Here is a 144,179-nt window from a genome sequence, read left to right as displayed (position 1 = left end):
CACTAAACACTCCAATTAAAAGGCAGATAATATGAAATTGGGGTGTTTTTTTTTAAGTAATACAGCTATATGCTGTTTTAAAAATATGCATTTTAAATATCTATATATATAAAAGCCTAAGCAACTGTTGCAATGGATCGACTGGAATGATTGGTTGTTATGACATCCACTGACCACCAGGGGACAGATGCTCAACACAGGAGCTGCCTCAGCCCGCAGGCCCCAATCGCTGATGGGGCCTCGAGGCCAACCTTCTGATCTCTTCCCCCAGCCAAATCCTTGGGTTGGAATAGAGAACCAGGGGTTGGTGGTGGCAGATGCATCCCCTCTCCCAAGGGGCCAATGACCAGCTCCCTCCTTAGGGCTGACAGCTAACCTCCCAGTCCCTCTCCCAAGCCAGCAGGCCCCAATGGCCCAATCGGGCCTGGGCCCCAGGCTGTGACAGGGAACCCGGGAGTGGGCAGTGATGGACGTGGGCAGAGGAGGAGTGGGGGAGGCAGGAAACCTGACCAGCCCTGATCACAGGCCAGGCCTAGGGATGCCACCCATGCATGAATTTCATGCACCGGGCCTCTAGTAACAATATAAACCAGGTTGAAAGTCAAATAATGGAAAACACATTGTGTAAACTCTAAGCCTAAGAAATCCACCGTGGCGCCATTAAACACAGTAGGCATCAAGGCAAGAAATACTAACAGAGATAAAGAGAGGCATGTCATAATCATAAAAGAGTCAGTTCATCAAGAAAAGACATGACCCCTAAATGGATATGCTTTAAATAACAGTTGCAAAAGACACTAAGCAAAACCTAATAAAACTTAAGCAAGAAATATACAAGTGCACTTGACATGGTTGATTACCTGATTAGCCTGCTAAAATCTTAACTATGTTTATACTTAGTAATAAGGTCTGCCAGCTTCTAGGAGGGTCTGATACCAAAGTTTCCATATCTCCTTATCGTGCAAGTAAAATATGATAACAATGAAACTAGAGGGAGAATCTGAAAATAGAACTAAAGGATGTAGTCTATTTTTTGTTTGGGCAGAGGTGCTGTCTTTATCTGGGAAAAGTCTCTGTTGATCTCACACAGGTATAGCCTTCCTGAACTTCATCATGAAAAAAACTGGGTTTAATAAAGTACCCTCTGGCTATTTCTTAGAATGAACCCTATATTATTTTTCATCAATCCCTAAGTATAAAGTGTTATCACTATTTGAGTCTGAGTCTCTACATAAAACATCCTTTTTTAATTTAATTTTATTTTATTTTATTGATTAAGATATTACATAAAACATCCTTTAAATCAGTCTCCCTTTCCTCCTTTCCAGAATCTAATGCACAATCTCCACTGTTTCGTACTAGCAATATTATATCTTATTTTTAATTTGGAAAAATGTATCTTTCAACCTCATTTATTTTGTATGATTTGTTAAGAACATCAGTATCAGCAAACTAATTATCAGAATCAAATGGCTCACCATAAAATTAATGTACCCAAGCCCCCCCAAGTTAGTTATGATTTAAATTCACCAATTCTATTTCTTCATGTATAATTACTTTTAGACGAGTGGATGAAGATGATTAAAAATAAGTAAAGAATGAAGTTATGAAATTGATTCATATGTTCTGCTTTTCAGTATCATTAAATATTTCTTAGTCTCTCCAAAGCAGAAAGGACCATTATGTAGACAGTGTGGTGACAGATGGCAACAGGGCCAGCCAGAGGCAAAACTGTGTACAAACTCTTCTTTCTAATCTCTTTCCCCCATTTTTGTTGCTCCTCCTCTTGCAATTCTCCTTCCCCTCAAAATCCCAAATCCTTCCATGAATATTTTTGTTTGATGATGCTACCAGTCAGCCATGAAGAGGAAAGCAACATTCTGTAGGCTGCGTCGTGGTAGCACAGAGAGCATCCATTTTCCTCTAAGGGATCTAGGCAATGGCTCCATCAAAAATACAGTTTATAAAGATTTGGTGCCTCACTCATTCTAAACACGTTCACAAACAGATGAATTCCAGTTCCCCGGCTATTGTACTACGATCATTGTAAAATGGTAATATCTGATCTAATTCACCAGCGTTTGACTGATGCTGACTTAAGGACACAGGATCTGGAATATGTGTTCTAAGGAATTTATAGAACTTCTATTTCCTTCCTTGAAGTTCCCAGGAAATAAAAATTCTATAAATTTCTCAGAAAGCATAATCCAAGCTTTTGTGTCTCTAAGTCAACATCAGTCCTCCATAAAGTCATAAAGTGATTTGAGTTCATTTAGGGATTTATCAGAATAATGAGAGTTCTCTAAAATTAGCATTGGATGTTGCACTGGATTGCATTGGACATAACACTGGATATTGCAAATAAATTATTTTTAGCCTCATTATTTTCCTGAGAATTGCTTTAAAGATGCATTTGGGTTTCAAAAAGATACACAAGTTCACCTTAACATCCAGGTGAAGGTATCTGATTTTTGTGAAGTTTTCTCCTCTCTTTAGGAAAAAAAAGAAAACGCTATTTTCTAACATTTAACTTAGAAAATCATTTTGTATAGGATATCAGATTTCTAAGGAAATAGCCAATTAATTTATTTTCCTGTTATCTGTAACAGCTAAAGTATTCAATTTAGGCTGACTAGATTTCCCCCAGGATTCTTTATCCAGAAATAGCCATGCCATCTACCATGGTCTAATTTCTAGGGTATCAGAAAAACACCAGAAACACAAAAGTGCCTAAAATTGCATGACTTCAGTTGTATTCCACAACTTAAGACATTCCTATTAAAAAGCAAAAATGTCCTTGGAGAAATCATTTTTTCAATTAGTGATTTCAAAAGCTGTCATGTCTAGTATTTACCTGGGAAATGTGATAACAAAAATTTCCAAGCTCTATCTCCAAATATCCTGATACAGTAATAATACTGGGGATCTATATTTTTTAGAAGCCTCTCAAATAACTCTAATGTAGATTTTCATAGACTGAATGTTGAGAAACAAGCCATGGTGGAATTGAAACATGGATTCATTCGTGATGGTTTTGATGGGGAAAACTTAGAGTAAACAGGCAGCCTCTGCATTCCCACAGAAAGAGAGAAATGGAGTCATAAGACTGAAAAGCTATTCAGAGTTTGGACAAATCAGACAAATTTTGCCTGCCTCGTACGCTTGCCTCCTGCTGGTTACACCTAAGAATGGAGACCATGTCCAAATTCCAAGAGACTGGCCTTTAACACTCCAATACTGCCCCTGGCCACACCCTTCATTTGAAATTCAAAAACTGGGGCACCTTAAATATAGGAACAATCTGGTATAAAATACGAAGTTCAGAAGTAAAACCCCAGAATGTATCGTGGTTTGGCTCCTTAAATTAGAATTTGGGGTTATGCATTCTATAACCCTAACAAGGCTTCTTACTCATGAAGAAAAATATAGACACAGGGACAATAGCTGTGGCTAAGACTCTATGCAAGTAAGATTTATTTATGAGGAAGCTGAATCTGGCCAAGTATTGTCCTCCAAATACAACCCTATTTATAGCACTACTCGTGTTCTGCAACTAATAAAAATGACCAAAAAAGCATCCTGCACAAAACCTTGCATTAATATAAAATTATTGATGAAAAGTAAAGTACAAATGAGTTAACAAATTCAGCGTTAGACAATGGCCCCAACGCCAGAACTCAAATATTTTGTCGCTTCTGTAAGTGGCTTTAGAAATATGTGCGCATTGTACACAGAGAGATACCATATATCCTCTGCAGGTAATTGTGAATGATTGCCACAGCAAAGCATAAATTCAGGAAGAGCTTAGGCTGGTAGGAAGCAAGGATTGTAAATCTGAGCTTCCTGACATCCAAGGTTGAATTCTCAGCCACTGTATTTCATAGATAATATTTAAAGGAAGGGTTTTTTTTTTTAACATTTCTTTACTAATTAAACATTATAAAGTATTACAAAAACATAGGAACTCTCTGGTCTGACAATTACTTAAGCAAAATCAGAGACAATAAAAAGCAGCCAATTCAAGGGTCTTGTGTGATTTTTTTTTTATTGAAGATGATTTAAATCAGATGTTCTCTAGAAGAGCCCATTTCATTAGTTATTAAGCTGCACAAAGTAATTTCTATTTGTGTTTCTTTTGTTATGGACTGAAGTTTCTAATACAAAAGTCAAAATAGCTACCATTTACCAAGTACTTACTATTTGCCAAATGAAGTGTTAAGAGCTTGATATGATTTAACTATTTTATTTATGATGCATATGACATATGTATGACAAATATTACATATGATATATTATATATATATATCTCAGACCTCCTCAATTTAGAGCAGCCAATCTATTTATGATACATATTGTATACGTATGTATACATATATATATCACACTTCATTAATTTAGAAAAGCCAATAGTTACAAGCCTCATGAGTCTTTTATGTAAATGCTTGGTAGGAAAAGGGAGAGGGCAACAAAAATGACTACAATAAGTAAACAAACTCATCAGTAACCAAAAGCTGCATCTATACCTAAAAATCATTTAAAATGTGAAATAAAATCTGTGCATCTTAAAATGGATAACTACAGCCATTCTCTTCATTCATTGAAGACTTGGAGACCTTGCTAAAGTGTTTAACTCTGGCCCAGCCATCATCCTGGGTGATTTCATTGCCCACATGGAAGGCCCCATGGCTTATTTGTTACTCAACCACTTTGTCTCCAGTGACCTCCTCCACTACTGGTCTTCAGCCACCCACTTGCATAGTTATATCCAAAACAGTTCCACCTCCAAAATCATTAACTCAGATATAACACTCTCTGACTTCATCTCTTCTCCACACAGCTGCTCCTACTTCAACCTCCAGAGCATTGACTCCTCTGCCTTCCCCGAATCTATAAGCCCTTCCCCCCCCCCCCCCACCCACTTACTTGCCTTAGATCTTATGGTACATCACTTTGATATTACCCTCGAGATGACCCTAAGGTTCTGGTCCTCTGTCATTTTTTTGCCTTCAATCCTAGATTAACACAAGTATCCCCTTTATCCAAACCTAAACCCAAGCCCCTGAATCCTGCTGAAAAAGTTCCACAACGAGGGGAATCCATAATAATAAAAAGATAATATGCTCATTAGACTGACGTCATTTCCGACATCCTTCCTGACCAAGCTGGGGCCGGAGGGAAGGCAGACCAGGTCCGAAGTGCCTGCAGGCAGCCAGAGGGAAGCTAGCCCAGGCCCCAGGTGGGAGGTGGTGCTAGCAGCCTGGGTCCCCAGTACCGGAGGGAAGCTGGTGCCAGCAGCTGGGGGAAGGAAGGCCTGTTCTTGCACGAATTTTCATGCATCGAGCCTCCAGTAGATTCATAATCATCCAACTCAAAGCAATCTCAACTCTGCCAATCAGTCCTGTGATGCAGTTCATATACCTATTTTTAAATTTCTTAGCTCAGCTCAAATCTCAGAACTCTTCTCCTCAAGCTCTCCCTTTATCTTCCGCATCGGACTCTCGTACTTTACAGAGAAACTGGAAGCCACCAGGCAAGCACGTACTCATCCTCCCAGTAACAAATACAAAAGCTGACCACATCTGCCTTCATTTTTTCATTCTTTTCCCACCTCTCATCCCTGCTCCGGGTTCATTCCACTCCTAGCTCTATTTGGATCCCATCTCCTCCCGCTTTCACAGAAACTCCGTATTATAATCTAGTTTCCCCTTATGTATTCAACCTTTTCCTTCTCAACCAGAGTTTTCCCCTAATGAAAACTTGTTCAGTTTCTTAAATATGTTCAGTTCTCTCCCATTAAAGAACAACTCACTTGGACTATTATTCCTCCCTCTGCACCCCACCCCCACCCCAGTTCTTATCTTTTCATTCCTCTTCAAAACCAAACCCTCAAAATAATTATTTGCTGCCAAAACCGATTTGGCTCAGTGGATAGAGCGCCGGCCTTCAGACTGAGGGGTCCCGGGTTCGATTCCGGTCAAGGGCATGTGTCTTCGTTTCGGGCACATCCTCGGTGGGGGTGTGCGGGAGGCAGCTGATGGATGATTCTCTCTCACTGATGTTTCTAACTCTCTATAACTCTTTCTTCTTCTCTGTAAAAAATCAATAAAAATATATTTTGTAATTAATTATTATTATTATTTGCTGTCTCTATTTCCTCACCTCCCACTCATTTCTTGACCTACCCCAAACTGTCTCCTTCTAGTCCCATTACTCTACAGAAACATCTTATACAAAGACCATCTAACTACATATTAATTCCTTGGCCTGAAAGCACCACTGCACCTTCTCCTTCATCAAACACTTCCTTTGATTAATATGACACACAATTTACTACTTTTCCTTCTAACACTCTGACCATCCTTTTCCATCTTTTTTTCAGATTCATCATCCTCTCCCTGACCATAAAGTATTAGGTTTCCTTAAGGATCTGTCCCAGGCCCTCCCTTCTCACTCTAGATTTTCTCTTAGGTGGTGTCATTCAAGTACATGGCCTTAATTGCCACCTATTCAATATATGCATGCAGATGATTCAATTTTATTTCTCCACCCCCAAAAAACTCTCTTCTGAGTCCTATACTGTATGCCCAACAGCCAACTAGAGATCTACATTTGAGTATCTCAAAAGCACCTCAGACTCAACTTTTCCCAATGAAGATTACGGTACTATCTCAGTAATATTTTTTGAGTGAACACACAAAAAAATGGCAATTCCTATACAAAATTCTATCAGTATAGGAGAACTGAGCCCAGAAGAGAGAATAAATTGAAAGAATCAACTGCCGATGCAGCTGGTCTCTGTTTATAGACAAAAGATTATAGGCTAAATTAACTTATGTTTATATATTTCAATTTAATGAGAACGATAAATTAATAGTAATAATAATAGATATGAGGAAAGGGGGAATGAATGACTAAAGTGATACTGAAGCTAAAGGAAATAATACTGACCAACTAAAGAAGGAATGACTTACTGATATTTATCAATTTTAATCAAGCTGAACATCCAATTAATATCAACTAATATCAACTGAACATCACAAACAGTGATTAGACATGATTCTCATAGTGTTTCATCATCTTACAAGTTAACACAGCTCTCTCCTTCCCTTTCTGTAATATTTGTTGAAGGTCGCTAGCAAAGTTTGGAGCCAAGGGAAGAAGGCATTCAGGGAAATGACTTCCCTGCCAAGGTCAAGAGTTTGTTTACCTGCAGGGGAACTGATCAAACAAGTGAACACATTAAGAATACTGAGAGTAAAGTTTCTCATTGTCAAAGAAGGGTGTGGTAAGTAAGAGAAAGAATAGTCTAGATTAAACCCTTCTGGTTTGTATTGGAATTGGAGTATCAAAGCAAATTAATGGTTTAAATATATATATATATATATATATATATATATATATATATATAAAAAGATATAGAAATATAAATACAAATATATATATATAGTCTGATGCATGCTTAAGTTTAAAAACAACTGATCCATGCACCACACACACATACACACACACACACACACACACACACACACACACACGTAATTTATCAATGTATCAGTAGTTTTTAAATTTAAGGTACATCAGCAGTAACGTCAGGGTTGGGGGCTTGTTAAAACACAAATTGCTGGGCCCTATCCCCAGAATCGCTAATTCGGAGGTCTGATAATTTACTCTTCTAACAAGTTCTTGGATGATGCTAGTGCTGCTGCTCTAGGAACTACACTTTTAAAACCACCAAATGAATACAGACATGCCACATACACACACATACATGTGTGCATATACAGACATACATCTCCACGCTCTATCCACTAAGAGGGTAAAAATGAGTGACACCTCAGTATCAATAAGCATATTCTCGTTTTTTTTAAAGACCATTTTCCACTAAAAAGAACCTGAGCTCAAAAGGAACTATATAAGATGCACTTTGAACATCTTTTTAAGGAAGAAAGTACGGAAATGCTCTAAGAAATCTGGGGATATGACTAAAAGATACAGAAGCCAGCTTGAAGGAGCTCCTACTAGCCAAATCTGGGACAATTTAAGCATCAAAATAAAAAATGATAGACCAAAGAAAATAAACAAATGGGACTACACCAAAATAAAAAGCTTTTGCACAGCAAAGGAAACCATCAACAAAACAAAAAAGCTCACTGGATGGGAGAACATATTTGCCAATGATATCACTGATAAGGGTTTAATCTCCAACATTTACAGAGAATTCATACAACTTAACAAAAGGAAGATAAACAACCCAATCAAAAAATGGGTAATTGACCTAAATACTTTTTGGAAACAGCCCAAGTGCCCATCAGCAGATGAGTGGATTAAAAAACTGTGGAACATCTATACAATGGAATACTATGCTATAGTATAAAAGAAGGCGGTCTTACCATTTGCAACAACATGGATGGAGCTGGAGAGCATTATACTAAGTGAAATAAGCCAGGCAGAAAAAGATAATTATCACATGATCTCATTCATTTATGGAAAATAATGAACAATATAAACTGATGAACAAAAACAGATCCAGAGACAGAGAAACATCAACCAAAACGTCAAACCTCAGGGAAGGTAGGGGAGGGTGGGAGGAAGGGGAAGAGATCAACCAAAGGACTTGCAAAAATGCATATAAGCCTAACCAATGGACACAAACAACAGGGGAGTGAGGGAATGAATGGGGGAGGAGTTGGGGGGTAATGGGGGAATAAGGACACATATAATACCTTAATTAATAAAGAAATTTTTTAAAAATAATAGACCAGCTGGTGTGGCTCAGTGGTTGAGCATCAATCGTGAGGTCACGGTTCAATTCCCAGTCAGGCACATGCCTGGGTTGCAGGTTCAATACCCAGTGTGGGGCATGCAGGAGGCAGCTGATCAATGATTCTGTCTCATCATTGATGTTTCTATTTCCCTCTCCCTTTGTCTCTGAAATCAATAAAAATATATTTTTTAAAAATAAATAAATGATTATAGTAATTGATTATAACCCATTGAATAAAATAGGAATCCATAATATAGCTCTACCTCATAGCAGAATCAAAACTATTATCACTTAATTTTTAATTAACAAGTACAAAATACTTATTAGTGAACTTTGCATTGAAGAAACCTGGAGGACACCATCCTCACCAAGTTAATGTTGCCTGACATGTGAGATTGTGGGGCAAAATACATCATATCTAAACTTTTCCTGACAAAAATGTGTAATCTCCCTTATGAGGATATAGCAAATAAACCCAAATGAAGAACATCCTCCAATGCAATTGACCTGTACTTTTCAAAAAAGTCAAAACCATAATAGATAAAAGACTGAGGAGCTGTGCCAAATGGAAGAACAGGTTAAAGACAGTATAATTAAATGCAACATGTAAGCCTAGATTGGATCTTGAGACCATTGGGACAGTTACAAAATTTTGGATGGGTTTGGTGGATTAAATAATAGCAACGTATCAGTTGTGTCATGTCTGATTTCTATGGCTGTACTGCATTATAGGGGACAGTCTTTGTTGGTAGGAAATACACCCTAAAATATTTAGAGGTGACAAGCAGTACACCCTCAAACAGTTCAAGGAAAATAGAAGGGTAGTAATATGTCCATGTATCTATAAAAAGAGAGCCAGAAGGATAAAGCCAAAGTAGTAAAAATAGCAATAGTTGAGAATCTTAGTGAGGGGCATACCAAAGTTCTTACCAAACTTTCTGTAAGTTTAAATTTTTTTAAAAAATTGAAACAGCCCACAAAATTGATAGGAATAGAAATGTCAACCTCTAGCTCACTCCCATCTAGATGGTCTTATTCTTCATCAGACTGTGTGGAAAGCCACTTTAAGTGACAGAATAGGGTGGGTGCATGACCTTGACATTTCATAGGTGTGAGTTTTAAGTAGGATCCTGCTGCAAATTTAATTTTTTTAATCATAGAATGATCTCTTTATATGTGGATTTATTTTCAGGTAGACCAGTAAGAATATTTTGTCATTAACATTTAAATGCTTATCCTTCCCAACCGTGAATCATAACTCGGAAGAAATTTTTCATTCACACATTTCCCCCTAATTAACAGTTGGGTTTTGCAGCAGAACATGAAACATGCTGCATACAGATGAAGTCATTTTCACTGGAGGCAGCGAAGCCACCTAACCTTTCTCTCTCTTTACTTTTTATTTTTGGGCAATTCAATCATTTAGCTTTTTCTCTCCCTTTGAGGAAAAATAAATGTGTTTCAAAAATAAAGCAACCAAAAATGCCCATGTTGCCAACTCCTGTGTATCTTGATGATTTGCTGGAGTTTTGTCCTAATCATGTAGACAAATCGGCTCGTTCTGCTTGCCAAAATATAGGTTTATTACGACATGCAATGAAGTGACTTTCCTCAAAAACATTTTATAGCCTTACCCAACCATACGTCTTTATGCCCCGAGCAACACCACAAATCACTGCCTGGGAAGGCGCTGTGTAAACAGAGATGTTAACACCCTGGTCACAGGCACAACTGACTTAAATATGTCTTGGATCCACCTTTTAGAATCTGGCCTCTTTCTTGTGCCCCTGTGACTATAGATCACATTTCCGTAAAATTTCGCATCACAGCATATACTGAGGAATAAAATATGCCCATTTTTAATAATACATCTGTGTAATTCACTGGACTAGCATCTCAGCTAGAGTATCCCTTTCTGTTATTATTGTTTTTATTGGTAAGTTTTAGAAATGGTGAAATTTTGTATAAATTCTAATCATAAGCTCTACGTTTAAAAAAAAAAGAATGTTCCATCACTATTCATTAACCAATAGAGCCAACCACTGAGCATTCATGTTGGATAGAAATATGTCATCTCATTTGTAAAACTCTTCATGAGGATTCATGAAAAAGATGGTACACCTATCTCATCCATGCAGGGGGCGGGGGGTTGGGGGGGAGACTAAGGACCACTTTGAGTTTTATATGCTTGGCAGGTGATTAAAACGTGGCTGAGAAAGTGGGCTATGTGCTGTGGTTTGACTACAAAGTCAAGGAAATATTACAATTTAGCTTTCTACTCAAGATTAAAGCTTCTCAGCTGGTCAGAACACTGCTGTATTGACTTGAGAAAACCTTAAGTGGGACAGTCACCGCATGCCTTTTGCCAACACAGCTCATTACATTTTGTTCATTACGGCAGTGCATTGATTACCAACAGCAATCAATCACCGAGCGGTGCCGGGAAAGCTGGCCTCTGGAAGCAGCAGTGGCAGGATTCAGCTCCGGCTTCGATCAAGACCATCCCCACGCAGCTAAGCAAACGTAACTCACTGGCTAAGGTGCACTTCGATTTCCTTTCCACCCTTCTGTTCTCCAGGCTCCTGACTCGGACTGTGTCACTTAAGTGTGTGCTGCGCTCCTGCCGTTTACCTAACCTCCTCAGTCGTGAACCACTGGCTCGGTGACAAGTGTCAGAGCCAAGCGAAGAGCTAGAGGACTTCCAAGAAAGGGGCTCTGGCCCTGGCCTGTGTAGCTCGGCCGGTTGGAGCGTAGTCCTGTGCACAGGGAGCTCATAGATTGTAGAGGGCTGCCTGAGAAGGCACGTGGACATCCTTTAAATTGTCAGCTGAGCCCGAGGCACTGGCAGGGGCACTGGTAGAGTCCGTGTCCCAGTTACACACACACACACACACACACACACACACACCCGCCTAAGAGGAGAGGGATGTTATTCAGTTTCTGACTTACCTTTATCCAGGTGTCAGCAGAGGCGGGTCAGATATGGAAATCCAGTAATGCTAGGGCCTAGTTAAGAATGCAATAAGCTCCTTTGATCCTATAAAATAAACCTGCTGCGTGGCCTGGGTGCTTGCTGCCTCTCTATCAGAGAGCATGGCGCCCACCTAGCGCCCAGCTTGATGAATCTATTTCTGCCTCTTGGTCTTTTTCTTTCTTTAATTTCTTAATCCCCAGCTCCTCCACTCAGGAACCTGACTGTTTCCTTTTCTGTGATGGAGATGGACACGGAAAACAAAGAAACAGCCCCTGCAATAGATTCAGTTCCCAGTCAGAGCACATACCTAAGTTTTGAGTTCCGTCCTGGTAGGGCCATATGCGGGGGGGAGGCATCCAATCAATGTATCTCTCTCACATAGGTGTTTCTCTCTCTATCACTCACTTGTTGGCTCTCGTTATCTCTTCTTCCCTCTCTAAAATCAATTTAAATAAAGGGGGTGGGGACCTCTGGCCTTGGCTCCCCAGTTGGACATTTGCTTAGACAAGACTGGATGAGATGCCCTGCATTTCAGTAGCAGGAGAGAGACAAGTCAGCTACAAAGCAGCCAGCACTCCCAAGGTGTGGTGGGGCACGGATGGTGAGTGTCCCGTGGGCAAAGTGGACCCCGCAGATGGTAATGGGCTTGAGCAAACCTCTCCATACTCCACCCAACGGCACAGGTCATCAGGCAGAGATCCCACAGGAAGAGTCTATGGAGTAAACCATCAGCATCACAAAGGACTAGCCACAGACAATGCGTCAACACAACCTGGCTAAATTCTCCAAGAAACTCACACGTTTGTCCCCCCTGGAGCCAGCGTTTGGACATCTGCTACAGAGAGAGTATTGAGCATCAACACCTGCACAGACGGCAGAGCCCTGCCCAGTTAAGCTTTTTCAAAATCTACTCCCTCCTGCCATTCCCAGCCCCTCAGGGAGCAGGACGCAGCAGTGAGAGGAGGAGGAGCTTGTCTCACAGCTGGCCATGCTCTCTCTCCTCTTCAAGACCTGGAGAGCCAACCTGGCCCACGTGAGGAGGAGAGAAGATGGACAATTGAGCCGCAGTGATTGTTCTCCATTGGCCTGTGCTGGACTGGGATTGCGCATCCCTGAAAGGGCTGGGAGCTCTGGGATCCACCCGCGATGTCACAGAGGACTGGGAAAGGGAACTTGGGCAGAGCGTGGTTACAGGCAAGGCAGTGATCAGAGAGAAATAAAACCGTCGTGTCCCTGGTCCCTTCCTAAAATCAGACTCTTCAGTACACTGGCTGCTCTTACCTGGGTCTCAGTTTTCTCCTCTGAAAATTGGAGCTTTTCCACTTCCAGTGTTTTTCTACGAGCCAGGCTCTCCAAGCGATCAGATTTCCGTGTGAAAATGTGCCATCCCAGTGCTGCAGGCGGTGTGTCAAATAGCCACGCCCCATCTTCCTTTTCAGGTTCTGTGACAGCAAACAAACCACCAAAACGAACATTCAAATCCATCATGCATGAGCGTGAACATACACCGGTGTTTGCATCAGCATCACGGACCCCCCACCCCCACCCCGGGAGTGGGAGGTGCCCATCTAGGTGTCATAACCTGGCTCCCTCTGGTCCTGCTGTCGAATACAATGGAGTTTCCTGGCTTCTCTGTGCCGTCAAGCCTCTGACAGCTGTTTACAGGCACAGTGGCGTTTTACAACATTCTGTGTAAGCAGGCAATAACACTTCCCGTGTCCAATTTTCCTTTGGGGGGTATTTTTAGCTTTTCATGGGAGGCCATACTGGGGCATTGGTTTCCCACTAATAATTAACAAATCGTTGGATAATTTCACTTTGACTACTTCTGCCTTTATGAAACTGTGACAGCAGACACTGTTCTGAGGCCTAAAGGGACCCTTTCCGTAAAGGGACCCACTGGTGAGAGTGTATCGCTTTTTTGGGTAATAGTCTAGCTAATTTAACAATGAATCAAGTACTGCATTCATGGTTGTGATTAAAAGGAACCCCATGTGAAATTATTTTATAAAGGAAGCCATCTCATCTCTATTTTCTTTCCTATAAATTCTATTTCCCATACATTAGGCTGGCAAAAATAATAATAACAAGTTCAGCTGATTTTTTTAACGCTCTGCTCTTGGTCGAGCTAAGAAACATCAGCACCTCAAATGGGGCTGTTCTGGAAGCAGGGTCCTCCCTCCACACACACAGACTCTGCAGCAGGTGAGACAACACATACAGGAGGAATGAGCCTGGCCTGTATTTGCTTTCCTAACCGACAGCCCAAGAGCTGACATGAAGTTCCTGGAAGCTGGAAGACAGCTCTTTGTAAGCAGGTCAACCATTGAGCAAAATAGAATTGAAGAGGGTGACCTTAAAGATGCAGGAGTAGCCAAGACTGGTTTGGCTCAGTGGATAGAGCTTTGGCTTGGGGACTGAAGGGACCCGGGTTCGATTCCGGTCAAGGGCATGTACCTTGGTTGCGGGCACATCCCCAGTAGGGGGTGTGCAGGAGGCAGCTGATCGATGACTCTCTCTCATCGATGTTTCTAGCTTTCTATCTCTCTCCCTTCCTCTCTGTACAAAATCAATAAAATATATTTTAAAAAAAAAAAAAAAAGATGCAGGGGTAAGTGACCCCCTAGAGCAGCCTCACATCCAGGGTAGGTGTGAGAGCATTGAGGGTGTCACAAAGGAACCCATGGAGCACGGGATAAATGGGCCATTGCTTTTACTCGGAGATGGACAGGCTATCCATCGTACATTGTAAAACAACCTGGTTTATAGGGTGATCTAAGTTTTTCTCCTTTAAAATCCCAATCTACATGTTATATAAGTGGGCCTTGGCTTACTTCCTAGCATTTGAGCAAGTGGAAATAGACTCTTCGAGCCTTTACAGTGAATGCACAGCGCACCCAGCCTGGACTCGGGGCCCGGAAAGTTGTGCCGAAGTAACTGGGAAAGATGAGCTCGGCTTCCTGCCGCCTCCGGCTGCTGCGAGCTGGGCCCACACATGCTTCCCCGACACTCTCAGGGAGCAACGCTCTTAACCGGCAAAGCCCACCCCACCCAACCCAGAAATCCACGCGGCTCGGTGAGTTCCCAAGCATTTTCCAAGCATATCGCGATGATAAGTATGAGGACCAAGTGACAGAAGCGTGGTGCTCTGCCCATTGCTGAAGGGGAGTTCCGGTGTGGTAGGGGATTAACAAAAACTCCAACCTGTGTCCCACTTGCTGTTTGTGGCCACAAGCTCGAAGGGCCTACAGTTACCCAGGGACACCAGAGGACCTCAGCTCAGGGTCGTCCCCTGAATGTCCCCTGAGTTTCCCTGGGTCACGCTCAATAGATCCCTGGAAAGTACTAACACCTCATTAAACAGGGTGCTACTTCTCCATTCCCATAGGCAGATTGAGTCAGATGGACAGGGAAGCCATTGGGGGGGGGGAGGGGAGGTGGATACAGTGACTATAGAGAGAACCAAGAAGATACTGTCCCCTTAAAATTAAAAAATAATTTTAATTATTGATAGTATTACAGATATTGTATATCCCATTTCCTCCCCCTCCCCCCAGCCCCTCGTCACCCGCTTAGGTCTTCGCTACCCTATTTTCAGTGTCCATAGGCTATGCAAATAGGTATCTAAGTTCTTTGGTTTAATTTTAAATGAGCAACGCAGCACCAGAGATCCTAAAAAATCAGCAAAGCTCCTGGATGTCCGCTAAGGCACCCCATCATGCTTCTGGGACTGGGCTGCTAGACCAGCGGTCACCACTTGGGGTCCCCCTTTTGCTTTGAATCAGCAAGAGCCCCATGGAGCGGCTCTCCACCTGCACTCTGGGGTGACGTGATTCTTGCCTGTCTGGAGTGGTAGGAGTCGGGCCTGTCCCTTAGACATTGGACCTGATGGCCTCCTAAGCTCTCTCCCCTCCTTACCTAGAAACACACTGGAAGGATGGGCCTTCCTTATATCCATGCCACGACCATCCATCTCTACCAAAACACGTGATCTGCAAGTGCTACTTAAAACCAATTTTTCAAAGGTTTCCATCGATTTTTCTCAAAGTGAAACACAAAAAAGTAAGCTGTGAGCCCATCATTCATCCCTGGTGAAGGATAGGGGGGTGTCATTCTCATTGGGGTGAAAGCCACACGTCAGCGGTCTATGGCCTGAGCGCCAGCAAAATGGAATCCAGTTTTAGGGTTGAAGGGGACAGCCTCCTTTTCCACAGGGGTAAAGGGGCTCAGCCAATGAGTGCATTGCAGGAGCATACCTGGAACTTGGGCTTCTGCACCCATCACCCATCAGCCTGATTCTGTCTATTCTCGGGTTAGATCTACACTTGTTAGTGGCGATGTTGGTCTGTCTTTCAAGCAACTCGTTGCCCTGCAATATTTGCTGGGAACCACATTACAGAGTCTCCCTCCATTTCCATGGCTGTATTTCCTTCTGACTATAGATCTGTGCCTATAAGCTGAGAGGGGCAGGGTCATCCTGGAGGTCAGCCCTCACTCACCCAGCCCCACCAGATGTCTCACAACTTTGCAATTTATAAATATCTTCCCACATTCGTCTTTCCTGAGACCTTGTTCTGACTATAGAAGTCAATGGCTATGAATACGCCTCCTCCTTAGACCCTGATTCCACATAGAGACGTTTCTTACCACACTTCAAGTCATGCCCCTCCCACACTGACCCTGTTTGGGGCTCATCTACATGCTTTTCTTTTGGTGACATCAACTCAACAAGTGCCTAATGTCATAGTTTCAGACGTCCTGGTGGGTCAGTAGGATATACTATACAGTTGGACAGGAAGTTTATTCCTACTATCTCCTCCCACATTGATGATGGACACTTTCTCTCTCTTAAACATGTGGAGTGAAACCCCTGTCTCAGAGGGATTACCCAGCTGATCGTGGCGGGGTGGGGGTGGGTCAATGTTCCATCAGCCCAGATGGACAGCTCCTATTCAGTCACTGCTGCCATCGCAAATATTATTCTTTTTAAATTTGGGGGAGGGGGGGCGGGGAGGGCAACAAATATGGTTCTATTTCTGAAAGTATCAGGGTCAGCTTCAAAAGGGGAAAAGGAAGAGAAGGAGATGGAAAGGGAAGATTATACAGCATCCTCTCCTTCCTACTATGCCCCATTTTCCTTTGGTAGGCTGTACTTAATCAAAGCATGTGCTGAAGCAGAGCTTCCCTCCTTGCAAAGTCTCACGTTAGGCAAGGGAAGACAGGCTAAGGAAAAGCTCCTCCGAGCAAATGAGCCGTTAGAAGGGGCTTTTCGTTAGGCACACAGCTCGTTGAATCCGATCAGAGAGATTCAAAGGAGGGTCTCACTTGACCTCGGCCCTCCTCCACTGGGGGCACCGTGGGAGCTCAGCCTGGCCTGCGATTTCTGAATGTCAATTAGGGTGGGAGCGTCCACAAGACATGCTTGCATGGGCTGTGCATAATGGAATGGGGCCCTTAAATCGGTTTCTTTTTCTCTCTTTTATCCCCACAGGGAACCCAGCAAGTTTCTTTAATAATCAGAAAATATGCTTAGCAACTCGAAAAGGCATTATAGAATCACATTTCCAATAGAAGGGCTGAACATCACCGTAAATAAGCCAGAAAGCAAGAGTTGCAAAGTGAGATCAAAGAAATCAGATAATAAAAGTTAATCATCTTAGATCATTAACTTAAAAAAAAAAAAAAAAGGCAGGCTTGCAAAGCAGCATATACAGTATCATCTCAGTTTGGTTAAAAACTGTATGTGTGTATACATCTGCATTTTCCAAAAGATGCGGGGAAATAGATGATAAAGTGTTACAGGTGGCTATCTCTGAGCAATAGGAATATATTTGCTATGGGTTGAATCACTGTGCCACCCAAAAGACATGCCCAAGGCCTAACCCCCAGCGCCTCAGACTGCGACCTTATTTGAAAACAGCTTAATTGCAGGTGTCATTAGCTAAGAGGAAGTCATACTGGAGTAGGGTAGACCTTGATCCTTGTAAGAAGACAGCGGCACAGAGGTGCGTCTCGCTGGATTCCCAGCGCCTCCCATGGTACCGGCAATTAGCATATCCATGCTGAATGAGTAATTTACTTAATTAATGAATCCCGTTGAAGGGGGAGAGGTGGTGAAGTCACGTTTGTCCACATAGAGGTGCCTGTAGCATAGTCACTGTATTCCACTGAGGTTGCCTCGTAGACAATTGGGGCCAGGTGTATAGAGCTGAGGGCATGTCTGTGTATGGATCCCAAATAGTCAGCATTAGCAGCTGTTACGAAGTTACAGAATAAGAAGGCCTGGGAAGGAGGGGTAAACCTAATAGAAAAGACTGATCTGATTGGCAATGTGTTAGTCTGACCTCTTTGCCCTCTGAGGGGTTGCCCTGACACTTAACAAAACCAATAAGAAATCTCTTATGGGTGATGGGGATGGCCAGAAATTCTTTGTGCGAATGGAGCTCTCTTGGAGCCCCTCCAACACCACATGGGCAGCCATATACTCCACCTACACATTAGCCTGTCCCTAGGAGCGGATACGAACTGTCTGCTTGCTATGCGACGGGTACAATTCTAAATGCTTTCCATGTATTCTCTCATTCAATCCTCACTCTCCTCACACCTGTGAGGTATATGTAATATCATCGTCCCCATTTCACAGATGTGGGAACTGAGGCACTGGGATACGGCCTGTTGTGTCTTCCTCTTGAGCCATCAAGGTAGCTCTCTAGATGTGTTCGAAAGCCAAACTGCCTAGTTGTTAAAGCGAACGGCCCGGCAGAGGAGAGTCTCCAGGCTGATGAGACCCACATGGTTTATGGAAAAGGTCTGAGGGTTTTATCCGTTAAGAGCAATGCCTTGTCCTCCCTTAATAGAAATGCCTCCTCTTGACTTTGCTCGCTGGCATGCTTCCCTGGCACCCATTCCTGGCAGCTGATTGAACACATTAAATCAGCCCAGGGGAATAAATCAAACTCTATTAGTCACCCTGTAGAAACGCTAAGTCTATTTATTTATTATGAGTTATTCATAAACATCAAGACTAGACTCTATAATTTAGTACCACCTGCAATGATTCCTGAAAGTGGCAATATTTTACCACCACGATCTGATTAATTGACCCGTTCAAATCCAGCTCCAAATCAAGCATAACTTCCCTTTGACAGACGTGTATTCATCCTCATCTCAAAGCCATCCTTCTCGACTCATCAGGGGAGAACAAAAGGGCTCATCAGAGAGAATAAATTAAAATCATCTAAAATAATATGTACGTTCCACTCAAATATTTATAAGCTCCAAATACTTCCTTTAAAAAAAAAAAACATATGGTAAAGAAGTACACACTTTATGTTTTTAATTATCTAGTGGTTAAAGACACACAAATGTAATACGTTCTGTCCAAAGACAGGACAATGGTTTTCCTTGGGGTTGAGGTGGAAAGACCAGTACATGGGATGGGGCATGAGGGGACCTCTGAGGAACTGGACTTGTTCTTGGTGCTGGTTTCACAGCTGTGATCACTTTATGAAAATTCCCCACACGAACCTGTTAGTTATACTATGTTACACATCGCTAAAATGTTTGCCAAAAAGCAGTAGTTCCTACTTGGGCAGCAATATCAGCCAGAGGTTTAGTTAAAAATGATACACCCGCCCTAACCAGTTTGGCTCAGTGGATGGAGCATCAGCCTGTGGACTGGAGGGTCCCATTTGGGTTCTGGTCAAGGGCATGTACCTGGGTTGCAGGCACAATCCCAGTAGGAGGTGTGCAAGAGGCAGCTGATCGAAGTTTCGCTCTCATCGATGTTTCTAACTGTCTATCTCTCTCCCTTCCTCTCTGTAAATCAATAAAATATGTATTTTTTAAAAGTGATACACCCAACTCTTCCACCTCCTAGATGCATTGAAATGGGTGAGTCACATTCAATGAGCCTTGATGTGCTCACTAGTAAAATAAGAATACCTATTTTATAGATGGATTAAACAGGACTATGTACTTAAACAGTTCCTATATGTTCCCATATATAAACAATGTAAATATACAATGTATATATACACAATCTGTCACGCTTGTAACCCGCTATCCTGATTAAGCCTTGTTACTATCATTTATTATAATTACTACACAACCCTTACTTCCAACGGTGATGCACTCCACTCTTCCTTTTCAGAACCTAAGCAGAGAAGTCAATGTGCTGGTTATTTTTTCAGTCTTACCCGGGCCATCCATGTAATATAACAGTAAGAGAGTTAAACCAATTCAATACCTCAATTTCACTATTACCTGTGAATCTTGAAATGCCACTGCCCATGAAATGCCCAGGCAGGGCCAGCCTTCTTCCTCGATGAGTTAGTATCTCCTTGCACACGACTTTTCCAGACCTTTTCCCCAAGACCTGAACTAAAATTCAAACATCAGTGATTGAGCATCGACCTATGAACCAGGTCCGATTCCCGGTCAGGGCACGTGCCTGGGTTGCAGCTCAATCCCCAGTATGAGGAGCGCAGGAGGCAGCTGATCAATGGTTCTCTCTCATTGTTGATATTTCTATCTCTCTCCCTCTCCCTTCCTCTCTGAAATCAATAAAAATATGCTTTTAAACAAATAAATAGATTTTTAAAAATTCAAACATAAGTTATTCCTTTGACAATAACAAAGGAGACTTTTCTTCACACTGCAATTATTTGGAAGAGAGAATCCGGTAGAGCATTCTCAGCCCTTAACATCTTCTCATGAATTCCTAACCTTCCCAGCCACTCGCCAGGGAGGCAGGATCAGGGCAAAGGGAGCCAGGGGCAGGTTTAGCTCCAGAAGAGCAGAGGCTCAGCATTGTGTATGGAGTGATGGGGACAGGGGCCTTGCCCTTTTAGTACAGAGGTCACCAGTCCGCAGGGAGTCATGGTGGAGAACACTGCAACCTCCTAGGGCACATTTTCTCATCAGGAAGAATCACCTCTTTTATGTGACATAAGTTTGTTCCCTTCCTAAGTATCTCCAAGAAGCCCCAGGCGATGACAACAGGGCAGGTGCAGGGCACACACTTTGGGGAACACTGGCCTACCCTAAAGGTATACAAATGTGTGTGATGTGAATGATTCTGGAAATCTGGAAGGGTGTGGCAGGAATGTCACCTTAAAGACATTGGTAGGATCTGAGCTTCCTTTTTTTTTTTTTTTTTTTTTTTTAGGCAATAGTACATAGTTTCCATCAGTGTCCAGGGTCATTCCCAGGCCCTGGAAGAAAGACTCAAAATAGCTAAAAAACAAACACAAGCTTGAGGTAGATAAGATTCATTTGCAAGAAGAAATTACCCTCACATGGGCAAATAAATAAATACTTGTGCTGCATGATTACCCCACCAACCCTTTACCTACGTAGACCTATGTGGGAACCAATGAGGCACAGTGAGTACCACATCTGAACAGAAACCAATTGGCATTCCATTACCTCAGTCTTGTACCAGCCTGGCTTAGCACAGTCATCTCATCCGTGCTCAGAAGCCAGAGTCCTCTCCATTCTACTCCAGTAGCAAAACAGCCCTGTCCTTGAGCATGGAAAAGCTCAAAAGCTAGAACTCCTTCCAGCTAGACTTTGCCAGTAAATGCTGTTAAGATTCCACTTGTCGCCGAGCCAGTGTGGCTCAGTGGTTAAGTGTTGACCTATAAACCAGGAGGTTACGGTTCAATTGATACAGTGCAGGAGGCAGCTGATCAATGGTTCTCTCTCATCATTGATATTTCTTTCTCCCTCTCCCTTACTCTCTGAAATCAATAAAAATATATATATTTTTTAAAAAACTCCACTTGTCCTGAATAGGCACAGACAACTGCCTTCAGACTGACTCATTCTTTTTCATGACATCTTAACGCCGCCAAATAGTTTACCACCAGCAATGTTCACTCCACAATGTTCACTCCACAAGCAATTATGAACATCTGTCAGGTGCTAAGGGCTTAGTTGAAGAAAAGCAATCAACTCCCTGCCCTCACTGGGCTTACAAGTCTAGGACAGTGGTAGGCAAACTCATTCGTCAACAGAGCCAAATATCAACAGTACAACGATTGGAATTTCTCTTGAGAGCCAAATGTTTTAAACTTAAACTTCTTCTAACACCATTTCTTCAAAATAGACTCGCCCAGGCTGTGGTATTTTGTGAAAGAGCCACACTGAAGGGGCCAAAGAGCCGCAAGTGGCTTGGGAGCCGCAGTTTGCCAACCACGGGTCTAGAAAAGACTGCGGAAAGTCTCGTGGTCAGGTAAGCATGGTGGATATTGATCCCCTTAGGAGAAACCGCCATGTTCATTAGGCGTAAACAAATGCACTAACTCTCTTTTACCATCATGTCTCAGTCTCTCTGGGTGCTTTCAGCCTGGCATACACATCAGCTCTCCTGGGCTCTGAGAAGCAGTGATAGAGCCTCAGGAACTCAGGAAAGTGAGAGCAGGAAAGAGTAGTCATCAAAAATATTTCAGTAGAGGAAACTGACTTGCCTGAAGAACATGATGCTTGTTTTCACACGTTTGCCCTCAAGCATTAAAAATGAGTTTCTAGCCTCTGTCTACCAGTTAATCCTCAGATGTAAACAAGCTTGGAACTTCGCTGGCTCCCTGAGAACATGCTTGACCCACATCCACCTGTAGCATGATCGTGTCTCCCTCATGGACCTTTTGGACTGAAGCAGGAACCCGGAGCCGGAGGTTAGCAAAGGGAGAGCCTGCAGACAAACATCACCTGTCTCCTGATTTCACCCAAAGCTGGCCTGGCGGCCCCTGTGACAGCCACTAGCACACCTGAGATGCAGAAAAACAATCACATTCTCATCTGGAAAGACGTAGGTGATTAGCTCAAATATGCTGACAAATCTCATAAACAACAACAACAACAACAACAAAAAGCTATTTATTCACGGGAAAGTGGTGTTTTCTGACTTAAGAGCAACTCCATGATCCCTCATTATTCTACTTCAGAGTTGTTCTACCTGAAAATGAGCTTAAACACTGCTTTTAACCCAGCGTTTGTGAAACTGTTGATTGCAGTTCCCTGTGAGTGAAAGCAATTCAATGTGTCTCAACCAGCATGTTTCTCTAAACCAGAGAGAATGGAATGGAATGGAATGGATTTATAAATATCAGAGCGTGAGATACAGCAAGAGTATTTAGGTGTTCACAAGATGTATATTTATGTTTATCTACTCATACATGTATACATGTGTGCTGGTCTATAATGTAAAATGTGTTTCTTCCTGTGAGTTGTAATCAGAGCTATTCACAAACCAGCAGTGCAGTCCTGCCCTCATTTCGTGTGTCAGAATACGGAAGCCCAGAGAAGTAAAACCATCTGCCAAGAGACACACAGCCAGTCAGAGAAGCCAGCAACTCCGACTCCTTGTTTGGTGTTCCTGGCACTACACCAACTCATTTTGTTCAAAAACAAAACTTCACCTCCTTTCCACTTTTTAAAATAGCACATTCCTGCCTGTAAGACTTGTTTAATGGTGTATGTTCAATAGCTCTCTGTCCTTTGCCTTAAAACTCCAAACAAAATAGTGACATTGACCTTGGCGGGCGATCTATGCCAGAAAGACATGGAGCCTGAGGCAAAACCTGAAGGTGTTTCATTTTTTTCTCTTTGTAAGCTTCTGCAGCAAATACGGCTGCTGGGGGTGCAGCCGGGAGCGCCAGGACTTCCTGTTAAAAAATGTATCTCTGAAATAGGCGCTGCTTACAAAATAAAAGACGCTGCCCGATTTCTCCTGATGATCTGTCTTATCTACGGCGCTTAGATATTTTTTCCCTAAGAAGAGAAAGATTTCTTCAGTCGCAGTAATGACCTTACCAACCAACCAATGATAGCTTGTTATAAATAATAGCAATGTGGTCCTAACAGCCTTTAAATTGCACAAAATTATCTCAAGGGATTTGAGCCATAAACACACACACACACACACACACACACACACACACACACAAATGTAGCATTTTCAATTAAGCTGTGTACTGGCAAACGCTAGTAGAGAAGAGAAGGGAAAGAAATGTGTGTTCTCTTTGTTTTTGTTTTTGTGTGTGTGTGTGTTTGTTGCTCTTTAAATCTCTTGCACATAATTATGCAAGGAACTTCAAGCTGCTTAAGTTGAACTCTGAGCCTGCAAAAATTTAAGCTCATTTTCTGAAGACAATTCTCTAAAACAATAACTGGCACGTAGGAAAATACGGGCTAACAGCTGTTTCAAATACAACTTTTATTTTTGTTTTGTGTTTTTCCCCTAAGGCAATTTTCCGGGCCATCATTTTTCTTGAAACATTTTCTCTCACCTGAGGTGTTCCACATCTACGCTATAATAATACAAAGAAACAGATGCAATTTCAAACGTGTGAGGGAGAATGCGGGCGGATCTCAAGGTGCTGGCTGGAGTGATGGGAAGACTTCCCCCTGAAATGCCCCAGTCCTCTGAGTTTACTGCTATGTCCAGAGGAAAGAGATAGAGGGAGAGAGAGAGGGAGAGAGAGGGAGAGAGGGAGAGAGAGAGTGGGGGGGGGGGGGGTGAAAGAAAAACTAAGCCACCCCGCTAAGGATTATATATTTTTTAATATATTTTATTGATTTTTTTTACAGAGAGGAAGGGAGAAAGATACTTAGAAACATCGATGAGAGAGAAACATCGATCAGCTGCCTCCTGCACACCTCCTACAGGGGATGTGCCCGCAACCAAGGTACATGCTCTTGACCTGAATCGAACCTGGGACCCTTCAGTCCACAGGCCGACACTATCCACTGAGCCAAACCAGTTAGGGCTGGCTTATATTTTTTTATGTAGACAGATGTTGATAATTTTTAATTCAGGTTTTAAAGCAAAGTAGGCACGCCTAGGCCAAACGGAGAATCCAGGAAAGGGAGACAAACACCCAAAGGGAATACCCCAGGCGCTGAAGGTAAGCGTTATCTTCCTCTCTGCTTTTTCTCAGGTCAGTCCCGCTGTGTACTTTCTCCACTGTGCTAACGTTTGGTTTCTCTTTCATAAATATTTCCAAAAGTGACCACACACTCCAAACAACTCCCGGCTGGGACCCAGCCATTACACACCACAGTCATCCTAGACGGGCTGGCAGGTGTTGGGGAGCCTGGCCCCCTCAGGAGCCACGTCCTACCAGTTCCTCCAGCCAGTGGCAGGGGTTCTGATCTGTGGATCCTTGGGACTGATGACCCTGAGTTATTGACTCATCCCAAAGATAATAAATATTCTTGTGCAAAAAGAAAGAATAGCAGCCAACATTCTCCACTAACTGGTGGTAATTCTTCGTCGTATAAACATCAGCCCATGGGGCTGGGTGCGAGGGGAGGTAAGAGATCAACCAAAGGACTTGTATGCATGCATATAAGCACAACCCATGGACACAAGACACGGGCGGGGGGGCGGGGGGGTAGCTGGGAGAGGGTCATTGGGGGGAAAAAGGAAACATATGTACTATTACTATTTGTAATACTTTAAACAATAAAATAACATGGGGGGAAAAAGAAAGAAAGAAAAATTGGTTAACTTAAAAAAAAAAAAAAAATACTAGCCCTGATCTGTTTGGCTCAGCGGATAGAGCATCGGCCTGTGGTTTGAAGGGTCCCAGGTTCGATTGCAGTCAAGGGCATATACTTTGGTTGTGGGCACATCCCCAGTAGGGGGTATGCAAGAGGCAGCTGGTCAATGATTCTCTCTCATCAATGTTTCTAACTCTCTATCCCTCTCTGTAAAAACACTCAATAAAATATTTTTTTTAAGTGTGTGTGTGTGGGGGGGGGGGGGGGGGGAGGTGGGTTCTGAGTACAGTGAATGTTCCCAAAAGATTGACATCTCCAAGTGTCAGCTGATCCTCAGGGGGGAGGAAGAGGACGGTGTTGTGTCATCCCAAGGATCGCTAGTGACGAACCCTCTGCTTTCTTACCCCAAATGCACATGCTATCCCGATCATAAGAAATCTGGTGTTTCTTAACACCTGGCTTATGCTAGCTTGATGATCTTCACCGATTCACTTCCATTATGTCTTATCTCCTTCCGTATTCTGTCCTTCTGAATCCTTCCTGATACCAGCTATGTTTGAAATCCTGTGCTACGTTGGGTATGGTGTCTTTAAAGAGAATCACCACTTGGCTTCCACAATTCAGAGTGGGAAGTATTTAATGTTACGGGAGAAGCACCATAGTTCTAACCAACAGGGAACCCATGTTCAGCTCTGACTCCCTTCTCCTTCTCCCCCTCCTCTTCCTCCTCCTCTTTCTCCGTATCCTCTCACCCTTTTCTTCTTGTTTTTAGAGCTTCCGATGCTTCATAGTTTTTAATATTCAGGTAGAGCCACAATTTCTAAGCCAAATGCTATCTGATATTTTTTTTAAATATGTTTTTACTGATTTCAGAGAGGGAGAAGGAGAGAGAGTTAGAAACATCAATGATGAGAGAGAATCATTGATTGGGTACTTCCTGCACGCCCCAGATTGGTGATTGAGCCTGCAACCCGGGCCATGGCCTCCTGGTTCATAGATCAGCGCTCAACCACTGAACCACATTGGCTGCGCACTACCCGATATTCTCAATGAAGCACTTACTGCTGCCTCTATGGAAAAAAAGAGAACAGATCGGTGTTTCACCCTCTTTTTGTAGGAGCTTTGCTCAGAATCATATTCTTGTTCCTTCCTAAAGGTGTCAGTAATTGTCGCTTAGACGCCTGAGTCTTCCATCCAACAAGCTTATGGGAAATAATATTTTGCTGTAGGCACCGGATAAACAAGGATGAGGAAAATTAAACTTTCTACCCTCTAAAAACTCCTGGGAGAAACGGTCAAAAATGCCAATTGCACTAAAGAAACGGAAGTGCCATCACAGAGCTATGGGCAAGGGCCATGAGAACACAGGAGCGGTGAGCAGAGGGGCTGCTCGATGGGGTTTGCCGGTTGTAGAGGATACGTTGGGGTCTGAGAAACACAGGAATGCACTGGCTTTCCCGGGACGGAATTTTACCACCAAAGAGGATTTCACAGGCTCACACCACGCATCATACCACTATTACCACTCATCCGGCTAAAGAAAGGGTCATTTTTCTAGTATTCATCTTTAGATGTCTCCTCTACTAATCTAATCTCAGTGATGTCTTTGGCTTCGTAGGGATGTGAAGCGATAGAGTTATATGGGTTGGTAGATGAGTTTAAAAAAAAAAAAAAGTCATTTCGTTTTGCAGACTTAGAAAAATTATAATGAAATGAGAATAAGAAGTGAGGAGGATGGGCAAGAGCCTCTTCAGAAACGTATTACTAACGTGCCCCAAACTGCTCTGTGGGCAGCCCCGTCTCAGTGTCTGCATGATGTGCTCTCTCCACGACTGGGACGCGAATCAACGTTTGAGCCAGATTCTATTTCGATTCTACCCCAGGGCAATTTAAAGAAAGAACTCGGTAAATTTCCTTACAAAGCAGATACTTTCTTATAATGTGGATAGTCACTTCCTCGTTTTATGTTTTATAACTTGGAGTTTTGTCAAGTTGGCGTCATGAAATGCAAACGGCACCTTATAATTTATGTTAAAAACAAGCAGCAGCGCCTGGCAGCAATGTACCTCCAGATGCATCCTGGTCATCGGGTGCATGAGAGCAGTTCTTCTAGTTTGGGATAAGCTGCACTAGGTAGACAGTATCCCAGGAAATAGCAGACTAGGAAGAAATCCCTTTTTCTATAATAAAAAAAATAAAAAATAAATTAAATAAATAAAAAATAAAAAAACTAGAAAAGTCTTTCTGGTAGAGCAAGAAAGAGGGAAGGAAGGAGGGGAAGGAGCAAAGGAGGGAAAGAGGGAAGGAGGGAGGGAGGGAGGGAAGGAGGAAGAAGAAGGAAGGGAGGGAGGGAGGGAGGGAGACAGACAGCCAGCACTTTTTAAACTTCCATGTGCACAGGCGTCTCCAGATTTTGTTAGCATGCAGATTCTGATTTAGGCGGTCTGTGATGCCAATGCCGATAGTCCATGGACCATAGTGTGGGTACCAAGGAGCTAAGCCACGCCTCTAATACAGGCGGTTAGATGCCTACGTTGTACAATGCGGTTTATCGGCAAGGTGAACCTCCAGGCAACATGTCTTTGGGGGGGGGGGGATCCCTTGAGACAACATTCCCCAAATGTCCCTCCGTAGCATGTCCCCACCCCCACGTCTGCAGGGTGGGGCAGCAGCTAGGAGCAGGGGGCAGCTGCCAGACTGTTTCAGCAGCGTCTTCCCATTCTGTCACCGCAGTGGGAAGGGAGGGCGTACTGGATATGATCACAGGTTTTTAGCTTCGGCCTCAGGCAGCGTTGTTCCACGAAGCCACCCTCTGCTCATTCTTTCAAAACAAAACTGAATGCCATGTTTTCCACACCGGCTCCCTGTCTGAGATCTCTGGAACAGCAGTGCTGAATGTTAACTTTTTCCTTTGAACTCGGGCAAAAGGAGTCCATTAGCCCCAGAACACCTTTGGGCTCTGAGCTCTGTATCAACTTTGAAGTTCACCAGGAGACTGTACTTTTAGGAACATGTTTACTGACAAAGTGTAGATCTGCCATCGTAGCGATTTTCTGAAGCCGTGGCCCATAGGAAGGCATAGAAAGAACTTCCCTTGGACTGGGCCACAGGAGCATTTTCACATCTTGGTTTCCCCCAGAGCCCAAGGGAATTCAGTCCCGAAGACGCACCTCACACGCACCTCTCAGGCTCCCATTCCTACCTGCTCTAGAGCGCCCCCTCACGCCACACCAGCCACAGCCCACAGGGCGTCTCTCCCCGTGCAGAAGGAAGCTGGCAAAAAGGATACTTACAGCCAAACATGGCATCCTTTGGAAATTGCAGACAGCTCTTCTTCAAAATGAAGAGAGAGAAAAAGATCTTGAAGGAGAAATAAATCAATATAGCAGAATTGTTGTTTCAACGAGGTAGTATGCAGAAAATAGGGTAGAGGAGCAAAACTTCAGACGTGTCCTGGCACACCAATTAAATCTGTATCTGTTGAAGTCTTAAACATTGCCTGTGCGCTGCATATGTTATGCTTCCAAGTAAATGTAGGGTAAAATCGTTTCTATAACTAAGTACCCTTTCCATGTCCATAAAAACCACCATAAGTAAATGCAGAAGGAAAACCACGCTAAGGATTACACATTCACTGAGATTAGAGATGGTTACATACACTAACATACCTTACAGATGCCTGAAAATAGGAAGACATATAGAGAAAGATGCAGGAACCTAATTTTTATGATGCTTTATTGCTGCTGCTATTATTATTATTATTATTATTATTATTATTTTATTTAGGTGGCCTTTGTAAAACATAACCTGAGTGTTTCAGTAGACATGACAAGTGTGCCCTCTGGTGGAAGCACGGGGTTCGCATGTCAGGCCCTGCTGTTCCTGCAGCAGAAACCTGCCCCCCCACAGCGCCCTGCCTGGCTGTCAGACACGGGGATGCCTCTCTGAACAGGGGGGTAGGCCCTGCAGACGTGTGCCTACATGAGACACGGGGAAGCCCTGGGTGAGGGCTGACCCTAGGGAAGACCAAAGACCCAGACACTTGGTCCCATGGCCAGGTCCGAGAATCCAAGGGGAGAAACATTTGTTAAAATCTTTCTTGTGGAAAGCAGTACACATGCCCCCTTTTTCCCCCATCGACCCCTCCACCACACTCCCGCCCCCCACCACCACCTTCACCGCACTACAGTCTGTGCCCGTGGTTATGCATGTAAGTTCTTTGGTTAATCTCTTTCCGCAGCCCCCCTCCTCCCTCATCCTGTCCCCCCACCCGCCTTCCCTCTGAGATCCACCACAACCTTGAGTCCTGCTGGGGTCCTTCACTCAGACTGTCCACTGGCCCCAGGAGCTCTGGCCTCGGGTCAGGGTCTCTGAAAGCTACTGATAAAAAGGGCAGCATCTATGTTCAGTGTGGTTTGGGGAACCACTTGGAATCAGGAGGCAGGTGACACAAAGCAGGAGAGAGCCTGCCCTTCCTTCATCTGCGCGCCCAGCACGCACCCAGGCCCCCCAAGGGCCCAGAGGTCAATGGCTTCAGCAGTCTCGGCGCTTCCGCACAAGGCACCCCTGGGAGGGCGCTTTGGGGCGGACACAGCAAAACTTGCAGGTGGGGCCTAAGAGCTGCTCCTGCTCCGCCACCCGTGCATGAATTTTGTGCACCGGGCCACTAGTTGTATATAAAAGGACACACACACACACACACACACACACACACACACAGAGAGAGAGAGAGAGAGAGAGAGAGAGAGAGAGAGAGAGAGAGAAAGGCTCTTTCACTAAAAGAAAAATAATAATAAAAGGAAGTTAAATGAGGCGAAAGGACAGCAGACCCCTGCCCACCCCAGAAAGAAGCTTTGAAAGAAGAATGGGAGAGGCAACCTTCGAGGTCAAGCAGCAATGGTGACAAGCTGCACACTGGAAAACACGCCATTGTTGGTACCACACTGACCCCTACAGGGTCTCCCTTTCGTCCAGAAGGCACTAGGCATTGGCCCAGGTGGGTGGGGGGAGAAACAAATGAAAAAAAGAATAAGTTGCTTTGCTTCCCTAACATCCAAAAGGGTGTGAAAAGGACCAGAGCAGCGGGATCTCGCTGCCAAGGGCTATCCACTAAAGCCACCTCCGAGAAGCAGAATCTGTCCCTGCGTGTCTGCCTCCCGCCCCAGCTCCGCTGTCGGCTGGCTGCTGTGTCCGGCGGGAAGACTGCAAACAACTGCTTGCATTTCGGAGGTGCGTCTCTGATTTCCTGCCACCAGCCAGTCCAGGCCTCCCGGGCTGCGGGGAGGGGTGGGACGGTGTGACCTGGGATGGCCAGGTTCCTCTAGTCACTCCTCGCCTCTTCGTTCTCAGCCCGGAGAGAAGGCCGGGTCCTGCTGCCAGGAAACCCCAGCCCTTCCCGGGCAGGCACCTGCCCGGGCCACAGGGTGAGGGGATACCGTCAAGCTCTCCCGGAGCCTCGGGGACACACTTCAGGAACTGAAATCCGGCTGTTAACTCACAGGCCGCTCAGGGAGGGGTCCCGGTGCCCCGGGGGAAGGAACGGAAATAGGCGCACGGAACTGCGGGAGCTGAGATCCCACCTGCCAGTCGGACTTTGGGGCTTTGAAAACTGTCAATCCAATTATTTGGGGTGGTTGGGAGGGTGCGTGCTGAGGTGGCAGGAAGGAATTCACCCTGGGAGGGCAGAGAGCCCAAGCCGGGCCGTCCAAAGGGCGAACGACCCGCAGCTGTGGTCAGGGCACCCACACCGCGTCACACACAGGGGCGAGGCGGGTATAAGGGCCTTTGGAAGCAGTCCTCTGAAACCATAGCTCGCCCACTCTCTAAACAAAACATAAAGACTTCCCCCTAGTTTGCCACTTGTCTGTTGATGTTATGATGGTGGGTTATTGGTGTTGTTGCTTTATCATTTGAAAGGTTTTTTTGTTTTGTTTTTTCTGTGAATTTTAATTAATTTTTTTTTTTTAATTTTCAATTAGCCAAGTGTTCTCAGTTAAAACACCTGAATGAGCCCTGGCCGGTTTGGCTCAGTGGATAGAGCACCGACCTGTGGACTGAAGGGTCTCGGGTTCGATTCCGGTCAAGGACATGTACCTTGGTTGTGGGCACATCCCCTGTGGGGGAGGCGGGGGTTGCAGAGGCAGTGAGAGATGTTTCTCCCTCATCGATGTTTCTAGCTCTCTGTCCCTCTCCCTTCCTCTCTGTGAAAAATCAATAAAATATATATTTTTTTTTTTAAAAAAACACCTGAATGAAGCAAAAGTTGTCAGGGCATGTCTCATGCCTGGGACATGTCTGGGACTAAACCAGTGGCCCGTTTCATGCCCACTGCTCCGGAGAGGTCATGGGGGTCCATGGGTGGTACCCAGCTCCTCACCCCCTGACTGTCGGGGTCTGAGCAGGTGAGCGTGGGGCGGTGATGGCCTCCCCGACAAGACAGCTGCCCTCGTGCAGATCCCCACGAGCATCTCCACGGAGCTCTCCCTCTCGGGCCACGCACCTGCCAAGAGGCTGCCGCATTGAAAACAGGTGAGCCTGAGAGGTGTCAGCGCTGGGAAGCCTCTTTATCCCCGGGGACTGTGGGAGGAGGCTTCCCGAGCCCGAAGCTACAGGGAAATCTGTTTTCTCTGCAAAAACGACACCTACGAGGGGCTGGGGCGGGATTTCTGAACTAGACACTTGATTTGACACCACACATAAATATATATATATATATATATATATATATATATATATATATATATATATGATCACTCAGCAACTCATGTCCGTGACCAAACCCGTTGCCCGTTTCATGAAAATTACAACGGTGCCTTCCACATCGCCCAGGGCGCTATGTGGCGTCCCAGGCTGTCTTTGCTGCTGATAGTGTAGTCGGGGACGGGACGGGGCAGTGACCTGATTTGATGGGTGACTTAGCCGAAATAATTGGATTGACAGTGTTCACCAAGGAGGAGCGTGCACACCACCTCCTGCCTGTGAGTGAGGCTCTCGTGCATTTCCTCCCTGGACTCACAGCAGCAGCATTATTCGCAAACGTTCCCGTGTCCCCCTGCAGCTGTCACTCACGTAGAATGCCAAGACGCTGAGCAGAGGAAACCCGTACATAGGTCAGCACTTGTCAGAGGGACCCACCTGACTGTCCAGTCGGCACCTTCAGTCCACGGAGCCCCCACCTCCATGTCTAAGGACGCCTGGCGCAGGGGGTCCCCATGGCCCATCTTCCCAGGAGCATTTTTAATTACAAAGAGCAACAGAGCAAGCACCTGCTGCCCAGTTGGAAGGCTTCGTAGTCCCATCTACCGTTTCTGATACACCGGGAGAATGTAAATCTTCCCAAGTTACAAAAAAAGGGGGGGGCGCGCGATGTATACAGTTGACTCCCCTGAGCAACACACATGTAAACCACACAGGATCCACTTGCACACAGGTCTTCCCAATAAATACAATCAGCCCTGTGTATCCGGGGATTTTAATTCACAGATTCAATCCATCATGGGTTAACAACACGATTCTCAATCCGCAACCACAGATTCCCAAACTCGGGTGGGAAACACAAACTCTTTTCGACCCACAGTTCGTTGAATCTGTGGGTGCAGAGGGCCCATCGTAGAGTGGAAAGTTGTACACAGATTCTCGACTGGGTGTGCTGAGGTCCTGACGGCTGAGAGAGAAAGTAGAGGAGGGGAGGGGAGAGGAAAGGGGAGAAAGGAAGGACACCCCACCAGAGAACAGGTTCCCCCGATGGAGCCCCAGCAGGAGTTCCCTCCCAGCTCTCGGAAGGAATGGGATGGAGTTCTCAGAGGGTGGGTGGTCAATAACACTGGCGAGTTATTTTGGAAACTCAGCACTGCGAGGCCTGTTTCTCTGAGCGCGTTTCCCTTCAAGCATTTCACGGACATTGATGAATGAGCTGGCAACGCTCACCCCGAATTGAATAAAAACAATTCGGAAACTAGCTTGCATACATTTTTATATTATTTTTAGAATGAATGTAGCGTTCGGGGAAATATATTAAATTGATGACTTATTCCCAAGGGTACAGAGAGCTTCCCATTTACCCTGCTGGGTCATTACCTCAGTTTGGTCCGCCTGAACTATCTGGACAGCCAGTAAAAATGAAGGTAATGAAGCTGCCTCGCCAACCAAAGGCTAGGAGAGTGAAGCGTTAGAGAAATAAAGCAGCCACCTGAGCAGGGGTGCGAAATGCCGGAGCAGCAATATTTTCTCAAATATCTTAATGGGCCTTCTTTCAACAGGGGACTATCGCCCTTATTTTTATCAACTTTGACAGAAGATTTTACTTGTCATTTTTCTTTTTCTTTTGTAATATATTTTATTAATTTTTTTTTTACAGAGAGGAAGGGAGAGGCATAGTTAGAAACATCAATGAGAGAGAAACATTGACCAGCTGCCTCTTGCACGCCCCCTACTGGGGATGTGCCCGCAACCAAGGTACATGCCCTTGACGGGAATCGAACCTGGGACCCTTCAGTCCCCAGGCCGGCACTCTACCCATTGAGCTAAACTGGTTACGGCTCTTTTTTTTTTTTTTTTTAATAAAACCATATTATATTTATTTACAATCTAATTAACTGTAAAATTCATAATAAACCCCATTATCTTGTGTACATATTTTTTAATTCTTTATTGCTTTAAGTATTACATATGTCTCCTTTTTCCCTCATTGACTGCATTTTTCTCTTTTTTTTAATATGTTTTTATTTATTTTTGAGAGAGAGGAGAAGGGAGAGAGATAGAAACATCAATGATGATAGAGAAACATCAATCAGCTGCCCCCTACACAGCCCCTACACACCCCCTACGGGATTGAGCCTGTAACCAGGTATGCACCCTAACAGGGAATTAACCCGGTGACCTCTTGATTCATAGATCAACACCCAATCACTGAGCCACACCAGCAGGGCTCTTTGCATTTTTCCTTATCATTCCCTATATATGTGTGTATACTATATATTTAGGGTGGGGTAAAAATAAGTTTACAGTCGTGAGTACATAAAACACAGTTCATTCTTATATTATTTATTAACTAGAGGGGGTGGTCCCTCAGTCCCGCCTGCGCCCTCCGGCAATCCCCTTGATGTCTCACTCATGTGTTGGATTTGGAGAGTATTTTGTATTTCTATTATATCCAGCACAATCTTGAGAAAATATCAGAGTGAATGAAGGCAACTCTCTGGAGCAAAAAACAAAAACAAAAAAACAAAACAGAATGATTAAAAATAGAGCAATTGCTTCACATGTGCATTGAACTTACATTGAAATTGGACTTCATTGTGCATAGAATATAAGGCTACTCTTTTGTTTGATTCTCTCAACAATAAACAAGTCTCTTAAGATGTTAAAATTATTAAGTTTTGATATTAAAACAGAATGAAATAATGCTCTTCAATGGATAAATTAATAACAATGAATAAGCAAACACCCATAGCAATAAGAGAAAGAACTTTACATACATGACTTATTCTCAAATGCATTATGCTAAGTGAAGGAAGTCAGACTTACAGGTTATATACTGCATGACTCCATTCATGTGACATTCTGGAAAAGGGAAAAGAATGTGGCGATGGAACACAGGTGTGTGGTTGACAGGTTTAGGGTAAGGAAGGGGTTGGCTACAAAGGGATAGCACGAGGGAATTGGGGAGGGTGGTGGTGATTGAAGTTTTCTGTATCAATTATGGTGGTGGACATGGGCCTTGACCCATTTGTCAATGCTCGTAGGCCTGCATATCAAAAGTCTGAATTTATTTTTGAAATAAATGTTTTTCTGAAAACTTAGAATGGTATCTAATCCTTCAGGCGTGCAGGAGTACTTCTCTACCCTCCCTCCCATCCACTCCCACTCAACCTTGGAGAATGGCATGAACTTGAAAGGCAAAAGAAAATGCTCAGATATCTCTACATTTTGACTATGTATATTTTTTCATAGTGTGTGCAGGAACCTCAGGACACCCCTGCCCAGATATGATGACTCTACTGTGCAAACAATATGTGTCAAGACCTTTTCTCTGTCCTAAAGCTTCACTGAATAGTTCTAGTCCTTTTAACCAAGGAAGTTCTAATATGACATGGATAAGAGAATGGGTTAAAAAAAAGTCTAAAATATTAAGTTAAAGGTAGGGAAGACCTATGACTCTGTAATTGCTACAATAATTAAATATTATTGCCAAAGTTTAATGAGGAACATTGCTTTTTCTTTCCAGGAGGTAAAGTGTTTGCAAGATTCCTCAGCCTGTGGCCTGGTTGTTTATTCTTACACCATTTATTTGCTCCAGATTAAGAAAAAAAAAAATAAAGCAATTATGCCTTAATTAGCTTGCATAATTTGTGAAGAAAGAGCAGCAGAGAGATTCTCTTGCTTATTTTGTATGATGAGTGCAAATAAGATTAGCAAGAGCAGAATTGAAAAGTAAAGTTTTAATGGAATGGCACCAAATGTTCATTGCTCTTTAAGTATTTTCATTCTAGAATATCTAAATATGAGTTGGGTCATCAACAGAGCTTTGCTGAAGACCCTGGTAATAACCAAGTTAGTGTCTGCTACTAAAATGCTAATCACGAAGTATGTAGGAAAGAACTTGGCCTTGCCCAACGAGAGGACTGGCTATTGGCGTCTGCTTCTGGAAGGTAATCTATGCCATAGTTAAGAGGTGTCTTTTATGGTGGGGCCTACTCACACTACATTTTAGGGCGGGGCCAGTCACAATCATGTGACTTCAAGTGGGTGCTTTGGGTCAAGCTGAATCAGTCAACCTGGAGACACTTCACCCACATGGGCAACCAATCAATCAACCCGTCAGTCATGCCTACGTAGTGAAGCCCCAGCAAAAATCTCAGACACGGAGGCTCAGGTGAGCTTTCCTGACTGGCAATAGCCTGTGCATATTATCATACGCTGATGCTGGGAGGGCAGAGTGTCCCCACTCAACAGGAGAGTGAGGACAGTGGAGCGTTCACATTTGGAACCCTCCCAGACTCTGCTCTTCCTTTGGCTGATGTTAGTCTGTGTGCTTTCCCTGCAATGCATCATAGGTGTGCATATAAGGGAGGGTGGTTTGGGGAGCCCCTGAACTTGCAATTAGTCCAGACTTAAGTGGTCTTGTAGAGGACTGTGACTGTGCGTTCAAACTTTGCAGCTAATATCAGGTACTAAATTGACAAACTCATCCCCAAATTCACTCTTTTGAAAAGTCCTTGCTCATGTCCTAGAGACATATAAAAACATGCTCAAAGTCACTAATCATCTGAGAGATGCAAATTAAAAGGACAATGCATTCCATCACACCCTGTCAGAATGACTATCATCAACAGATCAACAAATGGCAAGGATTAGAAGGAAAAAGGAACCCTCGTGCACTGCTGATAGGAATGCAGACTGGTGCAGCCACTGTGGAGAACAGTATGGAGTTTCCTCAAAAAATTAAAAATAGGATTCCCATTTGACCCAGTAATCCCACTTCTGGGAATATATCCCAGGAAATCAGAAACCCCAATCAGAAAGGATATATGCACCCCTATGTTCACAGCAGCACAATTTACAATAGCTAAGATTTGGAAACAGCCTAAGTGCCCATCACTAGATGAGTGGATTAGAAAACGGTGGTTTGGCTCTATGGATAGAGAGTCGGCCTGTGGACTGAAGGGTCCTAGGTTCGATTCCTGTCAAGGGCATGTACCTTGGTGTACTCTCGCTGTGGCTCTCTCTCTCTCTCTCTGTCGGAGCAGTGACTATCCAGTCAGCAAAATTCAGGATAGCCCCCCAAGAGCAGGTTCCAATCCCCATGGAAATCACCAGGTTTGTGGAGAGGGGTTGCTACCATTTATGAAAGATGTTGCCATGTGCCACTCCCGTTTAAGAACTGCACTGAAGCCATGGGCACCACCCCAAGAGCAGGGCACATCATTGCAAAATGTGGCCAACAATGGCAAGCTGGCAGACTTCTTGACTTCAGGGGTCCAGAAGCCTCTGATGGGGAGTTCTGCCCTGGAGTCGTGGTCTCAAAACTACTTAAATAATTAGCCCTTTCAAACCCAGAAGATGTTTCCCAAACCTAGGGATACTTACTAATCTATAATGAAAGTGTAATATGCTAATTAGACTGGACAGCCGAATGACCTTCTGGACATCCTTCCATTCGACCTTGTGGACAAAGCCGGGGCTGTGAGGGCCAAGGTAGCCTCCGAGGCTGTGAGGGCCGAGCCCCTTGCACAAATTTCATGCATTGGGCCTCTAGTAAATTATATACATGGACTACTCTCCTAATGCATTACGTGCTTAATAAAACACTCAAAAATTAAAATCTATAAAGGACGAGATGAAAACAAACTTTAAAAGGTGAAACATTCCCCTCCCCCCCCAAAAAAAAATGCTCACACACATGCCCTAGATGCACACACCCCACTTTGAAGTTTTCCCCAGGGTCTGGGTCCAGTGGCCTCTCTCTGCCAGACTTCTCACCGGGTCAAGTTCATGAATGGTTAAACAAAGAAATGGAACAGAGGAAAATGGAGAGAGATAGAAAAGCGGCAAGTTCTACAGTAGAAAGAAAAATGCTAACGCCCCACCCCCACCCCCCTAGATAAAAATAACTCCCAACATTGTGTGGCTGGGAAGCTGCACCTGTCCCACCTCTAAGGAAAGATGAATACCCTAGTGGCAAGTTCTCAGCAGAAGAGGTCCCTGCAAGAGCTTTGACCATTCACACATAAAAGAACCAGATTTCCAAAAAAGAACCACTCTGCCTTTATGAGCCATGGCAGATTATAAACCACACCGCACGTTATCAACCAAGCTGTGCTGTGTCACAGACCTGAGTGCGGAAGAGCTTTGAAAAGTTGCAAGTTCTAGAAACAGAAGACCTCGCCATTCAAATCCCTCTCTTCCTCAGCTCGAGAAGTCGGTTAGCCCGGCTGGTTCTTAGAGCCCTCAGCCGGGAATATAACATGTGCATGTTACATGGCCTATTCGTAGATTAAAACTAAACCTGGCATTGATGGAGGCAAAGGTGTTCTGCAAATTATAAAACGCTTTGTAAATGACAGGAAATAAACACCTTTGTCCTCGGGCCATAAAAACAAAAGCCAAATTCACAAAGCAACTTACATGTGCCCCTCCAGAAAAATCCGTGTGTAACTTCCAGTTTTAAACTCCACGCTGCTCCAGTTCCCAGCGCCTCAGCCATTCCCAGCTAACCCTGTTGTAAGTGGCCTATGTACATGCCCCCCTCCTGCCCCCTCGTGGACCTGGCAGAGGCCATGCAAGTTTACGTTGCCTAGGCGACACATCTGCGTCCCGGAAGTGAAGGCGGCAGGGCAAGGGAACAATGGCTGACCTGCGGGGGCTTGGAGGCCAAGGCCTCACGGGGCCTGGAGCGGCCTGCACCTGACTCCATGGAGAAGCCTTCAGGCCTTCTGTTCACTAGAAATGCCCCCAGAACGGCCGGGCAACCATCTCAGTAGCCCATCCAAGAAGTGTCACCAGATAAGCTCCGAGAGCTTTGGGACCCTACACCCCAGTCTGAATCCCCTTGTGTCCGGGAAACCCAGGCCAGAGCTGTCCTTCCCAGATGAAGTCATTGAAGATGACTTACACAAACATCTTTAAAGCTTCAAAGTTTATTGCTGTACATTTCCGCATAGCATTTACTATGGAAATACTAATAGTGCAAATATTTATTTTGGACTTGGTAGCATTTGAGAGATCACAAAGCTTTTTAATCTTTTGTAATCATTTATGACAATCTAGGTTAGTCAACTTATGATATTTTTAGAATTCAAAACAAGTGATGTTCTATTCAAAGGGAGTACATAATGCTTTTTAAATCTCCGTTCTAGAACAAAGGAAGCCTCCAGGGGCACGCCTTTCCTTGATGGCATACACATCTCGCAATATTTTTCCAACTGCAAGACTCTTTGTTCATTCACAAACCCAATCAACAAGCATTTACCGATAAACTGTTAGCTGCTAGGCTCTGGGAACATTAGGATGAAAAGATGCAACCTCTGCTTTCACAGTGCTTACAATCTCCAAGTAGAAACAGACATGCAAACAAATGTATAATACAAAACAGTAAAGCACTCCCCTGGAGGTATTTACAAAGTGCGGTGGGAACTTGGAAGAGGGGGAAAGTCAGGGACAGCTTCACCGAGGAGGTAGCCACTGAGCTGAGATGGGACTAATGGTCGGGAACTAGGCGGGCCGACAGAATGACAGGTGCCAAGACACAGAGGCCGCAGGGGACCTTGGAAGGGGCAGGCTATGCAGTGTTTCTTGAGCCGAAGATGCGATGGAGAGAGGGCAGGAGGAGCGAGGCCAGCGGGCGGGACTCAGATCATGTAGAGCCTGTGGACCAGTCTTCCATTTATTCAGGAAAGGCCATCGGTGAGAGCTGTGTGCCGGGCCGGGCTAAGCTACGCACTGGGGTTAGAACAGGAACAAGACGGCACAGCCTTGCTCTCGTGGAGCTTACATTCTAGCAGAGAGACAGGTAAGAAGCCAACAAATGAACCAAACCCAGATTTAGAAGACTTCATTGAGGGAAGTACACAGAGTGCTGAGGCGGAAAATAAGCATTTGAGGGTTGGGGTGTTGGGAGGATAAGAGTCGTCTTGGAAGTGCAAAAATGACACCCAAGGGATCACACTAACGTGCTAGCAGGGGAGCACACCCTGAGCACCAGCGCTGTGCCCAACACCCACTAACAGGACCCTCAGCACGGCTCTGAGGTAGGAGTTATTCCTGGGCCATCGATGAGGAGCATGCTCAAGATTCAGTCACCTGACCAGTCACACCCATGGCAAACCAGGGTTCAAGCACAGGTTCTCTTTACCTCCACGTGCTCACTCGGACAAGTTATTCTGAACTATACCTACAGGTATAGGGAGGGACTTTGAGATGGGAAATGATAGTCACATTTGCTTTCGGGACCATTTCTGATGGCTCTATGGAGGAGAAAAAGTAAGGGTGGGGAGGGAAGTGGGCAGGTAAAAACTAAAATGAAGTTTTTTAAAGGAATGCACTGAAAGCCCAGAGGAGAGGAGAGGTTGCATGAAGGCAGTGGCCGCAGGGATGGAGACGCAAACGTGAGACGTGCGGTTGGTTATCAGTTCTAACAGGGTGACGGGATGCTGGAGGCGAGGGGAGGAGTGGCAGCTTTCTGGGCTCTGCCTTGGCAACTGGACCAGATGACGTGCCTTTACGCGGGGGAGGGAATGCAAGGCCATGACAGGTTTGTGAGGATGAGACAAGGAGTTTGATTTCGGTTGTGTCATCCTGTGGGGATACTGGACTAAGGAGCTGGGCCCCAGTGGGACAGCATGCAATGGCTTTCACACCTGCCCTCCACCTGAGCAAAGTCTATAGGAACGAGAAAGTTCTGTACGTGTGTACATTGCAGTGCTGCTTTTACAAAAGCTGTTTTTGAAAACATGTACATCTTGGTCGGACTGCTTTGTAAAAAGAGCATTCGATCACCAAGATGAAAGTGCCCAAGGCTGATTGCAACGAAGAACCATGGGCATAGGAGAGGCTAAAAAAAAGCCTCTGGGTGTCCTTCTAACTAGCCTGACCAGTTCCTAAAAGGAAATCACCGTGAACATCACACTGACCCCATGGGGAGTGTCAGCCAGGGCAGCCCCTTTGCCAAGTCTCCCCAGCGTTTGCCGGTGTCCCTGCTCATCCACTAGCAGGGCTGCTCCAGGACCTTGGGGCCGGCAGCCCAGGGACCAATGCTAAATGCAAATCAGGAATTCCAAGAAAAGCTGCTTATGTAATCTGGCATGAGGTCCAGAGAAACAGCAGCCCAAACCTAGCCAGTGTGTACTATGGACTATTTTCCCTTCCCTTTCCTTCCTCGGGGACTGAAGGTCATGGCAGCAACTGGACAAGTGACACACGGAAGCAGTCACATCCTTGACACATCATTTCTGGGTCTAATTTTAAAAGAACTCAGAGCTAAGGAGTACAGAAACCCATCCTATAGAATGACATTCTTTTTGCTCTATTTCTCCAAATGTGCTTGTTTGCTTATAATCACGGTCTCCTTTCCTTAGCATCAGACTAAACTTAATTGTTTTGATTTGTAAAATTCAATAACAAATGCTGATTTTTAATAATTAGATATCAAGGAATTTAAGTGGCAATGAAGTGACACTTTTGAGTCTGAACAGGAAGAAAAAACCTGTTAATACTCAGGAGGCCGGGTATTGACCAGCAGAGTATTACAATCTGGTTCATGAAGCAACCCTGCCTAGAAAGCTGCCTCTCTCTTGGCCAAGGGTCTGACTTGCACTCGTTCACTGGTGGACACTGGGAAATGCAAAACGATCTAGAAAAACAACAAACGCAGGCTTCCAGGAACACCGAAGGGCACTTGCGTACCGGATTCCTGCCCACGGGAAGAAAATGGCTTCTCACAGGATTAACAATGTACTAGTCCGAGGCGAGGGGAAAGGACACATGCTAGCTGACGGCTTAGGATTCTGGTGAAAACACACTCCTCATTACCTGTTACAGACGTGTTACCTCCTCCCTCCCAGCTCCATTTCCCACCTGAGGCCCAGGGGTCACGGCAGAATGGACACCGGGAAGGCCCAGGACAGGCAGGGTGTGTTCTTTAACAGAAAGAATCCCAATCGGTCTGTGAATATAATCATTTATTTGTCTTTACAGTGATGATGGAAGAATGTACAGATGTCCTCTTTCAATAAAGTATAAAAATCTGCTTATATACAGTGAAGTCACAATAATCTTGAATTGGGAAATTTATTTGGTACTCATTCATATTCAAACTGGGGCAGACAGATAGTTCTCATAAGTGCTACATTTCCAGTAGATTGCACCTGGCATCCAAAGCTCAGCTTCTTCCTGCTTGATATTACAAAAGACTAATTTTAAGTCCTAGGACTCAAAATAAACATCATTTTTTCGAATAATAGATATATACATCAAAAATACATCTAAAAAGGCATTGGTTAGTGCTATTAGAAAGCTTTATGTGCTCGGGTACATTTGTTTTTTTCTTACAGGCAAAACCCAGTGGAAACGTTTTGGTTCAATTCTAGGAATTTGTTCTTGGGGAACGTCAGCCAAAAGTCACCTGGAAGGAAAACAAAAAGCACGTCAGTCCGTCAATGATTTTGCAGATGCGGTCAGCAAAACTTAGGAGAGTAATGAGAGGCTAAATTTCCCTGAGCACCACATTTTTAAAGCCTCGATTAGCATTTCGTTGTGACGTGTTGTACATAACAAGTGCTCAACACGTCCCCTCATCTTTCAGGCCCAAAGAAAGGTCACTTCCTCAGGGAGGCCTGTGACCCTCACGTCACATTAGCCCTCCGCCGGCAGCTCTCACAGGATCTTTGTTTTCCTATGAAGCACATAACACAGCTGGTGATCGCAGTGATGTGAGCGTTCGTGTGCGATGGCTGCACGTAGGCTCTGTGAGCACGGGAACTGCGGCTGCGTCCCTCCCTGCGTCCCCAGGACCTGGTACTGAATACAAGGGTGACCGCAGGACGAGGTCACATCCCCAGACTGAAGGGTTCAAAGCCAACTTCAGGGCCACAACTGTGGGACTCACTCTGCTAGTTCCCTCCCGCCCGCCCCTCTTTTTCTCCCCCTCCTCAGTGCTGGCTTCAAAGGACACAAATAATCAGCTCTGAGTTGTGGAAGGTCACCCAAGGCCTGTGGAATAAAGCAGCAGAGTTGTTGGAAGCAAGAGGCCACAGAAGCCGAAACCAGTTTAGCTCAGTGGTATAGAGCACATGTGTCAAACACAAGGCCCACGGGCCAAATCCAGCCTGCCAGGCCTTGCAATGTGGCCCGCACCGCGCTGTCATCACTGCACTCCGCTGTCAGTTTATGACATTGTCAGTTTATGACTGTTCAGTAAACCATTCGGCCCGCGATTTAGGCTGGATTTTAGATTTTGGCCCCTTCTCTGATTGAGTTCGACACCCCTAGTATAGAGCATCGGTCTGCGGACTGAAAGGTCCCAGGTTCGATTCTGGTGAAGGGCATGTACATCGGTTGCAGGCACATCCCCGGTAGGGGGTGTGCAAGAGGCAGCTGGTTGATGTTTCTCTCTCATTGACGTTTCTAGCTCTCTATCTCTCTCCCTTCCTCTGTAAGAAATCAATAAAATATATATTTTTTTAATAATAAAATAAATAAATAAAAGAGGCCACAGGAGCACGCGGAGACCTGACTGTAATCATTTAAAAAGAACAGACACCCAATGGAACAAAGTCCATCAAACGATCATGTGAGATGAGGATGGGATCAAATCTGCACTTTTCAAAGCGAGGTGCAATGTCCTCATTCTCCCTGCATCGAACCTATGCTAAACAACATCTAGAAAGAGGGCGAGATTTTGCCTACGTTGCAGCCATAATTTTAAAGGGGAGACAAAGGACCCCAGAAAGCTATATGTGGCGATGACAGCCTCCTCCACCTCCTGTGGCCATGTCTCCCTCCCTGCAGAGTCCTGTTCTCGTTTCTAAGGGGCCTTGCAAGCTTCTCCCTTCATTTTAAGGAGGCGAGGCCCCCAGCCAGCGCTGCAGGGCTGTGCCTGCCCCCCACGATGAGAAGGAACGAGAGCTCAGCCAGGTGAAGGTGGAGCTTTTCATTCCCGGCTGCAGCGGCGGCGACAAAGGAAAGCAAGAGAACATCCCAAGTGCCAAGTCTCCCTCTCTCCCAGCGTCAGCACCTGACCGCATCCTTACGCTTCATCTCCACTGTCCATTTCAATGTCCATCTCTTCGGTGTCAGCAGCTCGGGACAAGATGTCTGCCATCAGGGCTTCCTCCAATTTCTTCCGCACTTGTTGTACTCGCTCTTCCTGTTTCCTTTCGAACAACCGAATCAGAAGACACGCGTCAGTGGGCAAGCAATGGAAATAGGGAGCTGCTGCTTAAGTTCATCTCTACTTCAGAATCATGAATGTCCCGGGAAAACACTGCAGAAGAGGCTTCTATACTACAGAGACGGTGAGCAGGGAGCCCTCACCCCACAGAACTCTGGGAGGGGTGGGTCTGTTTCAATGACCTTTGCTCTCACTTCCAGAATTTCCAATACGTGAAGATTGAAGTTATTCCTATAAAGGGTAATTATAAGTATCTCAGAAGCAGGGCTAGGATAGGAAGTAACATGCAAACTACAGAAGAAGAGAGACTTGTGTGATGTAGTGCTGAGCAAGTGGAAGGGGGGAGAGGGAGCTGCATTGGTTTGGCACTGTGGCTGTGAGGGAAGTGAAGGCAGCTGTCTACACACTCTCTACACTAGGGGTGTCGAACTCAATCAGAGAAGGGGCCAAAATCTAAAATCCAGCCTAAATCGCGGGCCGAATGGTTTACTGAACAGTCATAAACTGACAATGTCATAAACTGACAGCGGAGTGCAGTGATGACAGCGCGGTGCGGGCCACATTGCAAGGCCTAGCGGGCTGGATTTGGCCCGTGGGCCTTGTGTTTGACACATGTGCTCTACACCAAGGACAGAAATGAAGAGCCTTCAACTGTGACAAGCTGAGTGTGTCTAGAACAGTGGTCGGCAAACTCATTAGTCAACAGAGCCAAATATCAACAGTACAACGATTGAAATTTCTTTTGAGACCCGAAAACCAACTTCTGCACATGGGCCACGAAGTTTCAATAGCACTGTACATGAGCGCCCGCATGCGGTATTTTGTGGAAGAGCCACACTCAAGGGGCCGAAGAGCCACAGGTGGCTTGAGAGCCGCAGTTTGCCAACCACTGGTCTAGAACATGCCACAAGTCTCTGTGCCTTGGTGACTGCGGCCCTCCAAAGTGAGTTAATAACACAAGCCATAAAAATAGGGGGGAGGAGTTCTGAGCCATTAGGTGGAAAACAAAGCACTGAAAGAAAGGCTATTGAATGGATTTTATCTCAAAAAGCAGAAAATTGAGAGTAGCTTCCTGACAGGCAATAAAGGGATTCCTAAAACAGTTCAAGCAAGCAAAGCGGTGTCACATCCAGGCCACGTGGGGAGGCAAGGCTTAAGAAACACAGGAAGAGGGAGAAAGCGGTACATTAGAGCGTTAGAATACACAGGTGGGAGGGGGAGCCTGACTAGAAACCAGAACCTGTGGCCTCCTGAGACCAGAGGAAAGCTGGTGAGGACGGATGTTGAGTGAGAGGAGAAGCCCACTGCCAAGAGGTGCAACAAGGAATACTGAAGACTCAAGAAAAGGACAGGACAGGACAGGACAGGAAAAGAAGAAAAAGAAAGGGAAAAGAATAGAAAAAGAAGGCTCCCATCAGTAACGGAGGAAGCAAACGCAGCACTGTGCACACCTGGGAAGTGTTCCGGAAGACAACGAGACTCCCTGATGTTCATCCTTGGGTGCCCAACCAGCTACCCATTCCAGCCCACGTCTCTCCGTCTCATGAGACTACCTCAAGGTGGTGAAGTTAACAGATGCTGTGTAGCCACAAAAACCTTATGTCATCTTTCTTAAACTCTGAAAACAGCACAAAGCATTGGAAGGTATAGAGCTACACTTTCTATATGAATTTCCAAAGAGAGGGGGGCTGTCGCTGAGTGGGTCAGAGCTGCCCAGCCTGTCAGACGTTCATGGAGGGCAGCCGGTCAAGAGGAGCAGTTTCTTTCTTCTATAGTCAGTCCTGCCGCAGGCTCAGTGACTCGAGGTCTATGACAAATGACCCATGGATCTCACTCCTAATAACAGAGTATGGGAATGTGCTCGGCTGCCCCCGAGTAATCCCATTAGGAAGACAAAGAAAGCGGGGTGAATGGTGCTGCTGCTGGAGAAGTCTATCTTAGACTCTAATATTCGCCATGGTTCTCTTTCCCCTGAGAATTACATCCCACATTTAATGAAAGCTGAAGTTAAAGCATTTGCCCACTGGGGTAGGGAGAATTCTAACACAGTCCCCAAGATGCCCCTGTCCCATCCTTGTGTAATTCCCTTCCTTTAGGGACAAGCAGACCTTGTGAATAGGATGGGATACACCACCATGATTATTTTACTAACCATGACCTTGGATTAATCCAAAGAGGTTATGGTACAGGGTCAGGCCTAATAAGAAGAGCTCTGCAAGGTGCTGGCCCTTCCTGAAAGAAGGTGGAGGGAACACGGAGGAACCAGGGGACAAGACGCCGCCATCAGCCTCTAACTGCTGAGAACCCGCCTTCCCCCCACCCCACCCCACCCCCACCCCATCCCACAGTCTACAAGAGAACAGGGGCCTCAGTCCTACAACTAAAGGAAATGAATTCTGAAACAACCATGGGGGCTTGAAAGGGGACTCGAACCTCCAGGAGGAAATGCAGTCCCGCACACACTTAGATTTCAGCCTTGTGAGACCCAGGCAGAGAATCCAGCCGTGCCTGGCCCAGACTCCCGACCTACAGAACGTGAGCTATAAATAGGCACTGTTTTAAGCTGCTAAGTTTATTATTTGTTACTTGGTATAAGAAACAAGTATACCTGTGGATGAAAATATTATCAAGGATGCTGCAAAACTATATACTGAATGTTGAGATCTTTAATAGAACGTTTAATATAAACAGAATATTGTCTGCACAATTGGAGAAAGGGCAACAATTCCAACTGCGGTAATTTATTTCGAATCTGTACTAATTCAACAAGAAACATTTGGTTAATAATCTCTGTTATGACAATTAAATCAAATGGGCAATTTGTCAGACAAGTTTGCCTTAGAAGGCAATCATGCCGATTTGGCTCTGAGATGTTTCCTTCACTATCAAAAGATCTGGTGTTGAAGCCATCAGCATTCCCAGGGGATTGCTCAGACAGCCTCAGTCAACACTCCTAACTAACTGCTGAAATCCTGCCGATTCTCATTCCAAGACAGAAAACAACTTGCCTCCTAACTAATTTCCTTCCTTAAGGGTAAGAATAACCCAAAAAGCAAGTTGATGCCTCTCCTTGATTTTACATTTTGTTTTCCTTAAAAAACAACAGATCATCAAATCTATGTGAGCAAGGCATCTGAATGATACATCTCTGAACCGCTCTACAGCTCTGTAAACCCAGAAAGGTGTAAACCCAATTATAGACCTGGCTAGCCTCATGATTTAAAAAACCCTCTCATGACAACTTTTAGGGATTTAGAAAAAAAAAATACAGATGTAAAACATATTTGTAAATTATACGATTCCAAAGTGCCACCTGCTGGTTTTGTCTAGAAATACTCCTCAGTAAAGCTTTCTCATGTACATCCAGAAGATGGAAACAGGGAGCCACATCCCACTGTCCTATTTAGACAGAAACACAGTGCTCCACACTATCATTATAAAGGAATGGCACCAAAGTTCACAAGTCCTTTATCAGAGTGTCTGTGAGGTCTGCAATATTTTGCTTCTCCTGAACAATAGTTTGCTTATACTTCCTGGGCATTATCAACTTTATCAACTAAAGTTGTATGCTTTCCTTTCACTATTAGCTGCTAGAAACCTGAGTCCCAGCCCAGCCTCAGAAAAAAAAGTAAAAGACATTAATAGATGCAGCTTGTACCCTCTATTCCACTGCTTTACCCTTTGTGTCACCTTTCACATTTGCTTCTCATTGGACTTTAGAGTGAGTGTGTGTGTGTGTGTGTGTGTGTGTCTCTCTCTCTCTCTCTCTCTCTCTCTCTCTCTCTCTGGAGCCACCTTAAATCTTTCTTTAAAACAAGCTGAAGAAGTGATAAGTAAATATCTAAACTGAAATAAACATAATCAAGATAAGCAAATTAACTTTGAAAACACAAGGAGCATGGCTATATTCTGCTTTGAAGAGAGACTGCTTTGCAGACAAAACAATGCAGGAAGCAATCACAAAAGGCAAAACCAGTGAAAGGAAGAACCCCAGACTACAAAAGTCACTAGAGAAAGGATGGGCAGAGAGGGCAATGACCTGTCCTTTGGACATGATTTGCAATGACACCCTTATCCACACCCTTCTACTCCTTTCACGCATGTTTCAAATGTCCTGCATCACCTCCCATTGGTTTCACAAAAGCTCTATAAATATACACACATACTAGTAACTTTCTGATTGACTCATCACTTACCAGATGTAAAAAACAAGGTTTTGAAGTCAAACTGCCTTACCTAATGTCTTCGTCTGTGACAATGAAAGCTTTGCAGAGGGGTTGAGATGTGTTGAGCCAAACAGCGGGGTTCTTTTCCACAGCAGGGGAGACTTGCCCTGTGATTGGAGCAGAGCTTGTGTGCAAAGCACTGGCAACAGCAGATAAAAGGGTCTCGTCATTACTACCTGGACCAACTCCTGCAATCAGAAAAATGGACTTGTTAAGGGAAATTTCTACATGTGCTTGGCAAAGCTATATCACCTAAAACAACCACTATTTTTATATTCATTTGGAATTATATATATATATATATATATATATATATATATATATATATATATAATTTTTTTTTGGGGGGGGGTCATATACTAAGCTGATATAAGCCAAAGCAGCAAAGGATTAGATAATATCTACTTAATAGTTATTATACACCGATGAATTAAATAGTAACAAAATAGCTGAGCAATTCAATAAAACTTTAACATAATTTTAACCCTTTGCACTCCGCTGTCCCCTCTCAGGGGACATCGGAATTCTAGCATATCACTCAGATGTCCCCTCTCAGGGGACATTGCAGTTTATTAGTGATTATGGGGAATTGAGTTAATTCAACGCACGTTTCGCAAAGTAGTGTCGAGTAGCTGGTAGCCAATGTCCAGAATGGTTCGGAGTAGCTGGTAGCCAATGTCCAGAATGGTTCAGAGTGCAAAGGGTTAAAATACATTTTCCAAAAATTTTCCTCAACTTTTTAAAAGTTGGCTACATTTCCTCAAGCTAGGTCAATTATTATAATGATCTAAGTCCCTTCTGAAGACATATTATACTCAAATATCTCCCTTAATATTTTCCTAAATTATTCCTGGAATAGCTTTCTCTTGTAGCTTTTATCATTAATTTCCAGCAATGTCTTGACATTTACATTTCTTGTTTGAAGACTTCAAAGGAAAAGCCAATGCAAGCATGCTGTGCCTATAGCTCTACCAGATTTTTTTAAATACTTTACAAAATATCCAAGTTCATAGATTTACCTTCTAATTGCACAGTTTGACTACTTTTAGGAGACTGGCTCCTATGGCCACATTCAGATGCATTGCTTAAAGTCAAAAATTTGTTAAAGCAACAATCCCCAAGAGTAGATAGGAATGAGACAATATTCTAACCAAAGAATTTGAGTATTTTTAAGCAATCCCCAATACATGAAGATTTAGAAGCTGGAGTTCTCGTACTTGGAAAAGGATCTTGGAACTGGGAAGCAACATGATACGGCAGGCACCTAGCAGCTGAGCCTCCACCCGACCCCACCCCACGTGCTGCTGCTGCTGCAGGACTGAGGTGCAGGGTTCCCACCGCTGTGCGTGCAGCAGCAGTTTGTGGAGGGAGAGGCAGGGGGAGAGCTGGTGGCTCTTCCTTCCGTAACAGAAAGAAAGAGCAGGTGCTGGGCGGGGCCAGATGCTGCTCTGAGCAGGAAGCCTGGGAAAGTCTGCCACTCAGCCCTGACCGGTTTGGCTCAGTGGATGGAGCATCGGCCTATAAACTGAAGGGTCCTGGGTTCAATTCTGGTCAGGGGCATGTGCCTTGGTTGCGGATGCATCCCCAGTGGGGGATGTGCAAGGGGTGGCTGATTGGTGTTTCTCTCTCATCGATGTTTCTAACCCTCTGTCCCTCTCCCTTCCTCTCTGTGAAAAATCAATACTGCCACTCAGTGCATTTGGTTCCAGAAGCAGCACATGAGTTCACTTATATGAGAAACCTAACTGAAAGCCCACATTCTTACACAGAAAAAGTGTCTTAGGTAATGCGCTGCCCTGAGCATCCCTGCAAAATACAAGTGCTTCATGTACATTTCCCCCTGGGTTTCTACGAGGTCCCTCAGCCAGCAGGGCACACCATCCCTCCACCCTCTGACTCTGCAGCCCGCAGAGACGCACACCGTGGGCATGCCAGGGAGCTGAGGCAATACCTTGAAGGCCTTTGGGTAGCTCCATGGTTTTTATAATCTGTTCTGTTACATCTGACGCACTAAGTCCTTGTAGCCTCTTCTCCCAGAAAAGCTGTAAAGCAAAACGTCACTGTTAACAGACACGTTCTCGGGCAGAAGGGAGCGCGTCGATGCTGCTGAGTAACGAAAACGAAATCATTTCCGTCGTTTCCTCCTTTAAAACCCGCATTTTTCTTTACAAAAAGCTACATGGTATTCCAAACAGAAAGTACTTCAACACATTATAATTCTTTCAAATGGTGTTACTCACCGAAAGTTGTTTTAATTATTTTATGGAACCGGTAATAGTACTATAGATTGTCACATTATATACTATAAATAGTTCTCTTTAAGGAATCTTCCAAGGAACATAACTTAGATTTTTAAAGAGTCACTGGGTGTGAAAGTGTGATGTTATATTTTATCAGGGGAAAGAAAACAAATTACATTATGCAATACCGCTTTGTTCAGGGTCAGTAGGGAAGGAGTTCACCTATGTGATTTTCCGAGGCACTCAAGTTTAGCCCTTTGGCATATTTTAAGGTGAAAGATTTTTTATGGAAACTGCTCTGGGCATCAGTGAGCACACCAGAGGCTCCTCATACCAAGGGGCTACTGAGTAGCCAATTGCTTATCCAAACTCTAAATGGACCAGGACAGTTCTGCTATTTGATTTCATATCCCTTCTATACTTCATTCTCTCTCCTAGTTAGCTACCACTTCTCACTTCTGTCTTTGACCCGTTCAGCATGCATGTACTGAGCTTCAACTCTGTGCAGTGCTTGCCCTGTGGATGCAAGAGCAGATAGCATAGTATCTTTGTCCTCAAGCCTTCATCTTTCTCTAGTCTGTTTCATATATACCACTGCCAAAAAAAAAAAAAAAAGATAAAATAAATTCCTTAGGACTGACTCCGTATCTGTCTTTAATCTTGGATCCCTGAGGCCTGTCACATAGGGGGTACTGAGAAAATGTTTGTGTGAATGACTAAATATGGGAGTTGCTGGACTTAGAATGAGGATCTTGAGAAACATTCAAACCCAAGCTGAAACCCCAGCTCTCGATGTAGGACCTTGCCCAAGTTCTATAGCTTTAAAAGGCTCAATTTCCTCTTCTGCAAACTATGGCAGCAGTGACTATCACATAAGACTATTGTGGGGATTAAACAAACCAGTACATGTAAAGCACTTGTCACAGAGCAAAGACCAGGCTTTATATTTACTTCTGGGCTTCTCATTCTGACTTCCAGATATAAAAAAGTATCAGATAATATTGTCCCCACCATCTCCCCAGAAAAATGCAAAGAGCCAGTACAATAACTGTATTATAGCAGAACTAGAGGCTCAATGCATGAAATGCGTGCAAGGGGCTTGGCCCTCACAGCCCCAGCTTTGTCAGAAGGTCTTCCGGAAGGACATCCGGAAGGACATCGTTTGGCTGTTTGGTCTAATTAGCATATTAGCTCTTTATTATATAGGATAGTAATATGTTGTATTACAATCACCTCACTGCTAGCACCAAGAGTACCTACAATAGAATGTTTCACTGCCCTCTGAATGCTCTGGTGCAGGGGTCCTCAAACTTTTTAAAGTGGGGGCCAGATCACGGTCCCTCAGAGAGCTGGAGGGCCGGACTATATGAACTACTAATCCCTACTGTAACACCTTGGCTGCGCTCACTGCCCAAAAAACCTGGCGGGCAGGATCAGACTCCCCTGGGGGCTGCATGTGGCCCGCGGGCCGTAGTTTGAAGACCCCTGCTCTGGTGTGTAGTAAGATCTCCTTATATCTCTACACATTACATCATCAGCTGAATATGTGGTCAACATATGTGAGGACAAAAACACATTAATCATCCTGGGTGAAAGATAGTTAGGTGAAGGTTATAAATGATGAATGTGATCGATGTCCCAAGAAACCCTGCCTGCTTTCTATTTTCTCTCCACGGGGAGTATCATTAACTACAGAAAAGCTTTGAGTATCATTAACTACAGAAAAAGACACTGGAAACAAAGCCAGTTAATTTCTAATGAAAGCATATTCAGAGGAATCAGTGAGTACTAAGATTAGTAAATACTTTTATAGTGCATTTTCTATAGACATAATTTAATTTGCAAAAAATAATCAACACTACCAAAAAAACAAAGTATGGGAAGTATGTACAGATATTATTAATATTTTACATCTAAAAATTCCAATTCTAAATGATCAAAAGTTACATTTTTACATTCCATAATTTTTAATTCTTAATTTTTAAATGTCTACTAATTCAAAGGGAAACGATGAGAAGCCCAGCTTGCGGTGGCGGTAAGGACAGTGCAGTGTGGAAGGAGACCACTGTGCTGATCAGCAGTGAGATGCTGTGACTTAATCTCCTTCTGTGAATTTCTTAAAAGGCAGGCAGGCAACGGGGTAGGGTTCTGACGGGAACTAAATACAAGGACACGTCCCTTCACTCCTCATTGAAAGAACCAGGGATTTCCAGCCCTCCTGCCACTCCTCATTGGGTGACCGGGGACGGATCCCGGCCCAGGCTCCCGCCGGCGGAGCAGTCTGGTCAAGAAGGAGGGAAACCCCGGGAAAGAGGAAACCACGACGGAAAGACTACACTAAAGCCTAGAAAAGGAGCTGAAGTTTGTTATTTATGGTCCAGTGAATAACATGGAGAGCTTTTAATCAAGATGTCCTGAAGCTGTAATTTTCTTGTTATTTTTACCCATCTATTGCCACGTTGTGATGATAGTAAAGCCGTTGGAAAAACCTCTAAAGGACTCTGAGGATATTTCAAGAACAGAAGGTAAAAGAGAATTAGGGAACACAAACTACATTTCTGTTTTGCAGCCAAGCAAGAGGGGAAAGAGACTCGAACCAGCAGCCATGGTCTAGCGCAGAGGTTCTCACCCTTCGCGTGGCTGGCATGTGGGGCTGGGAAAGTTCGTGTGGATGGTTAGCAGCAGCATTGGCCTACACCCACTAGAAACCAGTAGCAGCACCCCATTTGTGACTATCAAAAACGTCTCTAGACATGGCCAAGTGGCCCTGGTACATGGGGAGGGTGGGGATGTGGGGACAAAAATCAGGTCTGGTTGAGAACCACTGGTCCAGGGGAGGAGGACAGGAGACAGGAGGTCTGCAATGGCAGGGCCGGGTCTCCCCGCTGAAACACAAGGCAGAGCCCGCCACTGACACGCCATCACTGCAGCCACGCCTCTGTCCACTTTCAAGAGTCTCTGGCTAACTCCTCCTTCCTGGGGCTTTCAAGAACCACCCTAAGTGTCTTGGAGCTAGGTGCTTCTCTGTCACTGCCAGACAAGTAGGGGGTAAGACAAAGCAGAAGTGGGAGAAACATTTCTTACCTCAGGAGTTGAAATTTAATGACTTCCTGATAGGGAAATAGATATACACAGTAATTTTTTTAAATATTTTTATATTGATTTCAAAGGGGAATGGGAGAGGGACAGAGAGACAGAGATAGAAACAAAAATGATGAGAAAGAATCACTGATTGGCCACCTTGTGCACACCCCACACTGGGGATCAAGCCCATAACCCGGGCATGTGCCCTGACCAGGAATCGAACCATGACCTCCTGGTTCATAGGTTGATGCTCAACCACTGATCCATGCCAACCAGGCCACAATAGTTTATTTTTTTTGTTTTTAGGGGGTTTTTTAAAATATATTTTAGTGATTTTTTACAGAGAGGAAGGGAGAGGGATAGAGAGCCAGAAATATTGATGAGAGAGAGACATCGATCAGCTGTCTCCTGCACACCTCCCACCGGGGATGTGCCCACAACCAACGTACATGCCCTTGACCGGAATCGAACCTGGGACCCTTCAGTCCACAGGCCGATGCTCTATCCACTGAGCCAAACCGGTTTTGGCCACAATTTTAATAATTCCATTACACTTTAGTAATTCCATTACTGTTTTTTTTTTGGTCTGGCCATTTCTAGTATCATTCTTATTGGAAGAGGTACAGTTCCAAACAACTAAAACAGGACATTTTATATACCACCCCGTACACTAGAAAGCACCTGTATGTAGAGATTTTTGAAGGACCTTTCTGAGAACATAAGCATGTGCAAATCTGTGACTGATACAGAGAAAGGCACAGAATGACTTCTGGTGTTCAAGGATAGGTACAGCAACAAAATAGAACTGGTGGGTTGATCTTGAACATGTCAATTTCCATAAATGCTTAGTATGTAGCTATCAGTAGGGCCTGGCCAATTCTAAACTAAAAGCCCTGAGAAAAAGTGTCTCAACAAAGTAAGCCACACAAACACTTAAAACTTCCTTTAGCCCTCATTTATTGCCTTAAAAAGCATCTTCCACACATGATTATAAAGAAACACTGAAATTTCAATAATAAAACTAGGTAAAGTCCATTAAACTTCCCATATATCTGAATTCCCATCGTTTAAGTACCATAAGCTGAACATCAGCTTCTAAGTCAAGAAGCCTCTAACTCAGCGTTTTTCAATCACTGTTCCGCGGCACATGTTGCCTGGTGTGCCGTAGGTGCAGACAAGACAAGAATTTTATAATTTTTCACTATTTTGTTTACTTAATATTTCATAATAAAGTAATTATAAAATACTTTCTTTGTGTTTATTTGATTCCTATTCAAGAGAATTACTTTATATCAATATATAGTCAATATAGGCACAGAGTTAAATTTTTTAACATTTTCTAATGGTGGTGTGCCTCGTGATTTTTTTCATGAAACAAGTGTGCCTTTGCCCAAAAAAGGTTGAAAAACACTGCTCTAACTGACCCCACAGCAGACTAAAAAAACTAGGAGCTCAAGCCTAAAGCCCCGAGCCTCCTCCCGACCCTCCCTTACCTCAGATTTCCTCCGAACCATCTTAGCATAACTTTCTTACCTACCTCCTGGCTCCGAGGAGTGAGCATTCCACTACCTTCCTAAGACTACAAAATTTGAGTCTGGGTCAGAGCTTCTCCTGCCTCCTGCGGATCTTATCTCATCAACTTTTCCTCTCACCTTTTCCTTCCCCCTTTCCTCTCCTAGGGCTTCTTCCCCTGAAGTGACGGTATACTCATCCTCTGACATCCTGAAAACTGTCCTTATTCATACTACTTCTCCCTCAAACCATCTCTGCCTTCCTCCTTCCACTAGAAGAGAAACTTTGTCTTATTTCCTCACGTTCCATTCATCTTTTTCCTTCAAACCGGGACTCCACTGCTACTACTGTTAACACTGACCTGCCCAGGATCACAGTAACCTTCTAATTACCAAATCCAACTCCTGATCGATGCAAGCCCACTTTGCCCCACTTCACCATTGCAATAGAGGACTGTCAGAAGACTCTGAAAGCTGCCTTTTCTGATGGTTCTCTCTCTGTTTTGTATTTTTAACATTAAAAGTTAAAGCTTCTAACAGTAATTGTCAAAGAAATAAGACTATTATCATTTTTTCTAACGGAAACAAATACTTAAAATGCCTAAGATGGGATATACCTATTAAAGTATGTGAAGACAAAAGTGTTAATACTTTGTAAAATAGAAGCAAAGTTAACTTTCAAACCTCGTCATTTTAAGAGTTTTCATTGGCACAGTCTTCATCTGTCAAGAGCATGATGCCAGACACACAACTGGCGCTCACATCTTGCCTGATGAAGCTGTAGCCAAGCGAAGGGCATACAGGGTAACGGAAAGAACACTAGCTCAGGAGCTTTATTCCTGACTCAACCACGAAACAGACGTGCTGCCTTAGGTAAGTCACTTGACTTCTTTGTATCTTCACCAGCAAAACAGAAATATTGGTAACTGCCTTAATCTATCTCAGAAAGTTATCAAAATGGGGGGGGGGGGGGGAATGAGAGAATTCTTGAAAAATATATTCTATTGAATTGCCCAAGATACTTTCTAATGTTAAATACAATGAACATCTTACTCACTTTCCTAAGGCTTTTGCTAAATCTAATCAAAGAACAAAGGACCCTGTCATTTATATTTGTAGATTAATGCAAAACCCAGAAAATGTCACTTCATAGGCACTGACTCAGGAGAAGCTAAATACACAAGAGGCTGGGGTGGGGCTGTGCAGAGGGACAGAGTTTCCTGCCCAGAAGGAATTCGCTGTCCACGTATACTCTGCTCTTCTCCAAATCAACCCCATGGGATGTGGGAGCTGTCTAATTTTGGTCAGCAAGACCCAACTTAACTTAAATACCATGGCCAGCAAACATCAAAAGATAAACATGAACTAGCCCCTTATTTTGTGAGAGTGCCTAGGAAGAAAGGGCTAGACAATAACAAGAAAATGGTATGTTAATCAAGAAAAAACTTGATTCATGTGGTTGTGCAAACTACAGTGAGATCTCTTGTTAAGGCAACAGATAACATTTAAGGCTAAAGAGGAGGGAAGAATGAAACAAATGCACAAAAGAGCTGAGGAAGGTGGGGGAGCGGTTGCCATCTGCTCTGCTGCCTGTCTAAATCCTCACGCGATCTACCTAACTCACAGAGTGGGCACGTAACGCCCGTCAAACTCCTCCACAGGTACCATTACCCTCAGATGATCCTAGAGTAAGAGTGTTCATTCGTGATGCCTGCAAGTTTTTCATGTGTTGCTCCCAAAGGAAAGTTTTCATAGTAATTTTCTCATTAATACATAATCAGTCCACACAGGGACTCAGGCATGCTCCTTCATTTCACTTGTTTGTCATATTTCCACTTGGAATTATTTGTTCAATGTGTTTTTTCATCATTACATTGAAAGTTTTAGGACAGGATGCGTGTCTGTCCAGTGTGTTCTCTGCTCTTCTCTAAATCAACCCCATGCGATGTGGGAGCTGTCTAATTTTGGTCAGCAAGACCCAACTTAACTTAAACACCATGGCCAGCAAACATCAAAAGACAAACATATTATACAACACCTGTAAATATAGCCAGCCATACATGCTGGTGAATATGTAATGATTTCAAACCCACTCACCAACAGGAACTGTGATCTGCAGCAGATAGAGCTTTCATTATCTTTACTGTTTATCAGAAGAGATGGCCTTTAGAAAAGCTTTCTTGAAACTAACTTCAATCATGTGAGTTAACTCCTAATTTTTTAAGTGGGATATCAATAGATACTACTTCTTTTTTAATAATGATAAATCAAGAAATAGAAGCATGTATTCACTATGTAAAATATGACATTAAACAACCACTAGAAATAAAATCAGGTTACAAATACCCAAAATTATCAGAAGTATGGACTTAAATGGAAAACCCATATTACAGAACAAAAATGGAAATACCTAAAAAATAACAATAAAATGTTAGAAACAGTATATAAACACAATAGAATCATGACCAAACATGTTCATACTATCAATAAATGTAATGGAAAACTCACCAATAAAAGAAAGACTGTCAGACTGTCAGATGGGAGGAAAATAAACTCTATGTTTTATGCCAAGAAACATAATCTAAAAATAAAGGGGCTCATCCTATATAATAAAAGGCTAATATGCAAATAGACCAAACAGCGGAATGACCTGTAGCTATGATGTGCACTGACCACCAGGGAGCAGACACTCAGTGCAGGAGCTGCCCCCCTGGTGATCAGTGTGCTCCCACAGGGGGAGTGCCGCTCAGCCAGAAGCCAGGCTCGTGGCTGGTGAGCGTAACGGTGGTGGCAGGAGCCTCTCCCACCTCCACAGCAGCACAGAACCCCTTGGGAGATGTCTGACAGCCAGCTTAGGGAGCAAGCAGTCAGACATCCCCCAAGGGGTCCCGGACTGTGAGAGAGCACAGGCCAGGCTGAGGGACCACCCCCACCCCAGCGCACGAATGTTGTGCACCAGGCCTCTAGTAAAGTTGAAAATAAAAAAAACAAAGAAATAACAAGTAAATACAGACATTAAGGAAAAAAAAAAAAGGTACTAATATTATTATAAGACTAGAGGCCCAGTGCACAAAATTCATGCACAAGTAGGGTCCCTAGCAGCTGCCAGCTGCTGGCTGCCAGCCAGGGTCTTCCTCTGTTCCACGCCGCTCCCTGGTGGTCAGTGCACATCATAGCGAGCGATCGAACTCCAGGTCAGTCAAACCCCGGAGGGGACACTTTGCATATTCAGCTTTTAGATAGATAGATAGATAGATAGATAGATAGATAGATAGATAGATAGATAGATAGATTACTTCAAGGCAATAAGTATCAAATAAGACAAGGCATAACCCATTATAACTGACTACCTTCTACATAATAAATGTCATCTTAACAAATTTGATGACAAAACTGGAGTTTAAATTTCTATGGGGAAAAGTAAATGTATAGACTGAGTACAAATCTTGTTAAGAAAGCTTAATTTTGCAAATCTGAACTGAAAATTTTAGCACAAATGCTTTAGTCTGTCCAACTTCACAACTACTCAAATAAATGCAAATTTAAAATGAAACTACCAAAAAAAAAAAAAAAAGTATTATAATAGTGCCACAGAAGGAAAGCTGAAACCGAATGAACATGATTTTTCAATAGAGTTTTAATTTAGATACAACCACATTAAAATGTCTCAAAAATGATTCATAGTCAACTAATTATATCTTTGGGAATTTAGCCAAGGAAACACTATACAACACAGGAAGTAACTTATTTGTATATATATAAGGATACTCATTACAATACTACCTATAATAGTAAAAAATTGGAAATAATATGGAAATGTTTAAGTAAATCATGTTATCAAAATAAACAGTTGTTAGAATAATGCATGCAAATTATAAAAAGCATGGATAAAATTTATATAATGTAATAGTAGGTAAAATTTTTTAAAGTATGCATATTTTTATAATATTTTCAAAAGAAGCATTAAAATACTGAAAGATTACAAAATGCTAAAATTCTATTGTAATTATATTATAAAAAAAGGAATTATGAATATTTTTCTTTTATTTATCTATTCCAAATTTCTTTCTCTTATAAGTAAAGCAAATAATATTTTAGAACTTTTTGTAAAGACTTGATATTTAAGGAAACCCTTGACAACATTCTCAGCTCCCACTACTTCCCATGAAAACCCTGATCTCTAACCATCTTGTCTCCTCCTCCCTTGCCCATTCCCATATAACAGCTTTCAGAACACTACTTTTCCTAACTGGAATGTCCTCTCCTTCCCATATGCTTTTCTAAATACCACTCAAACTGTACAGTTCAGCATATTCCCACATCTTTTCTGAAGATTTCTCCAAACCTCCTAGTTATATTAACCTCACCCTTCTTGAACACCTATATCACTGTCTATACTATTTATCTGACCCTTTCTACATGGCATCTTCCCAACATCACCCAGAGTTATGCTTTTAGTAGTAATAGAACATGGTATCTGTTTCTCTGCACCTTATGTTCACTGCAACATTAGTCACAAAAGCTAAAAAATGGAAATACCTTACGTGTGCATCAACAAATGAATAGATACAGAAAATGTGAGCTACACACACACACACACACACACACAATTATTATCAGCCATTTTTTAAAAAGGGGAAAGAAACCTTGCCATTTGCAACAACATGGATAAACCTTGAGGGCATTATGCTGAGTGAAATAAGTCAGTACTGTATGATCTCACTTATACGTGGAATCTAAAAAAAAGCCAAGCTCATAGAAACAGAGAGTATACTGGTGATTGTCAGGAGTTAGGGGGTGAGAGAAGTGGGGAGATGTTGGCCAAAGGGTACAACTTTCAGTTATAAGATGAATACATTCCAGATACCCAATGTACAGCGTGGTGACTACAGTGATCAAAACTGTATTGTGTACTTGAAAGTTGCTGAGAAAGATCTTCAACGTTATCATCACCACCACACTCCAAAAAAATAGTAATTAGCCAAGCCAATGTGGCTCAGTGGTTGAGCATCAACCTCTGAACCAGGAGGTCACAGTTCAATTCCCAGTCAGAGCACATGCCCCTGTTGCAGGCTCGATCCCCGGTAGGGGACATGCAGGAGGCGGCTGATCAATGATTCTCTCTCATCCCTGATGTTTCTCTCTCTACTTCTCCCTTCCTCTCTGAAATCAATAAAAATATATTTTTAAATGGTAATTATGAGAGGTGATGAATGTGTTAACTAATGTTACTGTGGTAATAATTTTGCAAAGGATATGTGTAACAAATCATCTGTTGTACACCTTAAACTTACACAATGTTATATGTCAATTATACTATCTCAATAAAGCTGGGGGCGGGAGGGGGGAAATCATCCTAAAAGAGGCAGACTTCTGAGAAAGTAGTAAAGAAAAGTTTCACATCCTTTGAAAGAAAAATTAGCAAACAAAATTTAAAAATCTAGGATCAAATGGAAGATTTAAATCTACTTCACTGATTTAAATATTTACTTTTTGGTAAAAAAGTGAATATTCTGTAAGAAATGTAATTAATATTCAAAGGCTATCAAAAACACCCAAACCTATCGCTTCTCGGCCTTTTGGCTAAGATCAAGTGTAGTAAAAACACCCAAACCTATCAGTACCCTATAGTCTAATAATTAAAAGGAAGAATGGGTTAAAGATGAAATTTCTTTGATTTGAGGATAAAAGAGAATAATAGCATGAGACCAAAAAGAATCAAAGATGACAGCATCAAAGAAATAAGGAAGAAACAGAAATGTGAGTTTTTCAGACAGTGAAAGAAGAAAACTAGGAAAGACACCTTTAACAGCAAAATCACAATTCAGCTAGATTTAAAAGAATTTGGCATGTTTTACATATTGAGCCAAATAAGGACATCTCAATGACCTTTCTATTTGGAATAATAGTCTTATAGCTAACAGAGTTCCCTCCAGATTTCTTTTTACACTAACGAAAAGACGAGCACTCATTAAATATGATGATAGTGTATATATAAAACCATCTGGCTAGCTATCCTACCATAACCAGGTTTTAAAAATACCATCTCTACCTTATATTTTAACTGTAGGCAAAAATTTCTGCTGAATTCTGTTTAACGCACATTTGGTTACATACCCTAATTTGTACTTTTAAAGCTAAAGCCATTTCCAGGACTCAATGCATTAGAAATTAACAATTTATATATTTTACAGACTTCAAATTAGACTGCCAGATCTAGGCATAGGATGTCTGTTACATAAGACAGAATTATTCATTTCTATGATTGCATCACATATAAATTAGTACTTCAAACCTATTCAAGGTAGAGCCTCAATTAGGACACAAAAATCTAATCCTAGTTCTAGGTCTGAAAATTCATCCCTTTAAAATTATGACTATCTTATTAAGAAAACATGATATGGTTAAAGAATAAAAACATTTATATCTACAGAAACCTCATTGTCTAATTTAGTTACTCTATGACCAAAAAAACTTCTCCAAGTGGAATATTTGGTAATTTATCTAGATCAATGAAGCTATACAAAGGTAGCAAAATTGGAAGAATCACTTTTACCTATGTATTTTTTACTATCTCCTCAATAACATGATTAGCAGTTATCTGCCATATGTATGTTAAAACACAATTAAAATAAACAGTTTTCCTTTACTAAAAAAACTCGAGTCTAAACTGGAATAGTCAGAATTACAAACCATAATTTTTAAAACATTAACACAAAAGTTGTCTCTCTACTATTTTGTCATATTTGCACAATGCACAATCCAACATTTTGAAATCCCATTCGTGAAACAATAGTTAAATATTATCTCAATTCTTACATTGAAGATAAAGAAGGGAAAAGACAACTAATGTCTTAATCAAAATTATCCAGCCAAAATTGTCAGGTGACATGCGAATAAAGTGAAAAAATAGTCCAAACTCTTAGAAAAGTCACCTCCTAAATAATTTTAACCCTTCCTGTCTATGCAAGCTATAAGGTAGATAAACCCTCAAAAGATCTGGGTTAAGCCAAAACCGGTTTGGCTCAGTGGATAGAGCGTCGGCCTGTGGACTGAAAGGTCCCGGGTTCGATTCCGGTCAAGGGCATGTACCTTGGTTGCGGGCACATCCCCAGTAGGGGGTGTGCAAGAAGCAGCTGATCGATGATTCTCTCTCATCGATGTTTCTAACTCTCTATCCCTCTCTCCTCCTCTCTGTAAAAAAACAATAAAATATATTTAAAAAAAAAAAAAAAAGATCTGGGTTAAAATGACATGCTTTTTCAGGGGGGGTGGGAGGGGGGTTTGGGAGGTAGGATTCAGCTTTTTTTTTTTTTTAACATTCTTTTCATTTGAGAATAATCTCATAAACTTTAATAAAAGAAGGAAAACTTGAAACTACTCAATACACCAAAGAATAAAGAACAACTGATCTGGTTAATTCAACTTCAAAAATCTAGGTCACCAATATCTCTATAGCCAGATGAACACTCAGCAAATGCATTTACTAGTTTTTTAAATCTGATGAACTCAGGTGCAGAAAACCACTTACTGTTAAAATGACCATAATTTGTTACTCAGTTCGTCTTTAACAAAAATATTTGCATTTGTAGATTATACTGAGGATGATTTGGCAAAGAAAAGATGAGAATAAAACCTACTAAATACGATCTGTCCTCAATTAAGACAATGCAGATTTCCAACATGGGACTAATATTTTAGTTATCACACTTTCTTTATCTTTTGGGCTTTTTGAAGCAAACTGTCAGCCAATTACATACTTTCAAATTTTTCAACAAAAATCTTTACAAGAAAACGATTTTAATATCACCAAAAAAAAAACAAACTAAAGGACAAGATGTTCAAGACTCTGGAGAGCATGTAAGAAAGAATGGGCACAGGGAATGGCTTTACAAGGTGGGCGAAGTGCAGAATGGCCGAGTTCCTTCCCTGTGGTGATGAACACACTAACCCTGCCAGTCTGGTGGCTGCCTCTGGGCACAGCAGTAAAACAGAGGGGAAAGCCTGGTACAAAAAGCTGAGCGGCTCAGAGGAAACCTACGTGGTGACAAGAGCCTACAGGCACATGCAGGTACGCATCTTTGATATTGGATGTGATACACTTACATGGCCCCTGTGGAATCTCTTGGGGACCAACAGTAAAGCAAGTTTAGAACTTCAAATCTTGAGACATCTATAGCAAGATGCTGATCCAATGTGGCTCCACATATCTTCTGTTTTCCTGGCTCACCTGAAGAGGAAAAAACACTACAGAGGATGTGGGAACTGGATTTCTTTATGTCGTTTCTCCTAGAGCAACTGTCTGAAAGTTCTGGCCCAATCCTTTCTCAAGCCTGGAGATGAGATACTTGAGGGGCTAGCGAAAAACAAAATTCAAATGGAAAAGTGGAGCGAGACTCTAAAAGGGGAATATGAGAGCACAAGATAATCGTGTAGGTCAATCTGGGTTCCTCCTAAGTGCGAGGAGGCAGAGAAAGGAGAGGGAAAAATGCACAGAAGTTTCTCCCTCCATGTCCTCACCCTAACTGCTACTAAAAATTCACAAAGTACCTGAATGTTTTTTTTTTACCACCATTAGGGAATGAATAAGCAAGGTGACTTGGAAGCTTAAGCATTTAGTGAAGACCCTCCCCTGGCTATGCGCCTTATTAAGCAGCAGGGAGGCCCTTCAGATATTTTTTCCTGAGAAAAGATGCTGGTGGAATACAGCTTGCGGCAATAAAGAGAGAGACTAATACATCCAATTTATACAAAAGTGGAAGTCACAGGACAATTCACCATATTGACAAAGTTTGTTTTTCAAAAGGGGAGGGATAGCTTTCATGTAATAAGAAGTCAGAACAAAAAGTAGTTTCCAAATAAAAGATTTTTAGACTAAACAACACAAACTGCATCCTTCATCCCCTTAGGAAATACTATCCCTAGAAAGATAATCTTTAAAAAACTAGGTTTAGCAGAATCAAGTCTGATGTACATTACCACACAAAAGCATAAAAATGTAGTTTATAATATTAATTTAGATTCATTTGAAATTAACTGAATTTTTTTCTTGGAACATTGTACCTAAATATTGAATTATTCATTCTTCTCCAGCATTCCTGTAATCGCCTAGGACATAAAACAATTTTCTTTCCAAATATACTCCATTTTAACCAGAATTTACTTAAAACTATATCTGGTAAAAATACCAGAGTTTTCTGAAAACTGAAATTGGAGAACTAATTAGATCCTTACCTGACGTGGTTGTTCGTTCATTCGTTGTGGGTCTGATTTCACTTTATTATTAGGATGATTGGTGACTTTGGTTACTGGTTGTTTGAAAATTGATGCTGTTTGTCTAATTGGCAATGTTGTATTTAAGTCTGGTTTACCCTGTGGATATAAGCATGTTTTCATTAAAAAATGTTATACATAAATATAATTACATAAGTAAATTCTTATTAATCCAATATCCACTACTTTAAATTAGATTATTCCAAACTTTTCAAAATCAATATTTTAAATACTCTAGCATATATTTTTAGTACTCTATTATATAAGACACACAGGGTGGGGCAAAGTAGCTTTACAGTTGTTCATATGGAAAATGATGCAATAAATAATACAAGAATAAACCTCATATTTCCTGTACTCACAACTATAAACCTACTTTTGTTCCACCCTATATTTTTTTCATAATAAAAACTTTATACTTTTAAGTGTAAAAAAATTCTCTCTAGAAAATTCATAATTTGATTATGTTTAAAGTTGGGTTATACAAAAGGAAGGAGTGCTTTCAGAATAATAACCAGGACGGTGGTCATTTCCACGTTCTGAGAATGGAAAATGATGGCATACTTGGCCATTAAAACACAAACACTGGTCAGCTTTTAGGAGGCCAGCCCCTCATAACGCCACATAAATTAACCTTCCCCTTTTACAGAAAGAGAATGAGAAATGGAAGTTCTAATTCTAGCAAACAGGACTCCATTTAGAAAAATGTGTTCTAGTGAAGTCCAAATGAGGCCCAGAATCGCCATTAAGTTCATTTGCAATACTTTAACAAGGGGTGGAGGGGTGGAGGGATGGGCTGGCTAGGGAAGGTGAGAAAAAGAACAAAATGTGATAATGGCAAAAAATATAAAAAGTCATATATAACTAAATAATACACATCTGCTATTTTTTGATATGTAAATATACTTGATAAATTGGAGAGTCAATGAACTCTTATCTTCACATTAGTTATCCATGTAAAAATTATCATCTCAACTTTCAAACTCCAAAATAGTGTTTCTCAACTTGAGCTTTTGTCAGAACCACCCAGGGGGTTTACTGAAACACAGATCACTAGGACTCACTCCCTGAGATTCGATGCAGTAGGTCTGAGGTGGGCCTGGGAATTGGCATGTCTACTAAAAGACTGCAAACTGGTAGCAGACAAATTGAGTTTAACCTACAGTCGTGTGCTGCTGTTGTGGGTCCTTGATAAATTAAGCTGACAGCTACCAATCTGGAGACCACATGAAATCCAGAACTCAAGCTTCTCTTAAAAACTCAAAGATCTAGAAAAACTGGACTTGATTTAGCCACTAGTAAGAGGCCATGATTGACTAGCGATGGCTGCCCACTTGAGGTATCAAGGGTCCTTGCAGAATTTCTCAACAACTCCCTTTGTGTTACCGAGCCCTGTGGGGATGGAGTTTGTGACCTCTGCTTAAATGATTCTAGAAAAACAAGCATCACAATAAATTAATCTGACAATTGCTACAGTATTATTTGGACCCACTATTATATGAAAGTCTCCACCTCCTTCCCCGCACCTGACCCCTCACACGCACACTCCTCTGTATGTACTGGGCATGCTTGTTATTCCTTTCTCTCGCTCATTTCTTCCCAGTGCATGTGCTTACCTTTATGAGCTATATTCCATCTTAAATAACTCTAACAATATTACTCTCAGGTATTTAGCTCATTTATCTTTATGATTTAAAAAAAAAAAAAAAAACAGCAGAAACTGGTTTGGCTCAGTGGATAGAGCGTCAGTCTGCAGACTGGAAGGTCCCAGGTTCGATTCCGGTCAAGGGCATGTACCTTGGTTGCAGGCACATCCCCGGCAGGAGGCAGCTGGTCAATGTTTCTCTCTCATCGATGTTTCTAGCTCTCTATCCCTCTCCCTTCCTCTCTGTGGAAAATCAATAAAATATATATTTTTTTAAAAAACACTTTTATTTAGAAGTGTACAAGCCTAGCTGCAAAATAACCACTTACTATGTTATTTTTTAAAAAGTGTGAAACCCGGAAATGTGTATTTTTAAAAGCTCTCCTGGTAATTGTGTGATACCACAGGTTTGGACACCTCTGATTCGTGATAGCATCCTGAGCCCTTAGTGAAGCCACCTGATCTATAAAGTAATCAATATTCAATCCTAAAGAAGCTCCACACCTAAATGCTCCTAGAGAATTTTTCCTGTCACTAATTAGTTATAATTAGTATATGTCACTAACCAATACCTTTGGCTTTGTTATTGTTCTTTCATAAAAAAATACAGTCTGCTCACATTAGAATAAAGATGGCATCAGTAGACACAGAAGTATTCCTCAACTGTATGAGCAAACAAGGTCAAGCCTGTAGGATTCTCATTGTTACAAAGGATGACTGGAGGCAGCAAAGACGACCCCAAACTATGAATTCTGAATCCAGACTGGAAGGAAGCATGCAATGTAAAACTACTGGTGCTACAATAGTAAGATTGATTTTTTTTTTTTAATTAACTCATGTTTTTTATTCAATAAGTAAAAATTAGAAAAGCTGGCTAAAAATATTCAAAATATACAATTAACTTCTATTGCCTAACATTGAGACAACAATTCATTCCCAGTGGCGTTACTCAAGAGTGTGCTGTTACTTTCCTCTTGATCTTTAGTTTTGTTTTTCTCCTTTTAATTGGCCTTCAAAGCTCTGAAGGCAGAAAGAATTTTTTACTAATTAATTTTGTATTCCAAAACAGTATCATGTAATCTGGAAAGCTGGACTAACTGGTTTTCCCAGAAACCGTCACAAAATCAGTACATTTTATTACCACTCTCCCCTCAGGACTGCCAGAGTCACTTTTAATTCATGCCCAGTTGTGTGCCTGAATTTTGAGAACTACCTGCTATAAATTCAGGAGCTATAAAACAAACACTTTTGTGTGTGTGTGTGTGTGTGTGTGTGTGCTCGCGCGCGCAAGCGTGCACATGTGCACACAGCTTTTTAATTCTCATCTGAGGATTTTTTTTTCCCCACTGATTTTTAGAGAGTGGAAGGGGGAGAGAGGGCGAGAGGGAGAGAGAGACTGATGTGAGAGAAACACATCTATTGGTTGCCTCCCCCAGGGAACCAGTCAGGCCACAGATCAAACTCGCAATCCAAGTACGCACCCTTGACCGGGGGGGATGAGGAGTGGGGTGCACTATAACCACTGAGAAACATGTCCAGGGCAACACTTTTTTTGATGGGACAAAGATTATAACTATTCATACATATATTTGAAATCCTCCCTTTCAATACAAAAAGTTCCTTAAATTACAAAATTAAATTGGCAAAATCATATTTTAATGTTAGAAAAATTTCTAACCTATAATAAATTTTCTGAGTATACTGACTAGCCCTCTAATCAAAGTTTAATGTATTTTACAATAATGTGCATATTAGACTGGAAGTACTCAAAAAAAACTCAAAAAATTTTGAGGGTTTATTCTATTGCCCTAGGTGCCAAGAATATAATTTTTTAAAATCTTTCACTTCATCTCTTTCCAAGAAATATCTTGAGATGGTTCTTTTATGCTCAGAAAGAACAAATATGAAAACATTAATTTTTTAAAATAGAAAATCAAGGACAAGGAGTAAAATTTCCTTTTGAAAAGGTTAATAGCAATTGACACTAGAGCTGAGCATCAAATAGGGGTATGTGTTTTCTGGGGCCTGGGTGAAAGAGATTAAATTACATAGATATCATGGTTAGGAACGAGGAAATATAAGAATTAATGAAGAAAACAAAAGCTGTACTGATATTAAGTCGAGAAAAAAATTAAAGGCACTTGACATCACAACAAATATTAAGCAGATTTCAAATGCTTTTTCTTTTCTCAATGACCTTCCATAAAGACCAAAAAAAAGAACATTTAAAGGACAACACAGTGAAGGTGATTCTGAAAGGAACCAAACCAGCGTGCAGCCTTTCAGTTCCTAGATTAAGGCTAGCAAACAGGGTAACCAAAGAGATGGGTGACAAGTGCATGTCATAGAGCATTTCATAGAGGTTTTCAAACATTTTTTTGCATTCCTAATCCCTAAAACTGTTTTGAAAATATATACACCACCTACATTTTAAAGGTGACATCAAGAATATTTCATATTTTAATGGAAAATAGTTTCAAAGGATCCACTTTCTAAAGTATTTAAACACTGACACTTTAATAAACTGCTACATCACTTTAAAATCCCACCATTAACCCACTTATACGTGAACAAGCTGAAGTTATATATTTTATTTCCCTCCTTTTTCTCTTTGAATAATTCCATTCCCAGTGTTTTCCCTATTTTAAATTTGAAAATCTTTAACTGATCATTTATCTCATGAAATTATTTCTTTTAACTTTTCTGTAACCGTAGAGCTCTTAATGATAAAAATAAATAAATCTATTCTGGTTTATTACAATTAGTTATATATTACTGACCAAAAATGATGATTTACATTTTAACAAATAATTATTAAGCATAAGAGATGAAAAATCAAATAAATATATTAAGAAGTTATTTAAAAATAACTTCATGGCCTTGAATATTATTAATGGCTAAAATGGGTCAAAAGTTAGTGTCAATTCTATTTATATTCTTCTTTTTTTAATGCACCACTAAGAATCCTTGTTCACATAAATATGTAAATAGAATGACTTTTCTCCTTTCACTTAATTCTTTTGAACTTCTTTTGAGTTACAGAACAAAATGTGCACCATCAAAAATTGTAATAATCGAACTCTACATTAAGTCCTCTGGTAAATGTTGTTGCAAAGAATGGTACGAGCAGAAAGACTTTACTGTTGTCAAGTCATTCACTTTTCCATACCAACACCAATATTTCACATTGTCCCCCACTGGAGACAATTTGGTACCTCGGTAGAGTTGCGAACAAGTGAGAAGTGTGCATGTGCCCTTCAGTAGAACTTAAGGTGGACTATGAAAGGGAACTGGGCAAAAAGGACCCTGTAGCTCTCTCAGGTTCCTTCCCAGATCAACTGGACATGCTAGTACATATGAGAAAGTTCAGGACACGGAAACAACTAGAAACCCATCCATGTGGTGATAGCAGGGAAAGCTTTCACACAGCATAGCTGGACAGCAGGGGCTTAACCTGTATGTTCTAAATACCACACTTGTCAGCCTATCTTTACATAAAGCTGCTGTTCCAAATTGTGTATATTCTATCTACATATTTTATCTTTAAGATTCATGCAAATTTTGTACTTTTTTAAAAATTAGCCATGTTGGCCGAAACCGGTTTGGCTCAGTGGATAGAGCATCGGCCTGCGGACTGGATGGTCCCGGGTTCAATTCCGGTCAAGGGCATGTAGCTTGGTTGCGGGCACATCCCCAGTAGGGGGTGTGCAGGAGGCAGCTGACCAATGATGCTCTCTCATCGATGTTTCTAACTATCACTCTCTTTTCCTCTCTGTGAAAAATCAATAAAATAAAAAAAAATTAGCCATGTTTGTTTTAATGTAAAAATATTGCTCTCCCTACCCAAAATGTTGTAATGAAACTAATACTTCCAAGTATCATTTTAATTTTCTGGCTCTGCATATACTACATGTTCTCAAGAGATAGTCATGCCACAATCTGAGATACAGACTATTTTCCTAAGGTCACTTTCCTCATCTGTAACTGAGGATTAACAGCAACTACCTGTAAGATTCTCATAAAGATCAAATGAGGTAACACATGTATCATGCTGTTGCTGCTAAGGCAGCTTTCAGTCAGTCAGTCACTGAACAAATACGGGGTGCCTACTCTGTCAGGCACTCACTGCATGTGGGGTCTACAGTCATTAACCAGTTAACTGTCACAATATTTTGAATTTAATTTAAAAAGATCTGCCGCTCGCATCTACAGATTCTTATGGCATACAAATGGTTAACAAAACATCAAAATCCCTGCCTTAGAACTTACATTCTAGGGGTAGGAGGAAGCCAACAATTAGCAAAGTAGGTTTATCACTTATAGTCACATTGGACATAAATTCTGCATAAGCAGCAATTTCTACCACTGCCCCAAATGTCTCAAGCCAGAATTGTAGCAGGCATCAGTCCTTCCTACACTCACCAGGTACTTATATGCACTAATTCTCTTGAGTCCCACACCTTCCCATGCTCCTGCTATAGCACTAATTCAAGACATCTCTTTCCTAAACATCAGCCCAAAGTGCTTTCTCTACTTCATTTCACCTTTCCCTAATCTGTTCTCCATAATGCACCCACTCTATAGAATCCAATACCCACCGATGCCCACCATCACAGCAGCTCATGTGTTTCTCAAACTACAGATATTGTCCCCATGATATAGGAACTCTCTACAAGAATTTATTTTTAGTATTTTGTTGAAGATCATTAAAACAAACACCTGTTAGGTCGTTTGGTTGACTACCTAGGCACAGCCATACAGAATTCAAAGCTGTGTGAATTATCATCACAATTGCATATTGCCATTGTTTGAGAAATGAATGACAGACTTATACAATTAATTCCATTCAAGAGAATATGATGCTCTTTATTTCAAAATATATCAAATTGGTGTGAATAAAGAAATGTAGGGAAAGAACTGAGTCTTTCCAAGGTATTAGTAGAACTGACAAGCCCGGGTAAAAAATAACTTATTCCATACAATACAAATATTGTAAGAAATGTGTAAAACACACCATATGTTATATTAATGTTAGGAAGTTTTAATTTTATTAGTTTGTAGCTTTAGTTTATAAACATTTGATGTTCTTAAAAGCCAGAAACACATGGAATCAAGTTTAGTGCTTACACATCTGAAACATTAAATAAAAGGAATATCTAGCAACAAAACCAAGCTTCTTAAACACATCTTGCACTAAGAATCACTATACTCTTCTTTATCCAATCCTAACGTTCTCCAATTAAATTTTTAAAGAAACAGAACATCTTTTTAAGAAATAAACTTCTTAAAATGTTGAGACTATCTCTGAAACCTTGTAACATCTCCTCTTTGAAAATCGAGAGCTTGCATAAATGCCTAAATGATATGTAGCTTTCAGAACAAAGTTTCTGTTTTCCTTATGTACCTACTGAGGATCAGAACTGTGGTAGCCACTAGGAATATGTGGCTATTTAGACTTTAACTAATTAAATAAAACCAAAAGTCCAGTCGGTCACACTAGCCACATTTCAAACATGCAATAGCCACGTGTGGCAGGTGGGTACAACATTCCCATCAGCACAAAAACCACTTTGGCAGAACGTTGCTCTGTAACTTCCCCCTTCAAGCAAGCTCTGAGAAAGCCACTCAAGACTTCAAATGGCAACTTGATGTTAATGACTTCTAAATCTTGTCTGATCTTTTTCCCTTAAACTAACAGAATATCTTCAGAAACCAATGACAAAATGAAAGGCATTTCCAGAAAAATGTATAGTATATTAATTTATTCAATAAACATTTATGACCACTATGACCTCTGGAATGAGGTAGCTATTCAGTCAAATAAACATGAAGCAAACATGTATTAAGTACCTACCGTGTGCTAGGTTTTGGGCGACACATACAGAAATAACCAAAAGCAGACATGGTCCCTGCCCTCATGGAGCTCACAGTGTACTGAAGCGGACAAACCACCACAAACACAACAGCAAGCACCAGGGAGCACAATGAAGAAGGGGCTGTTCTGCTTGGAGAGCGCAGGGCAGGCTTCAGAGGCGAGACAATGGAGCTGGGCCACGATGAGGATGAGGATGAGGAGGAGCTGCCAGGTGGAGGGGGAGGGGGGCGCATTCCAAGCAGAGGACACAGCACATGCGCAAGCAGAATCTTGAAAGCACATGCCACGGTGCAGGAGGAGCAGTCAGCGCGCTAGAGTGCAAAGGAGCACACAAACTAAAGAGACGAATTAGGTTCGGTTTTTAGTGCATCATAACGATCAGGAAGTTATCTTCACATTTCACTTAGTGTAACTTAACCATGATTCTGGTAACAACAAGGCAGTTTGAAAGCGGTCCAATCATCCATAAACATTTGAGCCCCTTCAATAGATACCAGCACTGTGGTTAGAGTTTTTAGAGGCTGGTTTAGTATATTTAAGAAGCAAAATAAACCTAGAATAAAGGTTTCTTTAAGCTGAACTCACACAGCTTTGCCTATACACTACTCAAGCTCCCAACTTTTACTAGCATGAGCTCCCTCTACTCCTCTCACTACCTCATATCTTAACACCTTCTTACCTATCATCCCAAAGTAACAGCATGTCAGCCTCCCCTTCCATCCTGCCTCCTTAACAAGGTACCTGCCAAGGTCTCATGGGAACTTGTGCAAGGAACCTGTGCAAGGTAACCATAGATGAGGAAACTCTGCAATCTAATCCCCATGACAGTTTTTGGAATTAAACTACTGTAAACCAACTAGGAAGCTGATTTCTGAATAAAGACATATGAAACCCAGACCTCATACCTTTCAGGAAAAGTAAAAGAGGAGGAGGAAAACCGCCTGGGGCAGACTTTCTTACACTGGCCACCAGGCAGCACTGCTCACTGGGTAGCTCAGTGCTTCGGAAGGTGCAATGGGGGCGGAAAGGAACTAACATGGGTCAAATACTTGGGGAGATGTTCTCATATAAATTCCTCTTCACCCCTCACAATGCTAAGGGATCGACTCTGTGACCAGACGGAGAAGGCTGAGGCCATCACAGGGAAGGAAGGTGCCCATGTCTGTGTGAGCGCTGGTAGCAGCGCCAGGGCATCCATCCAGGGCCTGCCCCGAAGCCCTTCCCCTCTGCTGCACCACCTCGGGGCTCCCAAGTGCACGCAGGGCTCCGTCAGTCACATGCCGAGGAAGACAGCGCTTCCTTTCCCCTCACATTTCCAGTCAGTGTGAGACAATGGTGGTGGCAACACACATACACATCTATCTATGTAATTTACAGCAAGAAATTTTGAGGAAAAAATGGTTATAACATTTGTTGCCCTTGGGGGGGGGGGGGGTTTAAAGGTGCTTTTGTAAAGATACTGGGTGCATTAATACAACTAAGTAAGCATTATAATTCAAATCCTACTTATTTGAATTCCTATACTACTAACCATCAACTAAACCATTCAATAAAAATAAGAGCTAATGGGAAAATTTCAAATCACTGTATTAGGATGAGAACATTTCTAAAAGTCATTATCCTCAACAAGTCAAAATAAAAACTCCCCTTTCTCAAACAGTAATCCTGAAAATGAATAGGGAACTAACTATACACTATATATGGTAAGAATACATGCCACATTAAAGTGCTGCCTCTTCTGGGACAACAGGAACTATTTTAAGGGGGGAGAAGGAGAAAGAGGGACAATTAACATCGACAAAGAAATACTTTGTAAATAGTCCCAAAGGCGAAAAGTATAATGTATACGGGCCTAGGGAGACACTGAAATGTGTTTTCAACTGTGTACAATTTCCGTAGGCTCCTCCTCCGAAGGACTGAACTACCAGGACATTAATCAGGTTTATAATCAAAATGCTTAGCAGGAGGAGAAAAAAACAAAAAACTGGACAATCAAAATCTCAGTGTTATATTTAAAATTTTTTAGAGAGCTCTTGAAATAGAATACAGATGTCATAAGTAAGTTAACCAACCTTATTCTGATTGAGAGGATCATTCCGCAGTCTCTGTTTGTTCTTCTGTAATTTACTAGGCATCATCTTTCCAGTTCTGAAGTCAAAACTGCTGAGGTCAACAGTATTTCCCAGGTACCTTGCCAACTGAGGTTTGCTTCTGAACTTCTTACCACTTGGACTAGAAGAAAGGTAATGTTAATTGTACAAAATAGAGCAAAATTTACCCTACACTCTACATCAAACTTTGTTCATACTGTCCTTCTGGTCCCAACTGTTACTACCTCACAACTGAACATGTTAAATGTGAAAATGCTTTAGGAACTCAGTAACTTCGCTATAAAAAGAGATCATGTGCCATCTAATGTAACACTTCACTAGGTCCACCATCTGTAGTAGCAGGTGTTATACAGGTCACCCCTATGGTCACTCACTCCGCAACCACTGACAGAATCTCAACACCATCGCATGCACAGCACAACATGCACCCTGCAACTGTCTTCAATCTCAAACTGTTTTCCAAACTGACTTTTGAAATGCTACTTTTTTATAAATACTAGACACAATGTTAGCAGTAATCAGAAAGAACTTCAGAACAAACTCTTCTGAAATCAACACCCTTGTTAAAAACACACATACACAGCCGCAGCCGGTTTGGCTCAGTGGATAGAGCATCGGCCTGCGGACAATCCTCTAGGTTTGATTCTGGCCAGGGCCCAGGTTGTAGCTTGTGCAGGAGGCAACCAATTGATGTGTTTTTCTCACATCGATGTTTCTCTCTGTCTTTCCCTCTCTCTTCCACTCTCCCTAAAAATCAATGGAAAGGCAAGGATTAACAAAAAAAACAAAAAAAAAAAAAGCACACCCCCCCCCACACACACACACACACAAAACTTGAAATTACCAATTTGAACTCATTTACAATAAAAAAAAATTAATTTTTACAATATTTAATGCTCCCTAAAGTAACTGAAAGGAAAACATCTGCCAATGTGTTTATACAATGCTGACATTAGTTTTGTTAGCCAAAGCCCTACTGTAAAGAAGGACTCTCTGTGCCTCTCCCCCTCCTCCCTTCCACTCTCTAAAAACCAATGGAAAAAATATCCCGGAGGGAGGATATTTAAAAAAAAGAAATATTGTCAAAGCTGGAAAATCACAAAAGTGCTAGAATTACAGAGAAGGCCAAACTGATATGTTCTAAAAAATGTTTTCCCTGTGTAGCATTGCCCCAAAGTCTTATCTAAATTTTATGACCAAATGTGCTAGAATAAACTATTATAATCAGTGGGACAAATAAACAGAGGGAACTGTGAGAATTCTACAATACCTCTCATCGAAGACAACATATTATATTTAGAATTTAACCTCGTACAAACTGACTACTACAAAAGAAAAACAATTCAACAGGAAGTCAAAAGAGAAAAGGCTGGGAAACTAAGCAATAAAATATGTCCATGGAAAAGCAAAACTTCTCTCCGGGTCAGGTCTAAACCAACACACCCCTCTTTGTCATAAACTCTGGTATTCTGCGGCCACCAACTTCAAGACAACGGAAGATCAGATCAACATTCTTTTTCCACAATCACATGACATAAGCATTCCTGAAACACAATTCAGAGTATAGAATTTTGCCTGCAGTGAAGATAACAACCAGAAGTAACAGAATAGAACAAAGCAGACAAGAACACAGCAGAGGAAAGAATGTTAAGATTATGTATAAGCAAGCCTCAACTCCCATTCTAACCCAGATTTCAAAATATGCTCAGTGTCATAAAATAAAATAGCCTGTAACCCTCAATGTTGTCCAAAACTTGAGTCATCTCTGCCCACCACAAACTTCCAACCTCATCTTCTGGTCCTGCCCTCTGTTGCAGCATCACTGCCCACCGGGCACGTCATCCTTAAGCTAGAGGTAATCACAATGCCCCATCCCTCAGCCATGCATCCAGTGCCAAGCTCTATGTTCAGACTCCTCAATGCTGATGACACAGCTGCACCTCCTTAATAACACATCAAAACCCTTCAATCTAAGATGTTTTTCCTAGACCTTTCCCACCAGCCCTGGATACCTGCATTCCAAACTCAAAGTCATGAAAATAGGCATATCTTTCCAGATGAAAGGATGAGCATAAGTAATGCCTGTCATAAAACTACCGTGTTTCCCTGAAAATAAGACATCCTCCAAAAATAAGACCTACTTACAGGTTTCCTTCTGAGTGAAATATAAGGCATCCCCCGAAAATAAGGCCCCCCTTAGGCTCTGTCTCAGAATGCTATTGCTAAACATGAGAGATTTGGTCCACTGATTCTGAAAGAAATGGAGTCACAAGAAATTCACCAGGAAATTCAGGAATTGGATTGTTATGATGATGTTCCAGAAGATGATGACATGATTGTCATTGAATAAATGAGTAAACTTGATACTGTAGGATTCAGTTTGTCTGATTGGTGTTGACAACTACTGTACTACCGTACTGTATACAGGTAATAAATTTAACAAATGTGTATTGTTTCATTTAACAATAAATGTGTACCATATTCTTCTTCATGGAAAAATAAGACATCCCCTGAAAATAAAACCTAGCACATCTTTGGGAGCAAAAATTAATATAAGACACTGTCTTATTTTTGGGGAAACAGGGTATTAAATCCTCCAAGCCCAACTATGTCACCTCCTCTATAATGATATTTGTAATTCTCCAATCCTAATTAAAAATAATTCTGCTATCCTTGCCATTATACTCCTTTATAACAATTCCTATATATTCTCTTGATGAGTCAAACAACCAGAAATTACAATGCCACCTTTTAAAATCCTCAAACACAATTTATATAGTCTTGTACAAAACAAAGTAACTTCCTGAAAGCAAAAAACTTGTATCAGTTGAACAGTAAAAAATATGGTTTTCATTTGCAGATACATTGAAATGGCCAATTCTATGCTTATTTAAAAGTTATATTGCATGGCCGGGACCGGTTTGGCTCAATGGATAGAGCGTCGGCTTGGGGACTAAAGGGTCCCGGGTTCGATTCCGGTCAAGGGCATGTACCTTGGTTGCGGGCATATCCCCAGTGGGGGGTGTGCAGGAGGCAGCTGATCGATGACTCTCTCTCATCGATGTTTCTAACTCTCTTTCTCTCTCCCTTCCTTTCTGTATAAAATCAATAAAATATATTAAAAAAAAAAAAAAGTTATATTGCATGGAATTTAAAAAATTAAACTGGAAAATATTTTCATGATTAATCTATTCCACTACATGAGAAATGAAATATTAAAGACCCAAATTAATTTGAAAATTTGATAAAGAGTTCTCTGCTACTATGTCATGTATATAACTACAACTGAATAATTAAAATAGCAATATCTACACTAATAAAAGAGAAACATGCAAATTGACCATACCTCCGCTACACCCACAAGCCATGCCCATAGGCCAAACAGGAGCAGTATGCAAATTAACCTAACCAAGATGGCTGTGGCCACACAGCAAGCAGGAGGCTTGGGTTTCCCCGGCAGTGGAGGAAGCCAAGCTTCCTGACTGGCCCTGGCCTCCACTCAAGGCTACAAAGTTTAAATCATAGAAGATAAATAAATCCCAGATACCAGGGCCTCCACTTAGGTCGCTGGGGGGCAAGGCCAGCCTGCAAACCACCACAAGCCCCTCGCCCAGGCCACCCCATGCCACAAGGGAACACCCACCCTGTTCTGGGACACCCTTCAGGGCAAACCCATGCACCACCCATGCACCAGCCTCTATCCTATCTAATAAGAGTAATATGCAAATTGACCATCACTCTAACACACAAGATGGCTGCCACCATGTGGACACAAGATGGCCATCAGGGAAGGGCAATTTGGAGGAACCAGGCCTGCAAAGGGGGGCAGTTGTGGGTGATCAGGCCAACAGGGGAGGGCAGTTAGGGGTGACTAGGCCAGCAGAAGAGGGAAGTTGGGGGATGACCAGGCCTGCAGGAAAGGGCATTTGGGGGAGACCCAGGTCTGAAGGGGAGAGCAATTGGGGGGACCATGCCTGCAGGGGAGGGCAGTTGGGGGGACCAGGCCTGTAGGGGAGGCAGTTAGGGGCGATCAGGCCTGCAGGGGAGGGCAGTTAGGGGTGATCAGGCCTGCAGGGGAGGGCAATTAGGGGCAAGCAGGCTGGAAGGGGAGCAGTCTGGTAGAGAGTGGTTAGGGGGTTATCAGGCTGACAGGCAGAAGTAATTAGGGGCAATCAGGAAGGTAGGCAGGTGAGCAGTTGGGAGCCAGCAGACCTGGAGTATGAGAGGGATGCCTGAAACGAGCAGTAGGACATCCCTTGAGAGGTCCCAGATTGGGGAGGGTGCAGGCTGGACTGAGGGACACATCCCCTCCCCGTGCAGGAATTTCGTGCACCGGGCCTCTAGTAGCCCTTATAATTAGATATACCAATTACTGGTAAAAAGGATTTTGGAAGTCTGGCTGTGTGACTCAGAAGTTGAGCATCAATCTATGAGTCAAGATTCACAGTTTGATTCCCAGTCGGGGCACGTACTCGGGTTGTAGGCTTGATCCCCAGAAAGGGGCATGAAGGAAGCAGCCCATCAATGATTCTCTTTCATCATTGATGTTTCTATCTCTCTCTCCCTCTCCCTTCCTCTCTGAAGTCAACAAAAATATTTTTTAAAGATTTTGATAAATTATTTAATATACCTCAGAAGCGGGGGGAAAACTCTCTAAAAAAATAAAATGACAATTTTCAATCAGGTATCTCTCTAATAAGATCTCATTAATGCAATAAAAAGCTGAGTTTTTCTTTTCACAGACTAATGTTCTAAATTACGAAAATGTTAAGGTAGCAACTTCTACCAACTAAATAAATAAATAAGCACTGTTATTCTTAGGATATGGCTTAGAGACAACTAGAATGTCATTTCTTAAAGAAGCAATTGACTTAATTTCACAAACTAACCCTGCAATAAGTAGTTCCTTATGTAACAGGTGAAATGCCAGTTACCTGCTATGTAGTAGTATCTACACACAAGAGCCTCACTATAACATGCCTCTACAGAACAAAACTCTGATCAGAGATCTCCCTGTTTTAGGTACTTCTCTCCCAAATTAAGGAAATCTAAATACTTAAGAACGCAATTAAGCATCCAGTTGCTGGGAGAAGCCAATCCACCCTCTCCAGGAGCAAGTCCGCTGGGCCTGGCCCGAGCCCGCCCCTGTACTGTCCCAGTATCTGCACTGGCTCCTGCAAGGGCGAGGGATGCAAATGCACCACCTGCAAGAAAAGCTGCTGCTCTGCTGCCCCGGCAGAGTGCTAGAGATGTGCCAAGGACTCTGTGCAAAGGTAGAGAGGGCACAGCTGAGGCTCAGAGTGCAGCTGCTTTACAATGAGACGAGGACCTGCCCTGTGTGAAACGCGTGTAAACGCTGCTGGGGGCCAGTGGCACCGCTCCCTGTAGGAAGTCGTGGCTTTGTACCCTCTACCACAATAAATCTATGACTGATTAATGGCATTAAAAAAAAAAAAAAGAAAGAAAGAAAGAAAGAAAACTTCAGTTAAGAGGCTATACTCATGAAAAGTCTATGATCTAGGTTAGCAATTTAGTATGGCTCCAAATAGTTCCTATGTTTAGTGATTTTAAAAATCAAACATAAGTATGCATTGTAAGAAAGAACTGACATACTCTACAGATAAACCAAGTGAGTAAGGAAGGAAAATGGTAGAAATCACAGTTTTAACTATTAGCATATCAAAAGAAAGTAGAAATATCAACTAGTATTCAGTCAGATCTAATCCATCCCCAATCCCTACCCCATCCTAAAGATGGACTTCTCTGAAGCATCTATATTGAATTGCTACAGGTACCGTACTGTCATACATACTATTGCTATTGCCTTCAGAACCGTGGTATAAGGCATTTGCTTCTCTGTAACTGTTATCGCTTGTGCCTGGTACTTTAAGTTAGCTTGGCTGTCCCAGTGGATTTTAAGACGAGGGACCTTCTTCTGCAGAAGGTGAAGCCAATCATAGAAAAGACGAGGCCTCAAGAGAATAGTTAAGCAGGAATTCTGCCCATCACACATAGACCATCTGCACAGTAGCAACATGACCCTGGAAGTGGCTGAGACAGTAAATGCTAGGTGAACAAACAAAAAAAAAGTGGTATGTCATTTAAGTTCTGGTCGCACCCAGAGTGACAAAATTATCACAGGTCTGCACTCTAAGATGGCTGCTGTGGGTCCCAGTCTCAAGCACACAAGGACTTGATGTAACTAAGAGCATCAAAGTGTAACTTAGGGAAATTACTTTTTTTTTTTTTTTAAACTCGAATAGACTAGGGAACGATATTAGTCATTTTCAGTTTTCTCTGTCCAGAGTGACTACTTCTAATCCCAGTAATGAAACACTAATATTTTCACTTTCGGCCACAAAGAACATTCCCTACCAACTAGCCCATAGATACGCCAATCCTGAACCAACTTGTGATCTCACCTTTAACTTCTACCCACTAAGTACGCTGAAGAAAATAATCTAGTGAAAATCAATGAGTTGTATTTTTCCAGTTCATATAAGAACATTTCAGCACTTGAACTATGTCTTTGCTTGTTTTCATTTTGACTAAACTATTTAAAGCACTTCTTAAACCAAACTCTATCTTAGAGGTTTCTAAATATAGAGTAAAAGAAAAAAAAACTTATTTGGCATGTGGCTTTTAAATTAAAAAAAAAAAAAAAAAACACTAATGCGATACCAGTAATACTTAAATAATGGTCACCATACTTTAATGGTATTCACATTGTCACCCTATAAATTCACCTGTAATCATAATTATCTTTAATTATCTGGGCTAGACAACTCTAACATGCTGTGAAAGTCAGGACATACAAATTGCACTTACGAGGGCCCACTGTTTGCATGTGGAACTGCACTCTGAAAACACTCCTCGAGTAGAACAGAACACATTTTTGCATGTTACTTTGATATGAATAATCATATTTATGAGACCAGAGGTCTGAGCAAAACAAATAGATCTTCAAAAGAATTTATAACGGATGAACTATGAGAGATAGCAATAATCTGATGGAATAGGATGAACTGGACGATGAGTGGCAAGAAGCACTGTGGATGGCAGGTGGCTATCTCTGAGACTAAAGATAAAAGAGCATGCTCAGAGATGCCCTACTCTCCAACAGTATCAGGGAGCACTTAGTGGGGAATAAAAATCTCCACACTGAAAATGCTGTAAGCTGCACGGGAGCCCTAACCGGTTTGGCTCAGTGGATAGAGCATCGGCCTGCGGACTGAAAGGTCCCAGGTTGGATTCCGGTCAAGGGCATGTACCTTGGTTGCAGAGACATCCCCAGTAGGAGGTGTGCAGGAGGCAGCTGACGGATGTTTCTAACTCTCTATCCCTCTTCCTTCCTCTCTGTAAAAAAATCAATAAAATATATTTTTTTTAAAGCAGCACTGGAAAAGTTTGAGAATAAGGATATATCAACTTTCTATCTTTTTCTGCCTCCTAAAATGTTAAAGCTTACCTGTTACAAGAATAAGTATTGAGCTGAGACCAGTTTGGCTCAGTGGATAGAGCGTCGGTCTGAGGACTGAGGGGTCCCAGGTTCGATTCCGGTCAAGGGCATGTACGTTGGCTGCGGGCACATCCCTGGTGGGGTGTGCAGGAGGCACCTGGTCGATGTTTCTCTCTCATCGACGTTTCTAGCTCTCTATCCCTCTCCCTTCCTCTCTGTGGAAAATCAATAAAATATATTTAAAAAAAAAAAAAAAAAAAGAAAAGAATAAGTATTGAAAGAAAAAGATTTCTCTAACACTAAATAGCAATTGTCTCCAGAAATCAAATTTTAGCTAAAACTAAACATCTGGAATTAAAGTTACCTTTTTGGACTTAGGTACTGTGATATTGCAATTTATAGGAACTATAATGGTTATTTCACAAGCATGTGGCCTTCATCCTTCCCTGATTCACAGCTCCCAAATCCCTTGAATTTCCTAAGTGATAAAAGCAGCAATGGTGTCTCTTGCTTTGTTGAGGTGACTTCCAGATCCCACTCAAGCATGGTGCCTGGCTGGCAACAGGAGCAACCATGTGGTTAGAGAAAAGGTCGGCAAACACACTAGTCAACAGAGCAGCAAACTGCAGCTCTCAAGCCGCAATTTGCTGACCACTGGGTTAGAGAATAGGAACTTTCTGTCCCACCTCTTGACATCAGGAGGGGAGAGAGACTACAGGTTGAATCAATGGCCAATGACTTAGTCTGACTAGGTAATGAGCCTTCCGAAACACTCAGAAGGACAGCTCTTCAGCCCTCCTGGTTGGGGCATCAGGAAGCTTCCACATGCCCCAAGCTCCAGGACAGAACTCTTTCCTTCAGGACCTCCCCTGTGTATCTTCTCATCTGGTTACTGACTTGTATCCTTTATAACCTTTATAGTAAATCAGTGATCTAATGAATGAACTGGTTTGCCTCAGTTCTGTGAACGTTCTAGCGAATTAATAGAGGAGGAGGTTGAGGGAACCTCTGATGTATAGATGGTCAGAAGTTCAGGTAACAACCTGAGTTTGTGCCTGGCATCTGAAGTGGAGGGCAGCTTTGTGGGACTGAGCCCCTAACCTGCGGGATCCATCCCCAGGTACACAGTGTCAGAATTGAGTTGAATTCTTGAACACCCTGCTGGGGTCTGAAACTTGCTTGTTGGTGTGGGGAAGCTGCCACATGCACATACTTAGGCCTGGGAACCCTTTTCAGATACAAAACATATAATCAGAAAACTGCCAAACCATTTAATTTAAAGAATACCACTGCTTTAAAGGTACATGACATACATGCATCCACAGGTCAGCTCTCTACTCCCTCAACCTTTAAATGCAGATCTTGCCTAAAATGAACCATCTTAAGCCCTCCTTTATAGTTTGTCCCTGGTAGCTTTTATCTACTCTTATCTTACTTATTATCCTCCATCTCTAACCAGTTAGTATATCCAATTCCTCCATAATCACCTTTGAATCCATCCTTCCTTTCCACTACCACTACCTAAGTTATTTATCACTAGAGGCCTGGTGCACAAAATTCATACACTGGGGCAGGGGGAGAGGGGGTGGAAACACTGTGTCCCTCAGCCCAGCCTGTAATTTCTCACAATCCCAGACGACTAAGCCAGCAGGCAGACATCCCTCTCACACTCTGGGGCTCTCTCAGTCTGGGATCCCTCACTCCTTACAGCCTGCCTGCAACGGATACAGGAGAGGCTCCCACCACTACCACTACCACCACCACCACTACACTCACCAGCCGTGAGCCTGGCTTCTGGCTGAGCGGCATTCCACCTGTGGGAGCACACTGACCACCAGAGGGCAGTTCCTGCATTGAGAGTCTGCCCCTGGTGGTCAGTGCATATCATAGCAACTGGTTTTTCCATGGATGGGTCGCCATCTGGTCAATTTGCATATTGGGGTTTTATTATTATTTATCATGGTCTAAATCACCATGGTAGGCTGATTTTCTATTTGCTAAGTCTCCTTGCATTCTAAATTCTCTAGATTGCACTTCCTAAAACACCACTATGATCTATCAGATTAAGCCCACAATGGACTTCAACTCATTAGCAAAAGGGAGCCAAATATCATAGCCCTGCATTTGAGATCCTTTTCCGTCTAGCCTTCTCCTAACCTTTCAACCCTACTTTCCACGCCTCTTACCCTGTGACCTCTTCTCCAACCACATTGGTTTATTCCCTCTATCATGAACAGGCTGATGGTTTCCCTCTTCAGCCCTCTGTGAACCATGCATTTGACCTGGTCTCTAATGCATGACTTTACCCCAAAACCCCAGAGACCAGAAATACCAATCCACCTGTTCCTCTTCCATAAGCCTTATCAAAACTATATAGCTTATTCTCTGTATCAGGCAAATAATTATGAATTGCCTATTGGCATCTCTTATATCCTAGTTTCAAAATACTGAGTTCAAAGTATATGATTTCAAAAAATCATATAATGAGTATGATTATAAAACATCCACAAGTTTAAATCTTATCTTCACAAATAGCATACTGAAGTCATTATGAATGAAATGATGTCAAATTTTCTTCAAAATAATGAAGACTGAGTTAGAAGTAGAAGACTGAGGTATGGATGACATACGATGGATAACTGTTATACTGGGTACTTGGTAGTTTCTAACGTGATTCCCTCTTTTACATATATGTTTGAAATTCCCTATAATGTTTAAAATATAAATATTAACGTATGAAAGCTGGATATTTCCTCTGAAAACTGGAAAGTTCTTTTTAAAATTATGAAGAGTTTGGGCAAGTAATGTGAGCATTAAATAATTTCTTTAGCCCTGGCCTGTTAGCTCGGTTGTTTGGAGCATTGACCCCTTACACCAAGGTCAGGACACATGCAAGAATCAACCAATGACTGCAGGGAAGGGTGGAGCAACAAGTCAATGTCTGTCTGTCTCTCTGTCTCTCTCTGAGCCTCTCTCTCTCTCTCTCTTTCCCTCTCTCTCTCTCTCTCTCTCTCTCTCTCTCTCTCTCTCTCTCTTTTCCCAAATCAATAATTTTTTTTTAAACAGAATTTCTTTAGCAGTAAAGGGGGGAGAATTTTTTAAGTATCAATAAGGAAAAAACTGTTTACAACTTGGGTACTAATAAAATATAAGAGCATTCCATTTTTTCCTTTAACATAAATGTTTAAGGAATCACCATACAATTTTAAACAGTGGTAAAAGACCTTAGAATTCTACCCATCTTGACCACTGCCTTAAGGCACTTATAATACTTTCTTTTCTTTTCTTTTTTATAATCTTCCTTGTTCTGAAGTACACTCACTTTCTGAACAAAGAGAAAACAAAAACAAAAACACTGGTTGTTTTGGTTAAACTGGAGAATGGACACTGGTGTGGAAAAGTCAGAAGTTAAATATGTCTGGGAATGATTTCAAAATAAAATGGGGAGGGGGGGGCATAATTGATGAAACAAGATTGGCCGGAAGTTGTTCATTCATGTGCTCAACTGGTTGATGAGCACATAGGGGATTCATTACACTTTCCCATCTACTTTTCAGCACAGGGGGATTCATTACACTTGCCCATCTACATGTGCTTCTGCATACGTTTGAACTTTTCCATCATAAAAAATAGATAGCTAAATATACCCCCAGAACAGACTATATATTAAAAAAAAGGGGCTAGAGGCTTCCAAGATAGCCTTTTTAAAGAAATGCATGCATCATTACACACATGTTAAAAAGAATATTAAGGACATTCATCCTTGCCTTCATCTATGGATTCTTCCACCATAAAAAGAATAGGGGGGAAATGTCAAAATACATTATTCAAAAATCTTTGAGAGGCCGAAAACCAGTTTAGCTCAGTGGAAAAGCATTGGCCTGTGGACTGAAAGGTCCCAGGTTCGATTTCAGGCAAGGACATGTACCTTAGTTGTGGGCACATCCCCAGTGGGGGTGTGCAAGAGGCAGCTGATCGATGATTCTCTCTCATCGATGTTTCTGATTCTCTATCCCTCTCTCTTCCTCTCTGTAAAAAAATCAATAAAATATATTTTTTTTAAATCTTTGAGAGGATAATGTTCTTCTTCCTCACAGTTGCAAATCACTCACAATTGTTCCTAACAAATGTTAAGTGCTCAATTTTAAATTACATTTGGTATTACTTATATTCATACACAGCTTATGTAATCAAGTTCCCAAACAAATTAGTTTGAATTTAAATTACAAGACAAAATCATAAGATCTACAGATATTATTCAAATTTCATTCTATTCCATGCTTTTATTTTTCTTCCTTAGGAAGTTTATTTTTTTGAAGTTCTGATGAAATTAAGTAATACTTCATTTTACAACTTGCCTAGCCACATCTTAGTGGAAGTGGCAAACAGCAATAAAAGATCAATAAACAAGAGCTGAAAAGCGTATGAATATTCCTAGTCAAACAATAAATTCATGAAATGAGAGTTGATTTATTTCTAATTCATCAGGCAAGTCTGAGGACATCTCAAACTCAGGATAAAAGGTTATGAATTTTCTATTAGTCCCTCTATAAAATCTTTTTTAAGAAAGTATCACTTCCTGCTAAAACCAGTTTGGCTCAGTGGATAGAGCGTCAGCCTGCAGACTGAAAGGACCCAGGTTCAATTCCGGTCAAGAGCATATACCTTGCTTGCGGGCGCATCCCCATTGGGGGGTGTGCAGGAGGCAGCTGATCGATGTTTCTCTCCCATCGATGTTTCTAACTCTCTATCCCTCTTTCTTCCTCTCTATAAAAAATCAATAAAATATATATTTTTTAAAAAGTATCACTTCCCTTGCAAATCACCTGTTTCTGTTCCATTAATTAAAACCAAATTATGACTGTCTCACAAATGGAATGTTTAAAGCAATTTGAAAATATCATCTGTCAATTTTGTTGGAGATATTTTTAGAGCGTGTCAGTTCCCTTTAAGCTCCGTATTTCCGCTGCAGCAGGTATTGTGGTGGAAGTCATGGCAGGTAAGACTCTGCATGACAGATTCTAAAAATCAGATGTAGAACAGATGGCAATGTCACACCCTAACAAAAATTTCTCCAGCACGTGACTAAAAGACATAATGGTACTGCTAAGAGAGAGTTACGAGAGCACAATTTCCACCAGACTTATGTCTTGTATTTATGGGCCCAGGCTAAACGGGCAAAATCAAGAAAGAAAGGAAAAAAACTAAAACAAGTCAAACTTCCAATTATGCAATAAATGCTTAATATTGCATTTCTTTCCTTTTTCCAACTAAGAGGTTTTTGGTCTGCAAGGTCTATTTCAACTGTATCTCAACTCTGAAAGAAGCATGCGTTTTTGCAGGAATCATATAAACCTTTCTCAAGATGCTACATTTAGCCTGCGAGTTACAACTGATTTCACCTAATTTCAGTGAACGCTTTAAAATGAAGACCTATAGCTTGCTCCTTAGGAAATGTGTTGCCTATCTGAACATCTGAGAAATAACAGGGTTAACCTAATTAAATATTTGAAAAGGGGGCGGGGAGAGAAAAAGGGAAACAATTCTAAACAAAAATGATCGCTTCTATTACCCACCATGAAACTACTCTAATTAATGGTAATTTTCCCCTCCAATATTACACAGCTAGGAGATCATCTTTTGGTCCAACGGCTTCACTGCCAAATAGGATTTAAAATTTGCCCTTTGTCAACTTTAAGATGCAAGTATAATAATAATACATAATTACATTATTTGAGTAGTATCCGAGCGGATTATGCATGAGATGTTGCAATATTTGAGAAGATGAGTAAGGAGCTCTATTGGAGGCTGCAGAACAGGGTGGGTAAGAGCTCTGGGGTTAAACCACCTGCATCAGGATTCCAGCTCTGCACTAAGCAGCAGTTCAACCTCGAGCAGACTCCTTCCCTCCCCTATCCTCACTCCCCATATGTAAAGGGGAGATAACTGTACTATGCTTCACAGGGCTATAAGGATCTAATAAGATAATAATGAAAAGCATTTAGCAAAATAATACTAATAGCTGCCAAAGTTATGAGAGCTGTGACACTGCATACTCATAAAATTAAGGTACATAAGACCCTATGCTATATACTGTATATCATGGTTGGCAAACTGCGGCTCGAGAGCCACATGCGGCTCTTTGGCCTCTTGAGTGTGGCTCTTCTACAAAATATCACATACCCTAATTAAGTTAATAACAATGTAGTTTAAGTTTAAAACATTTGGCTCTCAAGAGAAATTTCAATCTTTGTACTGTTGATATTTGGTTCTGTTGACTAATGAGTTTGCCCACCACTGCTATATACTATATACTAAATCCTATATACTACACTATACAGTCAGTAAAATTTATGAGAAAAAGCCTCAGATTCTACGAAAATGAGCATGAGAGTAATACAGGGGACACCAGGTTTAACCACACAGATGATCCAAAATATATATATTTTTGGAAGGACTGTTTATTGAAAGTCGGACATTTTAATATTTAAGAACTGTGGCTAGAAAAACTTTTGTTCTAAACTAAATATCCACCAGTAGGTTGCATGATTACCTTGTATCCATTAGGGAATATTACCCAGTTGATTAAAAAGAGTAACATTTTGCCGGGACCGGTTTAGCTCAATGGATAGAGCGTCGGCTTGGGGACTGAAGGGACCCGGGTTCGACATGTACCTTGGTTGCGGGCATATCCCCAGTAGGGGGTGTGCAAGAGGCAACTGATCGATGACTCTCTCTCATCAATGTTTCTAACTCTATCTCTCTCCCTTCCTCTCTGTACAAAATCAATAAAATATATTAAAAAAAAAAAAGAGTAACATTTTGCATAAGTGGACTTGAAATCATGTATGTGAGGCGTTGTTGAATAAAAATAAGTAAAATTGTAGACCAACAATAAAAATAAAATAAAAAAAGAACTGTGGCAGTGGATCTCTCCCTGATTTATTCTGCTAGTTTTTTTCCAACAAAGACTACCTGAGTTGTTGTTTTTTTAAGACAAAAAAAGGGGGTAAGGGGAATGCTGAACTTTGAAATTCTCAATGATTCAGAAATCATACCCTTAAAGCAGTGTTTTTCAACCTTTTTTGGGCAAAGGCTCACTTGTTTCATGAAAAAAATCACGAGGCACACCACCATTAGAAAATGTTAAAAAATTTAACTCTGTGCCTATATTGACTATATATAAAGTAATTATCTTGAATAGGAATCAAATAAACACAAAGAAAGTATTTTATAATTACTTTATTATGAAATATTAAGTAAACAAAATAGTGAAAAATTATAAAATTCTTGTCTTGTCTGCACCTTCGGCACACCAGGCAACATCTCGCGGCACACTAGTGTGCCGCGGAACAGCGGTTGAAAAACTCTGCCTTAAAGCACCATACTAGCCTTCGGTAACAAACTAGATTTTATTTTACAACTTTTACTATACAATTTTTATTTTTCTATTTTATTATATTTAGATTTTAGAGTGACAGGGAGAGAAGAAGGGGGGGAAGGGGGGAGAGAGAGAGAGAGAGAGAGAGAGAGAGAGAGAGAGAGAATATCATTTTGCTGTTCCACTTATTTATGCATTCACTGGTTGCTTTTCTATGTGCCCTGGCTGGTCACTGAACCTGCAACCTTGCATCCCGAGATGACGCTCTAACCAAATGAGCTACCTCGCCAGGACATTACTATACATTTTTTCAAGCCTGTTTACGTATGTTCAGCCCATAAATCTTGAATTACTGAATCGTTTTTCCTAAATTGGTCCTTAAATATATCTAAAGCTTCAAGAGCTCTAAGTATTGATGTTAACGTTGTGGAACTGAATCCTTAGAACACAGGCAGAGGTACACCATAGCCACTTTACAAAGGGAGAAACAAGCGCCAGCACTGGGAAGTGCACGTGACAAACACAGGCTGCGCTCTGGGAAGTGCAGTTAGGACACCAGCTCCAGGCCTCTCATTTCCCTAGACTCCTCTTTCATCATCTATCTCATGGCTGTATAGGCCTCAATTACATGTGTCCAAGTCTTCTCTCCAGATCAAGACGAAATCTTTAGTCTCTCTTCATGCACCTGGCTCCCTCTGATTGTTTTACTTTGTTTTGTTTTGTTTTTGTTCTCTCTATCCACTGTCTTTTCTTTTGAGAGAAGTGATCAGGTGTGACTACATCATAATTTTGATAAGAATCAAAATGTTTACTATTCTGTTTCCAATATCCAACCAGATGACATATTATGGCAGCAGCTATAACAGTTGCCCATGATTCCCAGGTGTTTAGCCCAGGTAGAAGCAAAAGTCAAGAGTCCTGGCCAGGGTTGTCCGATGCTTAGTGTTGGCCGAGCACCAAAGGGTCTCGGGTTCTATTCCCAGTAAAAATGATAGTTCAAATCTTGAGTTCATATAATGGCCTCAAACTTTTTCAGAAACTATACCAGTGGATCCAACATTTTATCAAACCACACCCTTTTTAAAAACAAACTTTGGATGATAATATATGAACTGCCACTATACTATCAGTAGTCCTGACAGAAGGCATAATTATACTGCTTAACTGGCAACCGGAGGCACACCTTCCTCTTAGAACTTGGCAGTCTCAGGAAACCAAAACACCATTCTACCAAAATGTGAGGCTTTCTTGATGAGCTTAAACCCAATTAATAAGTGTTAAGACACACCCTGCGTTCACAGACACCGATTTCTCTAAGTCTCCCCAGGGGCAGGCTAATTGAGGAGTTAGCATTATTAGAATCAGTGTGAACTACGTGGTGCAGGTGTTCACATTGCCGACGGGAGAGTTAACGCTTAACCACCTATTAACGATACGGTGGGTGTTTTGAGCTACTGGTTTTTAACGGGTCGCGCGTATACAGGGATGGTAATATGCAAAGCAGTGACTCTGCGGACTGAAAAATAATGTGTTCACCTTTGCTACAAGTAGGTGACCTTCAACATTCATCACTGAAAGTGGAAGTCAGTATCACACACCACATGTATTGAACCTCTCAGAAGGAAATGAAGACTGGGTCTTACAACCCGGCCTAGGAACTAACACTGTAGGCAGTGAACAGCCAACACTCCTTCCAGCCCTGAACCGAGAACATGTGGCACAAAATGTGCAATGTGTCCTTTAATTTTGCATGAACAAGTAAAAAGCATATTATGTTGTATTGTCTCATAAAAAGAACAACTATCACTATACTGATTTGTGATTTTCTTCGATGAATGTCTGAAAAGTTGTTTTAAATTATGTTTTCTACCATATAGCATCTGCTGAGTTTGTATAAAAAGAGTAAACATCAAAAATTTATACACATCGTCAGACCAGGATGGCTCAGTGGTTGAGCATCGACCTATGAACCAGGAGGTCACAGCTGGATTCACAGTCAGGGCACATGCCTGGGTTTCGGGCTCAATCCCCTGTCGCAGCATGCAGGAGGCAGCCAATTATAATTCTCTTTCATCACTGATGTTTCTCTCTCTCTCTCCCTTCCTCTCTCAAATCAATTAAAAAAAATTTATTTACAACACGTTCAAAATAAATTAAGAGACCACAAATGAGAACACAGCAATCTACCTTTCTGAAATAATTTTTCTAACTACTGCAAGAAAAACAATTAAAAAAAATTGCCATAACCAAAAGTTAGTTTGAACAAATACGTCATCTCAAAGCCAAACAAGCCATATCCCAGGAGAAACATCCCAGAGTTTAATATCCTCTACTGAGGATAGACTAGTCTCCTGTCCCTCAAGTTCACGGAAAGAAGGCTTTGCATACCACCTGCTTAGGAAAACAGAAGGGGCTGCTAATGAAAGAATATGCACAGGGGAACAATGTGAAAATCCCTACAAGGAACAAATGAGCCAAAACCGGTTTGGCTCAATGGATAGAGCGTCGGCCTGCGGACTGAAGGGTCCCAGGTTCGATTCCGGTCAAGGGCGTGTACATTGGTTGCGGGCACGTCCCCAGCAGAGGGTGTGCAAGAGGCAGCTGATTGATGATTCTCTCTTATCGATGTTTCTAACTCTCTATCCCTCTCTCTTCCTCTCTGTAAAAAATCAAAAAAAGAAACAAATGAACTTGAGAGGAGTAAGAATCTGTTCCACAATAACTTTCTTAGTATTATTCAAATACATTTAATATTTAATGTGTGAAAATACAAGATAACCATCTCTGTATGTTTAAGGTTTTCATTTTATCTCTTACGATATCAAGATAGGTGGTCTCAGATAAACTGACAAAAACAGTTCCAATAAAACACCACTTTCATTTTTTTACTTGAAGAGATAAATAAATTTACTGAAGCTACTCATCCATATACTTCAGCAACTATCAGAAATAACATATTTACATGTTATACCAGTAGTGATCACATTCTTGCGTATGCATGTAAGTGTATATTTGTTAATCTCTTAAATCTAAGAGTATTTGCAATCCACATACACATACACTTTAATATATTTCCCCAGGGGTAATACATTAACCAACTGGAGGTCAGAAAGAATGGAAATCCTTCAAAATATTATCCGAACGGCCAAATGGCTGACAATAACACCCAAATATTTCCTGGAAAATGACCCAATCAGCCCACAGACACAGCCTGCCAGCCACTGAACAGAACACGCTCCTATTTTGTTCTGTAAATGGGAAGGTTCAAAAGAAATGTTAGTAAATCTGTTGATAAGAAAATTCCACTGGAAATCAACAGCACAGGCCTCTTCCTGATCTTACTGGGCCATCCAAACTAATGACATGACGGCCCGGGCGGCAGGGCCAGGGGCTGCAAGGCCGCATCAAGCTGAAAACCTTCATCCCTAGGACCAGGGCTTCTCAACCGTGGCACCAGGGTCACGTGGGGCCAGATCATCCTGTCCCCTCGGGGCAGATCCTGTGGATTGTAGACTATTCAGCAGCATCCTTGGCCTCGAGGCTGCCCCTTCCAAGGGGTGACCATCAACCATGTCCCCGGACACTGACAAGTGCCCCCTCTTCCCCCGGGGGACTAATTTGGGTCCAGGAGTCTAACTGCTCATTCCAGCGCTTAGTGTCCAAAGGAGGGCACGTTCCACGACACCCGACGGAGCGGCCGGGCGCTTCCTGGGACACCTTCCTGGACCCCACCACCGAACCCAAGCCTCGTCCGCCCCTCGTCATTCCTGCACGTGTGCGTGATTCAACACTCCTGCGAGGATGAGTCTGCGACGGGCTGGGAAGGGAGCCAACAGTGACTGGCTGTTACGGTTTCGATGAATTACACCTCCTTTTTAACCCTTCGGTGGCCGGTCATCGCCGCCAGAGCAGCCGGGGCTTCGCCAACGACTGCCTCCAGCCCCTACGAGCTCAGACGTCTCAGCAGCCGGACACCGCGCCTGTCACCGCGCCGGCCTCGCCCCCCACCCACGGGCCCCGGCACCTCCTACTGGGCACCCCAGCCCTCAGCTTGACCCTTGACCCCGGTCTGACCCCGCCAGCATCAACCCCCACCCCACCCCCCTCCCCCCTCCCACCCCACCCCCAGGGCGGTACCTGAAGTAGTAGACATCGCTCTTGCCGGCACTGAGCCCAGATTTTCGGATCACTTCCTCCTTCTTCCATCCGGGGGGGAGGGCCGGGCAGTCCATCCTCTTCCCGCTCTCCGTGGCCCGGGGTCCCCGGGGCCCCGGTCCCGCGCTCCCCGACGGGAAAGGGACCGGCTCCCGCCGGGGGGCGCCGCCGCCACCGCTGCCGCCGCCGCAGACGCCGTCGCCGCCAAGGCCGCTGCCGCCACTCGGGGGACGGCCGCGGCCCCGTCCCCGGCCACGGCCCCGTCCCCGTCCCCGGCCACGGCCCCGGCCACGGCCACAGACGCCGCCGCCCCGGCCCGCCTGCTTCCACCGCCCCCGGCCACGGCCGCCGCCCCGAGCGACTTCCCTGCGCACGCCGCTCACCGGGGACGGGGCGAGCGCGCTGCCCTGGCCCCCCTGCTCTATGGCGGAGTCGCCGCCAGCGCCGCTGCCGCCCGCCGCGCTCTCCCCCTCCTCCTGCTCCGGGCAGCAGCGGCCTCCCCCCGGGTGCGCGCGCATCCAGCCCCCTCCCCAGCCGGCGCTGCGCTTCTTCCGTAACCGAGCCCTTGGAATCCCGGAGACCCGCCCCGCCCGCAGAGCGGCGCGCGGGGGACGCGCGCAAGCATCATAGAGCGGACTCGCGCAGAGCGGCCCTCCCGCCCGGGGCGTGGCCCCAGCCACCGCCCCTTAGGTCCTCCAAGCGCTCTGGGCGGCCATATTGTCTCCGCCCCCTGGAGGCCACGCCCCCGCGTCGCTCGCTCCGCCCCCCGGCCTCGCCCTTCCGGCGCTGGCCCCGCCCCGCGCGCGGATCCCGGAAGGCGGGTCGGCCCCCGGAGTCCCGGTGGAGGTGGATGTCAGAGGTGATGCGGTGGCTGGGTCCTGCAAAGAGGGCTGACCTCCCCCGCTGGGCGATTTCACCCGCGCTTGCTTTCCAATGACTGAACCACAAACAAGATATATCTCATAGTTCATATTCACTAATTCGATTATTCATTTATCAGGATGACAGATGCCCTTTCTTATCTCTGCATCAAAGCTTGCCAGCGAGCTCTGGTTGAAGGAGTGAGTCAGTGTCCCTTTAGTTATCACTATCCTGCAAAGTCTGACTGATGGTCCTCCTGGAACTTTGTAAGGCTGAATGCATGTAGGAAAATGATAACTTGGGACATGAACTCCAGTTGTTCATGGTTTCACTCAAAGTTCTCCTTAAAAAGACCAGAATCCCTGAATCCATCTAGGATTTACCAAATTTCAGGATCTTTTCTTAATTTGGACTTCCTCGATTAATGGCCTTTGGCAAATATCAGTGGCCTTTGACTTGGTAAACACTCCCTTGTGTTGAAAGCTAGCCCATTGTCACAAACGTTTAGGAATCTGTGTGGAATTTATTTGGACCTGCCCACTCAAGCAATAAATGATTTTAATGAATAATGCCAAGTTGATTAGAAACTGATTTAGCCCAGCCAGCCTGGCTCAGTGGTTGAGCATCTACCTATGCACCAAGGGATCACCGTGGATTCCCCGTCAAGGCACATGCCCAGGTTGCTGGTTCCAACCCCAATATGGGGCGTGCAGGAGGCAGCCAATCAAATCTCTCTCTCATTCGTGTTTCTATCTCCCTCTTCTTCCTCTCTGAAATCAATAAAAATATTTTTTTAAAGATACTGATTTAAATTTTAGAGAAGCACAATTTTCTACTTGTTGTCTAGTATTTATAGAAATGTGCTATCGAAATCCAAGGTGATATATTATGAAGTGTTTGGAAGACTGAAACATGTAAAATACATTTTATCAGATCAGTAATAAATTATTTTCAGTTTTTGTACACATGGAACCTAAAATTTAAGGGCCAAGTTTAATGTATAGGGAAAAAAATTGATCAATACAAAATAATGGAAAAAAAATTATTTGATTTGCCTTTGCCATACGTGCAAACACCAACTCATCCACACCAACGTGTCTGTCTTCTTTGATGTCCATAACTTGAAATACACTTTAGGAAATCTATCTAAAAATGTCTCTGCCAAAGTGTTGAAAAGTCAAGTTTTCTCAGGAGAGAGGTCAGTTGTGGAGACATGCATCTAGAAGTCACCTTGTGAAAGTGACAGTTGAAAGAAAAAAAGAAAAGAAAAAAGAACCAATAACTGAATCTTAGGAAACACCTACATTAAGGCTCAGGTGAAGGAGTAAAAGTCTGAGAAATATGAGATCAAAGTTTAGATGGCAAACACTCTGTAAGAGAAAGGGCTTTGATTATCACACCTGATTAAAATTAAAGGGTAACGATAAGCAAAAATCTCGGTAGAAATGGTCATTGAGGCAATGGATGGGAAAAGATATACTTTCAGAATTGTTGACATTTCCAAGCTATGTCTACTAAGGGTATATAGATCAAGTGATACAGTGAGTATAAAAGTATGTTTAAATAAATAAGTCACTGAAGGTAATTACTTTGACTCCGACTACCAGATTCCATTTGCTAAATCCTGGTAGATCTAGTTCAGTGTTCCCTCTGTTAAGAAAAATCTCATTTAGACATTTCGAAAGCTTTTTAGGTCACACTTGAATTTTTTCTGCTATGATACCATAAAGCAACATAGCAAAAGGAAGAAACAAACAAAACACCACTTATTTATTCTCTCAATTAAAAAAAAAACTGATTAAATTCAGGAACTAGACTGAGAGCCTAAAGGTACTGTGAACAGAGACTAACTACTTGAGATACTAACTCCCTTGGTTTCCCTTAAAATACTGGACAAATAATAAATTGTGGGAACTCTGGAGAACTGCAATTCATATATCACTCCTCCAAGAAGAATAGCAACACTGTTTTTCTCAGTACAGCGGTGACAACATTGTTCAATTTTCTCTCTTACAGGGGAAAAGGTCTTGCTGGCCTCGCCTTATGGAAAAAGTGAAGACTGCAAGAGGGAATTACGTTTGAAATCTGGTCCATTAAACAAACAATAGAGACTTAACCACCTCTGCTCTCTGCCTCCCGGGGGTAAAGCAGGTGCTGAAACACCAACTGTCACCCCCGAGGACTCTTGTTTTTCAAAATATTTTTCTTTGTATTGTTTACCAAGTAAATTTGAGGCTACGCCACGAAAGAAAAAGTGGTTTTCAAGAAAGAAAGAAAAAAAGTGTTCGTTTGGATTTTTATGGAGAAAAATAAAACAAATTCAGGAACTGTTGGGAGAGAATGGCTGGTTTTGAGATCTGTTATATGTGTGTCAAAATATACAGGGATTTTTTTGAGTGGGATAAAATACCAAAAACTTGAGATTTTTGAGTGTGATAAAATTTACTAAATAAAAGAAGGATTTAGACGTTGGGAAAACTTACCTTTTTCAAACAGGGAGGTCGGAATGTTTGAAGACATTACGCAGGAATAAGGGCACGGCCAAAAAAACGTCCCTCGCTCCCATGAGCAGGTTTGATGATTCACAAAGTTGGCCCAGCTACTGCTCACCTCATTCCCAGCTAAAACGCAGCGCTGCTGCGGTGGCCTGCCAGGAGGCCGAATGACACTTATACCTGCCGTTTAAATTAAGATTTTTTTAATTGCCTTTTATTGGAGGGACTACAAAGAACCTTGCACGGCACAGTTCAAACTGAGCAGAGTTAATTACTCTAAAGGCAAGAGGAAACAAGGACAGGCGCATTTCAAAGCAAAAGGAAATTATTTCAGAAGACAGGGTCTGATACTTTTTTTTTCTTTTTTTTTTCCTGCTGGTTGTTACATTAGCCATGGGCAAGTGGCTGGTACTATGAAGTATTTAGGATTAAAACATGGGGAGATGCTTCTTTAACTTCCTAAAATAGAAAGCACAATTCTACCAGTAGAAAGAAAACCATCTTTAGGTTTCAAGGCCCTTAGCTACCATGTAACAGGCTAAACGGTGGTTTGACACCTTAGCTGTGCCTGCAAAGCACCAGAAGTCTAGCACAGGATCCCTGAGAAGAAATAAGGGCTGACCATGGCTGCTGCTGGCAGGAGGAGGCAGAGGAACCGTAGCTGAGTAACTCAGAAAATCATCTCACCAGGACACCTCCTGCGGTGAGTGGCTTTCCCAGTGTCACATCCCAATGTCTCAGTTGAGAGCTTGTCTGCTTAACTGTTTTCAAGCTTGCTCCTACTGTCTCTGGTTTCTTCACCCATGCGCTTGCTGCCTCCTCCAAGTGGAGAAACTCCTTTGTTCCCACCTTCACCCCCAGCCGCACCCAGCACCTTTCTTTAGCTAATTCCTAATTTGCCCTTAGGTCTCCCCTCTATATGACCTTTTCCCGGACCTTCCCGGACCTCTCCCAGCCCCTGCACCCCTGCTCCCTCCTGGGTTGTCAATTATGTTATAAATCAACTTTTAATTTATTGGACGCCACTTTAAGTTGGCTTAACTCATATTTGCATGGAGCTTGGGATGTTATCTACTGCCTTCCTCGGATTCTCACTATGTGATTTTGAATGAGTCTTCATATTGTTTTCTTTAGCTTACCTGAGTTTTCTGATCTGAAATTGCTTCCAGCTACATCTCCGAGCTTAAAGAATTCTTAACACTGAATGATAGCCCTAAAGAGTTCACAGTGCTTATCTGCTTGGAAAAAAGCATCTGCATTCATTTTCTCTTACTGTCACAAATGTGTCATATAAAAAGAACACAAGTTACCGCAAATGTAGCATGTTTTAACACTTATTGACTATTTTTGGTGCTTCTCGCCTGCCTTTTTTGGTAAGAAATGAAAGCAGTTTTTTGATATTAATGATTCCTCAAGCTTTTGGGTCAGTTTAATTGAAGAGTATATTCAGTTTACAGTGGGCACTGACTTTAAAATATATACCTCCCTAATCGATTTGGCTCAGTGGATAGAGCGTCATCCTGCAGATTGAAGGGGCCCAGGTTCGATTCCGGTCAAGGGTATATTCCTTGGTTGTAGGCACATACCCAGTAGCAAGTGTGTAGGAGGCAGCTGATCAATGTTTCTCTCTCATATATGTTTATGTTTCTAATTCTCTATCCATCTCCTTTCATCTCTGTAAAAAAATCAATAAAGTATATTTTAAAATAAAATATATACCAATTGAAATTGCTTATTTTTATGAATGTGGAATTTCTGAAAATTCTGCAAACCAAGCAAGATATAAAAATGGATACTGAGGTTGATATATCAGCAAGCATCTTCCACAAAACCTATATTGCAAGTCTGTGGTTACTATTCTCTAGTTACATTACACTTATTGATAAGAATTAAAAATATAAACTTATAAAATAAATATGTGGTCCTAAGTTGGGTTTGTTTGTTTTTTTTTTATCTGCATTAGGGTGGTGTTGTGAGTGGGATTTTGTGTAATTAAAGAGTCTATGACTTTAAGAGGGTTTGAAAGCCACAAAAGAGTTTGAACAAGATAGTATTGGGAGGGCTGGATCCACAGTCGGTAAGTGAACCCAATCAAGTAGCAATTTAACTCCCCTCTCTCTTTAATAGGACTTTTGGAACTGATATATAATTTGAGCATTTGTAGCTCCACCCACTCTGTCGTCACCTCCTCAGCGAAGGGTTCATTGTACCTGATCAAAACTCCATTCCTGCTCTCCTTCAAAGACACAATAGCCCGTCTTGTGTCACAGAGTGAGACTCATATCTGAATAAGTAAGCCTCCCACCACCAAGATCTGATGATAGGCATTTGGCCATGCAATGTCATTGTTTCAACTGTCAACTGTCATTTTCGTTAACTGTAGGCTGCATAAAACCCATGCTACACTTTCCCAAACACAGAACATTCCTTGGTATATGCCTGAGTGACAAAAATTGCCTCTCCTGGAATGCAGCCAGGAAAGAGCCCAAATCCAAATGTCCTAAAGTGTTAGGTCTCTCAAGCAGTTTTCCCCTCAGTCTTATTGAGTGTGATAAAAGTGCTCCAGACCACACACACCTAGCAACTAGCATTTGCACATCTCACAGTCAAGATAATGATCATTTCCATCAGCCTCAAAAGTTCTTTGCCTCTTTGTTATGCCTCCCTGCTTCCACCCACTTCCTCAGAGCACCAATGATTTACGTTCTGTTATTACAGATTAATTAACATTTCCTGGGACTTTATATAAATGGTATTATCTATAATAGTATGTGCTCGTTTTGTGTCTGGCTTCTTTCACTACTCGTTTTGAGATTCATTCATGCTGTGGTGAACATCAATCATCCATTCTTTGTTATTGCTGAATAGTATTCCACCATGTGGATGTATTTCTTTGCCCAGTCATTTTTAATGGACATTTGTGTTATTTCCAATTTTTGACTATTACAAATAAAACTGATCAGAGCTTTCACATACAAATCTTTATGTGGGTATATGTTTTCATTCCCCTAGGGTGAATGCCTAGGAATGGAATAACATATGGGAGTTATGTTTAACATTTTAAGAAACCGCCACACAGCTTTCCAAAGTCATCCCACCATTTTGTATTCCCATGAACAATGTGTAGTTCCAGTTGCTCTACATCTTCATCTGCTCTTGGTATAGTCGGTCTTTAGAAATTTAGTGTTTATAATGGGTGTGTAGTGTTTTTAAGTGACATTTCCCCAATGACTAATGATCTTTTTTTGTGAAGTACCTGTTCAAATTTTTTGCCCATTTTCTTCTCGTGTTGGCCGATGATTTTTGTTTTTTAATACATTTTTATTATTGAATTCAGAGAAGAAGGGATATATATATATATATATATATATATATATATATATTTGTCTATTTATTTAAACTCTACACAATTGGTGCTTTTAAAAGATTTGACTCTTGGGGTTGTGTTTTCATATCACAGCATCCTGTGGGGAGGATGAAGGGGAGCAGCCTAAGAGAGAGACTCTGTCTAGGAAGACAGTTTGCTGGGACTTGAAAAGCACTGGTGTAGGGACCAGGAAACCTGGTTCTGCCAAACAGCTCACTGACTGTGAACAAGTGTTTTAACCTTTCTGGTTTTTAGCTTCCTCATCTGGACTGGATAATCTCTATGACCTCTTTCAACTTTGAATACTTGAATATATACTGTTCTGAAATACTCAGCTATTTCTTAAAAAGCTCTTTCGTGTACACTTTATCATTTTATCCTCAAAAGAATCCCAGGCAAGTCTTTGCAGGATAGAGAGGTTAGGTATCCTTTTAGATGTGGTTGTGGGAAATTAGGTGAATGGCAAAGATAACCTATCTGGTAAATAGCAAAACTGGAACATGAACTCAGATCTCAGCAAATTCCTGAGTAAACCACACAAAAACACAAGAGAAAGCAAAACTGTTTGAAATCGCTAATCATATGCATGAATCACATACTTCTACTAGTGATATTTCCCTTAGTTACTCAGACCACTCTGAACTCAAAATAAAAGTCAACAAAGAAATAAACATTTTTAAAAAAATCAATAAAATATATTTTTAAAAAAGAAAGAAAGAAACGTAACCAAATGACTAATGCTCTATTGTGATATGAATATAGGGGTAACTATGAGGGATTAAAAGATAACAGCTGACCTCTGCTATGACTCATTTATGGCCCCTCCTTACCAGAAATGTAGAGATAAGGTACAGGAAACAGCAGGGGGAAAAGCTATAAGGAAGATATGGAATTGGGAAACTCTCACTACTTAGCTAGGAAAAATGAGAGAATCATAGACAAAAAATATTTGAAAATCAATAAATAGGTACTATATTGAAAATCAATAAATAGGTACTAGGAAAAGATATAAACTTGATGGTTAAATTGCAATAAAAAATGCTTATGGCTGCAAAATTATATGCCAAAATGAGTGATAAAATTTAGAAGATACACACCAAAATATTAAAATGTAAAGGGCATGAAGTATGGAACCTATTTAAATAGCTCAGAAAAATAATGTGTGTATATATGTACATGGTAAAATGTTAAAAAATAATAGTCTACAATAAAGTAATTTTTAAAAAATTAATAGTCTGGCTGATATAGCTCAGTGGTTGAGCATCAATCTAACAACCAGGTGATCATGGTCTGATTCTAGTCAGGGCACATGCCTGGGTTGCAGGCTTGACTCCCAGTAGGAGGCAGCCAATCAATAATACTCTCTCACCACTGATGCTTCTCTCTCTCTCCATCTCCCTTCCTCTCTGAAATCAATAAAAAAATATATTTTTAAAAATTGCCGAAACCGGTTTGGCTCAGTGGATAGTGTCAGCCTGCGGACTGGAAGTTCCCAGGTTCAATTACGGTCAGGGGCATGTGCCTTGCTTGGTTGCTGTCACATCCCCAGTGGGGAGTGTGCAGGAAGGCAGCTGGTCGATGTTTCTCTCTCATCGATGTTTCTAACTCTCTATCCCTCTCTCTTCCTCTCTGTAAAAAATCAATAAAATATATTTTTTTTAAATTAATGAATCTGGGAATCTAGCTGCTATTTTTACAACTTTTCTGCAGGACTAAAATTATTTCACAATTAAAAGTTAATAAAAAAAAAAGGGGGGGGGAGGGCAATAGGAGCATAGTTACTTAGCAATTAATGTAGCAGGATTCGTAAAAGAGCTGAGAAAGACTTCATATTCTATTTCATAAACAGATCAATAGACCTGCATTATAGTCTCCATTTGTCCTCTAAGTGGCAATGAAATCTTGGACTACTCCTTGAAAACCTGTGGTTTTAGACTAAATTAGTGATTTTAAGACTGTTGTGTGGATTCTGGGAAAGTCTTTCAAGCCCAAAAGAGCAAAGCCAGAGCTGCTCTCAGCTTGCCTTCCATCCTGCACCCATTTACCTGGAGCGGCTTCCGTTTTTGTTTTTGTTTTTGTTTTTGTTTTTGGGGGGGATGTACTGAGTAGTATTTGAAGAAAGGTCCTTACTCCTTCTAAACAATTTTCTCTGCCAAGTCATCGAACTAGATGACCTTTAAAATTTATCTCAAATATGAATTCATGGGTTTCCATTATTTGGTGGAAACTATGCCATATCAGAGGTCGGCAAAGCAGGACCCATGAGCCAAGACCATCCTACAGATTGTCTTTGTAGCACCCATGAGTTTAGTATGATTTTTACATTTTTAAGTGGTTTGGGGGGGGGAATAATTTTTGACCCATAAAAATCACATGAAATTTACATTTCAGTGCCTACTAATATAAAACTTGGTTGGAGCACGGCCACAACCGTGTTTATGTGCTGACGTTGACTGCTTTCACTGAGAACAGCCACCCTGAGGAGTTGTGACAGACACCAAGAGTCCTTATGTCCGAATAGCCTCGATATTTACTGGCCCTTGAAGAAGTTTGCCACCTCTATGTTATATAAAAATCAGTATAGCCGGAGCCGGTTTGGCTCAGTGGATAAAGCATCGGCCTGCAGACTGGAAGGTCCCAAGTTCGATTCTGGTCAAGGGCATGTACCTTGGTTGTGGGCACAAACCCGGTGGGGGCTGTGCAGGAGGCAACTGGTCGATGTTTCTAGCTCTCTATCCCTCTTATTTCCTCTTTGTACAATAAAAAAAAAAATCGATAAAATATATTTTTTTAAATAAATAAAATAAAAATCAGTATAGATTATACATTTCAGAAATCCCAATGACTTCTGTGTAGATAAGGGTTCTCTATAAGAACCCTTCCCAAGAGTGGGAATTTCAGGCCCTTAGGCAGAACTTTGAGGTATTGGAAGGACGTGACATCTGTGGTGTGCACCTCAGATTCCATCTTCTCCTTGCAAGGTTAGCCTTAGTTCCACCTCTTCCTTGATTCACCAGATAACCAATTTCTGCACAATCCAGAATAGGTACTTTCTGCTTCCTATTGTCACCTGACACAATTATTCCTGATTGGAGGATAAAATCCCACCCAGTTCCATCAGGATATGGGGCCATCAGCAAAGGTCATGGACCGGAGGTAATAGGGGTGTTTCTGTCCTAGAACTTGGCCCCATTCTTGAGGGTGATCTGATAAGTTCCTGTCTGGCTCAAGGTTTCTTTGAAGATCAGCAGAGTTAATGAGTGAGAAACTACTTCATAATGACAATGAAATTATATAGGTGAAAGCATTCCTGAACTGTTGGCAATATAACGTTAATGTATACACAGTTATTACCAAGTTAAAAGCAAGACAAGGTTAGAATAGAAAGAAAAAAACACTAAATCGGTAATCTTGTACTTTTTTAATACTCTAAGCACATAATACTGTAGATAGCTCAGCTGCCCTAATTCTGACAGATACAACATCCATTGCTGGTTTCCATTCCCAATGACCCATGAAGTAAATATTTTCCACTAGGACTGCTATAACAAGGTATTACAAACTGTGGATTAAACAAATTTATTGTCTAGTTTTGTTTTATTTTTTAATATATTTTTATTGATTTCAGAGAGGGAGAGATAGAAACATTAATGATGATGGAGAATCGTCAACTGGCTACCTCCTGCACACCCCCAACTGGGGATCGAGCCTGAAACCTGGGCATATGCCCTTGATTAGAATCGAACCTGGGACCCTTCAGTGGCTCCATCCACTGAGCCAAACCAGGTTGGGTTACTGTCTAGTTTTTGAGGCTAAAATCCCAAAATCAATGCCAGCAAGATTTAGTTCCTTCTGTGAGGGAAGGCTCTGTTCCAGGCCCCTTTACTTTTAGATGGCTATCTTCGTATCATCTGCCCTCTGTGAGTTGAAATTCCTTTTCCTTATAAGGACACTAGTCATATTGGATCAAAGACCTACCTAGTGACTTTTTAACTTGATTACTTCTGTAAAGACCGTATCTCCAAATAAGGCTACATTCTAATGTACTAGGGGGTTAGAACTTCAACATATGAATTCAACACAATTCAACCCATCACATGAAGGGTGGTTTATAGTGTGAGTGTAGGTACAAAGTCCTTTTCTGGAAGCCCTAATTCTTCAATGACCCATTGATTTTAGTGAAAGAAGCTTCTTCCTTTTTTACTTTCTCAAAATCAAGCAAGGAATGTCTTATTTCCTTTTCTGCATCCATCTCATTGAAATGGCGATGAATAAGCTTTTCCTCCACAATATGGCAAAGAACGGTCGTAAGTAAATTCAAAGACCTACGGTGTGGAATTCCAGGCATACCCAACTTGGTGCTCTACTCTTCCAGGGCACAGATCTTTCCCCAAGAAGTTGGGAACCATAGAAGAGAGCACACCTTACCAGCTTCTCCAAGAGCCCAGAAGATGGAAGCAGTGTGGCTGTGGTTGGAGTCCGGCTGCTGGCTTAGCTGCAGAACACAGTGTAATGCGGCTGCTAAGGCCTCATGGCTATGGAGAAAGAATGGGTGAATGCACAGGCAAATAAATGTAGGTCATGGAGCAAGAGAGAACAAGAGAGAGAGAACTCTTTGGAAATTTCAACCAAAACCTTCTTTAACCAATTAACTTTCCAAGATTTCACATGCTTCCGGTGGGGCCCACCGCCCCAGCAATCCACTGTTCCCCAGGCTAGCCTTCAGGAACACCACTCCCCTGTGCCACCCTGATTTCCACTGCACATGTGCCTATCTCTCCCTTCCGCCTCCAACAACCAGTACTGGATACCGGGAGCACGGGTGTCCATTCCCTTGGAGGAACAACGTCGTGTGAAGCTGTAGATTCCTGCTGAAGCTTCCCAGGTAACCATGCGTGCAGCGTCTGACTTCCCTTTGCTTTCTTCCTTTTATTAATATCAACTAGCCAGTGACGCTGATAGTGATGGAACACTTATAAGCACCAGATTTCAATAAGTTCTTCTGGGGAGCACACTTTTTAAGAAACACCAGACATTTTTGTGGAATATCTGTCAAGGTGAGAATTCAATGAGTTAATAAGGATAATAAAATCTGAGGATTAGATTAAAATTCTAAAGTTTAAATTAGAATTGTAAATCCCATTTCTCAAAATAAATATTTACTTCTAAACATCAAACAAAACGTATTTGCTGTTTTACAATAAGCACTCCAGCTAAAACATTATTGCAGCAGCCAGCCTTTTTTTTTTTTTTTTTTTTTTCATGGTTTCCTGAGTGCACCCCAGCGTTTAAAATGTAGCCTTCATTTTCATTTGTCATGTACTAACATGTACCGTACCTCTCACTGCGGGCAATTACTGAAAATGTCTTTGATGCAGTAAGACAGGTTCTACCTAATTCTCCTCTCCTGACTCTGCAGGGTTCAATAATAAACTCCCGAAGTGAAAACAAAACAAAACAAAGAAAAAAAAAACGCAAGGTCTGGATGAAACCGTCCTCAAATTTTTGCTCAAGCAGTGACAGCTCGAGGCCTCCCCTGCTAGTATCAACTGCTGAATGGTATGAAAGCTATGCAGGAAACTTAGCGGGGCACATACCAGTTCAGAAATAATCATCAGAGAAGACTGAAAAATTCGCATTATCATCTTCACCCCCGAACGTGAAATCCTCAGTTACCTTTTGCAGTAGCTTAATCTCCAGCCCATGCATCTGTTTATTCGTGAATGCCTTTCCACTGTGCAAGGGCTGAAAATGGACCTGACGGGCTTAAGCCAACATTAAGAAATGCTGGTGACAGTCAATGAGTTCTAGTTGAATTGAAGTTATTAGTGCAGTGAGTATAATGGAAAGGAAAGAGCCTAGCACTTCCTGTATACTTGACTCATTGACCAGGTCGGTGCTTGGCCAACTTTAATGTGCATATGAATCATCCAGGCATCGTCTTTTTGGGGAGGAGACAATTTGCTTTTATTCCCCCTATGTTGACATATAATTGACATTTTATATTCATTTCAGATGTACAATATAATGATTCCATATTTGTATGTATTGCAGAATGGTCACTACGATAAATCCATCACCATACATAGTTACTTTTTCTTCTTCTTCTTCTTTTTAGCTTGCCTATTCCCATTCAGCAGGTCTGGGGCAGGACCCAAGAGTCTACATTTTTAACAAGTTCTCTTGACTGCTACTGACTGGTCCACAGACCACATTTTGTGTAGCAAGAGCCCAGCTCCTTCATATTTAATACTTAACAATACGTTTGAGAGATAGATATTATGATTACCTTTAAAACAGACATTGAAGGAGAGATTTAAAAATTCGTAAATGAGGAAGACTGAAATGTGTCTAATAGCAACGTCAGTACTCTTTCCAGTAGTCATTAATAACACTCCATAGAAGTAACAGATGCTTTATTATTATTTTTTTTAATTTGTGCCTCAAATATGCCTGCTCACCTATGACATTTGTCTAAAATTCCTGTCCTCAGACTCCACCCCAAACTATTAAATTAGAATTTGCAGATGACATCCCTAGGGAAAGGTATTTTAAACTGGTACCTGGATGATTCTTGTGATCAGGAACATTTAAGAAACAATGATCAGCCGAAACCAGTTTGGCTCAGTGGATGGAGAGTCAGCCTGCGGACTGAAGGGTCCCGGGTTCGATTAGTTTAGAAAACTTAAATAAGGAGTGTTGATGTGCTCTGTTTAGCTTGAGAGAACAGTGTCTGCTCAGGCAAAGAGTATCTCAGAACCCCTTCCAATGCATTTCAGCTTCCCTGAAAAGGGCTGCTGGGAGCAGGGAATGAAACTCGTTGCTTTCATGACATAAGGGATAGGTTTAAACCTGCATCTTATAACAGGGTGCTAAAGTACAGTATCTAATTATGTCACTTTTAATTGTAAGGTGAAAGCAACAGCAGCCACAAAGTTTTCTTTTCCTCTTTATCAAGGGGATGATCTTGGCCTTCCAATCCAATTATAGAGTATCTGTATTCTAGAATTAAAGCTCATCTGAATAATATTTTCCATCCCCAAATTCATAATTCAATTTCTTAGTAGGATCTCTCAGTGAGATCAGAATAGGGCTAATTATTTACCTCTGCTTTGAAAGGGTAACTTTGTGCCAAGGATATTATCATGAATTTTTCACTATAATTCCAAGTGGTAAATAAAGGGCCCAAGACTTTTAAAGTCAACTTTGGGTACTCCTTTAGATTACTGATATTTTTTCTGGCTTTTAAAAAACACATTTAGTGTACTGGAGTACTATACATTATTAAAAGGTACTCTAGGATCTTGATATAGCTAAGTTAATGTACTTATGAAATATATAATTTATTAACTAAATACATTCTGTTACTAATAAAACCTAGTAACTTTCCGAGGCCTGTTTGGCTCAGTGGTAGAGCGTCGGCCTGCGGACTGAAGGGTCCCAGGTTCGATTCCGGTCAAGGGCATGTACCTTGGTTGCGGGCACATCCCCAGTAGTGGGTGTGCAAGAGGCAGCTGGTCGATGTTTCTCTCTCATCGACGTTTCTAGCTCTCTATGTCTCTCCCTTCCTCTCTGTAAAAAATCAATAAAATATTTAAAAAAAAAACAAACAGAAAAACTAGTAACTTAATAACTTAGAATATCTTGGATTTTCATATATATTTCTATGTTGAAGAAAATATAATTATACATGATAATTTTCAAATGAAATATCACATTTCCTCTTAAAATTAACAAGATAGTTCAAATATGTCAAAAGAAATATACTGAAATGTTACTATGGCATAATTCATTAAGCATAGGATTTGTTGCAAGGTCAACCAATATAAATAGAAATTTGGAGACAGTCCAATCTGAGTTTGAAGCCTAGATGCAGCCAGTTACTAGCTTGTCTGAGCCTCCATTTCCTCATCTATAAACTAGGGAGGACATTTCCTTGTTGAGCTACGTATTAAGACTAGAGATGGATGAATGGGCAAGCATGTGGTAGATGATTACTAAGTGTAATTATAAAACGGGGTATAATGGATAACCTAATGAAAGGACCTCCTTTTAATGATTATCACTTATGAGGTAATCTCAAAGAACTAATTCTCCAATCACCCATTTAGCAAAGTTCCTATTTTGGAATACAGTGAAGTCACATGATTATCTACATTTTATTTATTCAAATTTAACTGTATGTACTTAACAAGAAAGAAAACTAGCCTTGGCCGGTGTGGCTCAGTTTGTTGAATGTCTTCCCATGCACCAAAAGGTTGCTGGTTCAATTCCAGATCAGGGCACATGCACATTGGGGGGTGAGGAATGGGGGGCAGGAGGCTGCCTTTGGATGTTTCTCTCTCACATCTTTCTCTTTCTCCCTCTCCCTTCTTCTCTCTTCTCTAAAAATCAATTTTTAAAAAAACATTTAAACAAAAGAAAGAAAAATAATGGAAAGAGAAAAAATCCCCCAATTCTAAATTATCTAGTCAACTTAGCTCAATATTCCATTCAACAAGCAAATATTCTGGCCCAAATATAAGATTAGAAATATAAATATTGGTCTCAATTGGCCTCACTTCCCATGGGCCTCTCAAAGTATGAACACTTTGCTGCGCAAAGTTTAATTCTTGTATCTTAAGATATATATTTCTGGCACAAAATATTCCTGAAGCACAAGCCAGCAGCTGCACTTTATCTGCTGCTCAACGGAAGAAAGAATGCTCTGTTTCAAAGTTGGAGGAAAAGCTGACTCTGTTGGAATCATTGAGAAATATTATCTCTCTCTCTGAAGTAACAACTTCCTGAGGAATTTTCCAATGCAATTTTCTAAAAATCTTTTGAAATAATTATAGACTGGCAGAAGTTGCAAAAGCCGTTCATAAAATAGTTTGTTTACCCTTTGCCCGGTTTCTCTCAGGTTAACAACGAACATAACTATAATTACCCAAAGCAAGAGATAACATTAGTACAAAATTATTAACTAAACTACAAAGCTTATTCCAATTTCACTACTTTTCTCCCAGTGTCCCAGGATATGATCTAGGATCCTACCTTCCATTTATTTGTTATATTTTCTTAGTGTTCTCCAGTCTGTGGCAGTTCCTTGTCTTTGTCTTTCCTGACTGTGATCTGTGATTCCATGAAGTATGTCAACATTTTAAAAAATATATTAAGTAGGTATTGCTTTTGTAATTCTGTGTAAGTCCAAAACCAGGATATTGTCTACAGTGGATTGGATTCTTTTTTTTTTTTTTCTTTTTTTTTTTATTACGGTATTATATGTGTACATATCTTACCATTGCCTTCCCACCTCACTCTCATACATGCCCTCATGTCTCCTAGTTTTGCGTCCATTAGTTATGCTTATATGGATGCATACAAGTCTTTCGGTTGATCTCTTATCTCCCCCACCTCTCCCTAACTTTCCTGCTGTAATTTGACATTCTGTTTGATGCTTTACTGTCTCTGTATCTATCTTTTTGTTCAAAAGTTTATAATTTTCTTTATTATCCATAAATGAGTGAGATCATGTGGTATTTTTCTTTCATTGACTGGCTTATTTCACTTAGCATGATGTTCTCCAATTCCATCCAGGTTGCTGCAAATGGTAAGAATTCCTTCTTTCTTATGGCAGCATAGTATTCCACTGTGTACCATTGTTTTCTGAGGATTTGATTCTTTATTAATTTGTCATTTTTTCATTGCACAAGTAAAGTTAACAGATACCATTATCTGAGTTAATGTAACTACCCACGTGACACCAAAATGAACCAATTGCTCTTGTTCTTTCAGATTGTTCTTTATCTGATCAGTTACTATCTGATACTGGGAGCCATGTCAAACATGGTGGGAGAGCTTGTGGGTAGTACTCCATTTCTAACGATGGATTGGAGATTCAGCAATTCTGGCTTCAGGTATTATTACCATTAACTTCTTAATAATATTTCTGGCTTTTATTTTTCATATGATTCTTATTAATTTAAAAAGATACAGATAATAGTCTTACCAAACTTTAGGAGATTAACTTTGTCCAAGGGAAGGGTGGGATCAGACTCCTGAAGAAGAGCACAAAGACATACAAAGTGTACAAGAATGTTCACTACAGCAAAAGATCAGGAATAAGTGTCTATCAGTATGGAGCTGGTAAAACAGCGCATCCATTAGAAGAATGCAGTAGATCTTCCTGCAGGGAAGAGAAATTATGTTTTGGCCTAAATGGGCAGTCGGACATCCCTCAAGGGGTCCCAGACTGGAGAGGGTGCAGGCTGGGCTGAGGGACACACACCCTCCCCCCATGCATTTCGTGCACCAGGCCTCTAGTATTAATATATATTGTTAACAGTGGTTATCTCAAGGTGCAGTGGGGAGCAAGGTGGATTTTCACTTTATAACTGATACCTTTTTGTCTCACTACAATGTCTTAAATGATGGATGAAAAAAAATTTTTGTTTTATCAGAGGCACAAGCAGTACTTTCAGGATTAATAAGCACCTTAATAGAGTCTTTGAATCAACCTCAAGAAATAAATTCTATAAATATAAATATTTTCCTTTATAGAGTTTCTATTAATTTAAACCAGAAAAATTGAGATTATTAACATTTCTGAGATGATAAGACGTTAATTCATTTCCTTCAAATAACATCAAAAACAAGTCTATTAAGTTTTATCTGTGTTCTTTATTCAGGCAGTGCATCTCACAGTGGTTTTGTGGTTTGGTAAAGAAATAGGTACAGAAATTTATTTGTGAAACGAAACAAAAACTTTACTTTAAGTTGTGTTTTATAAAAAGGCAAAAAGTAGTTTATCTCTGAGCACCAGGATTATGGGTTATTATGATTATTTCCATTGCTTATTTTCTTTCGGTTTTCCAAATTATTTAGAATAATCATAAACTACGTTTGCAATCAGAAAGATTGCGATTGTTAAGTTAGATGTCTATCAATTTAACACCATATATCTGACCTCTGTTACTCTGCTCCCACTTTCTAGATGACATCAAGTACTTCTCTATTTCTCAGCGACTGAAGTTTGCAGACTTTACAGGCTAGGACCAAAGGATTTGTATTGTGATCACTTTAGTTCCCACCTCTCTCTCTCCAAAATGATGAGGCAAGGTCCATCCAGTACACCCAACAGGCGACATTTGAAACGTTATTACTAAACTGACTGTGCAGGCTTTTCATCAGAACTGCAGAACCACAGAAAGGTCAAAGCACAGAGAAGCTGACTGTTAGAAAAACTCCAGCTTCTCACACCTTCTGTTAGCCGCAATCACATGGGAAGCAGCAAATATTTTTAGGTTATACCAAGAAAGCTCGAAACTGCAGCTCTGGTGAGAAAGGGAGAGAGATTCTTCATGACATTTGAAGCTTTTATGCACAGAGTTTCCGATCCTTGGAAGAAAGTCATTAAATGCCGCGTGACATGCACGTTGTACAACAACGTATCATAATTACAATGTGCTTTCAACCATCTGAAGCCTTCCTGTGTTTTCTGGTTTTTGCGTCTAAGCCTTGTAAATTATTTCTGACTCATTACCCTTTCTCCCTACAGGCAACTCACATGCTCCGTAAACATGTGCATTTTTTTTTCTTAGATCTCTTTTTCTCAAAAATGCATTCATTTGCTTTTTAGTTTCAGTATGTAGATTCCCACCGTGAAAAGCAATTAAATAACACTTGCCTCCCTCTCTTATATCCTCCTCTCTCTAAAAAATGTCATGTATAATTAAAAGCACATATCTGAAGACCAACTCTTTATTACAACTAAGGATGGCATTAGGGAGTGGGGAGCAGGATTGTATAAACACTACTAGGCCAGAGCACCCCAATTTTGGCCCCACTGACACTTTGGGGTGGTGATTTTTTACGGCGAAGGGCTGTCCATATTCAACAATATCTCTGGCCTCCACCCACGGGTGCCATAGTGAGCGCTCCAGTTCCCCAATGTGACCACGAAAGGTTGACCATGTTGCCAAATATCTCCTAGGGAACAAAATGGACCCCGACTGAGAGTCCATCTTTGCACTAGGCCAAAGATCTTACAAAACCATGCTCTCTGTGTTTTTGCCAATCCAAATTGTCCCTTTGACCCCATGGTCAACCTCTGACTACCTAGCCACCCACCAACATGAAATATAGGCACTCATAAATACCTCCCACTCTTCATGTCGAAGCCCTTGAACACTGTCTCCAGCCCATCCTCTGAACCCTATGCGGCCAATTCAGGACATAGGAGAGAAGCAGGCAACTTCCCACCCTGCACTGACACAGTGTTCATGCTTGTCACTTTTAATGTATCCCAGTGGTTCTCCAGCTTTCTAATGCCGCGACCCTTTAATACAGTTCCTCATGCTGTGGTGACCCCAACCATAAAATTATTTTTGTTGCTACTTCATAACTGTAATGTTGCTACTGTGATGAATCGTAATGTAAATACCTGTGTTTTCCGGTGGTCTTAGGCTGCTCTACAGCAGCAGTTCTCACCACAACATGAGGAATCGTATCCTGACTTCTGAAGCTCTAAAATACCCCCCCCCCAATTGTTTCTTTGTCCACCAGCTACACTCTAAAATAAGGTGACCAGACGTCCCGCTTTTGGAGGGACAGTTCCGATTTTTAACAATTTGTCCCGCGTCCCACGGCGTTTTAAAAAAGTCCCGATTCTTGGAAAGATTCTTTTAAATCTTTTGGACTTTTTTAAAACGCCGCAAGACACAGGACAAATTGTTAAAAATCGGAACTGTCCCGCCAAAAGCGGGACTTCTGGTCACCTTACTCTAAAACCCCATACTCTCCCCCATGAATATTGTTTCAAGCATACTTTGATTTATTCTGCCTTGCATTTGATTTTGCACTTAAATATACAATTATGTTCCAGCCTTAAAATATTTATTTCCCGAAATTATCTGTTTAGAGCCTATTAATTAAACTGTAGGGAAGGTTAGAGCACTTAAAAAATAAACAAATCAAAAAGTCCCGTAAGTCACAACAAAACAACACGTATCAGCTCCTATGAGTCTTTTATGCTTCTTAATATATTTGAGGAATGTTTTCTCTCCCTATTCCAGGTTACCTGGTGTTCGAAGCTCCAACAAAAATGGGCAGAGGGAATGATTTCCTTCCAGGGAGAAACATTACTAATGAATTCTCTTTCACAGAAAACTGAAAAGTGGATCTAACATTACTAGATGCATACATAACCTTGAGTTAGGCAGCTTAGTGTCTGCTGGCCTATTTTATCTTTGGTAAAAGGCGAATGATACCTACCCTCTGCGGCATACTGAATGAAGTAACTGTTTTGAGCTCTGAGCCTGGTGCCTGACATGCAGGTGTTTTGTAAGTGTCATTTTTCTATGCCACTTCTCTTTGTTCCCAGCACTGGCTAAATAATTTGTGAGGTCCAGTGCAAAATGGAAACGCGGGCTCCCTTTGGCAAATATTAGCCATTTCAAGATGACAACTGAGGAGCATGAAACCAAGTGTGGGACCTGTCTCAGCACGGGGCTCCGAGTTTCTGCTTAGGTTGCACACTCATAAAGCCAGCCCTGCTCCCTCCCCTAGGGTTTTCAAGGTTCTCTTTGCCTGTTATTCTACTAAGTGAAAAGCCACTCTTCAATCTGACACTTGACAGGAAAATAAATGAAACTCACGAAAGAGGGCTTTATTATGTGTTTGTTGTTTTTCATGCTGACTCGCTTTTTCTGAAGTTGTTGAGGGTAGGAAGCTTAGGGCTCTTACAAAGGAGCAGTTTTAATTTGCCATGGTATCCCATGTATTATGGTGTGGGTCATTCCTGACATGGAGGAATTAAGAAAAAAAAAACACATTCTGTTTTCTACAAGTAATTGGACCCTTGAACATAGCCCAAGGAGCACTTAGTGGCCAAGGAGGCACATAATGCAAAAGCTCTTTACCTAGACTTACCAAATAGCATTCACAAAGAAATCAGCAGGGTTTTACATCAGTCCCTTAGATCCTACAATGGAAACTTTTAGGGAACTGGTTCAAGTGTCTAAGAGGAAGACTTGGTCTCCAAATCACTGAGCCTGGGCTCTGCCTGTTATTTCTTCTCCTTTATGGATTCATCAATATGTCCTTTAAAGATGTTCTCCCCGAAACCGGTTTGGCTCAGTGGATAGAGCCTGCGGACTGAAAGGTCCCGGGTTAGATTCCGGTCAAGAGCATGTACCTTGGTTTCAGGCACATCCCCAGTGGGGGATGTGCAAGAGGCAGCTGATCAATGATTCTCTTTCATCGATGTTTCTAACTCTCTATCCCTCTTCCTCTCTGTAAAAAATCAATAAAATATTTTTTTTAAAAAGATGTTCTCAAGGTTCTCACATCCTATTTGTAAAAGCAGATCCTGTGAAAAGAATTACATAAGTGTTTGGATATATGTATAGTTGTATACACACACACACACACACACACACACACACTTCTAAATTTCCTCTGTTGAAAGAAATGCACACATACACAGGCACATAAGACATCTTAACAGAAGGCAGGTGTGTGATACACATTGGAATATTAAGGTGTATGTTAGTTTTCATTTAGTCATTCATTTATTCTCAGGACTTTATTTGTAACTAGAGGCCCAGTGCACAAATTCGTACACGGGTGGGCCTGCCCTGATTGGGGCTGATCGGGCTGGCCGGCCAGAGGGAGGGCTGCAGGCAGTTTGTGGGCTGGCCTGATCTGAGTGTGGGGGGATGATTAGGGGTAGGACCAGCTGGTCAAACACCCAGTGGAGGGGACAATTTGCATATTACCCTTTTATTTTTTCTCTTTTTTAAATATATTTTATTGATTTTTTTTTTTACCAAGAGGAAGGGAGAGGGATACAGAGCTAGAAACATCAATGAGAGAGAAACCTTGATCAGCTGCCTCCTGCACACCCCCCACAGGGATGTGCCCGCAACCAAGGTACATGCCCTTGACTGGAATTGAAGCTGGGACCTTTCAGTCCGCAGGCCGATATTCTAGCCACCGAGCCAAACCGGTTTTGGCATATCCTTTTATTATATAGGATAATTTGGAAAATCTCACCCAAGGATTTGTTTAATGATTTCAGAAAGAGAGAGAGAGAGAGAGAGAGAGAGAGAGAGAGAGAGAGAGAGAGAGAGAGAGAGAGAGAATATGAGAGAACCACGATTGGTTGCCTCCCCTATCAGGATGGAACCTGAGATCTAGGCATGTTCCTTGACCAGGAATGGAACCTGAAACCTTCTGCTGCAGAGGAAAATGCTCCAACCAAGTGAGCCATGGGCCAAGGCAGGACTCTTATTTTTTTACAGTGGATAAACTGAGGCTCAGAGTAGTTACATAACCTGGCCAAAGTCACACAAGTTGATGGTCTCGATTAGAAATTTTATCTGACTCGTATTAAAATTCTATTCAGTTTAGATTGTTAAAAATTCATGGGGCCAATTTGGTACAGTCTCTTTGGATCAAACAACAACCAAAATGCAACAAACTTTAACATACTTGCTAATCACATTCGTTTATGTGGCCGCCTTGCTCTTGCCCTAATGTTCACCCTTTTCCCCATCCCCATCCCCATAAATCTTCGGTGTCTATATGATATTGATTTTCCTAACAATTGATCCGCAGAACTGGTGGGCCTCTGGGTAAAGATAAAGAGTACTAACATCGCTGACCTCAAAACAAAAACAAAAACAAAAACAAAAACAAAAACAAAAACAAAAACAAAAACAAAAACAAAAACAAAAACAAAAACGAGCAGTTTGGGGTGGCAACCCCTCCCTTCCGGCCTCGACGGGGCTAGGAAATCTCCGCACGTGGATCCCCCACGACTCCCCAACAGCGCGTCCATCCGGGCCACTGGCCAATCGGCTCAGACCGCGCAGGCGCGAGGGCTGAGGCGGCCGGGGGCGGGCCCCCGGTTTCCCTAGAGACCGGGCGGAACCGGCCGGAAGCTGCTATACGGTTGGCCGCCGCGGAAGGGAGGGCGGAGCTGGGGGCGGAGCCCGAGGCGGAAGGCGCCGGCGACGGGGAAGAGGACGCGGCTCGGGCCAGGGAACGCGCGGAGGCGGGGATGTCGGTGGGCCCGGCGGGTGCGCCCGGGCGCGAGGAGCAGGGCGGGGCGGGCGGGCGCCCGGGGCGGTGGCGGCGGCCGTTGGGGTGTGACCGTCCCCGCCCCGCGTGGCTCCTGGCGCTGCCACGAGGGCGGCTGTCTGCTGCCTGGTTTTGTGGCTGAGACCCGGGAGGGGTGGCTTCACCTCGGACGTTGAGGGTGTCCCTCGGAGACCCCCTGAGAGCGGCTCGGGGCCCTGCACGAGGCACGTGCGCCGTGGTCATCTTCCTGGTGACCCGCGTCCAGCCTCCGATCTGCTTTGCATCCACCCCGGGCTCTCCTTCCCCCTCCCCCTCCCGCCTTTTTTTTTAAAGATTTTTAAAATATATATATATATATATATATATATATATATATATATATATATATATATATATTAATATTATTAAATTTTTACGGAGAGGAAGGGAGAGGGATAGAGAGCTAGAAACGTCAAACATCGACCAGCCGCCTCCTACACCCCCCCTACTGGGGATGTGCCCGCAACCAAGGTACATGCCCTTGCCTGGACCCTTCAATCCGCAGGCGCACACTCTATCCACTGAGCCAAACCGGTTTCGGCTCCCCCCCCCCCCTTTTTTTTTTAAAAAACTTAAAAGTTTTGGAATAATCTTAGATTTGAAGAAGTTGGAGAAATAGTTTTACCTAATGTTACTATCTTACCTCACCGTGGTATATTTGTCAAAACTAAAAAATTAATATCAGCATAACACTCCAAGAAATATTTACGCATTCTTTCAATTGAGCGAGCGTTTATTGGTAGTGTATATATGCGAGCCACTGGTGATTTCAGCACTGAGTCACAATCCTTTTAGAGGAGCTAAATATAACCCACTGGAAACATATATTGCCTTCTGCAGTTTTGTATTTCTGATTTTTTTTTTTTTTTTAAATGTAAGGACATGGCACTTAGGATAACTTTTAAGTTAGTTGAAATCAGTGTTTAAACTTTTCTGCCCCTTCTGATTTACCCTAAAGTTTACTATCAACTCTCAAGTGAGAGGATTACCTCTTGCATCTTCCATTATTAATCAAGTTTTAACCTCCCCCCACCCTCAAAATTATTACTTCTTGAGAAAAATACAGTGCACAAAGAAGTGCTGAGTAAACAGGGCTGGAGAGCCTACTGTAGAGGGAGTTGCTCTCATGTCTGTAATTTGTAGATGTTTTGACAGATGTAATAATTCCCAGAAAGGACTTTTGAAATCACTCTGCATTCTTTTTTTCCTCCGTCACCATGTTGTAAGAAACTGCCAGTTGCTCAGAGATGATAAGCAGCCTGAATATATGTCTGTGTTTCTTTGTATTTGTTTGATCAGTTCATGATCGGGTCGTGGCAGCAGGAAGTTCTTCATCCAGAGTGATAGTACATGTGGACCTGGATTGCTTTTATGCACAAGTAGAAATGATTTCAAATCCGGAACTAAGGGGCAAACCTTTAGGTAATTATGAATGTCCAGAATGTTTTTCATTGTATAAGAGGATTCGCACTCATTTTTATGTTTATTGTATTCTCATTTATTAACCACGTTAGATTTTAGAAGCAGCTTTTTAAAAATATATATTTTATTGATTTTTATTTATTTTTTTTACCGAGAGGAAGGGAGAGAGAGAGAGAGAGAGAGAGAGAGAGAGAGAGAGAGAGAGTTAGAGAGAGAGTTAGAAACATTGATGAGAAACATTGATCCGCTGCCTCCTGCACACCTCTTACTAGGGATGTGCCTGCAACCCAGGTATATGCCCCTGACCAGAATTGAACCTAGGACACTTCACTCTGCAGGCGCAAGCTCTATTCCACTGAGCCAAACTGGTCAGGGCTGGAGCAGTTTGTAACGTGCTTTATGGACAGAATCTTTGCTTCAATACCAGGTGTAAACTTTATAAGCCTCATTTAATAAATGGTGAATTTGACACAATCCTCTTACTTTCTTTTCTACCTATTTGTGTTTATCATATTGTTACAGGTGAACATTATCTTTATGGTGGTAAACGCGTAGTCAATTTGTGTAAAAGAGAAAGCAGATTTTTAGCAATGATAAGCCACTAAGACTCAGTAAACTAGAATTTCTATAGGTGCTGTAGATCAGGGTTTAATCATTTTGATAAGGGGAGGGCTCAGAATGGCCCCTCACTGTCGAATCTTCTGTAGGTGGCTAGGAAGAATAGTTCAATAATTAGAACATTTACTGGGGGAGGGGAGGGGGGCCTGATAATTGCTGTAGGTTGACACGTGTTAACAGAACTTTGCTTTATATTCATTGGACAGTTTCTCAGAAGATAAGTGAGTTTTTCTGGCAGCACCAGTAATTGTACTGTTATTTTTCATCTGCTTTATTTTTTTTGGTAAATCATGGGCTAGAGTTGTATAAGTTAATTCAGTATAAATTATTCTGGTTTTGTATTGCCTGAAAAAATTTCCGTAATGATTTTATTTGTATTTTTTGCTGAAGACTCCATAGAATATATTGATGTCTGGTAAATTTCTGTTAAATTTTACTTATAGAACTTTGATGAATGGGCACTGTATTTTTAAACCAAGATACAGCTTTTTATTTTATTTTTTTTAATATATTTTATTGATATTTTACAGAGAGGAAGAGAGAGGGATAGAGAGTTAGAAACATCAGTGAGAATCATCGATCAGCTGCCTCTTGCACACCCCCTACTGGGGATGTGCCTGCAACCAAGGTACATGCCCTTGACAGGAATCGAACCCAGGACCTTTCAGTCCGCAGGCCGATGCTCTATCCACTGAGCCAAACTGGTTTCGGCTGCAGCTTTTTATTTTAAATATACACTGAATGGCCTTTTTTTTTATTTTTTTATTAAGGTATTATATGTGTACATATCTTACCAATACCCCCCCAAGTGGTCAGATTATTATGATCTCTGAATGCATAATAATCTGGCCACTCAGTGTGTGTGAGTGTGTGTGTGTGTGTGTGTGTGTGTGTGTGTGTATATATATATATATATATATATATATATATATATATATATATATATATAATTTAAGGCCTAGTGCATGAATTCATGCATGAGTGGCGTCTGACCAGCCTGGCCAGGGTTAGGGGACATGGGTGGGATCTGGCCAGCTTGCCTGCTGGTCGAAGTCCTGGTTGAGGGGACAATTTGCATAATTAGTCTTTTATTATATTGGATATACACTGAGTGGCCAGATTATTATGCATTCAGAGATCATAATAATCTGGCCACTCAGTGTGTTTTTATTGATTTCAGAGAGGAAGTGAGAAGGAGAGAGAATGAAATATCAATGAGAGAGAAACATCGATTGGCTGCCTCTTGCACACCCCCATTGGGCGTGTGCCCTAATCAGGAATCGAACTGTGACCTGGCTCATAGGTGGCCACTTAACCACTGAGCCCCACCGGCTGGGCTAGAGCTTTTTATTTTTATAAAAACAGATTGCCTTACAACTTACAATTGTAAGATGGAATTCGTAAATTATACTTTAAGATGTTTATTTAATTCTGCTCCGTTTTCTCATAAATATTTATTTTCATAGGTGTTCAGCAGAAATTTTTGGTGGTTACCTGCAACTATGAAGCTAGGGAACTTGGAGTAAAGAAACTTATGAATGTAAGAGATGCAAAAGAAAAGTGTCCACAGCTGGTGTTGGTTAATGGCGAAGACTTGACGCGTTACAGAGAGATATCGTATAAGGTTACAGGTACAGATTATAGGCAATGTTATTTTACCATTAATTTTTACACAGGAGGCCTGTTCATTACAGGAATATTTTAATAAGTGTAAATCGCCATAAGTCAGTTCCTTTTTGCTAATAACTTTATTTTAGGTCTTGCCCAATTTTTGAAATATTTATGAGGATGACTTTATATAAATAACTTTGACAAAAAACGTAGTTAAAAGAAGTTTGAAATCTGTCATGAGTGGTGTCATGTAAATATAAGAACAAATGTAAAACAGTATTTAATAGTGAGGAAATGGGAAGATATACTAAAGAAAGCCAAATATTTTAATTTTTAAGAAAATATATTTTTATTGATTTCAGAGAGGGAGAAATAGAAACATCAATAATGAGAATCATTGATTGATTGTCTCCTGTACACCCCCTACTCGGGATCAGGCGGCAACCAGGCATGTGCCCTGACCGGGAATTGAACCATGACCTCCTGATTTATAGGTCAACCCACAATCACTGAGTCACTGCATCCGGGACCAAATACTTTAATTTTTTAATTTAAATTAATTATGAGAGATATGCTATAGGTTAATGCATTAATGTCAGTTGGGAAATGCTTTTGTAATATTTAACATAATGAAAAACTAGCTTTATATTTATTTGTATTTTTGCTCCTGTTTTTTTTTGTACATTTAGTATTTGTAGTAGTTTCAGATGAAAGGGTTAAATATAACTAAAAGTGCTAACAAACTAACAAGCAAAAATGCTCAAGAAAAATGACAAAAATATTAATGGGCACCTGACATAAAGGGCAAATACATATCCAATAATTACCTGGAAAAATGGAATGCTCAGATTCATTATTGGCTATGGAAATTTGAATTAAAATATTGAATTGTGGTGTATTTGGAAAATCAAGTGAGTTTTCGTTTGGGCTCAGTAATAATTGTAAATTATAATTTTTTGTTTTATCTTTAGAAATTCCTGTGGAAAATATAGCTAGAATATATTATTGCTTTTGCTTTTCTAGGCAGACCATACTCATTCTTTGACCCACTGCTTCAAGATCACAATTAACTATAATCATTTATATTTAATGTAAAATATAGTAACTATAAGTATAGGAGATTGCACTAAATCTGCTATGAGTATCTGCCCAGGGAATATCATTTTTGGACTTATTTTGTTAGAAATATATTGTCTTTATTTAAAAATGTGATGCAGAAAGAAAAATCCCAGTTACTGAGGATTTTATTAAATATATTGTGGAACTGCCGAAACCGGTTTGGCTCAGTGGTAGAGTGTCGGCCTGCGGACTGAAAGGTCCCGGGTTCTATTCCGGTCAGGGGCATGTACATTGGTTCTGGGCCCAGGGGCATGTACATTGGTTCCGGGCACATCCCCGATAGGAGGTGTACATGAGGCAGGCTGGTCGATGTTTCTCTCTCATTGACGTTTCTGGCTCTCTATCTCTCTCCCTTCCTCTCTGTAAAAAATCATAAAATATATTTAAAAAAAAAAAAATATATATATATATAGATAGATAGATAGTGGAACTGTGAATATATATAAAACTTTTAACAACATGCCGAAACCGGTTTGGCTCAATGGATAGAGCGTCGGCTTGGGGACTGAAGGATCCCGGGTTCGATTCCGGTCAAAGGCATGTATCTTGGTTGCAGGCACATCCCCAGTGGGGGGTGTGCAAGAGGCAGCTGATCGATGACTCTCTCTCACCGATGTTTCTAACTCCCTATCTCTCTCCCTTCCTCTCTGTACAAAATCAATAAAATATATATTTTTTTAAAAAACAAAAACTTTTAACAACATACTTGAGGTAAGCATGAAATAGTTAAATTTATTATAGTTATAACTTGTTACATTTGTGTTCCAATATTATTTAAATTTAGAGTTGCTGGAAGAATTTAGTCCAGTTGTTGAGAGACTTGGATTTGATGAAAATTTTGTGGATCTAACAGAAATGGTTGAGAAGAGACTACAGCAGCTTCCAAGTGATGACCTTTCAGCGCTGACTGTGTCAGGTCATATATACAATGATCAGTGTAAGTGGTTTCTTATTTATTCTACTCAGTATTTTGTTTTTTATATTTTTATTATTGATACTATTATAGATGTCCCCATTCCCCCCCACTTTGCCTACCTGCATCCACCCCTTTCCCTCCCCTTGTTGTCTGTGTCGTGGGTTATGCCTATATCTTCTCTGGCTTAATGTTCTGTGAGTTAAATTAATTGACTTTCTGAAAATGTTACATCTTTTGTTGGAGGTATAGCCATATTTCAGTAATCTAAGATGGCTAAAATTAGCTGTTGCTCATGTAGCTCAGTGCTCTGTGCACTTTTCATTTCTGTGACATGGTCCATGCATTACCATTTTTTAAGTTTCATACCTCTTAAGTTACAGGAGTTGGCTTGATAATATACTTTTTAGAATAACTTTTTATTCTCTTAAAGAGATCTTTAAGCAAGATTTTTTTTTAAAATATATTTTATTGATTTTATACAGAGAGGAAGGGAGAGAGATAGGGAGTTAGAAACATCGATGAGAGAGAGTCATCGATCAGCTGCCTCTTGCACACCCCCTACTGGGGATATGCCCGCAACCAAGGTACATGCCCTGGACCGGAATCGAACCCGGGACCCTTCAGTCCCCAAGCCGACGCTCTATCCATTGAGCCAAACCGGACCTGGCTCTTTAAGCAAGATTTTGAGGTAGAACAAATACATTTGATTTTGTTGTCTCTTGGTTCCAGTTCCCCAAGGCACCAAAACCTTCTTGTCCCCTGATCGAACCCTTGTGGAAATTAGTTCAGGCCTACTAATTCTTCATGAATTCTTCCTATTTCCCACAAGTTTTATTTAAAAAAATTTAAACCTACAGAAAAATTGACAGAATATAATGCAATGAATACACTCATTGTACTCTTCTTGTCCATACAATTATTGTTACCATTTTCCATATTTGCTTTATTGATTGGTTGACTGATTGACGAGCCATTTGAAAGTAAATTGCAATCTAACACTTCATTTTAAGTACACCTGAGGATAAGGATTGTCTCATATAATTGTAAGACCATTTTCACACCTAAGAAAATTGGTTTCTTGATAATTTCCCTGCACTTTTCATAAGAGATTTCTTAAATATGGACAGATTTAAAATTGTTTTTCATACAGCCAGTACATAAAGTTTAGATTCAGTTCTTTAAAACTATAATGTTAACTATCTTATTAATGTAATACTTTTATGCTTACTTACAGATAAACAGGAATATAAAATGTTTACTGATATCAGTAGGAATTTTTCATGAGAGATGAGTTCTCATACTCTGTTCATCATTAAGCACGTCTGTGTATTCTCTATCACAGACCTTAGAGTTCACACCCTGTAGTTAGTTACTTACTTAACAGAATTCCAGTGAAGAACAAAGCAGATTAGTTAAGTGGGTGGCAGTATGGTGGTGGTGGAACCTTGAATTTAGGTTAAATAAACCTTCATTTATAAATAAAATGCATTTGTAAAAAAGGAAATTAAATTGTTTTGTGGTTCTTTTAATGACATTGGCTATTTTTATAGCTATAAACCTGCATGACGTCTTGCACATCAGACTTCTTGTTGGATCTCAGATTGCAGCAGAGATGCGGGAAGCCATGTACAATCAGCTGGGTCTCACTGGCTGTGCTGGAGTGGCTTCCAACAAATTACTGGCAAAACTAGTTTCTGGCATCTTTAAACCAAATCAACAAACAGTCTTACTACCTGAAAGTTCTCAAGATCTCATTCATAGTCTGAAACACATAAAGGAAATGCCTGGTAAGACATATATATTTTATTGTTTTGTTTTTTTTTAATTATAGATATATGTAGTTAATTCTTAGAGCCTATATACTTGGCTCTTGGAGAAAACCAAACAAGCTAATGTTCTTTGGAGGGAATCTGTATTAGGAAATATATAAAAGTACTTTTCTAGTTTCACCTACTTTTGTGTAGTTTGAATATGATCATGAAGTGTATAGTCCTTTATTTCCAATCCCTGATTCATAATCTTATACTGTACATTATATCTAAAGAAGTTTTTTATTAACTCTACTTGAGAATTATCAATATATGTAAAAGGCTAAGTGTCCATCCATCCGACCGGAAGCTGTGACATGCACTGACCAGCAAGGGCAGACACTCAATGTAGGAGCTGCCATGACATGCACTGGCCATTTAAAATACGTGGCACCACAGACCTGGCGCTGACAAACTAACACTTAGCTTCCCCCATGTGAGACACAGGCCCCACCACCACTCCAGGGCAATACCTCACCAAATTTCAGCCAAGGCAGCCAAGACCCATGACACAAAATGCAGCCGACAGCCCAGTCGGGAAATGGTCTCTGTGGGCGCCGGGTAATGATGTCACATAGCAACGCCCAGCTTCCTCTCCCTAGTGACTAGCCTCCTTGAAGTTTTTTTAGCCCAGGAACCTGACTTGCTTGATAGCCGGGTACAAACACTGAAGCATTTTTACGTGCCTCATCTCATTTGATCCTCACAGAAGTCCTGGAGTAGGTAGATAGGAGACTTGGTAGAATCCTATTTTCATTAGCCAGAAAAATGGAGATTTAGAAAGTTTAGAAACTTGACCCAACTGAAAAGAAGCAAGAAATGGTGGAACTTAAAAATAACTTCAGATTTTCTCACTATGCAAAATATAGTCAAACAGCGCTACAGTTAAATATTTTACCCTTTTTTCTACCTGCATGATCTACAATAATAACCTGCTTTGTGTTGATATTTACTGCTGGTGGCTGACAATTACCTGAAAGAGAAGTTGGGGTGTTTCACTGGACTGGAAAAAGTTTAGCTAAATCGGAAAGCAGCTCCAATTAGGCAAGTTTATTATATATAAAAGGCTAAGTTGACTCTCGCATGCACGATAAATATAAAGCTCTCACTGGCGCCAATCACTCATGTGTATTTCAATCTGTCATTGTCAATGGTGAATTTGGTTAACATTCCTATTATAGAAAAAGGGAGAAGAGTGATATTAAAATATTTAATTTTCCTTTTAATGTGCACAAATTCATGCACCAGGTCACTAGTATCTATAATAATAAAAAGGCAATATGCTAATTGGACTAGACAGCCAAATGTCCTTCCTGATGTCATTCTGGATGTTCTCCGGAAAAAGCCACCATAGCAGAGGCTGAGGCAGAGGTGATTAGGGTCAATCAGGCAGGCAGGCAAGCAGTAAGGGGCATCAGGCAGGCAGAATGGTTAGGGGTGACCAGGCAGGCAGGCGGGTAAGTAATTAGGAACCAGCAGTTCCAGATTGTGAGAGGGATGTCTGACTGCCAGTTTAGGCCCTATCCTGCAGGGATCCCTAAACCGGCAGTCAGACATCCCCCAAAGGGTCCCAAATTGCAAGAAGGTGCAGGCCAGGCAGAGGGACTCCCCCCCCCACCACCACCATGCATGAATTTCGTGCACCGGGCCTCTAGTATAAAATATTAGGCTACAAGGGACCTTCCAAAGATTTAGGCGAAGTTTTTATTTTAAAAATGAGGAAATTGACTTTTTTAAAGGTTTGGTGATCTATTCAGGTTGTGGGGCAAGTTTGTATCCTTGAAGATTAGATATTTAGGTTTTTATAGACCATTAATAATTGTATGTTAAATTTTGTTTCTAAGGCATTGCTGGGGACAAAGATGTTGTTATAGAATTCTATGAAAGTGAATTTCTAAGACAACTGAAACTTAATCTTTAGATTTCTTCACATTTTTAACCCGGGTTTATGTGATTCCAAAATGTGTTACTCACTGCTTTGCCATAAATTTTACAATTTTATACACCATTGCTTTTGATTTACTTATTTACTGTGCAAGGAAACCAGATAACTGAAAAATTAATTTTTTAAATGAGAGGAATAAAGGGGCCCTAAATTCCCTGAACATTTTTCCTATGATAAAATATGACTGAGTTTTCCTGCAAAAAACTGTATGATAGGAGTTTTGCCAATGAGAATTTTTTGTTTGTTTTCTGGCTCTTAATTATATGCGGATGGCAAATATTGCCAGATATGTAGATAAATATTTGGTATGTGTTTAGAAATCAGTTAGATTAACTAATAAACACATGCTAATTAATTTTAATTGCTCTTATGACAGTTTTTCTTTATATGAAAAATCACCATGATCCTTGAAAACTTCCACAGTGGTATATAACAGGTGGTAAAAATCTCATTTTATCAAACCTGAATTTAATATTAATATTTTTTAAGAATATCTCTATATTCATTATATTATATTAAACATATTAGGGTTGTTAAGTTTTCAAAGTGGTTTATATAACTCAAAGGCCCTGAGCAGAAGAAGAACAATTTAATTTGTAATGAACTTTGATCTTAGAAAAATATTCATTATGGAATTTAAAGACATGGTTGATACACGAATGACAGTATTTTAATTAGCTTTATTTTAAGGAGAAAGCTATTGTAACACCCTATGCATTTCATTTTGTTTAGGTATTGGCTATAAAACTGCCAAACGCCTTGAAGCACTGGGTATCAGTAGTGTGCATGATCTTCAAACTGTTTCCTCCAAAATATTAGAAAAGGAATTAGGAATTCCCATTGCTCAGCGTATCCAGAAGCTCAGTTTTGGAGAAGATAACTCTCCTGTAACACCTTCAGGACCACCTCAGGTGCATAATGACATTTTACTGGAGTACTTACTGGTTATCACATTATTTGAGAAAGATTTCTAGTTTATTGCTGTTTTTACTAATCTAGTTTGCTTGTTAGGTTAGTACATGACCCCTTTCCTGTGAGGAAGCTAATTTTTTTAATATATTTAAAATATTCTTAAATTAAATCTAGGAACTAGTATTTCAATCTCAAGTTAGCCAATAGCCTATCTATATATATAAAACCTAATTGACCGGCTGTGACTCACCCTGACCACTGTTGTACCTTGGTTGTGGGCACATCTCCAATAGGGGGTGTGTAAGAGGCAGCTGATTGATGTTTCTCTCTCGTCGATGTTTCTAATTCTCTCTCCCGCTCCCTTCCTCTCTGTAAAAAATCAGTAAAATATATATATTTTAAAAAGTCTTGGCTTTAGAGAAGTCTAATGATTTAGGAGATGGAGAAAAGTTTAATTTCCTAGTTCATATTGATTGATTATTTTTTATGTGACAGGCACTTTACTAAGTACTTCATGTACATTAGCCAATTTAATTTTCACAAATCTTCAAGGTAGGTAGTTCTATTGTTTATAATCTTTTCCTCTCTTTCTCTTATTCTCTAGGTTTTTGTTTGTTTGTTTGTTTTGTTTTTTTAAGATAAGGATACTGTTGGACTGAAAGGTCCCAGGTTCGATTCCGGTCAAGTTCGATTCCTTGGTTGCGGGCACATCCCCATTAGGGAGTGTGCAAGAGGCAGCTGGTCGATGTTTCTCTCTCATCGACATTTCTAACTCTCTATCCCTCTCTCTTCCTCTCTGTAAAAAATCAATAAAATATATTAAAAAAAAAAAAAAAAAAGATAAGGATACTGTAGGTTAGAAAAGTTAAATAACTTGCCCAAGGTTAAATTCAAGTTTTAGGAGAGTAAGAGCCTCGCTGTAATCATACATGAAAGCTTGGAGTTGCTACTAGAGCTTTAAAATTGTTTTGACTTCCAGTGCACTTCCTAGTGCAGTATGATAACTTGAAGATAAAAAGAGTTCATATAAAAGTGAACTAGCCCTAACTGGTTTGGCTCAGTGAATAGAGCATTGGCCTGTGGACTCAAGGGTCCCAGGTTTGATTCCGGTCAAGGGAATGAACCTTGGTTGTGGGCACATTCCCAATAGGGGGTGTGAAAGAGGCAGCTGATCGATGTTTCTCTCTCATCGATGTTTCTAACTCTCTATCCCTCTCCCTTCCTCTTTTAAAAAAAAATCAATAAAATAGCCGAGACCAGTTTGGCTCAGTGGATAGAGCCGTCGACCTGCGGACTGAAAGATCCCAGGTTCGATTCCGGTCAAGGGCATGTACCTTGGTTGCAGGCACATTCCCAGTAGGGAGTGTGCAGGAGGCAGCTGATCGATGATTCTCTCTCATCGATGTTTGTAACTCTCTATCCCTCTCTCTTCCTCTCTGTAAAAAAAAAATCAATAAAATATATATTTTTTTTAAATCAATAAAATATATTAAAAAAATAAAAGTGAACTAGTAAGTGGTTCAAACTAAGCACAAGAGGTAAGTTAGTCAAAGCTGTGTTATTTTACCTGACATATACGTTGGTAATTGTATATGCTTATTTGGGTGTACAGTAATCCTTATTTGTGCTTTTTTGGTAGTCCTTTAGTGAAGAAGAGTCACTTAAAAAATGTTCATCAGAAGTCGAAGCTAAAAGTAAGATCCAAGAATTACTTGCTAGTCTTTTGAACAGGTGATTTTTCCATGTTTCCATATCCTATATATTCTGTACTGGAAAGAATACTTGATGTTCTGTCTTGGAACTTAAAGATTAATAGGACTAATCAGTACAATAATAGATTATTTATCACTGAATTTCTCTACATTATAAACTATTGCAAAAGTAGTAATAGATGCTCTGAGCTAAATTTAATCCATCTAGTTCCATTGGTTTTTAGTAACATTGTGGTAATATTGTGAATGTTAAGCTGCTGGTAGTTACCTAAGGGGTTTTTATCTATTTTTCTAGAGTTCCTGCACCTCTAAATTTATAATGGTTGAGGATAGGTAGTTATTAAGAACAATAACAATAGAGAAAGCAGAAGAACACTTATATCTCCTTAGTCTTACTTTGTGTGAAAGAAAATGGAGTCAGACAAAAGAATAGCTAAGTGGGGCTGTGTGTGAGCAGTGAGAGTGAATGTGGGTGTGTGCAGCTTACTGGTCTGTAAGTACATGAAGCGTGTCCACTCTAACTATGAGTATACAAGTAGCCTAGCATAAGCAAAACAAGACATGCACCTTTCCGACATGCTCCTTTGCCATCATATATCTATTCCTATGCTCCATAGAATAGTATTATCTCTGTTCTCTCATTTCTTTGATTTCTCAAGATGGGGTGTCATGGGTCTAACAGTTTTGGGTAGGCAGGTGTGCTTCTGTAATGATGCCTGGATGATTGACTGACTAGAGAAAAGGGGTTTTGGATGACTCTAAGTAGCAGAAACTGATGAAGTGAAATTTCCTACAACTTTGCTGTCACATGCAGTGTAGTTCTCTATGGAGCTCATCATTTGCTGATGATGACCAGTTCCAGTGCTATGACTCAGGCTGGGCCCATGCATATGCCTGTGAAAGTGGGTCATCTGCTTTGCTTCAACTAAATAGAAGACTTTTATGAAAAGCCTGGCCATTAGAAATAGTTCTGCACATAGGAAAACCACAAGAATTACAACTTTTATAGGTTTTCTTATTTGAAGAATCAACCCAGAAATGAGTCTAGGTGCTGTAAACCTGTGCAATACCAAATATTAACCATTTATCCTTATTTCTGCTTGCCAGTCTCTCTTCTGTACCATGGCCCCTTACTTCAGTGATTGAGGTGTAATCTCTTTTAAATGCTTGGCAAAAAAAATCATGTGTGTGAATGTGTTTTCCTTGAGTATATGTAGATATGTAAGAGGTATAAAATCATCTAATTTTTAATCCAATTTCTAGGCAATAGTTCAAGATTGCTTAGAATATCACCTTTTTATATTATGTCTTAATTAGTTATAGGAATCAAATCATTGTCTTTGAATTGAATATGGACTTACTAGAACAAGTTTAACTGGAAAATATTTATATTAGTAATATGTTTACAGAAACTGTTTAAGGTATTTATTATTTTAATAAAGCAGCAATCAAGATATTTTGTGATAAATTAGAGAAATTATTATAGAAATGAAAATTTTCTAATTCAAAATACTTAATTTGAGTATATTTAACAGTGTACAATATTTGTATTTTGTACTTGATTTTTCATTCATTGCCATACAGATGAAAAGGAAAATGTTATTCTTTAATCACATGTATTTTCTCTAATTAGATTTTCTGTTCTTTAAGTGAATTTTCTATCTATATCATTAAAACCTTTGTTTTAGTGTTCCACATTTGTATGGAACACTAATTTTTTTTTAAAAATTTACATTTATTGATTTTAAAGAGAAAGGGAAGGAGAGAGAGAAAGATAAACATTGATTTATTTCACTTATTTATGTAGTCAGTGCTTGATTTTTGTATGTACCCTGATGGGGCATTAAACCCTAAACCTTGGTGTATCAGGAGGATGATTTAACCAATTGAGCTACCTGGCCAGAGCTGGATGGAACACTCTCTAGGATGCATGTATATGTACTTCCTAAATATAATATATAATTGATATTTCAAGTTATTGCTTAATATGGAATATAATGGTGACATTATTATTGGCTCTCTCTTGGGTCTATTTGGGAAGTGCTCTTTGACAAAGTAATCTCATTAATTTTTATTTTCTTTTTGTGGTCCTGTGTTTTTAAAATATGTGTAAAAATCTGTCACTTTTCATATATTGGTTTTTGTCAGTGAATGATTCTCTGTTTCTTTAATTTCCTATTGATTTTAATATTTTGCTTTTAGTTATAATTTGGACTTGGATTATAAAATTGCTTGTTATAATTATGTCTTATTTCTGTTCTTTTTCTGATAGCACTCAATTCTGAGTGAGGCCCGAGAGCCTTACACTTAAAATTTCAGAGCGTTAGTGTGTAGACTTTGCATAATTTATTTGGGCTATTCCAGAATCTTTATTGCTTATTGCCTACTTATCAACTGTATTTATATTTGTTTTAGTTACTAAATTTGTCATTTTATATAAATTAATTTGACAATTTTTAAAAATCTTTAGGTAATATTTTTCAAATTGCTATTTTCCCTTTCTCTTTATTTTTAGAGTATGCCAAGATGGAAGGAAGCCACATACAATAAGATTAACAATCCGTCGGTATTCATCTGAGAAGCACTATGGCCGTGAGAGTCGTCAGTGCTCTATTCCATCCCACTTAATTCAGAAGTTAGGGACAGGTATGAGCTAATTTCCTAATAATTTAATTTAATTGGGCTCTTAAAAGAACAAATTGTGAATTGGAAATATGATTCAAAGATAGAGGATTCTCACAGGGGGTTAGTGAGCTATTAAAACTCTTTATCAGAAATTTTCACTTAGAAAACTTTGTTGTTTAATAGATTATAAAAGTAAAGAGTTGAGAATGGTTCCCAAGTTCAGAAGAAACTGTAATTATATGTCATGAGATAACTTCTTTTTGAGCACTTAGATTGTTTCCAACTTTTTTGGCTATTATAAAAAATGATGCTGGCAAGTCATTGGGTGGGTATATACTTGGTTTAACCTGCCGGGTTTTATGGTGAGTTGAACTCTAAGACACTGCTAAATTTTTTCCAAAGTGGGTATAACAGTTTACATTCTCATCAACAGTGTATGAGCATTCCAGTTTTTCACATTCTCACTGACATTTAGTATTACCAGTTTATTTTATGATAGTCATTCTTGAGGCTATGTAGTGCATTTCATTGTTTGTATTTTCTTTTATGAATAGTGCTTTTAGTGTTATAGCTAAAAGTTATTTGCCTAAATCAAAGATCATAGATATTTCTATGTTTTCTTTTAGAAATTTTAAAGTTTTGAGCTTTAATTTAGATCCACTTTGAGTAATTTTTATGTGTGGTATAAGGTAAGGGTCTTAGTTCATTCTTTTGCGTGTAGGTATCCACTTGTTCCAGCAGAATTTGTTGAAAAGACTATTCTTTCCTCATTGAACTGTTGTTACACCTTTGTAAAAAACTAAACATTTTTGTAGAAATGTATTTCTTGATGTTCTTATTCCATGATCTATATGTTTATCCTTTACCAGTTCTACCCTATCTTGATACTTTATTGAAATTAGGTATTGTAAGTTCTTCAGCTTCAATTTTTTTCTAAATTGTTTTTCATGTTTATGGTCCTGGGCTTTTGTTTGTAGAAAGATCTTAAAGTAGAAATTTGATTTGTTAACTGTTTATCCAGATTTGTTATTTATTTTGAGTCTGTTTTAGTAATTTGTATCGTTTATAAATATATGCATTTCATCCTAGTTGTCTAATTTGTTGTCATGAAGTTAATATTTCCTTATAATTCTTCTAATTTTTGTGAAGTCTGTAGTGAGGTTCCTCTTTCACTCCTGATTTTGGTAATTTGTGTATTCTCTTTTTTCCTTTGTAATTCTAGCAAAGGTTTGTCAATTTTGATCTTTTTTAAAATCCAACTTCTGTTGTCATTGTTTTTTTCTGTTTTTATTTTTTCTGTATTATTTATTTCAACTTTGTTGTTTTCTTCTTTCTGCTTGCTTTAGGTGTTTTAAAGAATAGTTTATTGATTTCTGAGGGATATGAAGGGAAAAGAGAGAAACTTCAATGTGAGAGCATATACACAGGGGGATATTCCCTGACATCACTACTACCTTAACCAGATATTCCATATTTCAACTCTTTTGAAAACTTTTACTCATTTGGCATTTGGTAGTAATGTTGAGATGTTCTAGTTTCCATATATACTGTCAAAATGTCAATAATACCTATTTATGATTTAAATTTAAATTATAGGCAAAGCCGGTTTGGCTCAGTGGTAGAGCGTCGGTCTGCGGACTGAAAGGTCCCAGGTTCAATTCCGGTCAAGGGCATGTACATTGGTTGTGGGCACATCCCTGGGTAGTGGATGTGCAAAAGGCAGTTGGTCGATGTTTCTCTCTCATCGACGTTTCTAGCTCTCTATCTCTCTCCCTTCCTCCTCTCTGTGAAATATCAATAAAATATATTTAAAAAAATAAAAAAATAAAAAATAAATTTAAATTATATTAAACTCTTAATGTTAATACTATATAATAAAAGGCTAATATGCAAATAGAATGAATGGTGGAACCACTGGTCACTGTGATGTGCACTGACCACCAGGGAACAGACACTCAATGCAGAAGCTTCCCTCTGGTGGTCATTGCACTCCCCCTGTGGCTCATGGCTGGCAACAATGGCGGTGGGAGCCTCTCCCGCCTACGTGGCAGCACTAAGGATGTCCAACTAATGGCTTAGGCGTGGGCTCCCAGACTGTGAATTCATGCACAGGGCCTCTAGTCATTTTATAATGTGTTTAGATACTGTTTTCTTAAACATTTTATTTAGGAAGTTATGATGTGATGACCCCAATGGTTGACATACTTTTGAAACTTTTCCGAAGCATGGTGAATGTGAAGATGCCATTTCATCTTACCCTTTTAAGTGTGTGCTTCTGCAACCTTAAATCACTAAATACTACTAAGAAAGGGACTATTGATTATTATTTAACACCATCATCATCAACAACTTCATGCTCTGGCAAGCACAGTTTTGTAAGTACACTCTTACTGGATTTGTATGATTAAATTATAGATCTCAGTTTGTGTTTAGCGGATATAATTTAGAGTTTCCTTTTAAGTGACTTACATTTATATAAAATACCTATCCTATTACAGGTGCTACTCATAAGTATATTGTATGTGATTAAGAAGAAAACATAAGCATCATTGGGTAAAAAAAGAAATCATTATAGAGATTCCCTGTTTTGGAAGTATTAAAACATTTCATAACCGAATACAGGAATATGATGATTAGCTCATACATATGGAAATATTTTTAGATTATATTGTATGTTAATTTATATATAAGCTACCAGTACGCCCTCAGTGTTTTGTTAAAGTATTTAAATTTTCTTTGTTTTGACATTAAATTGAATTCTGATAGCAATATTGATAGAATATGACTGCTAATTTTATAATTTAGAAATAAGAGGTTGGCAGTAGAAAGGCAAAGGCCAGTCATATTTTCAGATGACTAAAACAAAGCCCTGTGTATGACCCTTTAGCAAACCTTTATTTACCAAATGTGGGCTTCTTTAAAAAAATAATAGTCTTTTACTAAATTGTCCATGTCTGCAATTAACTCTTTTTTTTAAATATCTTTTATTGATTTTTTTTACAGAGAAAAAGCGAAAGAGAGTTAGAAACATCGATGAGAGAGAAACATCAACCAGCTGTCTCCTGCACACCTCCTACTGGGGATGTGCCTGCAACCAAGGTACATGCCCCTGACCAGAATAGAACCTGGGACCTTTCAGTCTGTAGGCTGACACTCTATCCACTGAGCCAAATCCGTTAGGGTATCTGCAATTAACTCTTAATTTAAAGTATTTTTATTCTTTTCTTTATTTGTTAATCAGTCAGTATAATTTTAGTAATATTTTATTTACATATAAGTTTAAAATGAGAATAGAACAGTGTTAGAAATATGAATTAGTGCCCTCTTCAAATTACTATTTTTCTCTGACCAATTTTATTTCATCTATTAACTGAAATTTTAAAAGGTGTTGACTTTTTGCTTTGTAATCTATAAAATGAGTATTAATGCACAGTGGTATTAGAGAGGCAAATATAAGTGAAAGCACCTTGTGTGTGTCTGGCAATGGCCCAAATCCCTTCTTCTTTTATTTTGAAGTTATTTTGTTGATGTTTCCTGAATTATATTTGACTGTGTATACATTTTTATGAAGCTTAAAATTTTAAGTGAAAAATTTTATGTAAAAAATATGCAAATTAGAATTGAAGGTGTTTTTAAACTTTTATTTCATGAATATATAAAAGCGCAAGTAAAAGGTTAAGGGGGTCAAATATATGTTGAAGGAAGATGTGACTTTGGGTGGTGGGTACACAATACAATATACAAATCATGTATTGTAGAATTGTACACTTGAAACCTATATAATCCTATTAACCAATGTCACCCCAATAAATTTAATTTTTTGAAAAGTGTTATATCTTAATGATGTTGGATTTTCACCATGAAAATATATATTTTTCCTTTCCATTAAATGTTACAGTTTAGAATAGGGATTTTTAGAAAACTAGTCCTTGATGCTCTATGCATATATATAAATATTTATAAATACATATTTATACATATATGCCTAAATGTTTAGCTATCCCTTGGAGAATCACTTACTTTTTTAGGCCATCATTCTTTTATTCACAGAATTGGAAGTTCGAATCCACAATTGTTAAGATTCTTTCCAGGGGGCTCAGTGCTATCTATGAAATAAACCTCTTCCTGGAAGAGTGAGTAAAGATGCACACAATAGTGTGACTAATGGCGGTGGATTAGTCATCTCTAGTTGGTGGGAGCTGACCCAAAGAGTTGAAGTTACAGAATAGGATAGAAACACATAGGTCCGATAATAAGGTACATAGGCAGCATGAATATTTAAAGATATAAGATATCTGAATTACTGTGTTATCCTTGTGTTCCAGAAAATGAAAGATACTCACATGGAGGATTTTTCCAAAGACAAAAAAACAAATTGGGATTTTCTACCAACTGGAAGAATTGAAAGTCCAAGAACTCTGGAATCTCCACTAAATACTACAAGTTTTTCTAAAGATCAAAAGAAGACACTTCCTGAGGGTATTGACCAAGAAGTCTTCAAACAGCTTCCAGTAGACATTCAAGAAGAAATCCTGTCTGGAAAATCTAGAGAAAAAGTTCAAGGAAAAGGAAGTTTGAGTTGTCCATTACAAGCCTCTAAAGGAATATTATCTTTCTTTTCTACAAAGCAAATGCAAGATAGTCCCTTAAATCCTAGAGATAATTTATCTAATAGCAAACAGATATCCTCATCATCTCCCTGTGAGCCAGGAACCTCAGGCTTAAATAACAGTTCCTCTTACCTGTCCAGCCAAAAGGATTATTCACATTCTTTAGACAGCAGCTTAAAAGATGAAAGGATGAGTGCAGCACCTAAAAAATCTCAAGGATTCCACTTTTCAAATACAAACCCCACTGTATCTGTTTTTCATTCATTCCCAAATTTGCAGAGTGAACAACTTTTCTCCAAAAATCACACTACAGATAGCCATAAGCAACTGACCGCAGCAGCGTCTCATCACGAAGGACTTGCAGAAAATGGAGAGCAAGATTCTACTGCTGAGAAAATTACTTTTCCTTCGGATGTTGATCCTAAGGTTTTCTATGAACTTCCAGAAGAGGTACAAAAAGAACTGTTGGCTGATTGGAAGAGAAGAGCAGGATCAGATTTCCACAATGTACGTAAATAAGCATGTTCAGAAAAAAGGTCTAAAAAATAAGGGAAAGACCGTTGTTCTCAGATCAGCAGTTTATTAAGCTCATCTAAATTAAACACTAATCGATATTTAATGTCACAATCCAATATACTGTAAAATGTTCTAAAGCAAGAATAGTAATGGGAAGTAAATTCTGACACAAAATATAAAAAATTCATAATAGAAAAAGCAATGTAAAACATTACCTTCCTCCTATTTCTAAAACTATTTTATATTGCTTTTCAATAAAAATATATCTTAGCATTAGTTCATTTCCCATAAAATGAGGGGAAAGATATACTATATATGCCTGCATATAAAAAAAAAATAGACTGGCCAAATCATTGCTATGCCATATCAAATAGCTTTTTTTTTTTTTTTTTTCCTGTGAAATATGGAATATTTCATGAAATTTAGCTCATTAAGAAACAGCCAAGCCTGGCTAGTGTTTGAGCATCAACCTATGAACCAGGAGATCATGATTCAATTCCCAGTCAGGGCACAGGCCCAGGTTGCCAGCTCGATTCCCAGTAGGGGGTATGCAAGAGGCAGCAAATCAATGATTCTCGTTATCATTGATGTTTCTATTTCTCCTTCTCCCTTCCTTTCTGAAATGAATAAAAATATATATTTTTTTAAATTAACCAAAAATATTCTGCCAACTCGCCTGTTAAAAATGTAGATATCTTTAAACTACTATGTACCATTTATTAAGTTAATTTTTTTAAATAGGAAAGTGATGCATATTCAATTAATACTTCATAATACACCTGGAACCTACCACAATGTCTGACACACAGAGGCATTAAATGACTATTGAATAAAGGGTGGGGAGTTGGGCAGGCCAGTGTCTATGCATGTAGAGAACTAGAAGGAACTTTCATGCGGAGAGATGAAAAGGACAGAAACTGGAAGTACAAGGCAGACTGGATGTATAAGGATGCGAGGTTGTGAAAGGCCCATTTCCTCTGGCCAGTCTGAAGGGTCTAAAAGCCGTGGTTATGTTTTTGCATCTCTACATTTTGTAGATGAGAATAAGAATGTCATCCACAATGAATATACAGTTACTAAAGTGATGGATGTTCTCTTTCTCCCATTTTTATTGCCTTCACTTTTTACTGCCAGATTAAAAATTAGATGAAAGATTGTGGTCACCTTTAATTTGTAAGAAAGAATGTTTCTAGAATACACCAAAGCGCTGTTGGAGGAGTCCTATTTATAACCTTCAAAGATATAAAGAAAAGGTGATAAAAATAAAGTACAAAAATGTGAGTAAAGGGTAGCTTAAAAATATATTGTAGGTAAGTTTGAACTAAGTTTCAGATTCCTTGAAATTTGAAAATTTGCTAATCATCAAATATTTTTAACGGAGTTTGGGATTATCAAAAGCAATAACTTGTAGCAAGAACGTCAGAACTTATTCACCATACAAATAACCCTAAGAGTTTCTACATACCATATTTTCTGGCGTATAAGACAACTCCCTAATTTTACAGTTAAAACATAGGTTTAGGCCTATATTCGCTTTATAAGCCTACCCCCCACTTCCGAGGCAACACCAGTTCTTTTTTTAATAGTCCGCCTCTAACTCAGCCAATCCAAGCAGGCTTTTTATGCATGCAAATTATACATGTTCTGTACCCGAAGCTACACTGTGTTCTAGTAAAAAGCCTGCTCAGATTGGCCAGAGTTTTCTGATAAGGTAGTTAAATTTATAAAAAGAATTTATCACTTTTTTAGATAATCTGTTTTTTTAAAAAGTTCTAATAATCTGTGTAATCATTTCAGACAGAAACCAGCATCTGATTCTTTTTATTTTTTTTTAAATATATTTTATTGATTTTTTTACAGAGAAGAAGGGAGAGAGATAGAGAGCTAGAAACATCGATGAGAGAAATCACCGACCAGCTGCCTCCTGCACACCCCCCATCGTGGACATCCCCGCAACCAATGTACATGCCCTTGACCGGAATCGAATCCAGAACCCCTCAGTCCGCAGACCAACGCTCTACCACTGAGCCAAACCGGCTTCGGCCAGCATCTGATTTTTTAAGTTATCTTTTCTTTGTTGGCTTTTAATAAAACAATCTATCTTTAGTGTTAGATTATCTCTCTATATAAAAGCCTAATATGCAAATGAGCCCCAAGGGCGTTTGACCGGGAGACAGATTGCTCGCTATGAGGTGCGCTGACCACTAGGGGGTAGTGTGGGATGAAGGAAGGCCCCGCTGGCAGCTGGAAGACCCTGATCAGCCCTGATGGTCAGCCAGGCCTAGAGACCCTACCCATGCACGAATTTTGTGCACCAAGCCTCTATTTTATAATATTTTGAAGTGTGAATTCATTTTTATTTATCCTTGATACATGCTGATATCCTATATCTTTCATGTTCTCTAAAACTCTTAGCCACTATCCCTTCAAAGATAGCTATACTATTCTGGGACTCCTGATTGCACAATGATGGACTTTTTACTCTACCTTTCATGTCCCTTAGTCTCTGCTTCTTTCCATTATCTTGTTTATCTGCTACATTTTGGCCAATTTCATCAGTTCTTCCTTATGTTCACTGATTTGTTTTTCAGTGGTGTCTGACCTGTTTAAAACACTAAGAATGGTTTTAATTTTAGTATATTTTTCATTTGACTCTTTCTACCTATTTATTCATTAAGGTCTTGAAAAAAAACCTCAAATATTTTATATTCTATTTCTGATTATTTCAGTACTATTTTAAATTTTTATAAGTTTCAACTTTCTGATATTGATGTGTACCATTTTTTGCTTATTTCCTTAAAGGTGTGTGTGAGTCAACCTAAACTGTGAGCAGACCAAGGACCTACATTGTGGGTACTTCCCTTCAGAGATGGTTTGCATTTGCTTCCAGCGAGGCAGTGCCAATCCACTGGCACCACTTTAATCCATTTTAGGTTCTGACTGAATGCAGTTCTCTTCCTTTGAACTGCCTGGCCTTGCTGCTGTCTTAAGGTTTTGTCTCCAGAGGTCATCTGCAGGCCATTTGCTTTTAGGGTAAACTCTCTACCATCCAAGTTTTTTGCCTGATGCTTCCTGCTCCTTTCCTGCTTTTGTTTCAGCTTTTCTTTTCTTTTTTTCTGTGTGAGGGTAAAGAGAGAGGGCTTTTCTCTTATTCAGTAAAATCAAACAATGAATTACAGAATCTGTTTGGTATGAAGCATGTCTGTTCCACCATAGTGCAGAAGTACAAATATATATATGGATTTATTTTTCCATTTACTTTTTACTGCCCATTTTCCCCTTGTTCTGTGCTATGCTTCTTTCCCATCCTTATTCCTTTTCTGTCTTTTTGGATTGACTGAGTTTTCTACTTAATATGTTTTCCCTCTACTGATTTGAAATTTAAACATTCTAAGTACTTTGTATTATCTTTATTAATTTAACTTGCATAACATCTAAAAATGGCAGACTATGGTCATAAAATACACCAGGGATACTCCTATCCCTTTCCCTCCCCCATTAATTCTATCTTTTATCTTGTCATTGGGTTATTTTTTCTAGTTCATCCTTTTGCTGAGAGAATAGTCCCACAAGGTTCCTGGTCAGTGTTATCTTTACCTTGTGGGAGTCCAAGGTTGTGTCTGCTGTCTGCAAACGTAGATTTATTTTATTTTCTTGTTTATTACATTCCTCGCTTTTGCATGCTGCTACCACTTGTGAATAAATTATTGAGTTGTGTGGAATTCACTTTCATCCTGTTGCCTCACAGTTTTATCTGCACTATTTTTTTCCTATAATCTCTCTACATAACCTTGTTCTCCTATAAAATTGATCCGTGTAAATAATGATGTCTCACTTTTAGTTCACAAAGTTCCGCTTTTGATATATATAGGTGAAGCTCTCATAATTAGGTGATACTTGGGATATCCTTCCTTTCTTTCCTAAGTTGTATTTATTACATAAAAGATACGCCAAAGTTTAAGGTATTAATAATAAAGTATTTTTCAAATAGATCCTTTGAAAAAACTATAAACTTTCAAATGTTGTTTTGGAACTTGTATGGATATGTTAAGCAAGGAGAAATTTAATGTAGTGAATTAAATGCTTACAAAATCATGGGGGAGCTGAAGGTGTGGTTTCTAGGCTGGAAGTCCAGAAACAAATCTGAGGACTAGACAGAACCAGTCCACCTGGTGAGCTGTGTCTAGAAACCATCAGTGGAACTAAGAATGCAAGAAGCTGGAGTCCATACGCTGTCACCACTGCTACTGCTTCTCAACATCTAGGAGCTGGAGAGCCGTCACCCACCACCATGCCCCCAGGGCGAGGAAGCTGCTGCCCCCTCTCGTTGATGCAGCCGCCTTTTGGCAGGGGGACACTGGAACATGGGGTGGGGGCGGGGGAGGGCCTCGCTCTTCCTTGTCCTCAATCGCCAGCAGAAACAACAACGACGACAAATAAGAAAAGTGGCCTTGCTCCACAACTCGCACCAGACTTCGGCCAGTGGGTGAAACCTAATTTGCAACCGGAAGACGGTGCAGTCAACCGAGGCTGCCTGTGTTTGTTTTCCATCATCTCCATCAGAAGCAAGGTAGAATGGAGGTGAGCAGGATTCTGGATACACAGAACCTTTCAGCTGTATGTGTATGTATGTCTGTTTGCATATGCACATATATGTAAAATACATTTAACCTGGCCAGCATGGCTCAGTGGTGAGCATCAATCTATGAACCAGGAAGTTATAGTTCAAGTCCCGGTCAGGGCACATGCCCAGATTGCAGGTTGGAATCCCAGTGTGGGGCATGCAGGAGGCAGCCAATCAATGATCCTCTCTCATCATTGATGTTTCTCTCTTCCACTCCCTTCCTCTCTGAAATCAATAAAAAAATAATTTTATAAACATACTACTGAATTCTTAAAAAGTGGTTACTACAGTATATTTGAGTCATAGTAGCAATTTATTTTTGTCCCACATTACAAAATTGTACTGTAATAAAATTCAGCCTACAGTTATGTAAACTAATGTGGATACAGATATACTGATAGAAAATTTTGAGATATTAATAGTAGAATATTCCATCTTTAGATGTAGCCAGACTATCGTATTCTAGTTCGTTATAAACAAGTTCTTTGGTGTAACACCCTAACAGTAAAAAGAAGCAGGAGGCGCACACTCCCAATATCTGAGTATTTAAGTAGGGATACACCAAGGTTTGGCTTTAATCTTGGTATTCAGCCAAGTTGAGTTATTTGCCTTTGGGTAGCTGAATGATAAATTGTTAAGGATCATTTGTGATGATCACTGAAATTTTGTATGGAATTATGTGAATATGTAGGTTTCCATTATATATAGTCAGTATTGATTTCAGGCATTAGAATAAGGCATTAATTCAGATTTATTATTAGCATCTGGGTATTTGCTTTCAAATAGAGGTTCAACAAAACAAAATCTCATAAGTTTTCTCTGACAATTTCTTCAAAGTATAAATTTTAGTTATATTTTAAAGTAAAGTGTTAATCAATGATTAAGATATTTTATGTAGAAAACAATAGTAACGAGTAGGTGTGCATGCAGGAGGCAATCAGTGTGTTTCACATTGATGTTTCTGTCCTTTTCACTCTCTCTAAGTCAATGGGAAAATATCCTCAGGTGAGAATTTATATATATATTTGAAATGCTTGACAACTTTATGATGACAATATATTCTTTTTGAGTCAAGAAAAAAATATGTGGTTAATTTTTGGAATTATTAAGCTGTTTTGTGAAACATTCGCTCAAACAGCTCTCTGTGTACCTTAGAAAACAAATTATACCTAATGAACTTTGACTTTAATCAAGGGTATCTCCAGGTAGAATGTAGAAAGCGCCACCTGGTGGTCTTTAGCTGTATAGCCTGAAGTATTAAAATAGTTAAACTTTGTGGGGTGGAAATACCTACTTAGGTTGCACGCAGAAGTTAAAGGTGATATACGGAGCCAGAGCTACTGAATTGGAAAACAAAACTGTTGTCTTATCTCTAGCCACACAGATAGCAAAGTCTCAAAGTAAGACAGGAGCACAAGTCCAACTTCAAATCAAGATTGTGACTATCGGACATTTTGTTAAGACTTCTGAGAGAGTTAAGTAGATTTTTCAAGTGGACAAAAGTCCTAGGGTTTGGTCCCACAAAAGCCTGATCCAAAAGTGGCAGTAAGAAAATCTAGAAAAGCATATGTTGATTCCACTTCTAGCTGTGGCTTTGGGGTATATAATGTATCATAACCAGATATAGAAAAAAATGTATGTACTAGCAAAAACACCAACTTGCCTAAAAGATGGATGAAGCTATAAAAATGCCTCTTGGGCCCTAGCCAGCTTGGCTCAGTGGATAGAGCGTCAGCCTGCGGACTGAAGAGTCCCAGGTTCAATTCCTGCCAAGGGCACATGCCTGGGTTGCAGGCTTAATCCCCAGTGGGGGGGGGGGGGGCATGGAGGAGGCAGCCCATCAATGATTCTCTCTCATTGATGTTTCTCTCCTCCCTCTCTGAAACGAATAAAGAAATATATAATTTTAAAAAATAATAAAAAATAAATATGCCTGTTGTCCCTTGACTGGTTTGTGTAGGAAGCAGCCTAAAAAAGTTAATCAGCTACAAACAAGGAATATTTCTTCAGAAAGAATAGAGGAAGAGGATGGAAAAGGAGGACATCTCAGACAGCGACACCACAGGCAGAGCCATGAAAACCATTGTTCTCACTGGAGCACAATGAGTCAGGGAGCAGGTCCCAGGCAGCAGGATCAGGGTCTAGCCTGGGAACATTTCCGCATTGCCAGCATGAGGCCCAGTGGGATATCAGAATTGTTATGAACCAGTGACTACATTCTTCCCCCTTCCCAATGGGTATGTTTACTGTGGTTACCCTGTCCCTTTTTTAGAATTGTACTAGAGGCCCAATGCACGAAATTCATGCAGGGGCCTCGGCCCTCACAGCCCTGGCTTCGTCTGGAAGGGGCAGGGTCAGCAGAGGCAGGGGCTGCGCTGTGGGACCCGGGAACCGCACTCAGGGTTGGCGGCTGGAGCAGGGGCGGGGTGGTGGGCTCATGGAGGCCAGAGGGTCCTACTCGCAGCCCCAGCTGCCTTGGCCCCCACTGCCACCACAGCAGCTGGCCCTGCTGGCTTTGTCCTGAAGGATGCCCAGAGGTTGTTCGGCTGTCCGGTTAATCACCATATTATCCTTTTATTATTATAGAGTGTGTGTGTGTGTGTGTGTACAGGCAGAAGGGCAGGTAACTTTATTTCATAGGTCTCTGGATCAAGAAGAGCTGCTTTGGCACCTGATGTAGATCACAGAATCCTAGATTGAAGTGACACCTGGGTGGCAGAGGGATGAGGCAGGTGTGCTATCCCATCTCCGACTTCCTTGTTTTAACTTGTTGATGCCAGGTGGGAGTGGGGACCCAGATGCCCACCGAGCCCTGATCAGACACCTGTATCTACTGTAACTACCACACTAGGTACTAGGTGTTCCTTGGTTTGTGGCCGTAGAGCTCCACTCTTGGCCTCTGTCTTCACGTGGCCTTCCCTCTTCACCGTCTCTCCGCTGTGCGTCTCTTGTAAGGACACTTGTGATTAGATTTAGGGCCCATCCAGGTAACCAAGAATTATTTTACTTTGAGATCCTTAAAACTTTACATCTGCAAAGTTCCTTGTATTTTTTGTTTTGTTTTGTTTTGGTTTTTTTGTTTTGGTTTTTGTTTTTTAAGGAATTTTCTTTATATATATATATATTTTATTGATTTTTTTACAGAGAGGAAGAAAGAGGGATAGAGAGAAACATTGATGAGAGAGAGACATCGATCAGCTGCCTCCTGCACATCCCCCACTGGGGATGTGCCCGCAACCAAGGTACATGCCCTTGACCGGAATTGAACCCGGGACCTTTCAATCCGCAGGCTGACGCTCTATCCACTGAGCCAAACCGGTTTCGGCCCTTTTCTTAAATAAGGGCTCCAGGGATTTGACAAAGACCTGGCTTTTGGGGGGCCAGCATTCAACATACTACAGAGGAGAACACTGGTGCTGGTGGGGTGGAGGCTCAGCATCTTGGCAGGCCTGGGTGACCCGGGATGGTGGGAGGGCAGTGAGGCCAGATGTGACCAGCCCTTCTGTGCACTAGCTGGCTGTTGGGCTGCTCCTAGGTGAGGTGAAGCTCACTTTGCCAGGGGAGTCCCGACACTTCCCCGGGCAGGGACACAAAGCCCTGCTCCCTGCTTCCGTGGGCGGGAGGTGGAAAATAGCTCCCTGCTTGGCCAGCCTGCACCACCTGGAGGGTGCTCCGTGCTGCCTGCTTCCGGCAGGGCTGCGGGAAGACTGGCTCCTCGCCCAGCCTTGCCAGTAACCACCTGCTCTGTGGGCCATGAACAAGGTGGGGGGAAAGATCATTGCTCCGCTTGGCCCCGCTGACACTGTAGGGGGAGGCGGGTG

The 144,179-nt window shown here is 41.1% G+C and overlaps 2 protein-coding genes and 2 long non-coding RNA genes across 8 annotated transcripts; 2 read left to right on the top strand and 2 right to left on the bottom strand.

Moving 5' to 3' along the window:
- Positions 1 to 41,905: 41,905 nt before the first annotated feature.
- MBD2 (methyl-CpG binding domain protein 2) lies at positions 41,906 to 93,779 on the bottom strand. Of its 3 annotated transcripts, XR_014795379.1 has the most exons (8): positions 93,076 to 93,779; positions 74,060 to 74,219; positions 64,429 to 64,566; positions 63,301 to 63,424; positions 50,311 to 50,401; positions 48,370 to 48,547; positions 43,994 to 44,116; positions 41,906 to 42,366 (listed from the first exon to the last, which is right to left on the bottom strand). XR_014795379.1 is itself a non-coding variant. In XM_084888369.1 (7 exons), exons 1-6 carry the CDS (start codon positions 93,609 to 93,611, stop codon positions 43,990 to 43,992), a joined length of 1,230 nt encoding a protein of 409 aa, XP_084744495.1. In that variant the 5' UTR covers positions 93,612 to 93,767; the 3' UTR covers positions 41,906 to 42,366; positions 43,978 to 43,989. The 3 variants fall into 3 exon arrangements, 2 of the variants coding, with proteins under 2 accessions (XP_084744495.1, XP_084744494.1); XM_084888369.1 differs by lacking the exon at positions 63,301 to 63,424 and having other exon boundaries at positions 43,978 to 44,116; positions 93,076 to 93,767; XM_084888368.1 differs by lacking the exon at positions 63,301 to 63,424 and having other exon boundaries at positions 93,076 to 93,764.
- On the bottom strand, positions 51,786 to 57,458 carry LOC311624759. The gene is made up of 3 exons (XR_014795382.1): positions 55,095 to 57,458; positions 52,089 to 54,794; positions 51,786 to 51,889 (listed from the first exon to the last, which is right to left on the bottom strand). It is a non-coding gene; the product is annotated as an uncharacterized lncRNA (long non-coding RNA).
- Positions 93,780 to 97,028: 3,249 nt separating the features above from the next.
- Positions 97,029 to 111,158, top strand: LOC311624760. Its single transcript, XR_014795383.1, has 3 exons — positions 97,029 to 97,152; positions 109,594 to 109,715; positions 110,792 to 111,158. It is a non-coding gene; the product is annotated as an uncharacterized lncRNA (long non-coding RNA).
- A 4,632-nt stretch (positions 111,159 to 115,790) lies between these two features.
- POLI (DNA polymerase iota) lies at positions 115,791 to 141,237 on the top strand. 3 transcript variants are annotated; one of them, XM_084888356.1, is made up of 13 exons: positions 115,791 to 115,880; positions 117,220 to 117,342; positions 119,427 to 119,591; positions 121,475 to 121,627; positions 123,157 to 123,393; positions 126,092 to 126,270; positions 127,911 to 128,002; positions 130,499 to 130,629; positions 132,778 to 132,983; positions 133,612 to 133,707; positions 134,934 to 135,725; positions 136,928 to 137,011; positions 138,537 to 141,236. In XM_084888356.1, the coding sequence occupies exons 1-13, from the start codon at positions 115,862 to 115,864 to the stop codon at positions 138,561 to 138,563; spliced, it is 2,304 nt and encodes a 767-aa protein (XP_084744482.1). In that variant the 5' UTR covers positions 115,791 to 115,861; the 3' UTR covers positions 138,564 to 141,236. The 3 variants fall into 3 exon arrangements, with proteins under 3 accessions (XP_084744482.1, XP_084744483.1, XP_084744484.1); XM_084888358.1 differs by having other exon boundaries at positions 115,800 to 115,867; positions 138,537 to 141,237; XM_084888357.1 differs by lacking the exon at positions 133,612 to 133,707 and having other exon boundaries at positions 138,537 to 141,237.
- The last annotated feature ends 2,942 nt before the right edge of the window (positions 141,238 to 144,179 follow it).

The sequence above is a fragment of the Pipistrellus hanaki genome (genome assembly GCF_964339955.1).
Source record: "Pipistrellus hanaki genome assembly, chromosome: 6".
Taxonomy (NCBI): domain Eukaryota; kingdom Metazoa; phylum Chordata; class Mammalia; order Chiroptera; family Vespertilionidae; genus Pipistrellus; species Pipistrellus hanaki.
Note: the sequence above shows the minus strand (reverse complement) of the source record. Positions and strands in the feature narration are given on the sequence as shown.

Bases quoted from the DNA above. Each gene is read 5' to 3' on its own strand.
- POLI (XM_084888356.1), top strand. The intron at 123,394-126,091 runs GTAAGACATATA...CATTTTGTTTAG, and splicing joins ACACATAAAGGAAATGCCTG to GTATTGGCTATAAAACTGCC. The intron at 135,726-136,927 runs GTACGTAAATAA...GAATGTTTCTAG, and splicing joins CAGGATCAGATTTCCACAAT to AATACACCAAAGCGCTGTTG.
- MBD2 (XM_084888369.1), bottom strand. From the start codon at position 93,611: ATGCGCGCGCACCCGGGGGGAGGCCGCTGCTGCCCGGAGCAGGAGGAG. The intron at 74,220-93,075 runs GTACCGCCCTGG...CCTTTCTTCTAG, and splicing joins AGCGATGTCTACTACTTCAG to TCCAAGTGGTAAGAAGTTCA. The intron at 44,117-48,369 runs GTAAGGCAGTTT...GTTGTTCGAAAG, and splicing joins GTCACAGACGAAGACATTAG to GAAACAGGAAGAGCGAGTAC.